The sequence below is a fragment of the Stegodyphus dumicola genome, chromosome 8 (genome assembly GCF_044657685.1).
Source record: "Stegodyphus dumicola isolate Sdum_Otavi_A_Nest chromosome 8, ASM4465768v1".
NCBI lineage: Eukaryota > Metazoa > Arthropoda > Arachnida > Araneae > Eresidae > Stegodyphus > Stegodyphus dumicola.
The window spans coordinates 52,143,125-52,287,303 of NC_140775.1; the positions used below are offsets into that span (position 1 = coordinate 52,143,125).

A 144,179-nucleotide genomic window follows, 5' to 3' on the forward strand; every position below is an offset into this window, starting at 1 on the left:
ATAACGGAACATTTTCCTTCGGTTTTCCATATAGCTAAAAATCGGAAAATGGCCAATTTTTGATTTCAGAATACCTTGTGTAATCAAGAGCATTACCGTAGAGCATTTTTTATGCCCTGTTGTAATCACAGTTTGAACCTTGCCGTAAACTACGCTGCGAACAACAGTTTATTCAATGCAAACTTATTAGATATTTAAATTAACGAGTTCCTAATTTTAAGATAATAAATAGTGTTCATCAATATATTTGCTATCCAATGCGTTTAGTGTATTATTTCGCTTCACTTGCAGTGTTGCGTTTTCATAACATGTTGTTGTTGCTGACTAATGCTCACGTGTCTAACCTATATATAGTATAGTCAGCCCAACCCCCCGAAATTCCTCGAGGCAAGGAGCGCAAGATACGCCTGTCGTTGGCAACAGCCTTGAGCACCTTACAAGTGACAGTGCGATTTAGCTCATTTCCACCCCCAATTTTGATGGAGAGCATCCGGGAGGGACGGGTCCGATCGTCTCCCACCCCTCTTTGCTTACCTGACCTTTCCAGAGGACTTTTGTCTTGCATATTTAGAGCGCCCCCATGCCGCATGGACACAATACATTTACAAACATCCATGCCTCCTCCGAGATTTGAGCCCGGGCACTTCGGCATGGCAGTCAGCAACGCTAACCACTATACCGTCTGGGCGGCTTTTTATAACATAAATATATGTATTATTCTTCATTAAATATGTTTGAGTGTGGGTTTAAACAAAGCACAAAATGTTTGCATATTTAGACAAATTAAATGATAAAATGTAGTTTTTGTTTTTGTTTTTTAGATTATTATGCTAATAATGCTTCATTTTAAATGTTAACCATAAGCAATGTCCCTTTAATATCGTCACTGCATAAAGGCACTCTCTAGACATTTGCACGACGGCGCCGATTAGGCTTGGCGCGGGCTTGTGTACAAGAAGAAGAAAAATGGAACTTTCTGATTATCTGCACACTAAAAGAAGTCATTAAGTTATTTACCACTTTGTGAATTAATGAAAAGCATTTGTTTATCTATCTTTGCAGCTCATAGGCACTATTCTTTTCACAAATAATGTAAAAAAATGTATTAAATATGAAACAAAAAATTTGACCAAAAATATGCACTTGGCTATAGAAAAGGGACATTGATCACTCGGTGGTTAAATGTAAAGCATATAAATCCATGAATATTTAAAAAATGCTCATGGTACATACAGGCATGGGTTGACTGTTGTGTTATATTCGAAAATGCAGTAATTATGCAAAAGTCAAAACCAGGAATGCAGATAATAAGAAAAAAACAGGGGAAAAAAATTAATTGTGGGGAAGAGGAGGGAAGATGTTTAGTCTCTTGGTTATTTGCAGTTTTACTTGAATTTAGATGTAATATTTAAAAATAATGTATATATATATATATATTGTCTGTTTTTTTGTTGTCGTAATCACTGCTGTTTCATATAATATGAGTATTATTATGTACATTTAGCTGTTAGCAAGATCACAAAACACATGCTAGCATTTTTTAAAAGTTATATTTGTTTTATCTCATTGTGTAACAGAAAACTGGTGTGACTTGAATATTCAATAATGCTCTTAATTGAGACATCAAAGTCCCCAGTCTCAGTTATGTTAAAAAGAGAAAATCCTAGCTTATAAAATTTGTCCGCATATATCCAGTATGTTGTTTTTTTTATGTGTAATTATGTAGTGAAGCTATGTTCTTCAGAATATTCTGTTTTTCTTCAAACATAATCATTTTAGTGTAGTAAAACTTTGATTTAAAGTGCTTAATTTAATAAATTTTGTATTCAATGAGAAAAAAAGGATTGTTAAATTAAAGCTTTTAGCCTTAGGAAACTAGTCACCCAGTGCAGTTTTTTCTGTTTACTCTTTATAACAGTTTCTGTGTAGTTTTTATAAACATGAGTGTAACTGGAATTTAATTATGAATAATAGTTATTATTTGATAATTACAATAATTTTTGTTGTTGAAGGGAAAAGGCATTAAGCCTTTTAGTTTGAGTACTGAATAAACAACAAGTAGAACTAACTAAAAAAATCTGCATGTGGTGTTATTCATTGTATAAACATAAAAAATTTAGCCAAACTTTAGGAGGTTTCTAAACTTCTGTTATTTAGAAAAAGATCTAGAGTTTTCAAAGAAATGCAGCATAGGTGTTTTTTCTGCAACTGTTTGGTAAGTATATATAGTAGTCATTTTAATTTTTAATATTTTAATAGAAATGAAAAAAATAATAGTTGTGAAAGTAGTAGGAAAATTACACTTGATAATTAAAATATTACTCATTCACTATAAAAAAATAATGTTTCACAACAAGTGGTTATAAATAAGAATTTTAGTTTATAAATAAATTTGCTATAGGATGTAATTATTTAGCTAATAAAAACATAAAAAAAATTGGAATGCAAATAATTATTTTTAACTGAAGATATTTTTACTTTAAAAATAGTTCATATTTAATTAATTTTTTTCTGATTAACTTAGAATTTTGTATTTTGCTTGTTTCTGGGTTATAATTTTTTATTTCTGTGTTTACTTAAGTAAATAGCAGTATGTTTTCAAGCGATTTATATGAGAATCTTTCAGAAATATAAAAACATTTAACAGGCTTAGTCCTTCTTCTCATATTGATTTTTTTCCATTATTTATTTGTTTGTTTATTTTTCTTATAGTTTCTGTTGTTTTATAGTTGGAGAAAAAAATCTCTAAATACTTTGCTGCAAAATAGTTAAATTAATTTATCTTCTCATTATGTAACATTTTGTCAGGAATAAGTAGCTTAAAATTATATTAAGTCCAAGGCAACATTAACTTACAAATTTGGTAAATAAACAATTTCCTGAATTTCTCCAAATTCTTGGATCACTTTTTATATGGTACTTAAATGTATTACCTTCTTTTAAACGTACAATTATATCAATTAATTAATTAACTTCTTTGCTAGAGTGTAGAGCTTAATGGATAATTGACAGCATATTACATTTTATGCTGTGCCAAGAGATGTTCTGAAAGGCACATTGTAGTAAATTCTATTTATTATTTATTTTTACGTTTCATTAGTACTTCATTTTGATAGTAATATGATTTAATAATTCATAAGCAAAATTTTTTCTCTCCTTTAAAATAATTTCAAGAAGCAGATTTTTTAAAAAGATCATTGATTATTTTAGAATATTTTATTTTTATTTTATCGGGAGAGATGTTTAAGATATTTAAGGCTTTATAGGAAGAAAAATAGATGTACTTCGAGCTAAGAGAAGTGTTGATTTTTTAACTCATTGTTTAAGCACTCAAATTGTGAGATTTTTAATAGAGAAGTTTAAAAGATGCATTGCTTATAGTACAAAAATGTACCTATATTTGTGTACATGCATTGAATAACCAAAACATTAGAGAAAGTATCTTTTAGGTCTTTGAAGTGAAAGACAGCTTTCATTCTTCAAAGTATTTAGGCCATCAGATGCTGGATTACAGCAAGACAAATTGCACATCTTCGCTTACTGTAGCCCTAGTTGCAGCTGAATTTTTTAATTCGATCTTGATATGGACCTGATGTTTTTTTCAACAATATCCCAAATTAAATCACAAAGGTCACTGATTAGTCTGACTTTTAAGTGTTTCTCACTGAATGGTAATAAAAAGTTGAGATGGATTATTACTCTGCTAAAAGAAACCGTTCCTTTCAGAAAGCATATTCTAGCTAGCAACATTTAAGAATACATCCAAACTTAACTATAGAACTGTTTGTCCCTTTTGAGAAAAGGTTTGACATTCATAGTACAGCCAGCGCCACAGTAAAGAGAACTAACTAAATTTTTCAATGTCTGTATATTATCAGACCTTCCCAACAGACTTATACTGGGGGGAAAAGAAAAAAGGTTATTATTTCTTTATTTTATACCTCGTCATATTCTTCGAATATCTCGTTTTAGTGTTCTCAGTTTCAAGCAGAAAAGCAATGCCCTCTAATTTTAGGTCATCATTACTGTAGTCATCATTACTGTAGTCATCATTACTGTAGTATATGAATAAAGTGCCTTTTTTATAAATGTAACATGTGACACACGAAACATATATTCTGCTCATTGACATTACTTGTGGTACTGTAAAACTGTTACTCGGTTAGAAATGTCAGACTACACTTTTTCATTGTGTGGTGATAGCGCATGGATAATTGCCCATTGCCCACTTGGTGCTAGTGTTCGTTGGTGTACTCTCGATATGCCTCATTTGAGAACCCTGCGGTTGTTACTATGCCAAAGGTAAAATGATTTGCGCTGGTAATGCGTATAAAATCATTGAGGTCATCACCGTTTATCGTTTCTGCCGATTGAGCTACGCTGTTCAGAGTCGTTATTCACTTCTTACTGCTGCTTTTTTAACTGCTATTTTCTGATGTTTTGATTTTTTGTTGTATATAATTTAAATACAACACCATATTTTTAATATGTAATTTACACATATTATATGTGAACATACTGTAAGGTTTTAAATCTTAAATATATATTCACTTTTAATTGTATTAAGAAAGAAAAAATACTTTTATATTTATTAAATTTTCATTGTATTTATTACTGAATGCTTGTTAAACTATATATTGTTATAAAAGTGATTTATTTTTATAGGTGTGTTTAAAATATTAACCTGAAATATTAAATGTATATTCAACATTATTTTTCTGTCTTATTTAAAAATTAAATTATATTGGATGACGTAGAAAACCAAGAAAGCTATATAGGGTAAGACATACATTCCTGAATAACGACTTGTGTCTAATGTCGTTAAAGATTTTGAAAATACACTGCATAACTTTTCCTGTAGTAATATTCCAGACTTTACACAGAGGCAAGCAAACAGTTCGATCGAGAGAAGGACAGCATGGTTTTTTTCCATGCGGTACGTAATACCAGTGTGTCCGGGGACTTTCCCCAGAGGCAAAGTTTTAACTACGGCCGGAAAAGTCTTTTCGTGCATCATGTTGCCAGAGCCATCTCAAGATGAAATTATGCTTGTGTCACGATCGTTGGCGGTGCCCCTATTGTTTGCGAGGACACGATATGGAAGGGGACGATTCATATGATTGCTTAATTTCTAAATTAAAGCTGCTAGAAATGATAGAACTATATTCTTCGACAAATGAAGATGCTTTCTTGCATATCTAGGATTCTTAGCGTAGGTTCTCCGGAACTATAGTTATGCGTATATATGCGCCCATACACTCTTAACAGTAGATATGCATTCGCGCTGCTGGTTCCGATAGTTTGCGTAAGAAACGACGAAAATGTAATCGCACAAGATTTCCTAACGGACCGGATTAAGCTATTTACGAGGGCAAGTTGAAAAATAAGTTTCCCTTGTCGACTGTGGTCAGAGTTGGGTATGAAAGTCAAAAAATAGAATGAGACATTAAAGATATGACATGCCTTTATTTTATTATTCTCGTACGAGTACGTTGAGACATTTGTCATATCGTTTGATAAGCTTCAAAAAGTCCTCCAAGAAAAATTCACGCTTTGCATATGGAAGAAGCGTTGAACGGCTATGGGTGAAAGGCGACACAGCAGGAAAACGCGCAAGTCACCGATACACCATTGGGTAGAGGTCGCTGCAAATCAAGCAGATGGCGCTGTTGCAGTGCCTGCGTAAAGCGGAGACCAGCCTCTCATTTGAGCCCCGGTAGGTATGGAGAGAAGGTGCGTTTTGAATTCGTGGTCAAAGGAGGAAGTGAGAGCGGTTATCCGCTATGAATGGGAACGTGGAACAGAAATTCAAAACCGCCTTGTGGAAGTCTATGGGCCAGGTGTGATGTCGAAGCAAATGGTGCGGAGATGGTGTCGCACATTCAGTGATGGACGTCAGCAAGTGGAGGACATACCGAGAGCTGGACGGACGCGCACGGCCACAACAGATGCAAATGTCAGGAAGGTGGATGACATGATTAGAGCGAACCGGCGTATCACCATCGATGAAGTAGCGGAAGAACTTGGAATCTCACATAAGCGAGCTCAAAACATCATCCACGACATTCTTCGATACAAAAAAGTGTCAGCACGATGAGTGCCCCGACAATTGACCTCGACACACAAGGAACAATGCATGGGGGTCAGCCTGGAACATCTCGTGCGTTACCATGAAGATGGCAATGACTTTCTGTTTCGGATTGTGACGGGGTATGAAACGTGGGTCCACCATTTCACGCCAGAATCGAAGGCCGCATCTATGGAGTGGAAACATCCGTCATCACCTGTCCGAAAGAAGTTCAAGACAACTCCCTCTGCAGGTAAAGTGCTCGTCACAGTTTTCTGGGACACCCAAGGAGTTTTGTTGCTGGACTTTTTGGAGGTTGGAACCATCAATGCTACGCGCTACTGTGACACCCTGTCGAAATTGAAAGAGGCGATTCTAAAAAAGCGTCCTGGCGTTCTGCTGTTGGATGACAATGCCAGACCACATTCGGCGACTGCAGCGCAAAACCATATTGCAACTCTTGGTTGGGAGCGCCTACACCATCCGCAATACAGTCCTGATCTCGCACCAAGCGACTTCCATCTGTTTCCGGCTTTGAAGAAAAATCTCGGGCAAAGGCGCTTCGGAAGCAATACTGAAGTGAAACAAGCCGTTCAACGCTTCTTCCATATGCAAAGCCCTGATTTTTTCCTGGAGGGCTTTTTGAAGCTTATCAAGCGATATGACAAATGTCTTAATGTACTTGGTACCTATGTGGAAAAATAAAGGTATGTCATATCTTTAATGTCTCATTCTATTTTTTTACTTTCATACACAACTCTGACCGCAGTCGACAGGGGAAACTTATTTTTCAACTTACCCTCGTATATTCGGCCTGCGGACTGGCTATTGTCCACCTATGTTTTAAGAGAAAGCCTTTCTAGAAATAAACGCATTATCAAGGGGCAGTTTTTGTAAACTTCATCGACTGTGTCTGTATAAAATCCTTAACATACTAGTTCACCACACGTTTTTCTGTTATAAAATTCTACTATAAGCAGTGTTGTAATCTGAAAGATAATTATATAAATCAGCTTTCATACAGCTATAAATTTTAAGCTGCATGAAATGGCAACAGTTCAAAGAAACAGCAGCTTTCAAGATCATGTGGTGATTTAAATACTAAGTGGGCGATGATCTGGACACGCAGTTGGTAAACATCTTTAAACAAAGCAATAACAGCAAGAAAAAAGAGAGAGTTTAAAATAAGAATCCGTTGATTCATCAAATCTTATCATGATTCGATATGGTTTGCAATGTGCTCTTTGAAGTGAACGTTTTCATTCTCTGAGTTGAATTCCCTAATACATATTACTTTCATTGTATTTTTAATGCATTTGAACTTCAGCAAAACGAAACTGAATGGAACCAATAAATCTTAGTAACTGGAAATTCGAATTAATGAGACTTTGGTAAATAACGCAAAAATCTTAAAGCAAAGTTTTAGAGCTATCGAAATATTTCTGATCTTTTGGATATTTTTGTATCCCTCGTACAAGATGCTCCAACAAAGGTACAAAATGTATCTTTTGAATATTAACCGAGAACTAGTTACTTACGAATTAGGGAATCAGAAAAACATATAAGACTTTTAACCCCCCGAGCGTTACGGGTTTTTTCAGAAAACGACGTAAAAATAATCGTGTTTTCTTACCAGAACTGTCGCAAAAGCGGCAAGCATTTTTACTCAAACTGCTTCAAAAGCGGGCCCCCCTTACCATGTGGATATAATTAAGCTAATTCTCCCCTCCGTTGAATTTAGCGAGTGAAATTAGTTTTTCTCTCTATGGTATCTTCGTCACGAGACTTGTTGCTAAAATAGTATTTTATCTCCTGTTTGGCTACTTTATAATTTGCACACTAACACATATGCTATATATTACTCGTACCTTAAATCAAGATGTGTGCCGAATACAGAAAGTTAGTCAATATACATCAGTAAGAGAAACTACGTAAAATGCTTTAAATTTTCAGTTTCTTTAAGGAATTGCTTCGATAATGGTGAAAAATTAATCTTGCATTTTTTTTATCCTTATTTTCTGAGGAAATACTTTTTAATATACAAAGGGAATTTGTGAGAATTTTTTTCTCTCGTGTTCCAATTTTTCGAATACAAATTATTCGCAACTTATTTTAGTATTATGTTTATATTTAATTTTCAAATATTATAAGTTTATTTCAGTTTAAAGTGTTAGATTTAAATGATTCTTTAGATTGCATCATAAATTTATTAGTAGTTAGTTATTTATGACACCGTTTTGACTTGTGAGAAATAAATAAAGTATTGTAATCGCGAAACATTTCGATTTTCATATTTCATAGGAAATTTCCATTTTGAATAGTTCCATCATGACGTTTACACGTACGTATGACGCATAACTTAACATAAAATGTTGAAATTTTATGTTTGGGACTTATGACTAGTTTTAGCGTGACGTATGTCTGTACGTATGTATGCATGTATATCGCATAACTCAAAAACGGTTAACCGTAGAATGTTGAAAGTTTCTGTATGGGGCATCTGTATAACATCTAATTGTGCACCTCCCTTTTTTATTGCTTTCGGCAGTGCCAAAGGGGCATTTTGAAATGGAAGATCATATCTCATTTTCAAACGAAATAGGTTTAAATGAAGTTTAGCAAAAATTGCGTTTCATTTATTTGTCGTACAAGGAAGTCATGTGGTGTCCGCATCAGATTTTTTACATTATTAATTATCTCATTGCTGTTACAGGAGGATGTTGTGTGTAAAACGTCCTTTAAAAGGTAGCAAAAACACATAAGTGTTTTAAGTTTAGTTTTATTTATTTGATTGCGGCAAAACAAGTATTCGTAAATATTATCTGCCTAATGAAGGCATGCTTTCGTGGAGAACTGCTTAAGGAAAACTGATTGGCACTGACGTTAACACATAAGGAAAACCATGAAAGCCTCCATGGAGTCAGCCTGTTCGCCAGAACTAGACACTGGCTCGAAGTACTAGTGTTCAGAGATATTACCGCTGTACTATGTTAGAATTTTAAATCTATGTCATCTTTAAGTTATTTAGCAGATACTAAGTAACAACAAATTACTAAATTCTCAATGACTTGATTCAAGTAATTTTCTATAAAACTGGGCCTTCTGGTGGCCGATTCGATAAGCCCAAAGAATTTGAGTTTTCGACCTGGGCCAGAATCATGGCAAATGCCTGGCTGCATTTGTGGATTTCTCCATAGGGAGTACAAATGTGAGGTAGGTTTCCTTACAGAATCCTACACGAAAGCATTACGCTCTTTAGGCAGATAACCTTAGTATTTTTCATCGCTTACAGTTAAATCAAATGAGCTTCCGATAAAGTGCGATGTAAAAGTGTAAAGTGTCGACGAAGTACGACAGTCCTCTATATACATATATCGTTCTGAGGAAGTACGATATACATACACAGAGAAAGTATGACATAAAAAAAGGCAGTAAATACATTTGAAGTGTTGAAACTTTTTTCGCAGGAGAATAAAATGCAAACAACATTTTGCTTCTAGACACACTTTCCAAACTGGGATAAATCAGAGTGAAGAATGCACTTAAAACAAATTAGCTTGAATAATTTTATCAAAAAACTTATTCATGAATGAGAAATCATAAACACAGTTTTTGTTATTTTTTACGTTCTAGAGACATTAGGTATTTTGGAAGCAGAAAAAATGAAAAATAAGCAATGCCGGGAAGCGAACCATGGACCTTTCAATTATGCGCTGAGCGTGCAGACTACCACACCACGAAGGCATACCAAGAAGGTGGGATTTGGCAACTGGGTTTTTAGGTCGCCTAATCCAGGGAAAGGAGAATCATCATCCAACACCCTTTTAGTTCGGGCGCCACTGTAAAGAAATTATGTAATTTTTGGAAAGTAGGAGTGATGAAAAATATGCAACGCCTTTGCCTTGAATCGAACCCCGGACCTCTCAATTACGCGCTGAGCGTGCAGACCACCACACCACGAAGGCGGGAGAAATATCTTATAATGTAATGAAATTTATAAGTATTAAAAATTTTAATACAGCTAAATTAAAACTGTATATAAAATTAACTGCGATAATTCGATTCTTCGGTTATCGCCGTTTCAATTATGCAATTTTAATGTAATAACATAATTACAAAATATTTTTGCCGGTTTTTCAGCCACCTTCTAAAAAAGGAGCATATGATATGACGTGATTTTCTTCCTGCTTAGTTGTTTGATATATTGCTCATTAGCTGTTTATTTATCTGATGTCTCACTATATATGTTATTAAATTAAGCAAAACTTTATGTATAATGCAACTTAATATTTGCCTAAGCAGTTTTGTTACAGATCGGACATACGTACATATTATTTGTCTCATCGGTATATCATATACCTGGGAGTCTAAATTCCCTTTTCTCATTATTTAAAATCTGATAAAATTATTACCTTTAAGTTGAGGTAATCTGGAATACCTTGTCACGCAAGGAAATTTCCCTTAAAGTGTGCATTTTACATCCTTAAAGTGTGCATTTGGCATTTTGCTAAGAGGCTGAATCACTTTTGAAATCGTTGCCACCATGTATTATCGCCCTGTCTTATATTTAAAGAAATTAAATAATGAAGAATCTCAATAAATGTACGTATGTTTCTCGCATTGTGATAAAACAACGGTACCTAGAGCCACCCAAATTTGAATAACATAATTTTCCATAGAATATGGGCACGTAGAAGCCCTAATTTGAATTTGAAATTTATTTTATTATAGATTTCAGATTTTGTAACCCTTCAACGAATTTTTGATTAAAAAAACGAAACGATTTTAAAGCGAGCAATAGCAACACTGTACGGGGAAAAAAAAATTATCTCCAGCGCGAGGCTCTGTATCGGAAATTCTAAAGATATGTAATTTGAGATATTGCTGTTGAACTGAATTTTATAGTTTGAGTTACAATGCAATTTCCTTGTAATTAACTATATAAGAGTTACAATGCAAGTATTTATATACTACGTGCATTATCGAGATGTTAATAGAAACCAAAAAAAAATTCTTTGTAGCAAAATTGTTAACGATATTATTTCTCCAAGACATTTACGCAGGTGTGTATTCTTTTCATAAATGATGAAAAATAAGTTAACAGTTTTCCGAGCAGATGCTCCAAATTATACAGCTTTGAAGATTAAGTAATGAAAACATAAACTCTTATTTCTGGTTATGTGCTGAAAAAGATATTACCCTTTTCAAAGAAAACACCTAATAGCGGAATCTTCAAGTTGACTTCAATGTAAATATACCTCCAGGGGGTACTGAACTAAAAGCTTACCACCTTTGTACATTTTCTACTTTGTATGGGAGACCATTACCTTTGTGCAAGGACAATCTATAATTCTGATCTTTCTCAGTTTGTTCCTTTTGTTAACTATGACGAGAAATGGAGCTGCCGTAAATTCTTATTTAAATTTATTGCTTCTTCCAAAGACTCTGATTTCAAGTTGTGTATTTGCCGTCTGTTAGTAATTTAAGCTACCCTGGCTTTAAATTCAGAAACATCCTTTCATCAGTAATTACAGTACATATAAACACAATATCATTATTTAAATTCAGACTTTAAAATCTTCATCTATGTTAAACTATAGAAAGCACACGCAGTTTATTTCGTGAAAATTTATCACATTTTTCGTAGGAATTATTAAAACGGTTTTGTATGTAAACTATATATATATATGTAAACACACAGAACAAAACACTGTGTATACATATGGTGATGTATGTTTGTGAGCATGAGTGCGCGTGTATCTTATATTTCCCTATTATATATCAGTATTTTATTGAAAGTAGTTGTAGACGACATTTAATTAAAAAAAAAAAAAAAAAACTGAAAAGTATAGTAAATCTCAAAATGCCATTATGAAACTGAATATTACATGAAATCGAAAATTTATGTGAACCAACTATGGAATGAAAATAAATTCTAGTTAGGTTTCACAGCATACAAAATAACACTTTAATCTAACCACTTGAGTAAAACGAATGCCAAGAAAATATCCTGAAAATGTATATCGGTGAAAAAAATCTCCGGAAAATGCCTCCCGGAAAATATGCATCTGGTTAAAAATATCGCTAGAATAATAAACAATGTAAATCTTTTTATCAGGTACATATACACATGCACCTTGAAAAATATTTGTAATTTTTATACTTTGTAGAGATATATAGAGGATTCTTTAATATTAAATATATTTTTCATTTATTTATTACAAAATATTCTTTCTTACTAAAAATATGCTTAATGATTACATCGTTTATATATCCTAATTAATTATAAATATTTTTTTAGTTTCTTGTTATTTGTGTTTCGTTTCTGAGAATTGTTAAAATTCAGGCAATCTGAATTTTACACAAAAATAAATTCTTTCCTTAGTAACAAGTATAACTTTTGCATTAGAAATTATTCACGATAAATGCAATCTTGCTTTTTCGCCAACAGAATGTTTTGGCTTATTTGACTACATCAAAGCATGCTAGAGCTGTCTGTCTAAGAGGAGGGTCTCTTCGTGGAGGACTTTTTAAATGTTAGGTTATTTAATTACGGCAAAGCCTCGAGGGCTATCTGCCTAAGGGAAAGAATGGCTTTGTGGAGGACTTTCTAAGGGAAACTGGCTCGTATACACGTTACACATGGTGAAAACCCCGAAAACAGCCATGCAGCCAGCCCGTTCGCGGGATTTGAACCTTGGACCGAACTACCAGTGTTGTTCAGCGACTTTATCGCTCGGCCGCTGGTGGGCCCCAGGACTTTTTAAAAAAAACTGCTCGTATATATGTTATATATGCGGAAAACTATGAAAACGCCCATGCAGCCAGCCCGTTCTCCTAGAATCGAACTTAAGTCAGAACTCGGTATTGTGCGACTATTCAGCGACTTTACCGCTCGGCTGACAGTGACACAATGTCTGCTACCTATACATTAATCTACTACAGAGGTATATTTGTTTCCGAGAAAGAGATGCGAATGTGCCAATTGGTAGTGCTCTATTTAAATGGTCAACGTGTAAGTTAAGTGGGTGGCCAAATCAAGTAAATGTTTTAATGATATATCTAGCATCTAGATATGATTCGAAATTTGTTTGAATTGGAAAGGCAACGATCAGTTTACAAACAAACTTAAAAATAATTGAACATAATATTCATTTTCAAATACTATTCTATCTAATTTTCGAAGTTAAAATGCCCAACAATTCATATAATTAATGCTGTCGTGCTAGTACATTTATAAAGACTTACTGGTTTACCTTGCGTCCTGTGGTGGTGCAAGTAGTAGCAGATCCAGCTAGTAAAATTGGAAGATCTGTGGTTCGAATCCCGGTCCTTAAGGGAGGAGAATATAAGGAATGATCTTTTTTTGGGGGGGGTGTGCCCTTGTAAGGTAAATTGACAGGTCGTCTAGATGAATAATTTTGAAGATTCATGATTGTGATCCAAGCCTCATCAGTGGTTAAGATACACCTCTGAATACTGGCAGTTCGACCTGTTTTGGGTTCGATCACAAGCGAACTGACCGGCTGCATGTTTGGTTCTTGTGGTTTTCCCCCTATATAATATGCTAGTTTCTCTCAGAATGTCCTCCACGAAGGCATCCTTCCTCATAGGCAGGTAGCCCTCGCAGCTTTGCGTTATTTAAATAACTGAATCGATCATGATTTTGATCCTTTCAAGGACGTTTTCAGTTTACCTGTTTCATGGCTTTATTATTATTAATGAATTCCACTCAGGATGTTATCCAAAAATATATTAACAACTCAGATTTTTCGAGAACTTTTTTTTCTATCCAAATACCCAGTAAACACCTTTGTTATGCGTGAAAACTCTTATTCATCAGTTTCGACTGAGGGATGGTAATTGAAAGAAATATGATTATTTTCTATGTGAGCTTTAGTATGGAAGAAGAAAGATACTAGGATGCTGAAACAATGAAATTTTTATTAATTACATAAGAATAAACTGTCGGTTCTAGCTTCATTAATCGTTCATATTATGCTATTTGTAATTATTCAACTTAGAGTGGATTACTTAGTTTTAAAAAACAAGTGATTTATGCATTTACAATTACCAGACAAGGCATTTTTTAAAGCATAAAGAGAATTAAATGTATTTTAAAAATTGAGTTTGTAATCAAGCTTCGCTATCTAGGAATAAGATATAGCGCTGCAGTTAAGTTATATTCTTTCTTAAAAATATATTTCGTTTGTTTACCTATTAAAAATAACAATCAGCAGCGTGTGTTTTTGAAAATATCCCTAAATGCAACATAAATACAAGGCAGATTTTTTTACGGAATCCTTTACGAAGACATTTTACCACTTAGGTGGAAAACGTTTTGCTAAATTAAACTCTAAATTTACAAAAGTTTATTTGTGAAACTATGTGAGAAATAATCTTAAACACCAAAGGGATTAGAATTTTTGTTACTTTGCAAAAAGTACTTAGTAAAAAGATGGATTTCGAATTTGAAATGTTTTTGCTATTTGGTTAGTAAATTAATTAATATAATGTAGTATACTACTTAGTTAACTATGTTTTTATTGGGGGAACCATTTAAGGACATATTATAACGGTGGAAATTACTTTTTTTCTTTTTGAAGTTCCTCTATACATTATAAAATTAACCAATTGATCAAAATTTGCATTATACAATAAAATAAATACTGTAACACAACAACAACGATAAATAGCCTTCTTATATAACAGCCCCAATTAAAATTGCTAACTAACTAAAAACAACGAACGTGGAGACATTTCTATTATGTAGTAAAGTAAGCTTTAAAATATTTTGGAAGAACTGGTCATAAATTATGTGAAAGAAAGTGAATCCAATTTTCATTAAAAAAAAATTTTCTTATAATGTGTCAGCTTATTTTAAGCCATTTTATCTAGTAATAGCAACATGATATTGTTTCAGATTAAAAATAATGAATGCAGTATCATCCATATTTCGAAATGGGCTTATTTAGTTATGCTGTTATAACTACTAATAACTGTTGATGAAACATTTCCACAGCAACATAATTTTGATCTGCTATGCAAGTTTATTTATGTGTTTATTTTAATAAATATTGAGTCGCCGAATGTAAAAGAAAACATTAATAAAATCTTTAAATGTCTTTAAAATCTGTCTTTGAGTCTGAGTTCGAACACAGCATATTTAAAACAAGAGACTATTACAAGACTTTGCTAGGATCCTGCTAGCCGCGCAAGACGCTTTGTTAGAAGGAAACAACTGATTGAAACCATGTGTTCAAATATCACATCTGTCATTTATCTGTCGAAGAAAAGGTAGGACTTTTGTATGAGTATGTTTCAAAGCTTGTTTTTCCGTTCCCTAAGTATGCCAATCCCCAGGGGTGTAATTAGCCTTTTACGACAAATCTGAACTACTACAGTTCTTCCGAAACGTGAAGGGAATATACTTACGATGACATTACTGAATGATCTGAAAGCCATCTGCTATTCTGAACTATTTTGTACTTTCTTTAAAAATGCAGAAGGTTATAAGTACAGGTTTTTTGCGCATCTACAGTTATTGTTTTCTAATTACTGTCATGTAACATGTCATTACATTACTGTCATGTCATGTAAATAAATATAAATGCAAAAGCATTTAATATTTATTTAGTCTTTCACATAATATGTCAAAACAAATTTCTCTTAAGTCATCTGTTTATGGCTGAAGTTGCTATGTGTATTTCTTTAATTTATGCTATGGAAGTTAAAAATACAGCAATCAATAAAAAATATAAAAATTCTGCACATGGGAAAATAAAATTATGGTAAAATGCTTGAACACCATCTCCAAAACAAGAGACTAAATTAAAAAAAAAAAAAAAAAAAATCATGTTTAAGCTAAAATATTAATGTCTTGCAAAATCTTTTCTAACATACGTGACAATTTTCTATAGAGGGACAAGCTTTTTTTTACTGCTTAGACCTAGAGTACTTTTTTTTTACTTCTTACTAAACAATCTTAGATCCTTTCCCAGATTTTACTAATCAAGTCTTGCTGGCCTAAGATGTAATACTTTGATAAAGAAATTCTAAAAAGGTTAGTTTTTTTTTATTTCAGTAATTCTAAATATTTTTAAAAATTCGTACTACTACAAATTTTATTAAAACTCATACTATGATTCAAAAAGGTGCTTCAGACCGAAGTTTTTAAATTAAAAAGAAACTGTATTTGATATGGTAATGAAGTTAAAATATCATTGCACCTGCTTAGACAATATTCAATCTAAGAATGCTACTATTTTAGAGAATTCTATGCATTTCAAATAAAAAATAGCACAAATAATTATTATATATTCAGATTATACACTACTACTGCGTCATTCGCCAACAACATATATTCAAAAAAACAATAAAAATTAAAAAATTAAAAAAAAAAAAAAAATACGTCCAAAAGGACATTTCTTTAACGTTTTGTGTGCTACCTTTATTTATTAAATACAATGTTCTTTGCACTTACACCATAAAATTCAATTCAATAGCAATGTCGATAATTTTAAAATGAGCATATATTTAGAATTTCCGGTACACAATTCCGCGCGCTAGAGATAAAAAGGTTTCCACCCCTGTAGAGTGTTGCTATTGCTTGGTTTGAAATCTTTGAGATTGTTACTCAAAAATTCGTTAAAGTTTCACGAAATATGAAATAGATAATAAAACAAATTCCAAATTTCAAATTTGGTCTTCCACATGCCCATATTCGTAGGAGGATTACGTCATTCAAACTTGGATGGCCTTTTTTCAAACCTTTTTTTTATCACAATGCGAGAAATATACATACATTTACGCAGATTTTTCATTATTTAATTACTTCAAATGTAATACGGGACTAATAACATTTGGTGGCAACAGTCTGAAAAGTGATTCGCCGTTTTTAGTGATTCAACGTAAAATCGCAAAAACGAAAACTGTATTAGTATTTAAAACAATAGTCTCTCACGGACTATTGTTTTAAATACTAATACGTCCCTTTGGACTAATAAATAAAAATATGAAAGCTTTCAGATTTTAAACTACGTCCAAAGGAGCGTTTTTAACGTTTTGTGTGTTACCTCATTAAATATCATGTTCTACGTACTCAAACCATAAAGTTCAGTTCAACAGCAATATCTCAATTATTTTAAAATGACCGTATCTTAGAGTCTCTCGCGCTGGAGATAAAAATAGGATTTTTTTCGTACGGTGTTGACATTAGTCGCTTTGAAATCGTATAGTTTTTTAATCAAAAATTCGTTGAAGAGTTATAAAATATGAAATCGATAATAAAGCAAATTTCAAATTCAAATTAGGGCTTCCACATGCCCATATTGTATGGAAGATTACGTTATTTAAATTTGGATAGCTCTAGGTACCGTTGTTTTATCACAATGCGAGAAACATGCGTACATTCATGCAAATTCTTCAATATTTAATTTCTTTAAGTATAATACAGAGCGATAATATTTAGTGGCAACAATTTGAAAAGTGATTCGCCGTTTATAGTTTTCAATGAAAAATGCCAAAGCGAAATTAAAAGTCCTTCAGGGCAAATTGCCCCTTTGAACTAAAAATAAAGTAAGTAAATATAAAACAATAAATTTTCGTGCTTCTTTTCTTAATAGTATTTCGTTTTATTTATTTACTGCGGTTTTTTTAACTGAAATTTGTTACTTTTAGAAAAGTTGCGTGTTATATTTCGGACATTCAGTTGTTAGGCTGTAGGTTGGTTATTTTAATAATTTATATAGCAAAATACAGAAATTTTAACACACCTTTGCCTTTCTGCTTGTAGTTATTTTGCGTTGAACAATGTAATTACAATTATGTAAGAAAATCAAACTCATTGAATTTTTTTCTAATAAAAATCGCATTGAAATCAATGTACATAAAATTATTTGGAATATTTGAAATGAATTTGAACAGAACTTCATCAAACCAGTATAAGCCACGAATATTTTTCCAAAATGAATAAATAATTCGCCATTATTATTTTTACTATCAAATTAGATTATGCTTCATAAACCCGTTCAAAATACGCTTATTATAAATTACTGTTGATGGCTAATTTTTATTTGAATTATTGCTTAATTATGTTATTCTTTACATGTAATTATATATAATTCATATTAAATGCAGTAATTAAATGCGCTTCGTTTCGCTCAAATAATTAAAATTTATAACTTATCGGTTTTAATTATGTATCTATATATCCATAAGTAAATTTGTTTAAATATTTCCTAATGCTATTTTTTAATTGAATTCACGAGCATTTTGCATGTTTCTGAACATTCAATTTAAAAACTAAAGGATATTTTATGAAAATGTTATCTGTTTAAAGAGAGTATTGAAAAAACATGCTTACATGCTACTTTTTTATTTCGCAAAGAATGTCCACGTTTGTTTGTTTTTATAAACCACTACATGCTCAAGCGTTTTCTTGGCGATTAAACATATCTGTCTAAAACGAAAAAGAGCAACCCTCTTTGCCTCCTACTGAGAACTGTCATTTAGAGATCTCCAGGGTTCCAGAAATAAGGGGGGCAGGAGACATCTGCACGGCCGCTTTAAGGCGGTCATAACGCTTTCGAGGTCTTCACCACTGACCGCCTAGAACCGTCAGTAACGCTTTCGAACACTTTTCCAGTGACCGCCTAGAAGCGTCCGTAACGCTTTCGAGGTAGGCCGTCTTGACCGCCTAAACCCTGTCATAACGCTCAGAGGGTTAATATGGAACGGTACAGGTACATGTAACATGTAGAAGCTTGGCCAGCACCTCCGTAGTAACACAGGTAATTGAGGTATTGCTGAAACCAGCTAACTATTAAACTTTCCACCCCAATTTTGAAGGAGAACACCCCGGAGGTGGTCCAAGGATCTCCTGCCCCTCTTTTTTACCATTAACCCCTTTAATGGACTTCCTGAGATAACTGATTTCTAGTATTAATGGTGTACACAAATCATACTGAGAAAAGACTGTCCTTGAAAAGTTCAACAACTGATGCTTCCAAAAGTCTAAATGTATAAAAAAATATCTTTTCTAAGGCGGAAGGCGTAATAAACAAGTCTTTGGAGATCCCGTCCATCAGCATTGCATAGAAAAATGAAATTACTGGAACAGTAAATTAAAAAAAATTAAATAAATATATTTTAGTAATATATGAAGATGAATAAGCATTAGATATGAAAAATATCCAGTCCGAGGCCTTGGATATGTATAAGAACGTCTCTGATTTTGGCCCTAAGGTGTCTGTTCTTTATTGCGTATTTCTTAAATGGTATTAAATTGTTGTTAGTCTTCATCAGATGTTTACCGTCTGTTAGATTACAGTCAAAAATGTAATGATCACCCCTTTCGACACATATGCAGAGATCCGTGGGGCATATGCCTCTGTCATGGAAGTAGGTGATATACCGATTCAGAACATGGTCATAGTGCAGTACCTCTTTGTCAGTTCTTGGGAAAAAATCGTGGACTCTTGTGCCTTACAATGCAGAATTCCATTCTTTTTGCCACTTTGAGTCGACAATTGCATTCAATGTAAATTTTATATGGGACTTGAGCCACGGGACATGAATCACCTCACTGTTGATGTTAGTCGATGCATCCTTTGGAAGGAAGTCAGCCGCCTCGTTGCCGTCGTTCCCGTTGTGGGCTTTCACCCAATTGAGAAAAAACTGGGTGGGCGCTTATAGTTTGAATATCCCGACCCAGTTGGTTCTTATCGTAAATAGAGCAAAGCATATAGTGCAGACTTCAAAGTATATAGTGCAGACTGGCTGTCTGAATAGATTGCCATCGCCCTGAAATGATTTGATATGGCTTTATTTTCTGCAGATTGAATTGCTGACAGCTCAGCTTGATAAATAGAATTTTCTGGAGATAGTTTTCATTGCCATATTGTTGGAATAGAGTAAGATAAATAGATTATTGACGCTGCACCCACTTCTCCATGAATTTTAGAACCTTCTGTAAATACTCTTGGACATTCTTGACATTGATTGATGATGCGTTCGTATTGGTTATTAAATTACAATACTTTGCAGGATGGTAAGTCAGTGGTATGGTTGGAGACTCATATTTTGAGGCATAAAAGGTGGTGCCGTTCAGGTAAGTATAACTTCTTTCAACTGGAATACTTTGGCTCTTATTGAATCCTTCGTCGCAATTAAATGAAGGGGAAGTGAGAATGCATAGAGAGTAATTCCCTGTAGTTCTATAGGTTTTGCATATGCTCAAGAGGAAAGGTCTCTGTATGGCAAAAATGTTCTTTTTCTTCGTTTCTGTCATAGTCTCCGCCCAGATTGCAACTCCATAATTAACTATGTTCGATATTATTGTTGTAAATAAAATGTTTTGAATGTGAGGGCGAAGTCCCTAGTTACTGCATTGCATTTTTTTTAAATTATTAGCGGTTTGAATTGTCTTCTGAGTCTGAGATGACACATAAAATTAAGCTGATGGATATTTTGTGAATACTGGTGTGTGGATACCTAGAAACTTCAAGACTTGAGTAATCTCAATTTTCTTTACATCCAGGATGAAGGTGGGCTTCCTTAAGAGCTTTTGGCCTTTTTATGGAACGGAACAGGATAAAATAAATGGCAGTACCCATACATGCATAGTTATTAGACTAGGTGTTCAGTATGAGAACTGATAATAATGATGCAAGCGGCACAATGTTTTCTTATATATTAGCAGACATTTTCAAAACATCTTGAGCTGTGGAAATCACCATAACAGCGTCTTCTATTCATTGTTTGAATTCATCTAGTCACAAAATGAATATAAACTTTCGATGTCAGATGCTTCCATGAAATGTAAATAAAATAAAGATGGATTCATATCTATTGCATTTCAGATGTGCCCGAATATTTTCTGTAAAATGTGTTGGCACTCCATCATATGCAACATTATGGGTTGACATGTGGGTGGGAGTTATCCTTGAATACCTTCGGTAATTTGAGTTATAACTCCTGTTTGGTTCAGCTAAACTATCCCTTAAAAGAGGAATTTTCTTCACGGCGTCTACTACAATTTCAGAATGCTAAAATAAACACAACAGTAGCATAAACTAAAATCTATTGTAGACTTCTACTTGAAGTACAGAATAAAGTTAGCAGAACTTTCTGCTGCTCGCAGACAACTTGTAGATTCGAATTATAAACAAATCGGAGGTTAAGTTCTGTCCTAGCACCTGGCTTGAGAAAATTCATGAATTACCTGCTAAACAGCAGCCAAAAGTGAAACTCACTAGCTCAGTGAATTAGTTTCGCGTTGGGTACACCCAGAGGATTCGCTTTAAGAATATTGGCCTCTCAGAGGCAGACATTTTGTGAGTACTGGTGTGGCAATACCGAAGAACCCTAGCCTTTCAGGAGATCATCCTCTTGGTGAGACGGATGTCACGATCATGGAGCCCCAGTGATCTATCCTCTTTTGCGTCTCCTTTCCTCTGAGCTGAAACTTTTGTCCTTCCATTCTCCTTTACGGCTTTCCTCTTCGGAGGTTGGGGCTTGTCATGAAAAAGTGGAACAGTCCTTGTCTCTAGTTTTCGAGTGGCGAGAAAACTGCCCACGTATTTGCCGTATATGGAGACCCGCGTTGCTGGAAAGGACGGTCCTGGTTGTTGAGGGTCGAGGTACTGTCCCTAACACACTGCTTTGGCCTCTGCTTCAGCGAGGCACTGTCGTCCTCACGGGTGTCAATCAGCTGGTCACTAGTCCTTGTGTCAGTGGCTTGGGAATAAGCTCTCGGGGGTAGTTGCTTTTGGAAAAGTTGACTGTGGGGCTTCAATTTGCGTATAGGTCTGGCTAGCCATAACGCAGGAATCTGTGTTCCCTTGTTTGGTTCCGTGGTGGGTGGGGCGGTCGGACCCGAATCTTCTTTCTTTAATATGGCTAATTATCATATATATTTAATTAAAGACATTGAGGTCAGCCACGTCTCTCCAAGCACCAATTCTTCTGAAACGTGTGCTGTTAAAAAAGTACGTATCGATGCAAATGCGAATAAGCCTAACAATTGTCCCTCTTTCCTTGTTGTCTCTATTTCTTCTGGCGAGCTGCAAAGGATGTCTCCTTTCGTAATAAATACATTCATTCTTGTATTGGTGACCTGAGAAATATAAAGCTTCTTTGCTCTGGAGACTTTATTATTGATACAACTTCGACCACCCAGTCTGCTTACTTCAAGTAACCAAACTTGGGCAAGCAAATGCCACTGTAACAGCACATAAGACATTGAATTATTGTCGCTGTGTAATCTCGGACATCGACCTTCCTTTTGTTCCTAAAGAACAGATCGTATGAGCTGTCTGACCAAAATATCTGTAATGCTAAGCGGTATGAAATACGTATCAAGATGCGTAAGGAAGGTCAGTTTAGCGATACGATATACGTGATCCTGACTTTCAACTCTCCTGATCTGCCTAGTGTGAAGGCTGGATACCTAAACTGTCTCGTAAGACCTTATATTCTAAATCCTATACTATGCTTCCAATGTCAGCGCTTCGCCATTCTAAGATGTCCTGTCGTGGCAGCCTCACATGCGCCCGATGATCACAGATTGGTCACGATTGTAATAATGCACCGCTGCGCCTTTGTGTATAAATTGCAAAGGTGAACACCCAGCATTTTCTCGCTTGTGCCCAAAAGGGAAATCAGAAAAAAAAAAGTGAAGAATGCAAAGGTTACTAAGAACATCTCATATGCTGAAGCCAGAAGATTAGTCGAAAGCACACAACTTCGACAAAATACATCCTACGCCAATGTTCGTAAATCATCTCGTACAGTTGCCACCCAGACTTCAATTGGTACGCAGAATCTACCAAATAAATCCCAACAGATTACAAGCAACAAGAAAAAAGAAAACCCAACCTATATTATACAAAAAAAAAAAAAAAAAAAAAAAAAAAAAAAAAAAAAAGAGGAAGAAAGAAATAGTCATTGAAGCAGACCAAAAAATGTCTCTCCAGAAACAGTTAACAAAAATAGAAGCCCTAGCAATAGCTCCTTTGATGATATGATCTCTGAATCTGCTGATTCAGATAGTATGGAAGTAGAGGAGGGGCTGGAAGTTCCCAAACACCTGCTTCCGCTCAAAACTAAAAAGAATCACAGAAAGAACAAACATCAGTCATAATGGCCACCCTCGTCTCATGGAACTGCCGCGGTTTCCAACGAAATTTGCTTGACATTCGTTATTAAAGATAATCTTGCAGGTGAGCCTACTAGTGGGGGTTTAAGCCTCCTCACCTCACTGGATTGCCCATCAAATGCACTTCATTTGACGACATCCCTCCAAGTTGTTGCTACTTAAATAAATTTTCATATTGTTGTTTCAGTCGTTTCTCTGTATTTGCCTCCAAATTAGCATATTGATCAGCAGGATTTGAATGGTCTTATAGAGCAGCTACTTGAGCACTTTATCATAATAGGGGATTTTAACAGCCATAATTCGCTCTGGGGAAGTAAAGACACAAATTTCCGAGGAAGGCGAATTGAGAAGATTATTGCCTTTGTCTCCTGAGTAATGGGCAAGGCACATACATCCATGAGCCTTTAAGGATATTTCACGCTCTCGGCCTTGCCATCTGTTGCCATTTTGCACTTTTAGTGTGGGAAATGACCTTTACAACAGCGATCATTATCCCATTTTTGTATCTCTCGCACGAATAGGAGCAAACCCCATCTTGAGATCCCCTCGGTTCATACTTAATAGGAAAGACAGGGAACTCTTCTTTTCCACTTCAGAACTCACAGAAGATGTGCATATCGATCATGCAGTGAAAGCAGTTACTAATAATATTATTTAGACAGCCACGCTCTCCATTCCTAGAACATCAGGAAAAGGTCGTGACTGTCATGAAGCACTGAAAAAATAGAAAAAGTATGGAGAATTTTTCGTAGATACCCTACTTTGCGAAACCTTATAGTGTTTTTCGAAACAAATGCACGAAAAGAAAGACGGCAGAGCCACAGGAATTCCTGGATTTCCACATGTGTCATCAATAACATCCTCTACGCCTAGTAAATGGGTTTGGGAAAGAGAAAAGCATGCGGGAATATATAAAGACCACTCACTTTCCTTTCTGGAAAAAGATGGCCGAGTGATTAGCTCCATATAAGAAATTCCGAATACTAATGGTGAGACATTTGCTGCCGTTTCTTCCAGCAGAAATTATTCACCCGCATTTCTTTCTATCAAGGAGCGCTGTGAGAGAAATCCCATTGCATTCAGCTCTTCGAATTCTGAGTCCTATAATAGAGATTTTACTATGCTTGAGTTAAAGAGAGCTTTGTTCAAGACTCATAGTTCTTCTCCGGGTCTTGATGGTGTGGTTTACGAAATGCTGAAACATCTATCATATAAGTATCTTACTGCCCTTCTCACTCTTTACAACAGAATGTGGAAGGAGCAACAGATTTGAGAATCGAATTCAACGTATGATTCAAAGATTTCACAAGGATTTCTATTGCACAGTTTGTCAAATCGCCTTTTATAGGGATTGATGCTGAAATGTTCTCTACTTGTGTCAAGGAACATTTTGATTTTCAAGAAGACAGTGATGCAATTGACTTGATTTTATCTGTAAAATCACTTTCTTCAAGCTCTGAAAATATTTGGCCTCTTGTTCCTAAAGAATATTGCCCAATTTTGGTCCAGGTTTGTCTCAAAGTGAAGATAATGTTCAGCTTCACATATCTCTCTGCGATTTCCTTTTCCAGGACCAACTTTATTAAAAATGAGTCTAGAAACAGACTCAGTGATAAACACTTGGGCAATGGTATTCGAATGGCAGCCACATCTAATCTCCCAACATTCAAAATCTTGATGACAAAAACGAGTTCCATTTTTCTCTTCAAAGTTAATAAGTATCATAAAAAACTGTTATTATATTTATTACAGGTCAATTTGTTTCTTATGTAGAATTGAATTTCACTCTCTTTTTGTCATATACAGTTGAATTAAAAAAGTTGGAAGTTCTTTTGTTTCGTAGCTCAGGTTTCCCGGTAGCTCAAAAGTTTCGTAAGTTTGGCGAGCACTGTTCTAACCCAACTGATGGTGCCATCTCTCGATAATATTATGCACTATAGCATTAAATCCGAAAAATGAGTTGCTGAAAAAAAACCATGGAGGTAAGAAACTTCCTACCTCCAAAGAAAAAAAAAAAAAAAAAAGAATATTATATTGCTGAAAAGTAACTGGAGTATAATGCAGAAGTGACCCGAAATTTTTAATTTCGTATAGTGGTTCTCATTTGTTTTTGGACAGTTCTGTTTTTCAGTTTTAGTCACTAAATGTTAGGAAAATGAATTTATTTTTTTAGTTTTCACATACATTATTGATCATCTATTTTAAAACCTGCTTGTTTTGAAAAAATATATTCAAATGTTTTTCTCAAAAGAAAATAATTCATTCAAAAAATTCTGAAAAAAGTTCACGTAAGTATTCGGATACTTTGAATGAACAGTTTATATTTAATAAAAATACGAAAATAACAAGGTATTCAATATTTCATTGCGAATTCTTTACCTAAAATTATACATTTAATCCACTTTGTCATAGATTCAGCTAATTCGTTCGTATAAGAATATTGTATTTCTACGTAAAAATTACTTCTAATAGAGCTTTCAAGGAAGCATCATATTTCCTTATTCCTTTTTGCAACTCACTCCATATCTGTTTCATAGGATTTAAGTCCGGAGAATATGGAGAAGTTTTGATAACTTCAGGACAGATGTATAATAATCACGAGAGAACATTTAGAGATGTATGTTTAAGATCGTTATCCTGATAGAATTTGAATGTATTTTGCATTCCAAGTTTTCTTGAAGATGAATTCAGGTTTTCATGAAGAATATGTAAATATGTATACTAATTAATATTGTTTTCGGTAAGTACTTTTCTTTACAAAAGGGCAGCAAAACATCCCCAACACATTATGCCTCTATCCCTATACATAAAAATAGGCAACATGTTTTTAGAATTAAATTAATTATTCGGATTTTGCCACATAATATTTCATCTATATGATTTAAATACATTAAATTTTGATATTTCTGCAAATAAAACATTTTCTCAATATGCTAAAACTTTGCTTATAATAGATTTTGCGAACGCCAGGGGTCTTTGCCCTTTATTTATTTATTTATTTATTTTTTTTTTTGTTGACGAAGAATATTCATTTTGATGATCTCCCATTATGCTCATGTCATTACGGCGCCTTTAAAAACGTCCGAGTTAGCTTTTATTGCAAACCGTTCTTCTACATTTGCTCAATTCAGTTTTTGTCTTCTACTAATTTTGGGTTCTTGTTTGATTTTTTGTAGAATAGATCTGAGATTCCTTAATGTTAGCTGAAAATATGATCCAGACTTCAGTGCATTTTCAACAGTTTGATGCCAGTTTCTATCGTTTTATTATAACAAAGATAGTTAAAACTATCGAGGATTTTTTTAGATATTTTAACATCTTTAAAATGATGAATTATTCAATTTCTAACATAACTGTTGCTAATTTTTTGCCTCTTACCATGTTCTTTTCAGATACGGAAGTGTTACTATATTTTGCTAAACAGGGAAAAATTTCCAAAACGAGATAATTCTCCAATACTCAGATGAAGGGTTATAAGAACACAGATGAAGGTTTAAACTAAACATTTATTTATTCGATGCCATCCTGACGGTTACACAGAGCCAGCGCTAACTATTTTGCCGCCCAGTGCAATCTTTGCGGGTCCTAGCTTTTGTTGCCATGTGCCTCCATATTTTCTAAAAATTGTGCCGCCCTTTTATTCTGATGTCCAGTGCCTTTTTCAAATTCTAAAAATTTTGCCATTCCTAAATTTTGTATTGGGGTTTCTCTAAACTCTAAAACTTTTATCGCCCCTAAATTTTGACGCTCGGTGCACCCGCGGCTCTGACCGCCGACCGTGAGGTTACACAAACTAAATAATAATAGAAACAATCTCTCTTCAGCTTGCGGAAAATTCAAGGACAAATGTTAAAGTAAAAATAAAGTATTAAATGTAAAGTAAAGCAACCCTACAAGCTTTGGCTCAGGCTCTCAGGCTTTCACGAGCAGTTACGGCTAGAAAAACTTAAACCGAGTTCGTATGCAGAAAAAAGTAATAGCTTAAGGGTCAGCTATAACTGTCGAAAGCTGTCTCTCGAAAAGAACTCTGGGCTTAAATAGTGCATTAACTAATTTGTATCCTGGAGAAAGCCGACAACAGTAGAAGTAAAAGAATAGACAAAATAATAATAAAATGGCTGAATAATAAAGCTATAAGCTCCCACTTTCCTAGCGTGCCTTCGTGGTGTAGTGGTTCTGCACGCTGGGCCGGTATTCCAGAGGTCCGTGGTTCGATTCCCGGCGAAGGCGATTGCTAATTTTTCATCACTCCTGCTTTAAAAAAATATCTAATGTCTCTACAGTGGCGCCCGAACTAAAAGGGTGTTGGATGAATATTCTCCACACCTAGGATTTGGCTCCTTAAAAACCCCAGTCGCCCTTTAAAAAGAGGAGTATATAAGGTATTTCTCCCACTTTCCTAGCGTGCCTTCGTGGTGTAGGGGTTCTGCACGCTGGGCCGGAATTCCAGAAGTCCGTGGTTCGATTCCCGGAGAAGGCGATTGCTAATTTTTCATCACTCCTGCTTTAAAAAAATACCTAATATCTCTACAAAGCCCTAAACCTAATTTCACGAAACTTTGTAAAATAAGTTAAAAAATGAAGTTTCAAGCAATCCAGATATCGAATTAGGAAATTAAAGTTTTTGTCTTCCCTCCTTTCTTTTTGGCATGCCGGAATTGTTACTTCTTTCGCCAGTTTGATCGCATTCGAAATCCGGCCTAATATACTTCTAGAAGACAAAGAAAATTTTACTTTTTTTCTTTTTCAGTGTGATTTCCTTAGAGGTCAATAGATTTTTCACGTGGTGTAACAAGCAACGAGCTCTGTGCACCTGAAAAAGTAATGTGAAGGTTTTGTCTTAAAAACCTTTCATAACTGCTCTTTTCCCACCATCATCATCATTAAATTTCTTTCCATAAAGCTCATTTCATTTTGGAAAAGAGGTAATAATCATTTGAAGCTACATCTGGGTTGTAAGGGACTTGGCCAAAGTATTTCAGCCTGCATTGCTGTTTATAATTGCACTGATACGTTGTTGTTTTCAAACTGCTGAAAGAATTCAGGACACCCGTTGTGCAGAGACTTTTCATGTGAACGTTTTCATGTGCAGTGCATAAAGCAATTGTTTTAGATACATCCAATCTTGCTGTTTTCTCTCACATTTAATATTTCCTCTTGAAACACGAGCAATATTTTCTGATACCAATATCTTCAATGGTTGACCTTCTAGAGAATAATCTACAGATTTTTAGCCCAAGCGAATTTTTTTTACCCATTCTTTTACTGTATAATAGGAGGGAGACGAATCAACATACACATGATATAAGCTTTTTTCTTTTTTCCCCCCTGGGGGGGATTCAGACCTTTTTTAGTGAAAAATTTAATAACAAAACAATATTCTATTTTAAACACTTTAGAAGAAATTAGTACATCATTTCATTCAGTAAGCAAGCAAAAAAGAACGGAGACGATTTGATTACCAGAATTTTCAAATTTAGTATTGGCACTAATATATCTGCAAAGTGAACTTTATTAAAAAAAACCTTTTTTATATGACTTTATTAAAAGTTTATATAAAAAACCCTTTTATATAACCCTCTTTATATGACTTTATTAAAAAAAACCTTTTTATATATTACCTTTGAATCTAGCTAATACACATTGTATTTAAATTTGAAACTATTTATCATATGTAAAATTCGGCAAAAATCAAATTTACATTGATATTGGTTAAATAACAAAATACTATAAATTTCAGACAAGCATAAATTTCCTCCTGCTGTTTCGAGAAGAAGTGGAACATCTTGTTACCTCTCTCGAAATCGATAGTATTTTTAGAAAATATAATTTTACGTTCAATATTGACTCAATTGGCTTTTCCTATTACATAGGCTTTACTATAGATTTAGACATTTTTCATTAAAAAAAAAGCGTGCGAAGATAAATAAATAAGTACGTAGAATTATAAAATATTTAAATAAAAATTGGCATATCAAAGTTAATTTTCAACCAATTATTATTACACAGATAGATTTCTTTGGCATAAAACACATTTTAGTTCAAATTTCTATGGCAGATCACTTGTATAGTTAATATTGGGAAAAAAGTACAAATTAAAAATCTTTTGTGATTGCTAAATTTTATTTTTATAATCCCTCCCCCCTCCCTCAGCAAAATCTGCTTTTTGCAGTCCGCCTCTGATACACCAATTTGTTGATGCTGTATGATTCTTCAAAAAGTATCCTATTTTATAAAACACTGTGTACATTATGCAATTATTGTTGATCCTTGAACAAGTCAGATTCGAAATATTCGGTTCTGGTTATGTGGTGGAACTTTTCAGTTATATACTTACTAATGGATTATTGAGTATATTTTCTCCTTTGAGAAAGTTAGTAGAATTGTAACTTTAGTAGAACTTGGTAACTTTATAACTTGGTTATTTTCACTTGTTAGTAGTTTGTAACTTTAACTTGTTAGTAGAACTTGTAGGTAGTTAGTAGAACTGTAACTTTAACTTGTTAGTAGAATTGCAGAACTTTAATTCAACCTTCGATATATAGTATACTTGTATATTGGAGATTTTGTTGCAGAGTTATAACAGTTTGGAAAAGTATCTGGTAAGCAGATGGCCCAGCCAACAAATGCAAAAAATTTATATGATAGGTAAGTTGTCTTTACATACATAATTGCATGTTGATACATAAACGTGGATATTAACATATTCTACTTTCATTTATTATCATGTAATAAAATAAATCTGTTATAAAAATTGAAATTCACTAAGACTTTCGTACTCTAAACTTGGAAACATGATAGGGAGCTTCTGACACTCAGAAAAAGAAATATATACAAAATGTCACATGAGTAACGGACCAACAGCCGCTGAGCGGTAAAGGTTGGCCTTGGGTAAAGTCGCTGAATGCTGGTTGCTCGGCCAAGGCTTGATTCCAGACGAAGGGGTTGACCGTGTGGACGTTTTCGTGATTTTTTCTATTTGTAACGTGGATATGAGCCAGTTCCTTTTAGAAAATTTTCCACGAAGATATTCTTCGTCTTAGGCAGAGAGCTCTCGAGTACTTTACCGTAATCAAATAAACCAAATTAAATATGAATTACAATAAAATCATTAACTATAATATATATTACGCATCTTTAGCAACAATTTCGTAGCCACCTTTTGTTGTTAATAGTGCAGACAGTTTAAATGCTATGAATACATTCATATTTCTCTTTTCCCCATTTTATTATAAAAATACAACATACCCCTTATAGGATGTTTATTAATGGGTTTTTTATATTATCGTTAAGGTTTGTAATCTACAGCATATTAATCACAGTTACATTTTTTGAGCTGCAAGGATAACACAATGAATGAATTCAGCTCCCTAACCAAACCTCACCTAAATTCAAATGTCAAATGTGTATGGTATAATTTTATTATACATCTAATGAAGCAAGTTCAAAATGTTTTCGAGCAAGTCTGTAAAAAGTATTATAAATTCACTTTAGCCAATTAAGACTTATTTACATTAATAATGTTCCGTCTAATTTCTCTTGAAAACTGCGCGGTGCATTATTTGGATTATCATGAATGTTGTATGTTTTGTATCTGCAAGCGACTATGCGCGTAGGACAAGGCCGGTTTACGGCCCCGCGACATCCGCAGTTGCAGGGAGCGCCTAGCTTGAAAGAGGCCTCCATAGTGAGTAAATATTAATAACAATAGGCTGAACTTCTGAAAAGGTACTTTTGCCCTTCACATTTTTCACATCTTGCATGCACTAAAATTTAAATATGACTAGTGGTAATAAATTATGAAGTCTGACCATGATATAAAAAGTATAATTTTGAAGGGGAACCCGTTAGGAGCTCCCAGTTTGAGGAGGGCTTCGAAACTCATTAAATCATTCCTGTCATACGGGAAAACAGTGTTAACTCTCTGCGCTCGTAAAGCAAGGTTCAGGGCTGTCTTAACCATCAAGCAATATAAGCAAGTGTTTAGAGCATCAAGGAAAGGGGCCACCATAAAAAGCTCCTTAATTATTCAAGAAAGAGAGCACCAGAATTTTTGTCATTGCCGGTTTTATCATGGAATACTAGGCGCAGCTAAGCCAAAACCGAGAGAGAGAGGAGGAATGAAGAAAAAGATCTCATAAAGATATGTGAGGATACAAATTTTTTTAAGTGCTTAGGGCCTCTAAAAGTCTTAATCCGGCATTAATCGCTAGGCTACTTGTAAAGCCAAAGATCTTTGATAAAACTGCGCTGCTAGTAAAATTGGACAAGTTTTATGGTAACATCTGAGCAGAAAAATCAAATCTTTGCAAAAATCAGCGCAAAAAGGATTGCTCCGGAGAACATTTATTGTGATAATCTAACAAGACTTCCTTATCATTTCATAATGGTAGGGATTCTTATCTGTAATCATATCAAAAACTATTATGGATATGCGAACATAGTTCCATCCGTGTCAAAAGCTATATTTTATTTTCACTTGTTCTTATTTGTTGCCATTTGTAAAATGCAGAATTATTTTCTAGCACTCACAGAATTATTGCTGTATAGCAACTAAAATTCATTGTTTACTGAAGAAGGTTATAAAACAATTCCTGTTTTCTGAAAATATTTTCATTTGGTTTATACAAATGATTGCTTGATTTATACCAAAGGCTAATACTGATTTTTAAAATCGAAACTGCACGGAATTTATCCTTAACTGTCAGTTTTCTTTAGTTTTTACTTCTATTTGCAATAACAGATAAGAAATATTATAATAGGGAAAGATGGCTGCCCTTGATCTTTGATCCACGCCTTTTTCACGCCGGTTCTAACCTCAGTGTTCACGCCGCTGTTTGTTTCACGTTCTTTCCATGCCGTCATTAGAGTTGAGGATATTGCGCATGCGCATAAATGTGGAAAGTAACATGCTCAGTGGTTACGATTTGGGAAAGGTGAGGGTGGGAAACAAAATTGAATTTTAGTTCCGGCTGCGGATTTAAATACCTTTCGGTGCTGCTGGAGTTTAATTTCGTAAGGTAAAAGTGCAGCACTGCTTATGCATAGCATTACCTATGCTGGAAAATTATTGTCTTCTATAAAATTTTGATACTCATTCATTTGCCGAGTAAGAGTTATGCTTTTTGTTTTTCCTTGTTTCGAATTTTTTATAAACAATTAGTGTTTCTTTTTCAAACATTAGTATTTAATTGTTTATTTCTGTAGTTTAAAATACATTTCGTAAAACCGTAATTTAAATGAATTTATTTTGAATTTATTGTTTATCAAGTCACTTCATTGCTTTTCTTATCCTTATTCATTCTTGCTAACCTTTCAGCAAATTTATTATCCTTATTTATTCTTTAATTCAAAAGCTTGCTTGGTTTCTGCTACATATCTTTTCAGATAATTTCTTAGCTGGTCATTTTCTTTGTATTAATACTAAGCACCTTATTTTCGTTCAGCTCATTTTCAGTAATTTCATTTAAGTTATAGTTCAGATTATTATTATTTTTTTTTTAATTTTCGCTTATAACTGATTTTTTTTTTTAATATATGTGTATTTTGGGGGCGGGGGAAGTATCTTTTCTGTTGTCTAATTGCTAAAGCAGTTTTAAATGTGTACTTTCACAAGAAAAGTGATATAATGGTGTTGATTATCATACTCAAGATTTTATCATTTTTAATATTAAGCCCATCTGTTTTTATTGTGCAGTAAAATAATCTTAATTTATGCATAAAAATGAACAAATTCTAATGGTATCTTATGTATTTTGTTAGTATCTTTAAAATTAGTTATGCAATTTATTATACGAATACAAATGTTATTTATTATGGTTTCATCACCTCGTAATTTTTTTCTTACAGGATTATAATTCGTAAAACATGTCTTCCGATCAACAGAAGTAAGTTTTTGTAATTAAAATATGGCTGTTAGTTTTTCATATTTAAATTAACCGTAGATATACAATTTTATGTGTGGACCAAATAAAACTTAGAGGATTGGAACAGCTTTAGTATTGGTCCTTTTGGCGATTTTTTGATTTGGCGACAAACGTTGGTCGCCAAGGTAGACCCGGCTTTGAAGATCGGAAAAAAAATGGCGGATTGTCAACAAAACCCGATCTAGACTAAATAACAATCCTAAAAAATAAACTCTTAATCAGAATAAACAGTCTTTCTCTAATTTTCAACATTTCTAGAACTGCTATGATAAATTCTTGAAACACTACTGTAAATGAATTTATAGCAATTATTATGTTATGAGTAATGAAATTTACAAAAGGTTAATATTTTAAAGTACAGAATATAATATTAATGTATTAAACATTAATATTTTAAGTAGTTAGTTAATATTTATATTTTATTATATTAGTTCTTAGCTAATATTTGAAATTTACAAAAGGTTAATTTTTATGTTTATGAATAATGAAATTTACAAAAGGTTAATAAATGCATTTCAAACTAATGTTACTTTAGTTACTTTAGTTTCTTAGATTCTGTTATTAAAAGAAAATAAAAAAATATTTCAAAATGAAGGAAATCAAATTAAATTATAATGGGCAAGTTTTGTACCAGTGTTAGAAATATTTTTTATGATTAAATTTTGTAAATGGTAAAAATATTAAGAAATGTGCATTTTTTAATCCCTTAATTTATTAGAAGTAATTTATGATTAAAATTTAAAAGCTAAAATTAAATTATTATAATGAGTAAATTTTGTACCAATGGTAATAATACAACAATCATCATAAATGATGATGATTTCTGTGAAAAATTCGAACAGTCATTGGAATCCACTAGTGGTGGAGTGATAGCCACTGAACAGTGGTAGTTCAGGCTGGCTATGGGAGTTTTTGTAGTTTTCCGTACATGTAATGTGAATCTGAGCCAGTTTCTCTTAAAAAGTACTTTATGAAGGTATCCTTCTTCTGCTAGCCAGCACATGTATTTATTTTCTATTCATGATTCTCTCTTATTTTCTTATTTCTTAATTCTAAATCTTACTTCTGAAGTGAAGAAGTGTTGCATCTATAGGTCGAAAAATATGGTCAATATGTTTGAAAAAAACCTGTTCAGTTTTGGAAAGCATTTAAATAAAATAAATAATTTGTATATGATGCAAACAAAAATGCATTACACTATTTCATGTAGTGAATAATTAATCAGGGAACAAAGTATATTGTAGCGTTCCTTTATTTTGTAACCAGAGTTATTTTATGCTTGGGATCTTTACTGTCAATTTCCTCCATCCGTTTTCTCACCAGAATCTAAATGAAGTTTTTAGTTTGTTACTTTAGTTTCAAAACAAACCATGTTTTGCCTTTCGAGGCCATATTACTAGGTTGCTAGATAAGATAAGATTTGTAGTCTTCAGGCTTGCATTATAATTGCTGATAGTTGAATTCCATGCCGGTTAAGTTTTTAACCAACTTTGCATTAAATTGATTTGTGTAGCCTTTGGCTACACATTTATTTGAATTTAAATTTTACATTTGAAGTTAATTGTTATCATAAGTTATCTTGCCACAAGTGGTTGACTGAGTCGTAAGCACAAAGTGTGCCTTCTGTTCTGTACATCTAAACTTTATAATAGAATAAAAGTATATCCTAACTTAATAAGAATATATCTAAACTTTATAATAATAACATTTAAAGACATTGAAATCAGTATCTAAGTGCTTGCCATGTATCAAATTTTTATGTATAAATTGTACTCTTACTTTTATTATAGAGTTTTTATTACAAAAAATGAAGATTTCTGTTAGATAAAATGTTTAAGTAATGTAGAAAATTTGCATAAAATTTAAAATAAAAAGTCGACTGTTATGTCAACATACTATTAATAAAAGTAATAATACCCAGTGAAGGTTATTCATATACGGCTGTTAGGTTGTAAGATTTACAAAATTTGAGAACTCTAAATTATAAGCAATATATTCCATAATCTAAGCAACATTATATTTTTTATAGTCAGACAAATTATAAAAATGTTATAAAAGCAATAATGAAACCTGATTTTGGTCCTGATTTGAACCTATGAATTCATGCAATTACACATCCCTATAGTTGTAATATGAGGCAAATAAGTATTTTTAGACCATGGTAATTTTGATCTTCTTAGCAAAGGAAACACCAAAAGTTTACCTCATGCTACTGAAAATGTGTTTTTTTTTCCTTGGGGGGGGGGTGGAGTTTATAATATGCAGAGTTGACATATGAAAAAATGTCAAGACTCATGCGATGTAATATTAAAAGCACCAGTTTTAACTATTAAAATTTTGGCTTTTTAAAAAATATTTTAAATATTGTGCTTTCCTAACACAAAAGTAACTTTAAGAAAAACATGCAATTAATCCCTCCTGCCATCAAAGCTCCGATACCTACCAAATTCGTTAAATATGCGTGGACAGAAATGGCGGCATGTTTTAAGCTCAGTGTTTAGGGTTACCAAGGTTATCATAATTTTTCATTTATCGCTCTAAAATGTCGCCAAACAAATTTCTCGCCAAAAAGGACTAATACTAAAGCTGTGCCAGAGGATTTATACCTATGTTAAAATGCAATTACAATATATCTGATGGTTATAATAATATGAATTTAAAAATAACTATATTGGTGTTAGAAAAAGAGAACTTGTAGTAGATAAATATGTTCAGTATTTAAGCAATGTTCAAATAAAAGCAAGAATTAATCAGCTAAACTTTATTGAATATCACGAAATGACTTGCACATTATTTCTGTAGTTAGTCGCATAGCTATGTAATGTACTTTTCCAGTACCCAGGAATTTTAATTGTAAAAAAATAAGAATGCTGACCCGTATTTGTACAATATCAATATTCAATTCATTAGACTTGAATTTCTTTCTTTTTATAATTTTCGTAAATGGACTGAAGAGATAAATCTGCTAAATCACTTCCAAAATGATTTTTACATATGGAGTAAATCTGTGATGTAATAACTTCATTAATCAAAAATTGAATAATGATTTGCTAACCAATACTGTTGTTAATCTTTTGCTGCAACATGCTGACCATAACATTTGGGGATAAAAAGAGATATTAGCTCTACCTACCAGCATGTTCAAATATATGAATGTTTGCTCAGTAAATGATAATTAATGAACATTTTTATAAAAATGAAACGCTAAATTGCAGAATCGCCCACTTATTTGTTTGGCGCTTTTTACAAGAGTAAGAAGAATTGGATTTTTGTCAATTTTCTTTGACTTTTTAAGTGAAAATAGGTCGATGTGTACATAGAAAGTCAAGGGAGTGCACAATGCCATTTTTGTGCAATTCTGGGATTTTTTTCAAGTGAAAATAGTCGATGTGTACATGGATACCGAGTATGTGCAGTTCTTAAAAATGCACCAAGCAGTGGGCGATTCTGCGGTTAATCTTCGGATTATGGTAACTTGGCGATTTTTTGGCAACCAACCCTGCTACAGGAACTTGCTAGTTTTGTTTTGGACGCCATTTTGTTTTCACAAAGTAAAGGCATGTTTTTTTTTTACTCAACATTTTTTCCAACAATCTGTTAGCCGAATTACGCTTATACTAGAACTTTTATGAAACAAAAATAAGGTAAAAGGTTACAATTGGGTGCCCCTTCTTTTTTGGCGATTCTCTTTTGAGGCCAAGTTCAATATTCAATTCATTAGAAGGCACAATTTCAAGATGGCCGCTACACAAAACCAAAATAAGAAGTCGAAGAATTGCACAGACTCTGTGTCCATGTACACATCGATTTGTTTTCACTTAAAAAAAAATCCTAGAATTGCACAAACTAGGCATTGCACACTGCCTGAAATTTGTCCATGTACACATCAATCTATTTTAATTTAAATAAAATCAAGAAGCTAAAACTATCATGGTAACCAGAAGTGAGGTTTCATCGCCAAAATTTAAAAAAAAAATTGTCGCTAATCGAAGGGGCACTCAATTCTACACTAGAGCCCAAAAATGCGTAATCATGACGAAGATTAGGTGCGAAATTGGGAGAAAGGGCAGAATCACAAACTGCTTCCCGTGTTTTTAAGAATTAATTGCACATACATGGTATTCATGTACACGTCAACATATTTTCACTTAAAAAAAATCTCAGAATTGCACAAAAATGGCATTGCGCACACTCTTGACTTTATCCATGTACACTGTTAAAGTCCTAGCTAGTAACCTTTATCACCTTACCAAAATGTCGCCAAACTACCTGTTACCATATTTCAAAGATTAGCTGATTCTGTACTTTCTCCAAATGAAACATGAAAATTCCTATTTGTGTTTGAAGACCCATATATTTTGGGTAGCACAGCTCTTGCTTTCAGTATGTAAAGTAATTCATTTTTATGAAGTTTATTTTAAAATTTAGATAAGGATTAATTTTAGAGAAATGCTATATAAATTTTAACTAGAGCATGTCAGTCTTTAACTAGTAAACATATTCTGTTTAGAAACATTCATCAAAAATGCACAGAATATTTTTCCAAAATTAATAGCAAGCTAAAATTGATTTTCACTGGTTTAAAAGTAGCGAGCTTCTCCCATGGTTTCTTATGTTTTAAATGTTTCTTAGCCTTGTTTCATTAATTAATATTGCATTTATAAATAATATCAGTTAAAGAATTTTCTGATTAATTAATATCCTCAAATCATCATTTATAATTTTTATTAATTATATTCTTTTAAAGAAATTAGATGCCCACAGTATTGAGTTGCATTATAAATAATATCAGTTAATGAATTTTCTGATTAATTAATATCCTCAAATCATCATTTATAATTTTTATTAATTATATTCTTTTAAAGGAATTAGATGCTCACAATATTGAGTTGGTTTAGATAGATGCATGTGAAGTTCTGTAATAAGCTGGGTAAAGTCTGCTATATTATTTAATCTTCTAAGTAGTATTTCTGGTAGCTAATCATGAAGTATAATATTTACATGGGGGTTTTATATTGTTTTAGGCAATATTTTGCATTGCTGTTTATTCTACTGGTACTCATTAAAAAAAAATTACAAATTCTTTCATTAAATAACAAGCTAAAAACTATAAAACCTCTGATTGAATATTGGAATGCAACTAGAATCCAGAGCGAGGAGGTTCTTTTAACACATCTTTAAATAGGTTACTGTCTAGCAGGGGCGTAGCTAGAGGGGGGCAAGGGGGGCATCTGTCCCCGGGCTCAGAATCCGAGGGGTGCCAAATCGATGTTACAACATTTTAGAATTAAATGTTTTCCATCCTTGGCAAGCAGTAAGGGGCGCGAAATCTTCAGTTGTCCCTGGGTGCTGAAAACCCTAGCTACGACTCTGCTGTCTAGCTACACATGGTTACCTCCTAAATACTGAGAGTGAACTTGTTTTATCAAAGTGCAAAGCTATTTTGTCAGTTCATCATATTTTAGTAGACTGCCACTGTTTTAAGGAAGTTTGTTTTAAATACTTTAACAGCTTTAACCTCTTCACCATTTCATTGGGAAAAAGGTGAATGACAACCTGTTTTCATATCTAAAAGAGATTGGATTTTATCATTTAATTTGATCTACTTTGCAGTTTTTATAAATATTCCAAATATTTTAATGTGTGTTTTTACCTTATGTGTTTTTACTCTTCATGCTTCCATTTACATTTCAAGTTTCATTCTGTTGATTAGTCACATCGTCATCATCACATATTTTAATGCTAGTTTTATCTTTCATCTGTATGTATTCAAAATTTCACCTTTCGTTTGCCGCATTATAACCTTAAAGGTTATGTACCATAAAACTCACCAACTCACTCTTTCATTAAAAATAAAAAATATTTAAAAGAAAAAAAAAAAAAAAAAAAAAAATCATGCAATCTAAAAATTTCCCAGTACTTCTTGTTGAAGTAGCCACTTTTTTTAGTGGTCAAATTGGTGAACTGTAATATACAAATTTCGGATGTCACTAACAGCTTATGCAATGGCTTCTTTAACAAGGGAGTATTTCATTATCATATAATTTTATTGCAGCTAACACTTAAAAGAATATGTTTTTGTTATAAAGTAACAAAAACTGTCATAACTTAAGGAATATGAAAAATTTCTAAGATCTGTGGTAGTCTGTCATTATTGCCTGCCTAATATGTAGTCAGTATGAATCAAATATATTTTTAGCTCTAGGTGGCGCTCGTTGAGCCATGGGGTTACAATGCCATTTAATGATGTATAAAATTTACAAATAAATTTCAAAGAATATGAAGCCAAAAAAGGCATTGATGATTTATCTAATATCTTTTATAAATTTATAGCTTTGCTTATATTTTTATTTTTATTACAAATACCTTATTATAAAAAAATAATTAATATACGTTTAGTGTGAGACATGAAATCTCAAATGCTCTGTTATGATTATTTTATATAAACTTAGGTTTCAACTTATTTGTAGCAATCCTTAATATAAAATGTAAATTTTCATCAGTAATTTGTGATCATAATTTATTTTTCAGCACTTAATTAATGAAAAATCTCTTTCACATGAATATGAAGATCCAAATGAAGCTAAATATTTGACATGATCTAAAAAATATTTGAATTTATCTTTATTCAGGAAACCATAAAATATCATTAATTCACTTGAAGGAAACTTTTTATTTAGCAAGTTAGTCAGTTCTAGCAGAATCTGCACTGGAGCATCCTGCACTTTAAAATTAAATGACATGCTTATCAATGACAAACCTTTTTCATTTTTTTTTTTAAAGTATTCAAGTCTTTTGCTAGATTCAGCATGTTACTCTTAATATTTTCTATACTTAACAAAATCATCATTTCTCAAGTTTTGTCATTATGATTCCAAAGTTTAGAAGTGATTTAAATGTTTCTCATTTAAATTTTCAGAAAATAAATTATGTTTTGTCATAAATGCTCTAATTTTTAAGCAGATATTAAAAGCCTACTGCTTTGCTTTTTCCCTTGATGTGCAGTGTTTAATTCACTTGAATAAGTTAATAAATCAGGAAAAAAAGGCGAAACCCTCATTTTATAATTAACTTTTTATTTTGAACATTTGGTACCATTTGCAACCATCCCTCATTTTGCAGTTTGAGAAAGATATTTTTTTCTTTGATCAATAAAATTTTAAATAAAAATTTAGGGGTGAAATGATGTTTCCTTAAGTTCCCTTTTCTGATGTCTTATTTCAACAGTTTTCATTTTCCATAGTTTAAGTTCTTCTGTTAGAAATGATAGAACTATATTTATCAGCTGATGCACATATTTTTAGCATATTATTCAACTAAGTATACTCAACTGAGAATTATGCTAATATAGCATGCATGTATAATACATTTATCAACAAGTGTCAAGCTGTTTATTTTTGTAATTTACATACAAAATCAAGTAGGAAAGATGTTAAAATGTCACTGCATTACATAATGGGCTGGATTAAGCAATTACAAGAACCAGCTTTTGCTCATCCATGCTCTATGTACAACTAGAAGATTTATCTCTGTAATCCTTCTTGTTAGCATATTGGTTCACACATTTGGATTTTATTGAGAACAGGGAATAAATCATTGAAAATAAATGGTTTTTCCCTAGTCATAGCCCTTTTATGTATGGCTATAGATATACTCCTTCTCAAACTTCATAGTTAATTTGCTTACAAATTTTAACATTCCATTTTCAAACTGCAACATAAACTGTTATAACAAATAACTTGATATTCCTATTTAAAGTATTGCGTTTGAATTAAACTGCTGGAATAGACAATGCTATTCATGGATTTCATGTAGTTTATATTCTCATGGGGTCATCTAATTTTTTTTTTTTTTTTTTTTTTCATGGCTGGGTGCTTTATTTAATAGCCATTAGCCTTGCACCACTGCAGGGGCCAGAAGTGGTGGCCATTTCTTTATGGAAGACCTCCTATGCCTTCTCTGGAATTCGAAGCCAGGCCCATTGCTACAGCAGTCAGGATCACTAACCATTACACCAGCTGGGCGGAGCAGGATCACTAAATTTATACTATATGAATATTATGGAGGGTGTCACACTTTTGAAATAATTACTGGAAAAAAAAAAGATTTTATGTTATTAATAAAATTTTTACTTTCCTTTTATGCAATAAAAGTCTAATTTTTGATTGGGAATAAAAATTATGTATCTTGTGTAAAATATGAGTATTAAATTGAGGAGACATGATAAGAGAAAGGTAGGAGAAAAGCTTGCCAGTGAGAATTTTCAAATCACTCTGGAAAATTCATTATTTTGAGCATTTTATTTATTAAGCAGGAGCAAAAATATTTTGCTGACTATCCATCTCCCCCACCTCCCACACACACAAGGAGAAGAAGAATAAGCAATAGCTGTAATACTGTCTATTGCATAAAATACTTCAATTGAACTCTTCAATTCAAAAAAAAGTTTATTTTTAAATGAAAGTAAGTCTAAAATCAATATAAGACTGAAATATTTTTTATGAAAAAAGGAAAGATGGATATTTGAGGATTAAAATTGAATGTCCGCAATCTGCATGTTTGATGTTTGAAACTGCTTATCCTTACAACAGTAAAATTTGAAGGGAACTACTCTGATATGCGCCCTCAAGGCGCCACATTTCTCGCCAAATATTTTTGGCGAGAAACTCCACGCTGCCATATTGCTATCTAAATTTTTTGTCTACATTTCGAACTTTAAGCCTAAAATGTCTCCAAACACACGGTTTTCGCGAATGCAAAAACAACGTTTTGAACACACAATTTAAACTAAAAATCCGAAACAAAAACAAAAAATTTAGATAGCAAAACCGTGAAGTTTCTAACCAAAATTATTTGACAAGAGTCTATGTACACAGGGATATGTTTTAACTTAAAAAAACATCTACGAATGGCACCATCTAGGCAACGAACGAATTTACGAACTCGCTTTAATAAATTAACATAACAACAATAAATTTCAAAGAATACCATGTACACAGTGTTCTATTTCAACTTTAAAAAACATCTACGAATTGCACAATTTAGACGGTACGCACTAATCAACAAAATAACTAAAATAAATTTCAAACAATTCAAAAAAAAAAAATAACGACAGAAATTCATACTAAAAAAAACAATGAACATAACATTCTACAAAATAAGAACAAGAATAAAATAAAATGCACTTACCATTAATGCTTTTTCGAACAACAGAAATACCAATTTCATACCGCCATGTAATCACTATCGTATTTATATGACAGCCAGACACACTATCCAGAAAATTCATACTATGGTTCACAAATAAATAAAATAACAAATAATCACAAATCCCTACTTCTATCACGCACAGCCACTAAAAATAATTTCCCATACCTTCTTTCCACACCTCCAAATACCCATTGCCCCTCAACAGGAAGGCTACGGCGATATTTCCTTATGCCGAACTTCAATTCAACAATTTTTACCATTAAAATCTTTCCCCCCAGCTTCTCGGACACAAAGCATGGCGGGAACCAACGAACTCCAGCGAAAGATTTTTTAATGTCTACAGGGTTGCCATACAACACGCAATCGCGCCAAAAACCAGCACAGGACACATATCGCCACATTTGGTGAAATTAGGCCGTATATCAGAGTTGTACCAATTGAAGATGTGACAACAACTTTAAAATACTTGAATCATGGAATTTACTTAGTTACTAATTGTTAATATTTTTGTATTTTAAAACATGGATTGGGGTTATAAGTGATAAAAATTTAGCTGATGTTAATATAGTATATTATTCTGTTAAGAAATGGTTTTTCTTCCTATAGTGTGCTTTCATGGAATTTCATAGATTATCGTTATTTAAGTATGATTCATAGAATAATAAATGTAACAAAGCAATGCAAATATCAAGGTTGCACCCGTTTTTCAATAATTTCAAGTATGGACTTAATATACACTGCTCGATATTAAAAATGCAACACCAAGAAGGATTGGTCAGAAAGTGATGAAATTTGGAAAAAAGACAGACAGCAAGCAGCAATAAGTGATCTTTAATTTCAAAATGATAGTCAGAATACAGAGCGAGAACGACATCGGCTCAGTAGGATGTAGGACCACCGCAGACAGCGATGCACGAAGAGACACGTCTAGGCATAGAGTCAGTAAAAGTTCGGATGGTGTCCTGAGGGATGGCTCTTCATTCCCTTTAAACCATGTACCACAGTTCGTCTTCTGAACGAGGCAGGTGCAGAGTCTGCAAACGACGTCCAATCACATCCCACACATGTTCGATTGGTGACAGGTCAGGAGAGTACGGTGGCCAGGGAAGCATCTGTATACCTTGCAGAGCACGTTGGCAGATGCAAGCACTGTGTGATCGGGCATTATCCTGCTGAGAAATTGCATTAGGCAGCCCCTGAAGGTAGGGGATTGGCATCGGCCACAGTACATTATCCAAGTATCGTTGGGCCGTCAAAGTGCCCTGAATACGAACTAGAGGTGACCTGGAATGGTAGGCAAAAGCGCCCCAAACCATTATGCCACGTCGCGCGGTGGGGCGTTCCCACAGTTACTACCGGATTAGATCTGTCTCCACGTCGACGCCACACACGTGTGCGGCCACTGTCACTGGATAAACAGAAGCGTGACTCATCTGAAAACACGACGTTTCGCCATTCTGTCATACACATCGCTCTAGTGCGGCACCATTCTAAACGTTGACGTCTATGCTGTGGGGTCAATGCCAGTCTTCTAACGGACTCCGCGGGTGCAGGACACGTTCAACCAATCGACGGGAAATGGTTCTGGTCGACATGGGAACATCCAGGGTATCTTGCATATGCTGCAGAATCGCGGTACAAGTGAGGCGGATGCATCGATCCACACATGCTGACGTCACTCTAGCTGCACCTGCACCCCTCCTTCTTGCCACATTTCCTTTTTCCAACCATGTTCGCCATAGTCGATGCACTGTGCTCGCATCCATGTGGGTATCAGCTGCGATTTGATGTAAGGACCAACCCACCCTTCTTAGTCCGATCACAATACCCCTCGTAAAATCATCTATTTTCTGGAAGTGCCTTTGTTGACGGCAGCCTGGCATTCTCTCCTATTTTACGTATCCTCCAGGACAAAAACCAACTTTCTTCGATAATTCGTCTGGCAGAAATAACGACACAAATAGTGCCCATTCTGCACGTTCCTTTCCTTATATCTTACTTCACGTGCGTCTACTCTAAAATTTGCATAAATTTCTGATCATTTCTTCTTGGTGTTGCATTTTCAATGTCGAGCAGTGTATTTATAATAGCAGTACTGTTGAAGATAGAGAAGCTGCAGTTTATATATTTAATTGGGGGGGGGGGGATATTAAAAGAGGATGATAATGTAAATGTGTTATCTGACCGAATAGTACAATTCTTAATTTCTCAGTACAGGTGCATAAGACTGATTTGATAGGTGTTAATTTTGAAATGGTGCATTTCAGAAAGATTTATTATTTTTAGAAGGAAAAGGAAAGTGATTAAATTAAAAATGAGATTTCTAGGAGTTATTCAGCTACCTAACTTGATGGAAGTAAAATTGTCATCGTTTTAATGTAATTATAATTAATTGCAAAATATGAAATGCGTATTTTGAGTCACAGTTTGATGAACGTTTTAAAAAAATTCTTAAATTATTACTTTTGTATTAATTTTTAGTAATTATATTTCAGTTATTTTAATTTAATTTTCAATTTAATCATTTGTTTATTATTTAATTCTTGGAATTTATCCATATATAATTCAGAAACATAGGTCTGTTGATATTTCCCTTGGCTACTCCTTGATAAAGACCAAAGAATTTTTTACTTTTATTTTAGTACTTGATTTTCTCAGTTTTTGTTTGAACTTGCATTTTCTCCAGGGTTGATTGCTGAGCTTGTGCTTTTTTTATTTCCCTTCATTTTAGGTAACTGGCCATCTTTGAGTAGTTTAATACAGTCATAAGTTGTTAATACGGACACCCATAATCTGGAATAATCCGGACCTCAAAGCTACAAACTTTCTGCGCATGCGTCAACGCATAATGCGTTGACGCATGCGTATATGCGTTTACGCATGCATGTAATACCTTTAAGCAAGCGCATATGCGTGTACGCATGCATGTAATACCTTTAAGCAAGCTCATATGCGTGTACGCATGCACATGATACGTTTACGCACGCCGCGGCGCGCAATGAATTGGAAGTTGATCTGTCAGCACTGTCCTTATCTTCAGGGCAGATGTTTTTATTTTATTGGACTTATAATTCCTTACTAAATGTAGTATTTAATCTCGATGTACTCCGTCTTTGATATGATTTAAATCAAATTCCTCGTCATTATAAATATCACGAATACAAATCAAATAGTTTTCTGGTTGCAGTTTTCTAATTTCGACTATGCGTAATGTACGCTTTACGCATGCGCGCATTGAAAGAAATGTTTAATAAAGTAAACAAATAAATATTAAGCTTCTTTTTTTTTTTTTTTTTTTTTTTTTTTTTTTTTTTGTAAATTTTGATACCCTTTAGATCATAATTGCTCTTTATTTCATAAATTACGGTTTCATATTTTTAATTTTATAATTTCTGCATGCCATCCTACCAGATTTAAATTGATGATCTATAATCCGGAAAAATCGATAATCCGGAATCATTGAAGTCCCGACGAGTCCGGATTAAAGACTTGATTGTATTATATCTTAATCTACGCATAGGTGGCCAGCTGTGTAACTTGTATATATAAGTGTAGAATTAGAACAGCTAATAAAAATTAGCATATTTTTCAGAAGTTTAGTTTTAAAAGTTATTTCTATACAAATGTGTTTGCTTCTGAGAGGTTTCTACCCTTTTAATTGATTCTTTGCCTAGATTCTTTTTAGCTGAAGTATTTTTTCAAGCATTTAAATTTCAAATAAAATAACTAAGTAACAAATAAGAAAAGTAGAATAATAAAGCAATTATCAAAATTGTTTGATTTCGTTGTGCATAATAGAAATTAGTTTTGTGCACTATTATTTTTTATGGTATCTATCTGATTTGCAACATATTTATTGCATATGTTTTGTGTGTAACTTAACAGCTATTACACTTTTCTTATTCAACTTAACAGCTATTACACTTTTCTTATTCATTTTATGAAATAAATATTTTCTGTAAACAAAATTTAACAAAACTCTTTAATTTATTTAATGTGCTATATTTGAAAGGAATTAATAAATTTATTTAAAAATAGTGACATATTTGTATAGTCATATGTATTTCTTGACATATACAAATTTCTTAAATTTTAATATATTTATATTTATGTATGTATCTGCATCCCATTGTTCCTTCATCTGTAAGTTAAGGCAGTAATATTAAAAACCTTTCTAAAAATTATTAAAATTACATTTAGGAGATGATATCAATTCTGCATTCATTTTTTAAATAGAATACTGAAGACAAAAACAGCAGCTTTCAACTTTGAACTGGAACAGATATTTGTTTTATGATATGCAAGTAGAGTGGTACTTGGGATGCATGAAATTAGTAAATGCTAGTGAAAAATCATATAATTTCAAATTGTTATTAGTGTTAAAATTAATTTTTACTGCTGTTACTTACTGTGAGATATTTTTATTAATTGTAATTATTTATACATTATTCCAAGTTTTTATTAAGTAGAACTTTTAATAAATCACACTCCATTTATTTAATAAAAATTTTATGTTTGAAGAGAATGTGTTGTAATCTATAATTTAAGTTTCATGTATTTTTTGGAACTGCCACATTTTTAAAACGTGCTGTCATTTCATAATACAAAACTAAGGGAATTTATACACTGTGTTAATATTTACTTAATCTAAATTTTAAGATGGTCATTTATGCTGTTCTGTAAAACTCTGCTCAAATAAAGACGTAAAATTAAAAAAAAAAAAAAAAAAAAAAAAAAAACTGGCAGAATGCTGTTAAGATTAGTTATAATTAGGGGGATTAAAATATTTTTGCAACTGTAATAGAATGTAATCAATTATCTTCCCCCTCAAAAAATCATCTTTAACGTATTTTTACAGCACTTATTTCGTCTCTCGTTATTTTTACAGCACTTATTCCGTCTTAGTTCGGAAAATTTAGCATAATCTTCTTCCCATTCTAATTTTCAGAGTTTTGCTATCCAGTGGCCGAGCGGTAAAGTCGCCGAACATTTTTGACGTTCGGATCACGGCGAACGGGCTGGCTGCATGGGTATTTTCGTTGTTTTTACCAAGTGTAACGTGTATACCAGCTAGTTTCCCTTAGAAAGCTTCCACGAAGGTATCCAGGTAGATATTTAGGGCTCTCCATAGGCAGAAGCCTTCGTGTGCTTAGCCGTAATCAAATAAACCATAGTTCTTTAAAAGTTTTTTTTTAACCCTTTAACTGTCAAGTTATTTTGATGATTTGGGTACACAAATTGTCAAATTTTTTTATTGGAAAAACCAAATGTAGCCGAAATAAACATCTCCCGATATATATTCGGGTATGACAATACGATGCACTCAAAAAAAAAAAAAAAAAAAAAAAAAAAAAAATTACCCCGAGAAATACTCGGGAGTGACATTTTCGAACACCAGTGCTGTGCCCGAGATAATCTCGAGCATGACAGTTAAAAGGTTAAAGATTACTAGCAGTTTTATTTCTCGCATTTATAACAAACATGATTTCAATACTCAGATTCCATTTCTGTACGAGTATTTACTGTGTGATTCAGTTTTACAGGACTTCCTATATTTACGACTTATTTTCCCGCTTATTTTAAGTCGAATTTCTGAGAATTATTTAAACAATTGTGCCTTGTTGACATTTAATACGTATAGTTAGCATAGTTTGAATGGCATAGCTTGAAGCTCAGAATATTCCACATTTTTATACTTTCATTTCTTATCCCAAATGTCAAAAATGAGCCATTAATATCATATATATATATATATATATATATATATATATATATAATAGGAAGAAAATTGTAACACACACACAATAGTGATTCGGGCCATGTGCGCTGTCTATCCTTGGATGTCACCTGTTAGCTGTTCAGTTACGCAAAAGTTATTCGGGTCGAAGCTTCCAGACTTATTTCTTTTTACGATGCGGAGAATAGCAATTTATCGCGAGTTTAAAGTGGTGTCATTTACAGTGGAGCAGTTAATTTATATGCGTTCGCGTACTATTCTTAAACCGCGCTTTAGGGGCAAAATTAATGCAACTTGTGAAGTTCTTTTTTCATTATTTATGCAGAAAACGATGACCCCTTTTTGAATTTTTAGAAACTTTCTTACATGACTGTAGTTCATTCATATATCCATTTTTCATCTTTCGTATATAACCAATAAATATTTTAAATTAAATATGAGAATTACTTAAAATTCTTCCTGTGCGTTTCTTCATCGAAAGCTGTTGTCTGTAAAGTTTTCTACTGTTTCCATGGCAGCCTGAAATGAATAGTTTTCCTGCCGGTGTCAGTTATTAAATCAATAATGGATTTGGGAGCGCAGCCCTTTCGTGTTCTAAATTTTATGAATGCGAAACGAAAGGAAAATGCGAATGCTTGTAGGTTGACGAAAAACCCCCAAGAAAACTGGTTTTGACTTTTAATTTGTACACCTGCTATATTGAGGTCAGCGGAGAAGTGAGCGAAAGGTTTCTCAATATGCTAAGCAACCGGTGCTTGCGTTATAACTGGGAGTTCAAGCGAACTTTTACCGTTTTTGCGCAATTGTCTAGCAGTCGAAGTTCGGTGGCCGTAAAAAGAAGATCGAAATTAGACAGTGTCCTGTGAGTGTATGTGGGCTGTGATCTCTTGGAATACTGACACTCCGAAATGGGCAACGCGTGTCAGCGATCCAGAAAATGGCAACCAGAACCTGTGTAAGTCAATATTCAGCCGTATTCCGTTTCCTCTCAAACGTGGTTTAAATTTCAAATGACAGTGAACTTGTCAGTAACATTTGACAGTTGAGAATTTAGGAACGGAAATGTTTCTTGTTTTACTTTCCTACAGCACCTCAGAAGTCATAGGGCATCTCATGCACGTATTTTAAAAATATCGCACTTTATGAAATAAGCACAGGAAATTACATAAAACATAACCTACGCTTCTCCTCTCAACTAGCGACAAAGCTTAGGCAAATAATTGTCATGTATCGTGCTTTAAAAAATTTTTGACTGAAAGCCTGCTTTTAAAGAGTATTTTATGCAGAGCTTAAAATTGCGCCGGAAACCGGCACCGATACTTCGTAGTTTTTTGGATAAATCATAATTCTAAAATTCTTACCGGAGCCCTAAATAAGAAGGCTTCGGCACTTCTTTTATGTAACTGGGGAACAATTTTAGTAGAAATTTGATCTCGAAAATTATATTCTTCCAATAAAACTATATTAAAAATCGCTTATTAAATTTTAGTTTATCTCTTTACATTTTATTTAATTGTAATTATTTAATTACTTTAATATTTAATTATTAATAATTTCAATGAATAATAATTTTTATTTAATTAAATAATTATTATTAATTGATTAATAACTGTTAAATATTAATTATTAAGATTTAACAGTCTTTCAAGAGTATAGTTCCGGCCGAGTGATAAGACTTAAGCACTGATTGTTCAACTTGGGTTAAAATCCTGGCGAACGACCAGGAGCTTTCAAGGTTTTTCCCTTGCGTTTGAAAACAAGCCTATTTTTCCTAAAATATTAATTTTCAATTGCAAAAAATACTGTTCACATAAAAATGAACTCCAAAGCAAAGCAATTACTCTTAATGCAAAAATTCGCAACCAAGGATAATTATCATTTGATAAGTACGAATAAAAGTTAATCATGTTTGTATCTTCAAATAAGATTCATATCACGTTGTAAATTAATTAATTCCGTTTGTAGATTTTTCTCGTGCGTTATTCGTGTCCGCTTTTAATGGTAATGAAATAATTTAAAGTCGCACTCCAAATCATTAAATTCCTTAAATCTGCTTTAAAATTCTTGTCTAATAATGCTATTTTTCTTACGTATTCTTGAGGTTTTTCACTTGCGTTATAAGGAAGGATTTGAGACAGAGAAAATGTGCGAAAAGTTTTTTATGTTAGTTGTGTTTCCCATATTTGCAATGTAACTTTAACAGCTTTAACAAATGTATGCATCTAAATGATAAGTTTATCCTTTCCTTGCAACACTTCATTGAGAATATTTAAATGGTCGAATAAATAAACAAGAAGTACTAAATCTGTTATCCTTGTATCATTATGTAGCTTGTCAATATTTTTTCTTCGTCAGAAAAATTTTGATTTTAATTTTTTAAATCAAAAAATAATTTTAATACAGTACATGATTTTAATATTTTTCTAATAATTTTACATTAATTTTTTAATTAAAAAAATCATTTTAATACTCTTCTGCATGCACACCCACAGTGATGATTGCATTACACAAGGAATAAAATTATTCGTGGAGTTTACCGTTATGTGTGTTCTTCGAGTGTCATCTTTCTAACTACGCAGTAAAGTCTTCAAGTTATAATGCCGTGAACCACCGTCAATCCGTTGCTTTCGACCTTTCTTTCGAACTTACTTTCGACCTAGTCATCTTATACAATAATGGCACAGTCTTTATATATATATGTAATGAAACTGTGATTCGATGACACGACATGAATGATTTGATTGAGAATGCGGCACAAACTTGCATTAAAATCTTCGGTGAAACAGAACTTTTCCCATGATTCACTGTGAACGTAGCTTAGCAAACACATGTAGATTTCTTCATAATTAGAACTTGCCGAAGAATGTAATAACAGAACAATTTTGGAAGCACTGAAATAAGAACACTTAGATGTAAATGCACAAAAATACTGATTGCGTAGATACTTGATGCTTAGAGCGTCCATTCATTTTGAAGAATAAGCAGTCGAGCCGGATTAAATTCCTTTTATTTATTTAAATTCCCATTTTGTGGCCACAGTTCACTTGGCACTCTATTCTTGCCTATTAAAGAACATTTAAAATTTTGATATTATTGTCATAGAAGCGAATGTACCAGCACACACATGATTGGAGAAAGGCGTCTGGCCAAGAGGAAAGCACAAGCAAAAGTGATGGATGTGGCACAGGTGGAGATCCTGTCGACTTTGTTGTAATAGTTTGACAGTCGGGCACATAAGTGAAGCTTGGCAATCTGGTCACATCAGAATTCTGGACATTGTTGTGGCTGAGTGTGAGGCGGTATCGAATGACGACATAGAAGGATTTAAATTTATAGCTCCATATGTTTATTCAATTCAAAAGGCAGATCATCATTCTTTACTAAATAAGATTAACTTTACATTCACTGCGTCATATAGTATTCGAACAAAGGGAGGCAGATGAGAGCAGCAGCATAGGTCTTAACAGCAGTAGAGGCAAAAAGCGGTCTTCGACGCAAAATAGCGCGAGTTCTCTATTTATTGGAGCGGTTATGTAATATGCTCGAATGTTCCCGAAAGTACTGGTCTAGGGGGGAAGATCCTGAAATTGCGGAAAGTTAATTAGAGGTTGCTTGTTCCCATAGAGCAAAGCCCATCGTGTTTTTTATATTTTACATACATATATATATATGTATATATATATATATATATTTTAAATTGTAGCTTTTCTAAGGATCATTTTCAAAATCAATGAAAATGTTTCGAAGTTGGATGTTAATTTACCTCATGCCAGTTGAAAGCCCAATTCTTCAACACTTAGCCCTCCCCCATCTTAAGACATGGTGTATATTTACTGTTTCTTTTAATCCAGAAATTGATTAAAAGGCCTCGTGCGACCGGAGTGCCCGTCGCTATTGCGACTTGCGCTATCAAATAAATACCGGTGTAGCGGATGCTGCAATTACAGACCCTTCAGAAAAAAAGATAATATGACGGCACTCCTTTAAAATCATTACTTTATCTGTTAAGAACTGCTAAAATATGTCGGTGATAATGCCTTTTAGTACACCATTTAGCGTGGAATGCGAATTCATTGATAGAAATAAACATAGTAGAAACAACATACAAAATTTTTATGTCGTTTTAAAATTACGATATGTATGTCATTACCAAAATGATAACATTTGGAAGCTCATTTCGTCAAATTCTTTTTTTTTTTTTTTTTCAAATATTCAGCATTCGCTTTGTTGCGGATTGGATGTTCGAATAATGCATACTTCTTAGTACAGGTAGAGAATGCAAATTGCATCTAAGTTCGAAATCAATTTCAAGCTTTCACCGGTAAAACTTGATTTACGCAGGTTCTAATGGAACACGTAACCTGCACCGACTTTCAAAGCTGAATATTTGAAAAAAAAGAATTTGACGAAATGAGCTTCCAATGTTATCATTTTGGTAATGACATACATATCGTAATTTTAAAACGACATAAAAATTTTGTATGTTGTTTCTACTATGTTTATTTCTATCAATGAATTCGCATTCCACGCTAAATGATGTACTAAAAGGCATTATCACCGACATATTTTAGCAGTTCTTAACAGAACTTTAATGTCTGGTGTAGTACTTAATAATGTAATAATGAACTTTTAGAGTATGACGTAAAAGTTCATTATTACATTATTAAGTTTCATTATTACATTATTATTATTTCATGCTTCATTATCATAAGATAATGAAGCATGAAAGTTATGTGGTATAATGCAGTGTATCTATATACTACGGAATTTATAGTTTCTCTACGTTAAAAGTTTTGTTTGGAAATTTTTCATTACTATTTGGCAACAAACTTCAGTTTCACTTTCGAAGTCATGGGCATTTTTAGACTCGTATAAGAATCATATTAAAGAAATTTTGAAATGACGTACTCAGGAAAGATTTGTTATATGTATATTTCCCCCTTTTTTTTTAATAGAAGGAGAAATAATTAAGTTAAAAAGAAAACCTTTAGGAGCAAATTAAAATACATTTTGTTTTATATACTGAGTTATTCAAAAGAGAACAAAAGTGCATGTGAGTTATGCTGAAAGAAAGGCTTCATATGAGGTTTGCTCCGAGACTACTACAGATTTACAAATCGGTTCCCGGTCCTCAATGTCTCTTTCCGTAAAAAAATATGAAATGAATAATTATTTAATGACTAACTTTGAGGTAGTTACTCTGTTAAATAATGGTAACCGTTCTTTATATTCGTGTCTACCTGCAGATGATTGATAACTCTAGAAATCTTCTAAACTTTTATGGGGCAATTAACCGTTAAAACTATGAAGTTTCTGTTTTAATCTTATGAAATTTTCAGCATTTTATTTAAATATGCAAGCATTTTCAGGGTTTGGAAGATATTGCAGACACATGAATTTGAATAATAGCGTATAATGCTTTAAAAATTTTATAGAAAGCATATTAAAAGATTTCTCACCCCCCCCCCAAAAAAAACTTCTATTTATTCCATGTGAAAATTATCTTTTGAGCTTCTTCGTACTGCAAACTGAATATTACTCGATGCTTCTGCGATTAATTATAGAAGGAGAGGCGGAAGACTTTTTATAGATTATTTCTGTGAATTCGAAACGAAATGCAATTTTAGATTGTATCAGACATGGGGCATCTCAATTTCTTGTTCTCAAATTTTACGCTTCTGATAAATATTTCTAATTTCTAACAGTATTATCTTATTAATTTTTCTGGAAATATCAGAAAATTTTCACTTTCTGCTTTCTACCTACAGATATGAAAATTAATGACTAAAGAAAGTAGTTGTGACTGAACTGTATCAATATTCATCTGATTAAGATTTCTCCAGAGGGAGAACGTTGTGTAAAAAGCATGCAGCCATTTCACAGTCTAAGTGGCAAACATCTGTGAGTTTTCAATGCATTACATTTTTTAACAAGTTGCTATTATGAAACTTCCCTTTGTAAAAAAATTTCTTTTTTGTACTTCTAGATGGGCACAATCATTTTATTACGTTTATGGGAATGCAGAATATTGTGAAGAAAGAGTATGTTCCATTGTTATGAGTCTTGAAGGGAAAGGATTTAGAAATAGCGAACAAAGACGCCTCTTTAAAAGTCGATAAAATAATCTTATTTGAGCACTCCGCTGCAATCGTGCGACCATGCTACGATCACCCGACCTTGGAAAACTTTTACTTTATTTCATTGAACAAAAGTATGTCACTAGTTATACACAATTTTACAGAGGCTTGTTACTCACCGTCTAATTAGCGGTCTGTCACAGACTGTTAGATACACATGACTAAGTCTGCTATCTGCGCGCCTCGGTACATGTTTGTCGGCTTCATTTACTTCCTGTACGTGTAAGGTGTAAATGGGTGCCGGTTAACCCTGAAAATTTCCAAGTATCAAATTTAGACAAATATACAGTTTTTGAGTGATATTTCCATGCATCTAAGTTTTTGTAAATATAACGCTGATTTTTGTTGTTTGACTTCTGAATTAGTATTTCCATGTGCTGTCAGATGATCAGTATGCATAATAATGCTGTAGTTTAAGAATTTTAAAAAGACTCTAAAGCTTTAAAAATTAAAATGCTAACTAACCATTAAGTTCGGATTAAAAATCTAAGAATTCAATTTTAAAACAATTTAATATTATTCATTATTTTTAATAAATATTGTTTGGAGCTGTGAAACACCAATACACTTCCAATTTTATCATTTTGTCGTATTTACGTTTGTAATTAGTATTTATATCACAACGCATAGATACAGACATAAACTGTAATTTACACATCTTAAAAAATATTAATAAATTTACGAGTGGTGACACATTCAGAGACAACAAAAACGGGCCATGATGACATTCATCTTACCTGCTCTCGGCAGGCAAAATCTCCATCTCTTTAGCTCGCCGGGGAGCTTCCAGGAATCCAGTAATGGCGGACCTTTTGAATTCGGCGTGTCAGAATTGAAAAAATGTGTGATGCGTGTTATCGAGAATTTGTTCGCATATCTCACCTTATGACAGCGTATCATGGGTTCACGATCGCTGTAGTAATCTTCTCTCAGTCCAGGTACTCAATCATCAGCTAGTGATTAACCATTCAACGTATTCAGTCTGTTTCCCGGTCTCCTAAGGAGAGTTGTTTCCTTGTTTATTGGTAACTTTTCTTTCTCTTTGGTTGACGCTGGTGTGATGTTTAGCTTGCTTCGTCTGTTTATCCCTGTTTTGCGAAAATTTAAAATATAATATATATTTTCTTTCCCTCCTCCCCCCCAGGAAAAAGTATTTCAATATTGGGCGGTAAATACATATTTTTCAATGTAAAAGATATCCGAGAAAGAGGGAGACTCGGAAATAAATAAAAATTAGAAAGCTGTGTCAACACGTAACACAAGAGTATTGTAATGAACTCTGAATGTTAGTTAGTCATGAAAGCCCCATTAGGTGGGCTCATTTACTGGCCGCCAGGTTTCATTATAAGGTTCATGTTATTTTATTAAAGGTCGCTAAAATGAGTTGTTTTATCCTGTACTGAGTTTTCGGCAAATATTTCGGAGTCATAAAAGTCCTGGTATATGTAAAAAAGAATTATCTTCAAAATTTAGACTAGAATCCCAGAATACTAAATTTGACTTAAATTATACGATAATTTTCTGCACAGAACTGAATTTTTTTTATTGAGAAATAAAAGAACCTTTTATTTGATGCTAATTGTATGCGTTGTTACCGTTACGGAAAATTCAAGCCAACTTAATCCCTGAATTTACTTAATGTTAAAAAAAAATCTTTCTAGAAAAATGTTAAAAGAAAACTTTCTATGTTGATTTTTATCGGTGAAGCACGCTTGCATTTATGAGTTATGTAATTGAACTCTGGTATACAGTTCATGGCGTTAATGTTGTTTTTACACCTCCTTCTCTTTTTCATTTTATTGTATTTATTTGTTTTGTTTGCTACGTTCAGCAGTGTTGGTTTGTGTAGAAGTTTAGTAAAAAGAACCGTGCAGCATATATTAAGTTATATTTAATTAGTGCCACATGACTGTACTAGAAATTGCAAAATCGTGGTTTTGTGATCCCTGGCCTGGAAACTGGCATTGCTGATGCAATGTTGGCAGTTCATTGAGCAGGTGGCAGTGATCGTTAATTTCATTTAGCACTCCACGGATGCTATGTAGTCGAAAAACTATCCGATTGTCATACCAGGAATTTGGGTCGGAAAGGTGTATGCGCACAAATCCTTTAAACGCGTCCTGAATGCATGATGAATTATTTTCTTGGTAATGTGAGAATTTGAGTAATTTACATTTTACCCTTCAATAATTAAAATGAGCGTGCTAATTATGCATTCTTGTTAAAGAGGCGATTTAATTTTTTTTGGGGGGGGCGTGAATAATGCCGTCTTTCGAATGAATATTTGAGAAAAATATATCTCTCAAAAGTAAACTTCTATAATTAAATGGTAAGGATTAGAAGAATAAAACCCGCAAGTAAGTGAATTCAGAAAACAGAGGATTTAAGACTGTGTAATACACCTTCTGTCAGAAAATTTCCGAGAACAGGCTTTTCTTCCTGGTATACAATCATAACTAGTAATCATAAATAGGATAAAATATAAATGCAATTTCCGGGTGTCATGGATCGGTTGTTCAAGAGGATTCATTGGGTTCGTCCGGAACGATGGAAGGAGAGGGATATCTTCTTTTTGGACGACAGTGCGCCCACTCACACGGCTGGGGTTATAGTACTGGAGCGAAAAAACGTGCGCCATTTCTTAACCATCCTCCATATTCTTCTAACTTCAAAAAAAGTCACTCGACGCCTCAATTTTAAAAAAGTAATTTTCCGAAAATCAAACTTCTCATGAAGGGTCAACGCTATTAATACGTAACCGAAGTACAAGACAGAGTGACGGGCAAATTGAATACCATTCCAAACAAGGTTAGTTTCGTAGGTTGGATGAATATTCTGTGCATTGTACTCAAGTGGACACAGACTACGTAGAACATCTGAAGCATTAAAAACCATCTTAAGTTTTTTCTAGTACTTGTTAATACAGTCAGTCTCGAAAGTTTTTGGAAAGGAAATGTCTGTTTTAAAATATCTAATCATATTACATCTCTTTTGCTGGTTGCATTTAGTATGAAATATGGTGGGCAAACAATTTCTGCTGAGAAGTCATTTAATGTTTTTCGGTGTGAAGAATGGTATATTTGCATGCTGAGAGAATTGTGAATGGATCAAATATTTAGTTGAGGCTAGTTTAATCTAAGCGATAGTGAATGTTGAAAACTTTTTTCTTGTACTTAAGAATTTCTTCTTGGAAAGGACTAAAAAAGTTAATTTCTTTTTAGTTGTTCGTAAGTCTTGTATAATTATACAAAATGTAATCTTGCAAGTTTATAAAAATTCCTAATGAATTTTTGTTAAGAAAGTATGGGTTTAAAATGAAGTTGTTAATTGATTAATGCAAAGCAACGCGATGGTTCTACCTGTGAGGGGGGAATGCTTTTGTGGAGGAATTTTTAAGTAATTTAAAGTAATTTCGTGAAGTTTTAAGGGGAAACTAACTCGTATTCATATAACATCTCTGGAAAACACAAAACCCCACGTGCAGGTAGCCCATTCGTCGGGATTTGAACTTGGATCTAGCTACCGATGTTCAGCGATCTTGTCGCTCCGCCGCTAAAGAAAAACAATACTGATATTAGGCTTGATGGCAGGAACAATTACTAATGTTAAATAAACTTCACGAAATTACTTAACTCATTATCAGATTTATGAAATGAGGCTCCTCATCCTAAGAGTCCATAAATGTGTACAACTTTTTAAATAATAATCATCATTTGAACGCCGCTTGGAACTGAAAGACCCTTATTCCCCATGAATCTGTCTGTGATTTAGTTAAAAAATATTGTTAACTATTAAGTTAATGTTTTAATTTGAAATGAAGAGTAGTCGGAACTTCTCAATAAAGTATCTGTTACAGTATATGTGTATTAACTCCTAATACGTAACACTAACTGCAAAACATATTTGAGATTATTTTAATTTTTAAATTTACATTGAAATCCGCTTTGATAATTGTTAGTAAGTTAAAGTAGTTATTAAATAGCATTTTCTTTAAAAAATAGTTTTTTTTTTTGGGGGGGGGGAATATTCATGTTGAGAAATTAATACCTCTTAGGTAACTGGGCGTCGATTTCAGGTAAAATTTTCCCCGTATATGGACAGACAAATCAAAAAGTTTCCTTTCTTCAGTAGCTCGTTTTTCGATTCTCATGAAATGCACGAGGCCTTTACAAATAAAATTTGTTTTCCTATCTAAAGAATGTACTTTGAGGTTTGAAAAATGCATTACTTTATCATACTTTTTTCCTTAACCGTCTAATGTAATGCACTTCGAGATTATTCATATGTTTGTTCATATTGTTGTTCATTATTCACGTTATGTTTACTTATGTAATACATAAGAATGTAATTATTAATGTTTAAAAAACTTTATCTGTGAATACTCGAAAAACATTTTTTTTTTTTTTTTTTTTTTTTTAAATTTTTGACAGGAAGTTTTATATATATAGTGTTGCGTGCGTACGGGTCTGTAATAGATTGAAATGCACAAGTCGATAAAAAGATAATAAAATTCATTCTTATCACAAGAAATAAAACAAAATGCTGGATTTTTCCTCATGGATATTCGTACAGTATCATAATATCACGCAGTAGTTATAATTTATAAACTACTAAAACATCAAAGAGAAAGCAATCCAAAGCGCAGAGGAAGATACTTCGATATCACCGCGAATTCGTTACAGTCAACAACAACAGATATCTAAACAACTAAACTGAGATGTTTCTCTTCGGCTTTTATAGCTTTTTAAATCGGCCACGGGAGATAGTTCTAGTAATTTCTGGAAAGCAAAAAGGAGTAGACGGTTACAGTTAATATAGTAGTCAATTACGTTTTTCAAATTAAATAGCAATTACAGAGATAAACATTTTATTAAATGCTCCTGTATTTTTACTTTTTCGGTCTACTCTAAAACTCGTCACGCGCTGCATTGCACGAGGAAATAAAATAATTTTAATTACAGTTGTACTAAAAATAGCTAACTGAATACAAAATCCGTAACAATATATATTTTTCGAGTACTCTCCAAAACCGCTTTGATTGACAGTTTCACTATCGGTTTTGTTTATCGTTAACTGACAGAGCAATATTTGTAGGATAACATATATCTGTTACAGCGTTTTTTTCCTTTGCAGATATCGGCTATTCCGTGCTTTAAGTACCAGCCATTTTTGTTTAAAAAATCCACTTCGAAAGCAGAATAGTCGTCATTTACTCAGCTTTAATCATTTCAGCTGATTATGTAAATTTTATTTTCTTCATAAAGAGAGGAAAATCTACAGCAAGTGTAAAGGCTTAGCTTATCTATAAGTAATTTGTTAATGTTTTTGTCCTTCAGAAATAATTTGCTGTGTGTGGGTATTTTAAATATTGTATTCCTCTAATGCTCAGAATACCTTCGTTTCATATTTTAGCGGTGAACAAATAGAACGGTTTCAGATTAATTAACCAAGCAATGCAGCTCCGTTTAAATTATATATGTTCATTTTATTGAAAAAGCTTGAATTCAGCAAATCGTCCTATAATCAGTTATCAGACGTTTAAAAATATCACTAAATACTTCAGTTCTTCATGTTCACATATCGTGACTGAAAGTTATGTAAGTCGAAGCTATAAAGTAATTTCCGCATGCAGTGAACTAAATCGCGTTCATGGTCATAATCACAGTAACAGTTTTTGGTTTCTGATATCCGAAAAGCAAATTTTTCTGTATAGGTAAAATGCTTGGCTAAATATTGTCGCGAAAGATTCTTTTCGGCCTCAGAAGAAAGGAAATAATACCTAAAACTCTCTGCTACTGGAAACCGCAGAGATCCATGAAGGAAATAACAAATACGAAACATAAAGAATCAATATAGAAGCTAGGAATAATATAAAGTATAAAGAATCAATATAGAATGTAGGACAGGACTGCAGTTGCTTAAAAGAATGCGGCGAAGGTTTAGGAACATGGACGCGCAGGCTCTTACTGAGAAGTTTTCACCATTCGGCTCCAAGTTCCGGTGGTGGATAATATGCAAATCGTAAAACCAACTTCTGGGGAAGGTAGGTAACATGATAAGGATTAAGAATTGCATAGGAACCCATACCCGGAAATATCAGGGGTAAGTGGTAGCAGATGTAGAAGATGGGAAAGAAAACAAGAGAGCGATTAATTTGAAACATTTATTGGACATGAATACAAATGGTGTACGACAGCTTGAATGTTACATCAGATGTTTGCAGCATCAGACGCCAGACATGCCTGACACCGACGAAACATTGATTGCCGAACATGTTCAAACACGCCGAAGTTTCTTTTATTGTAGCAGCTGCACAGGCGAGTCTTGCCACGAGATCCATTTCAGAGACAACAAGATCGTGATACACGACACTTTTAATGGCTCCCCACAAAATGAAATTAAGGCTTAATAAATCCGGTGAGCGTGGGAGTCATGGAACCGGTCCACCAACCTAATCCATCAGTGCGGGAATGATCTGTTCAAATGGCTACGAATATTCAGTCCAAAATGAACAGGCGCCCATCATGTTGGAACCACATTGTTGCGCCTCACATTTGGTGGAACATCATCAAGCAAGCCGGGAAGAGCCTGCTTCAGAAAGATTAGATAATTCATACAACATGGATGGTAAAAGGTATGACACGACTTGGCAGTCGCCGGCCAAACACGCCCATACTTTAACTTTGAAGTGTTGTTTTGCCGCGTGGCACCACGCACCGTGGGGATTTTCTTGAACCCATAAATGCTGATTGTGGTGATTGAATACGCCATCCCTATTGAATGTGGCATCCTTCATGAATAACACAGAAGCTGTGAAATTTACATCACGATCACTTTCATGCAGAAACCACTGTGTGAAACGCACACGTTCAGGATCGGGGAGCAGTAATTGAACAATTTGGAGACGAAAGGCATGGAAACTCGGCGTTCAAGACACGCTAGACACTGGTACGAGACAATCTTAACTGAGAGGCAGTATCACGTATGCTGGTTCTTGGATTGCTCTCCATCGTATCCAGCGCACTTTCTTCCCTAACAATCGAGAGAGCTTATCATAGCCTACCCTCACTTGTCCTGCCACTTCTTAATGACCCGTAGTCGCACAAATTTTGATGCAGACGGGCAAACAAACTGTGGTTGACGTTTGTCGCAGAAGCATTCTCGATAAATGCGTGCAACAGCTCGTCCATTACCCTTAGTTATTCCATACACTAAGTGCATGTCTGTAAGTGCTAAGTGCATGTTTGTATAGCGTTCCATGCTCTTTGCATGGTGCATACCGCTCGGATGAGGCAAACCTCACTTTCCACTTGCACTCTTCTGTTCAGCACCCCCTGGCGGTGTACAATGACATTTCTGGTTATGGGTTCCTATAGATTTCTTAATCCTTATGATGTGCTCTACTTCCCCCTATATATATATAACGCGGGCGCTAGCCATTTTAGGCTTTGGCGAATACTAAGGGCAGAAGCGATGGTCATTTTATTATGGAGGCACCTAATAGGCGGCCATCGTTGCCTCGTATGAAAGGACTTATGTCTTACTATAGCAGACAGCTCATGGAACTGAACAACGAAGAGAAGAAACTTTTGCTTACTCACCGAAAAATTTTTCGTTGTGGAAAGTTGCCCAAATTAAAATTGGTGAAAGGAGGAGTATTTTAAGAATCCGGATTTCGAATCAGCGTAGGTTACTTCGTTATGCAAATTTCTCCATATGTTGCTCAGTGTGATAAAGCTTCTTAACATACGATCCCTGAATTGTGAATTCGCGGGAGTAAACATAAGAGTGAGCCAATTTTCAAACACTTCTGTAATGGCTTTCCTTAAGTAACTAGGTAAATTATTTGCTTGTAGTCATTATAATATTAAGAAAAGTGGTAACTGTAATATTCATGTGAGCCACGCATAGAAAATTATTATCTTGCAACTTGTTTATAGTAAAAAAGTTATTTAGGGAACAAAATGTAATTAATTTAAGATACCTTTTTTTAATTTAAAATAAAAATGTATTCTGCTGTAACATTTCATCGCGCTTCTTCTTTTTCCTTTACAGATCATTTTACAAAGTATGAGAGGTTAGTATATATTAATTAGCAAAATTTCGTACAATATATAGATAGATGCATTAGCATTGTTGGCCCACCAGCGGCCGAGCAGTAAAACCGCTAAACACTGGTAGTTTCATTAGCACTGCTTCCTTTTCAGAGGTTGCAGTTATTGTCTTATCATTTCCTTCTATGATGTAAAAAAAAACTTAGTCGAATTCTGTATCTTGTCGGAAGTAAATTTTTTATTTGAACATGTTTAACAAATTATTGACTGTGTGCGTATCGTACTAGATCATTACTAAATAAAATATTTTCGTCTAAACCAAATGAACATTGGATGTCAACCGTGGAAACAATTATACAGTTTAAGAAATTTAAATATCTCTTTTGTAAATGAATGATAATAATTTCTAATGATTATAATGCTCTGAAAGAATGGAAGCCTTCATGGAGAATTTTCTTTTTAATTGGCTAGCATTTACGAAGGTTGGTAGGCAGACAAATTTTGGCTGTTCTCAACGGTTCACTGACGTCACTTCACTTAACGGAGGAAAGAGGATACTGCTTAGAAATAGACGATGAGCTATAAAACCCCTTCGAGCCGGATAGCGAAAACGCGCGCTTATCGCTGAGGCCGGCAGTCTTACGCGAGCGTCTCTCCAGGGCCGGGGGCTTTTTTGCTACTAAGCCTAAATCCATGAAATTTCCGAAGTATCAACGCATTGTTTAATAATGCTCTATACAGTATTTAAACGGCTTATGCTTTATATATATATATATATATATATATATATATATATATATACTTTAATTACCTTATTTCCTGTTTAAATGCATATTTTACACATTTTATTTTAATTACTCACCATTTTATGACTTTTAACATTATACATCTGAAAACTAAATATATTAGTTAAAATTCTCTTTTCGTATGAAAAATTTGAAAACAGGGATCTACACACAGTCCTACGTTACATTCCTTGCACTCGTAATAACTCATTTGCCGTTTTGGAGGATTTTTCCGGGAATGTGAACAAACGAAGCATCGTCGTCTCATTTTCTTATCAGTCTCTTCTGAACAAAGTTTTGGAAAATGTGTTTCAGTTAATCTTTCAATGTTTCAGAATCAATATCAGAATTTCAGAATCAATATCTGAAATATTTTGCATCATTTCTGCTATTTCATGCTCTGTTAAACATTTTCGACGCTTCGACATTGCAACGGTAAAAACGGAAAGAATCACGTCTAACAAGATCTAATTATTTTCTAAAAACTGAACTGCAAACCGAAATACTCAACGCTTTAGCGCATATAAAACTTCTACTTACAATAAACAACTACCACGTGCGAATAAAATGCGATTTAAAGAGACGTCATAGATCACGCCATTCGGACACATTTAGTTCCCCTTTTGTTTATATAATCAAAAACACGTGTATGTGAGTCATGTTTCTCTCATTTCGAGTAGAAGGTCTAATGTACATGTATCTGAAACCATATGGACATACAGTGCCATCTTGTGGCAGAAATTATAGTTTCTAAAACGTTCCAGGGTACTGGCACAAATATGTGACAGTCTGTAGTAAACGGGAAAATGCTCTGGCACGCCTGCGTGTCGGCCGGTAGGCGAGTGTGTTCGTTGCTGGCACGTAGACGTGACAGTCGGCGCGAAGGGGTTAACGTCAATGATTTCTGGCTAAGAAGAGCAAACCTTGATATTTACGTTACACATGATGAAAGCCACGAAAACTTATACATGCAGCATACTCATTCCAATTCCGTTACCCTTTTGTAATTTCGAACTTTGTATTTTGAGCTTAAATTACTGCTCTTTCGTGGTTTAATCGTACTGCTTGTAATGGGTCTATCTTTTTGATAAAAATATTACGCTGAAAACGCTTATTATGAATTGAAATAGTCCAAAATGCCTATTATGATTGTCTTACTGCATTTTTTGAGTTAAAATGACAGAGAGAACCCTTTTATAGTCAATTGTTTCCTGATTATTGTATTCGCTGAGGGGAAAAAAAAAAAAAAAAAACTTATTAGGCAGCACACAAATAATTGCTGTGTACTAAGAAACATAACACATGAGCACGTTATGTAAATTGGTAACTTGATATAATATGCTTGAAAATGAGAAGACTAAGCTTGTACACATTTCTAATGTCAAAGTTCAAAGGGAAATAATATTTCTTCTCCTTGTACTTAGCCTCGAGTGCTTTGCCCGTTTGCCAATCTACCGAAGAGAAATAATGCCTTTGTAGAGGACTTTCTAACGAAAAACTAGCTCGAATTCATGTTTTACTTGGAAAGCCACGAAAATCAACCCGTTCACCTGGATTCGAACTGAGATCGAACTACCAGTATTCAGCTGTCTTAACTATTCGATCACTGGTGAGACATAGAAAGGTAAGAAGCGTTTAATGCTCATAGCCAGTGAATGAAAACTAAATTTACTAGAGTTAATGTTATGCAAAATAAAGCAATGGGTAGATCAACAGCGACAAAATAGGAAGCGTCCGGAAATTGGGGGAGGGGGGTTCTGCGATTTATTTTCTTGGTATAGAAGTTTTTGTTGTGCTCTCCATCTTCTCTACATACAATAAAAGAAAGAGTCTGTCTCTGTGTGTGTGTCTTCCGTTCGCGTTGCGCGTAAGCTAATAGACCCACGGCTACGAAATTTGGTATATATGTGCATCTAGACAAGAGCCAGTGCACCTCAAAGTGATTTTTTCGAAATTCGAATTTTTTTAATTTTATGTTTTGGGACGAAACCGCGTCATTTTGAGACATAATGGGCTATACGAAAGGGAAACTTTACACACTCCATTTTTACATCATCATGAAACGTAGGCACTTAGCTATTTTACGAAATTCCTTTTGTAAAAAAAGTCTTCTCACATCTTTAAAAATGTGATTCTGGCAACAATTTTCCTGTCTTATTGTTGTTGATAGATTTTTGATGAAATCGCATCATTTTGAATAGTTTCATTCTTTTAGAAATATGAGTTTGGCAACAATTTTTCATCCTATTTCTTATGTCACTGTTTTTAAGAGATTGGCATATTTCATTGTCATTTTTATATCTAAATAATACATTTTTATTGATTTTTTTTGATAAAGTTGTTCTGCAGAGTAAAATTCTGCGCGGAATTATATGTTTTTTGAGTTGCTTTCGTGTTATTTTTTGCTTATTTCCCTGTTTGTAAGATATTGAAAAGTTTTGCGTGATTTTTTTCCTTCAACGGAAAGTTGGTTAATTTTTTTATTAGGATAATTAATATTTGTATTAAGGGATATAGCTTATTTCATTGTAATTTTTTCACTTGGAAATATAAGATGTAATATCATTAATTATACTTTGCTTTTCAGATTTTTTTTTTTTTTTTTTTTTGTGTGTGTGTGTGTGTGTGTGTGTGTGTGTGTTCTTTTATGTTATTTATTGCTCATTTCACTGTTTTTAAGATATTGAAAAGTATTAAGGGATATTGCTTATTTCATTGTAATTTTGGTATACGTAATAACTTTTTTTATGAAGTTGTTCTGCAGAATAAAATTCTACGCGGTTTGTAAATTTAACGTTTGGTCTTCCCTTCAGCCATTTTTCCGGTACATTTAAAAGCCAGACGAAGGCTGGCAGCGAAGCTGCTAGTCTGTTATAAAAAATGAAATCAAATGTTTTACAAATGAATGTCTCTAGAAATGCCTTAAAAAACAGTCGACGGCAGACATACTGATTATAGCCCTTATATGCTTTATTGTCTTCAGTTACCACCTGTTATATGAGTAATGCGTGGTTTAATTTTGATTATGGCAAAGCAGTCGATAGCTGTCTGCTCTAAGAAAAAAGGAATGCATTTAAGGAGGACTTTCCTAATATAAACTGATTCGCATTTATGTTACACATGCGGAAAACTATAAAAACGCCATATGCAGCCAACCCGTTTGCTGAGAAGAAGATAATTAATGTTACTATACATTCCCCCCCAAAACTATTGGACTTATACATCTGCATTATATTACGTTTAATATATGAATTTAAGAAATAAAATACATTATATAAGGTCAGCACGGTATTGTATAATGTTTTGTTTCCGCTTTGCTCAGTAAAGGACGTAATGTTGAATCCAGCTCAGAACATGTCCCCCCCCCCTCAGAATGCGCATTTGAAACATAGCCCGTCCGCTCTTTACGAAATATTTTATATTTGCCACCTATCACTACCTTCCTTTTTTTAATGAAAAGTATTTTTGTATGGATTTTGTCATACGACTTTATAATGACTGTATTGTATAATGTATACAGTCATTATCAAGTCAACTGTATAATGCACTTTATAACGACTGTATAATGTATCCACGTGCTTTTCTCTGAAGTAATATAAAATTATTTCAATCACTTAATCATCAAACCGTGTCCGCTTTTTCATCTACAGTACCTGATTTTTAATTGAAAATAAAATTCTGTTAAAACAAAAGTTATAATTCTGTGATTGACATTAAATTATAAAACAAAACACGTGAAGAAAAATGCGCTTTATACCTTTCGTTTTTATTAAATACTAGCGAAGTACCCGATGCCATTTAAGTTAGATTGATAGTAATGCATCTAACAATAGAGAGAATGATACCGCTGTAATCCTTCTCTAATAACGATACAAAAAATACCATTGATTTAATCATGCATTTTTCAGTTTGATGCGATATGGAACCCACATAAACAATTTCGATAGAAAAATAAGCTAATTCTCTCTCATTATATCACCAACAACGGCACGCAGTTTTTAATGATTTTCGTCTTTCTAAATGGTCGTAAAAGCTCAAATTTCATCCAATGTTTCACCTGTATTCAGTTTTAGTCAATTAAATGTGGCAAAAATTTGATCATAATTGATCAGAAATCAAAAACACGAACAAAGAAAGACATTTGACTGAATTATTAGCGAACAAACAAACAGTTTTTTCTTTATATATATATTTTGAATGAAAAAGAGGTTTAATATTTTTATTTTTAAAATAGGTTACTCGTAATTTTTCAATATTAGAAGATATTAATTTTCGTAAATTATACGTTATTAATGCTGTTCGACTTAATATCATTTTCTTAGTGTCCTTAATTTTTTTAGCTTTCTAGGTAAACTCTCATTTTCTTTTCAAGCAACCGCTTCCTACACTTTGTATGATATGCAGTTTTGATTCTTTTAGTGTTTATCAGTTTCTAAACTAGTTCTGCCAAGTGTCCGTTTTCGGAAATTGCTGATTCTGCAGTGCGTTTCGCTATCAGCCATGCATGGAAATTGCTGTTCGTTTCGAAATTCTCGAGTGAATTATCGGCTAATATATTCACAGTTAAATATCATTTTTCATATGTGGATTAGCATTGCATAATATGCTTATTAGTTCAAAGTCTGCCGAGCATAATGGCATTATATTCGCTTCATTATTGCCTTCTCAGTTCTCTGATCTTTGTAAGCCCAGCTAAAATGTGCAATTATGCAAAGGAATTTTTCTTTACCAGTTACCATACATACTGAATTCCTAATTTGAAAATTTGAAACGCGGCAGGAGAGTGTATATCGGTAGAATGTTACATAACAAGAATAATTTCGTTTTATTAGAATATTTATATTTATAAATTTGAGCAAATATGCATAAAGGACGTTATGTTGTCCACTTGCCCTAGTTCTAAATTGTATTCTTAAATATCTCGATAATTAATTTTGAGATAATTTTATCTGTGATAGAATATGGTTCACGTCGTTGACGCCCATTATCACGTCAAAGATAATGTGTTTGCATTTTTTATTTATGAAGTTTTTCCTCTTTCGGGCAGCAGGTGCCCTGAATTCTTAGTCTTACTTTCAGTCGGAATAGAATGATTTCACCTCTTCTTTATTGACTCATCTTTATTTTAAGTTTTAAATTTTTTGTTTATTTCTTTTTATTTTTCATTCCATAATGCTTAATCCCTCATTGTATACATTTATTCTTCTTGAATTATGTTTTAATTTGTGGTACCCGTATTCTATTCCCTCTGTCATTAAAGTGTAATTTTGTTTTTTAACCTATTTGTTGCATTATGCTTTTCAGCTTGCAGTTTTGTTTCAAATAAAGTGTGACTGACATTTTTTCCGGCGAGTTGTATGTTACAGATTGTCACTGTAACAACATAAACTCATTATTGATCTTCTAGAAATATTATTTTTCGAATGTCAAGTAAAAGTCATAAATGTTTTCGTTTGCAATGATACAGTTATATACCTCTCTCTATAGTTTTACTGCACTTCAAAATGGGTACCTTTTTCGCTTACCGAAACTAAATGTTTTTCTCTTTTTTTCTCGTTTTTGAGTAAAAATGGGAAAATATTTTCCGTGTTTGTTTGTTTTGTGCAGTGACCGAAGAAAATATGGCTATCGTAAAGAAGCAGGTAGTTTTTGCGGATATTTTTATTATCTGCGAAAAGCTGAGCTAGATGAAAAATGTAAGTAATCAAGCATAATATTCTCATATTTCTAGGTTTTCGTATATATGAGAATATACGACAAATCTCGGTATGCTGCTCCGACAAGCAAGCTTTGAAATTTTATGTGTAATGATTTGATTGACAGATCTACAACCTCTTTTCTTTTCCTAATACGGTAGCCTTAGTATTTCTCACTACTTAGTTTAACACAGTTTCATAACTATTACCATATCTAGATTTTGAAGTATGCTCACTTCATTTTCCCAATTTGGGAATGGGAAACTAAATTGTGTATACATGGTTATTTCTATGGTTTGTTAAATGCAGTGTGGCTATAACTAAAGAAACTGTATTCAGACTTTTATAGAGCCGGTCTTTTTGACGTATTCCGTTGAAACTTGGTATATCGTAGTTGCGAACGCTCCAGGTTTTTCATCACATCCTGTGTTACGTCAACATTTAGTGTCCTGATAGATATCAAATCTCCCGTTTTTTTTTTTTAATTTTTAGGCTTTACTGAGGAAAATATTTCCGAGCAATAAATGAAATTCATTGAATTAATGGAACTTAAATTAGACACATTCCCTCATTTCTAATGATTTTCAGAATATTTTTTCTTATTCAGTTTTATTTCATTTGAATTGTAATTTTTTTCTTATTACATTTTATCGATTTTGCTCTTATTAAATTTAATTTGACCTGAGTTGTCTTACTATGCTGTAATCATTTGTAGATTTTTATATGACGATTCAAGCAACATTTGGTCAATTAATATTTGATTTAATTTTGTTTACATCAGTATATGGTACGTTACTAAGTGTACTAAGTTTTAACAAAAATACTTACTAAGTACATTAATTATTAATTTTGTCATGTTATTTAAAAGTTCTCCGATAAATAAAAGTTTCAAAAAATTAAATAATTAAAATGGCGAAAGAACATACAGTTTAAAGTATCAAATTAAATACTAATACATTTTTCATCAGAACTAAATTACAAATAGTTCAGTAACCTAAATCATACAATATAAAGTGAATTAATTTGGTTGTAAGTTTCATGACACATAAAATTACAACCAAATTTAATGCACTTTATAATGCGTGGTAAAGTCAATTTGGAGTTCCTTTGAAAAATATTTCTGTTTCTCCCTCTTTTCTCGCAAAAAAGCTTCCTTTTTTCAAGGTTCGCTGCTGTGGTTTATACCAGTGGTAGTCAAACTTTATGGCAATTGGACCCCATAAAAGTTTATACGATCCCAATCAGAACGTCGACCCTCAGTTATATACCGCCAATTCAGATGTTTTAGGATTTTTATCCACCTTGCGACTCCTCTTTAAATTTTCATGACCCCCAAATGGGATCCCGACGCATAGTATGTACATTATATGGACACTAGGGGAAAGGATACTTCAACAGAAAATAACTTCAAATTTCGACTAATAGATGACGCTTTGCATCCAATGTAGAAAGGACGTTATGCAAATTAGAAACTGTTTAAAATGCCAATGCCGTAAAATCATTCTTCATTGTGCCTGTAGGAAGAAATATCGACCTTTACTATTCGAGTAATTTTATCAGAATTGCAGTAATAGTTTAGCCGCACTGCGAGAATATCGGCAGGCCTGCGAGAAGGGTTTTTGTTGAAGAATGATTTGAAAAAGGTGATTGCTAGATCTGAAGAGACTGGAGAATTGAGTGTGCTGCCAGGAAGAGGAGGGAAACAGATTTCAAATGAACTTGAAAGGTGTTGCTGTGGTTGACAGTGTCCTTTTCCCGATATTCTTTGATAAGTGTTCGAGTGGTGTCTTGTAATTTGTCTAACCTTATTTATGGTACGAAAGTTCTGCTATTTAAAGTTGTATGCATTCAAGATCCACATGAATGCCTTCGTGGTGTAATGATCAGCACACTCGGCGCGTATTCGAGTGATCCGATGCTCGAGTCCCGGCGAGGGCATTGCACTTCCATTTAAATACATGTAAATTTTCATATTTTTGTGTTTAGCTCATCGCTTATATTATTGTGTTTACATTCTACTTATGCTTATTCCTGCTACGTTAGAAAGGCCTTTGAAACATCGTTTGAACTCAGTGAAAATTTTACTACACATGACGTACAACTACCTTTCGCTAAGTTTATCACTCCAAAGACTATTCATTGAATGCTGATGTCACATGACTTCCAAACTTTAATCAGTCCTTAAAAGGATTCAAATGTAATTCTGTATTTATTGTATATAATTCGTTTTCTTTTCTTTCCATTGTTATCTATTACTGCATTACGAATGTTCCTGTATTTCCATGTATTTATCACCGCATTTGATTCCAGATCATTTGGTATTTTTAAGGACTCTGCCTTATTGTACGCAGTGGTAACTTTCCTGATCACATGACCAGCGACAGCCATTCGCTAAGCTTCCTCAGCAAAGCTTATTTATTGGCTCACGCAATCACATGACTTTTCTCGCCTTTGAACGCTGAAAATGAATATGAGAATGGATTTTTATGAAGCTCAAATGCATAATTACTCATTTATTCTTTTAGGCCAACCAGCGGCCGAGTGGTAAAATCGCTGAACACTGGTAGTTCGGTCCGAGGTTCGAATCCCGCGAACGGGCTGGCTGCATGGGCGTTTTCGTGGTTTTCCCCATGTGTAACGTGTATACGAGCCAGTTTCCTTTAGAAAGTCCTCCACGAAGGCGTCTCTCCCTTTAGGCGGACAGCCCTCGAGCCTTTACCATAAACACACACATTTATTCTTTTATATTTTTGTCATATTTCTTTATGTACCCGTTTTGTTTTTTACCTGCTTTTGAACTGCAAGCCATGTTTCTCATTGTCGACTTGTTGCAGTATCACATAACCTTTCATGACCAACCACCATGAGCGCTTTCTCATTGATGGAACCAGCTCACGTGACCTTTAACCCCACCAGTTCCAGATTCTCTCTCGAGGCCCCTGTTCTAACATCGCAGCAGAAAGCTCCATCATGGTAAACAACTGATAGTACTTCTCTCGATACCCCAACATCACTTCCGTCTTTCGGGAACCAGTTTTCACCGATATGTCATATAATCATGTGCTGGTTACGGCTGTATTTCAACAGAACTGATAACGTCGCCCTAGCGCGATAAATCAGTTGCAATTCAATACTGGTATTGGTAGATCCACATGATGCCCAAAACTTCACCTTCAAAACCGCATCAACACATAGTCTTCACTTGCCGGTTTTTCCGAGAATAACCGTTGATAGTGCAGAGCTCTGGAACATTGTAGTTAGACGAGGAGCATTTTTCCCTTAACGGAGTAATGACTATCAGAATTGTCGCGTATAGAGTACTGCAAATCTCAGTGTTGTACATGTGCATTCTGATTCTGCGACAGTATGGTGTTTCACTGCTGAATTCATTTTTGGTCCCCTTTTTCTCTTAGCGGAGCACTTCTCAAGATCTTGAAAGATGTACAGTCACGAACACCAGTTACTGCGAACTTTTACGACACTAAGTCATCCTCGTCTTTCATGAGTGTGTTGTCTTCATGCGAGATTGTGCAGCATCCCATATTGGCTGATAAGTGAAGGACCTGCTTTATGCCACTTTGGAGATGATCGAGTAATTTCGATGTTTCTGAACGCCTTGCTTCGTCGCTGTCTGTGTTTGAATCCCTGTGACTTCTGGTTGTGGTGATTCCAGAAAGATTGCATTCATGGAGAAAGCATATAGACTCTGCCTGAATTGAAAGGAAACATAACACGCCTTGTCATTGCAAATTCCTCAAGAAATCCTTCGCTATTGTTGAACATGTTATAACGGCTTTGAACATGTAATTGACGCACAGGGAATACTCATTGAACAAATGCTGTGATTAAAATTTTATTTTTCCTATTTTTCTTATTCTTTATGCTGTACCTTTTCACTTGGTGATATTTATTTGAACTATGTTTTATTGCAGATTTCTTTTTTCCGTGATCCTTATAACAAATACATCCAAGTTTCAACAAAATACGTCAACCAGAATGGACTCTTCATAGGCAGAGTAGCGTCAGTTTAATTATAATCACCTTGTAATATGAAACTAATTCCAAAAAGTTTCGTTTTTTAAGGGCTTCTTTGGAAAACTACTTTTCTTTCGTCGTAACTTGTTTGCAGGATCGTTTTCTGTGACTCGTTAATTTGTGAAAAATAAATTGTATTGGGGCCTCTTTTTTTTTTTTTTTTTTTTTTTTTCCCAGCAGAATGAGGCTGGCTGCATTTCAACATTTTCCCATTCTTAGTCCTCTTCGACATATGCAAAAATTTGAATAAAACCAGGTGTATTTGAAATTCTCTCTTTTTTTTTCTATTGTAGTTTCATGCCTGTTTCTTTATATTTTAAAACGTGGCACTGATATCCAAAAATTATATTTTTAATTGATAAAAATTAGTAAATTTAAATGTTACCCGAATTTTCCACAATTAGTTATTGCATATATCTATATTATTACTTAATCGTATGTGAATGTAAATAAAAATTAAAAATACCATCTTATTCTCATAACAAATGTATCCCATTGTGCTTTTTGGCCTTCAAAAAGTGGTTTTGCGTGTAATATACTTTTACTTTTTAATCTACGCGGTGAAGAGGAAAGAAAAGGGAAGTTCCGTTGAGATAATGGTACCTTTCATCCGTATTGTATGTCCTTGATTTTTTTTTTTTTTTTAATCGTCTATGAATGTGATGTCTTTTCAGGAAATAGCAAACCTGATTTCGTGACGGAGTTGAATTCTGTGCGAAACACTACACAGGATGCTCGAAACAAATGACTTCTCCTTTTTATTTCCTTAAATATTGATTCTAGACGTATACTACTAATAAAAGAGTTTTTTCCCCAATTAGGTAGAAAATTTTATAAAAGCACTCTCAATTCTGTAGGTGTTGGATGAGAGATATTCCCCCCCCTTTTCTCATAAAATTAAAATTCTAATTTTTAAAATAATCATTATATTTTAAATGATTGGAAGGGAATCCGCATTTTGATATGAAAGTTCACTAGGATACGCATGATAAATATTTTCAGAAGAGCAGTTACTTATTAAATTAAAAAAAACGCTGTATTACTCAGAGCAGGACTATTAATCGCTAATGTGCATAACCAGCATTTTGCTTTGTAGCTGGTTCCTAAATTTGTTCGTGAATCTGAGTTGATATGCGAAAAATACCCAGTTCATATAATTAGATCTGGAATATCTCCACGAATTTTGCTCATAAAAGGTACGGAAATTTTTGTTTTTAGCTACGTAAAGTATAATGAGTTTTTTATTATACAATTTCTTGTCTATGAAGACTAGATAAAAGTTATATTTCTTCTTTATAGAAATCTCTCCGTTAATAGAGTTGAGACTGCTTTCAGAAATGACATTATCAGAACATTGATAAACAGATGGATAATTTTTAAAAAATTTCGAAATTTTATGAGTAGCAAATGATTTTGCCTATCAAAAATGATACGAGGTTGGCGGTAATTATGTTGAAAAGCATTGCATATCTAAATACTAAATATCGTACGGGAGAATTAATTATTTTTCTACATTATTTCTATGTGATTAGGAGGACTTTTTGACATCTCATCTCCGGAATATAATAAAGAAGTGGAAAATTACTGCGAAATCTTTGAAAACTATGTTGTAATTTTTTTAAACTGTTTATGTGGAAATGAATTGCTGGATATTTCATGAGAGGACAGGCGTAATATGTGATTAATATTAGACAATCGTATATTAACCCTATGGAGGAATTTAGACATCAGTGTTTAAATTCTTTTCCTGGTTGCCGGTACTTCTGCTATGCAGTATCCATATGTATCATCCTCTCTACCATACTAAATCATTTTTAATTAACCTGGTCTTTTCTGTATTTTTATTGTTTCTAAACAATTTATAATAAGCGGCATCAAATTCTTTCGTTAATCGTAAAGTAATTTTATTATTGTCATCTGATAAAGTTCTGTTTTCTTCAGCTTTTAAGTCGTAATAATCTACGTTTTAAATATTGTAACGTTAATAGAGTTGAGACTGCTTTCAGAAATGACAATGAAATCTGGAAAGTGTCTGCAATAATATATGCAAATAAATTTAAACTAAATGTTTAGTTTAAATTTATTTGCTTATATTTATTGCAGACACTTTCGTGTTTGTTTTGCCGCTTATTTTTGCACTTGAAAGTAATTAGGGTACTGATTATTTAAAACACACCAGAAGTATTTGAAATATTTTGAACGTGATAAAAAGGCAGTTTAAAAACCATCTTGATAAGTTTTCAAATACTGTGCGAATTAGAATTAAAATATAATATTCAGGATTTTGAAGAAACAAAGTTCGGAATTAAAAACTAAAATGTAAACTGAAATGACATTCATATTTTCAGTAGATTTCCAAATTTTATTTTTAAGACTGTGTAAGAGACATTAGGTTATTTTGAAGCAGGAAAGAGGAAAAATGAGCAATGCCCTCACCGGGAATCGAACCATGGACATCTCGAATACGCCGAGCGTGCAGACCACTACACCACAAAGGCACGCTAAGAAGGCGGGAGAAATACCGTATATTAGGATACCCAATCGCCAAATCCTGGTGGTGAAGAGTCATCATTCACCAACTTTAGTTCGGGCGCCACGGTAGAAACATTAGGTTATTTCAAATCAGGAAAGTTGAAAAATGAATTTATTGCCCTCGCCGAGAATCGAATCACGGATCTCTCAAATACGCGCCGAGCGTGCAGACCACTACACCATGAAGGCACAAGAAATACCTTATAACTGTAATTTAAGTCATAACATTTACTGTCAAATATTGTTTTTTATATGTAATGAATTTTAAAAACTTTCTTCCATATTGTATTCTATGTGAAAGAGTGATATAATTCATTATTGTAGTGCATTGGCTTTAGAGTATTATTGTAGTGCATTGGCTTTGTTACCGAAATTTACTTTGGAAATAAATAATGCAAGCAATTTTTCCCTACTGCATATTCTGTTTATGTAGATTTTCAAATTATTTTAATTTCTGCATTTTTATTTCTAGAGCTGACATAGGCCTCATTGGGCTTGCAGTTATGGGTCAAAATCTCATCCTAAACATGAATGATCATGGATTTGTGGTAAGAACGTATTTATAATAATCTGTGCTTATTCTCTCTTATTTTCATGTGGAATGAAGATAGCTTGACATCTTAATGTTTCTACTATGTATAATTTTGTTACAAATTTGCTTCATGTGACAAATTTTGATTTTTTTTTAATAATAAATGAGAAAAGAACAATGGGCATTGTAAAGTCTATGCATTATTGTTTTTAAACAAATTATTTTCATTATTTTAATATAATATTAATGCAATGATTGACTAATGTTTAATTTATTTAATTAATGAGATATTTGTTTCCTAGCTCTTTCACTTAGTTTTTGCAAGTCGATCTCAATGCATGTATTTGCACATCGTATTGATGTTGCAGGTTTTCGTCCTTTAGGTTTGAGCGCGATTTATCTTTAATACATTTCATTTTCGAAAAAAAAAAAATGATTTGCAGGTGTAAGTTGATCCAGAAGCACTCACTAATTTTTGTGCCAGATCTCTCAATTTGGAAATTTTTTTTGTGGTGGAAGTGTTATAAAAATCTATTTTTAATTGTGATATTTCAAAAATGAGTTTTAATTCATTATTGCATTGTAAGTCAATCAGTAGTTCCATTTAAAGATATTCTGAGGCCATCTGGACATTGATATGGAAGGGAGATGAATATATTTCAGATAATTTTTTTGTATTTGTCTAAATTAGCGAAACGACTCTCAAAAGTAGCTGCAAGTTTGCTTACTTCTTTTGCATATTTGATGTAATTGATACATTTTGAATTTTTTAATTCTTTCATCAATGGAAAGTGTTGAACATTATTATTTTTCAACTGAGATTCATATAACAATAATTTCTTCTAAAATGCTTTGATGTGATTAAATGCATCGATTATTAAATTATCTTTTCCTTGAATTGATGTATTTAATTGAGTTTTTTGATGATATCTATTAAAAAGCATGAATCCAGTAACTATTCATCATTTCTTAATTCTGGTACTGATCCATGCTTGTCATTCACAAACAAGTCAATTTCTTGATGTAACTCATAAAATCACTGTACACATCTTCTACAACTCAAACATCTGACACGACTGAAGTATACAACGTCAGCATATTGACAATCTAATTCTTTTAGGAACTCCTTAAATTGTTGATGCGGAAGTGCATGTGATTGAATGTAATTCACTACTTGCGCAACATGATTCATCGATAATACTTGGGCGCATAGATTTTTTTGAATAAAACGGGTAGATCATAATTAAATCATCTCTTCTTTTGCAGCAGTTAATAGTTTTGTTGTTGGATTCTATTTTATCGATCAGAAATTTTATAGATTCTTTGTTATTTTAAACCAAACATAGCAGGTGCCCCATCAGTCGGTGTTCAGAAAGAATTTCCAAACACAAGTTGTTTTTCATAAACAGTTTTCAACAGCATGGAAAGTATCTTCCCCTGTTGCCATATCCTTCAAACTTATCAAATTCAGCATTTCTTGAGTTACTTGAAATGATTCATTTACATTTTTTTACAAAAATGCCGGCTATCGAAAAAGTTTTACGATTTTATTAGACAAGTGGGTTGGAACCAAAAGTAAGAAGGAAGTGAAAAGCTTCCAAACATCCGAAGTAATACATGCCCATTTCAAGCTGCTGACTTTATTTTTTTACATAAAAGAATATTCCTCAAAAATTCAGTGAATAACTTTTTACAAAAAATGCCAGCCATCGAAAAAATTTGGCCATTTTATAATACGAGAGAGTTAGAACCAAAAATCAGACGGAAATACCTATTCTTTAGTTTTTAAATCAACTTAAATTTTATTTTAATGGAATTTGTATTACTTGGTTGTTATTGTTGAAAATATATTTAAATAATTGTCCCGCAGTCATGACATACAAAACGAAACAGGAAAACGAATTTTCACTTGACGCTGAGATAGTTCTATTGTCAATAATCAACAGTGAGAGAAGACTCGGCAAGTGGCCAGTGCACTGCTCTACTGCACATATCTAAGTAGGCAATAAGCAGCATGATAAAGTTACAGGAATTAAGCTTGGTGCTGCGGGATGTCGTTGCAATGCAATAAGGCCCACTTCTAAGTATTATAAAAACAAAAGCAACGTGCTAAAGTAGAAATAGTTATGTTATTTATTTGTTACAAAACACTACACTACAAACAAAAATATTGCACAAAATAATCATATGTTTTAAAGTTATAATGAATCTCCGAGCCTCAAAATTAAGCAAAGCGAGCTGTAGTTTGGCCATCCCTGGTGCTGTACTATAAGGAACCTGTTTTGAGTCATTGGAGGCTGTTAAGAAGAAAATATCATATCTATTAAAACAGTTATCAGAAAATGAACTACAGCAAACTTGTGACTAGTGGAAAATTATAATGGGTTGATGTGCGAGTGCCAGTAGGAAATACATCAAAGGTGACAAACAATAAATTAAAAATCCTAAATTATAAACAAATATCCTTTTTTTTTTAAATAAAAGTCAATCCCATTACTATTAAATAATCCTGTTAAGAGACAAAACTTGTATATTCAGCTTATCATATTCACAGATATTGGAATGTATGCCTGAAGTTTATTTTTAAGTATTTTAACATTGTTTTGAAGCTTTTTGTTATTAACATTCTTCTTAAAACTTTTATTTTATTCCATCTAAAGCAGTAAATGAACAAATTAAATTGCAGGTATGTGCCTATAACCGCACTGTTGATAAAGTTGAAAAATTTTTGAATAATGAAGCCAAAGGGACCAAAGTAATTGGTGCACGTTCATTAGAAGAAATGGTTGCTAAACTAAAAAAGCCGCGAAGAATCATGATGCTTGTCAAAGGTAATAAATTGACTTTTTTATATTAATATATATTTCATACACAATTTTGATTTTTAATCAAATGTTACATATCATAAAGAAAATATATGGAATGTTTTCCTCATGTTACAGAAACTACTTCCATAACTTACTTTTCTTATTTTTGCATTCTTTTCCATGTATTAATATTTCTTTATTTCCTAAATGTGTATACTTTAGTTGGTTAAATTCTTTCTCTCTGTTTTAATGCCTTTGATTTTGCAACTTTTTACATGAGCCCTTTCTGGTGAAAGCTACCTTTAAAAGTCGGAATTTTTATTAAAAAAAAAAAGGGGGTAGGCAGTCTAATTGGGCCTAGAGGAGTACACAAGTAAAATTTTGTGAAGTTTAGCACTTATCATTTTAATTCTGTGGGCACACTGATTGAATAGAGCTTTGAAAAGAGTGCTGAAATGAGCATTGTTGTCAATGAACTGACCGATAAGATGCGGAGAAACAAAGAATACAGACTCTCAGTTGTCCTAGATTATCGGTGAGCCCGGTCTGGGCACACCTAGGGTTCGCCGTTTGATTTTAGACAAGATTTCAAGATACAAATTTAAAACTAATATAGAATAAGGAGATTAGCATACAGCCAAAAAAACAACATCTATTTTTCTTTTCAAACAATTCCTTTTATACCCTAAAAAAATTCTGGAGGATTTCTTTGAAAAATGAGGGTCTTAAAACACTAAACATGGCTAAAATATACGGACTGGTTTGTGTTGAGCTGCCATCTACAATAAATAAAGAAGGCTCAGAGTAACCTATAGTAAGCTATAAATCCTTTTTCATTCAATTTTTCTGTGTGTATAGAAAGAAATTTTTAGGTGTGCCGCAAAGGGTTAAAGAAATCTGTGAAAATTGTTTTGTGGAACCCAGTGGTAACTGCAACTGTTATAGAAGTTTATTTCAGCAGACTGAAATAATTAGTTGCACATATATTTTCTAACTGTTACAAAAGACTTTTTTTTTTTTTTTTTTGGTACAATATTAACTCAAACTTATGATTATATTAGTATGCTGATCTAGTTGTAATTAATCACTTTAAAAAACCTCTCCTCTCCCTCCCCAAAGAAGTCTCATTAACCACAAAAAAGAAATTACCTGTGTTCAGCGATTTTAATATGTTTATGCACAGATGGCAGAAAATGAGAGCATTCCATGATGATTTTGCCTCAGCATTTGAAAATGCGTAGCGAAATTGGAAAAGGAAAATTTGATACTAGTATGGGATTAAGTATGGGAAAATACTTAAAAAGCTTTAAGTATGGGATTATAAAAATGAAGTAAAGATTCCATGTCTGTCTTAAAAGTGTAATTTAATATATTAATAAGAGTAATAGTAAGTGGCATTAATGCACACTGTTTAAACTTAATCCCTTTCAGTCTCAAGTGAGTGCAAGCCTTGACTTGCTCCCCCATTTACCTGACTTACTTTGAAACCCTTAAAAATCTGTCCCCTTCCATCTTAAATTTTTTTTTTGTTTTGTTTTGTAAATTGTTTCATTGAAGTAAGAAAAATATTTTATTACGCATTTTTGTCTTCAATCTTTTACTTTTTGTTAACTTGTCTTCCATCTGATAGTTGCATTTCTGATGTTGCAAAGTGCATATGTCAGTTATATCTTTCTAGAATTTTGTAATTTTTAGAAATATGCTATAGACTTTTTTCTTCCTTCTACTTACTGGAAAGGTTGTTGATATATTTGTGTTTTTCTTAAACATCTCATTTTAAGTATTTCTGTTCTTAATCTAAAATAATGTTAAATGTTAATGAAATTTAATTCATTTTATAAACTGTTTTTATCTGCTTAATAAAGAAAATAATGGAAATGAGAGCATAATAATTTTAAAATGTTATGACTTAAACATTCTCAAAAAATCGTGCCTATTTTTGCTTATTTTTTATTAAAAAATTTCCTGATTTCATATATATTTATCAAATACGTTATTTTTCATGTAGCTGGTGAAGCTGTTGACAGCTTTATTAAGCAACTGATCCCTCTTCTTGAGCCTGGCGATATCATAATAGATGGTGGTAATTCTGAATATACAGATACTAATCGAAGGTGCAAAATGTTGAAGGAGAAGAATTTATTTTATGTTGGCTCTGGTGTTAGTGGTGGAGAGGAAGGTGCACGAACCGGACCCTCACTTATGCCTGGTGGTTCCCCTGAAGCTTGGTAATCATTCATTGCTTATTCAATTTTATGTAAATATTTTTTTTTATTTTTTTAATTAAGTGTTTGTGAAGGTTTTTTTTAAAAAGTAGCATATTTGTAAAAAATATTTTAATTGCAAACTTTAGTATTATGCTGCATTTGCCCCCAAATCCATTTTTATTAAATTAAAATATAAGCTGCTTTAAAATGATATAAAGACAATTTTTCTTTCATTAAAGAAATTATAGTACTATAATTTCTTTAATGTGATATTTTCTATAATTATTCATATTGTATTTTCCATATGCTTTAATATGGTATACTGTAAAATGGTTACAAAAGTATAATTGTTCCTGTTAACTTCTTTCATATGAATCTAAAAATTTACCAAATGGAATATTATATACTTTATTCTTCTTTTGAAGTAACTTTATTATGTTTAGAGTTTCATAAAAAAAATCTATTTCTAAAAAATGGCAGGTTGGTCCAAGTATAATATGCAAGATAATCCTGAAATTTTAAAGATTCTTTTTAACATGCTTAATTTTTAAATAAAAACTATATTACTTTTAGATATTTACCTTAGAATGCTACCCTTTGAAAAACTTAAGGGAATAGTAACCATTCATCTACGAGACAAATTGTGCTTGAGCGTGTTTAAAAACCTATTTTAAAAGTTAATTGAAATAAAAGTATACTACCCGCAGATGATTTCAGGACTCTGAAACTTCAAGGTAGCAAGAAAGTATCATTTATTTGTTCTTAAAGCAGTCATTACACATACTAGCATGTTGTTCTCTGCGCATTACTCTGAAACATATTTGACAAAAGTTGGGAGTCATTGTGTGCAAAATGTACAGGAAAAAGCACATTCCCCCCCCTCTTTTTTTTTTTTTTTTTTTTTTTTTTTTTTAATACTGTCAGATTGTTTAGTAGGAGGTTTCAACAGTTCCCTAATAATTGTTCTTGTTGATCGAGGCAAAGTCGGTATGCTGTAACTCTTCTTCATCCATGGAGCAAGAACATCTTCACTTAGCTTTTATTGCCAACTTTTTTCTTGATGATGCCTTTTCGGATTTCATTAAACTCATATTTATCATGCTGCGAAACTCAAAAAAAGGCCGTTGCCGAGTTTTCTACTACATGACATCTTGTTGCATTATCTGATCCAATGCATTTGCAGTCCCTTTTAAGGCTTAGTTCTTTGGTTCTTTAATAAATGGATAATATTGCGTGATGATGTACTTGTGTTGCTTGATTTAGGAGCAGATAACTACTTATCTTTACCACTGTGCTGAATTTTACCAGGGTAAATAACAGATTTTTCATGACTAAAAAAATTTTGGAATTTTTTAACTTTTTAAACATTTACTTTTTAAACTCCATATTTCAAATTTAATTTTTCAACTTGTTTTACAATTTCTTTTTTAGCTCCATATTTCAAATGAGAATTTTCATCCTCCTGGGTTTGTTTTTCAAACATTGTTTCTTCGTCATTTTTATTGTGAAGTGATAATTCCTGATTTCCATCTTTGTCACTATCTGTGAATTCGTGATTTTCAACCTCAGCAAAATCTTCTTTCTGCCATTCGGCCCAAGAAATATAATTTTCTTCATCACTCTTGGGTAGCCTCAGGTCTACCCCAAAAATTTTCTCCGCGAAAACTCTTTGACTTCTTCAAGGCGACACAGAAATGAACTAAAGTCGGATTTTTAAATGAAACGTTACAGCTAACCATTTGCCTATGAGATGAATATTGTTCTAAAAATGCTCTATGCAAAAATATTCTGGTAAGAAACCAAGTTCATATAAAGGTACCGAATCGCACATCCCAATTCCTGTTTTAGAGAAGGCCGGGCAAGGTTATTTTGTATGGTCTTCGTGTAGGAGACAAATGGGTAGCATTCTAGGGTAAAATAGCCTTACTTTTATGAGCTTAGCTGAAAATTTTCAACAAAAAATGTAATTTAAGTGATCTATATATGCCTTATGGTAAATAGTTTATACTTCGCATTTGGAACAAGAAAGAATGAGCTATCTAAACTAAAAATTTACATAAAACTTCCCCAATACACTTTTTAAATTATCTAATCTAAAAATTTACTAGTTGGAATATTATACATTTTATTTTTCTTAATTCAGGGTTGGCCGCCAAGCTTATCTGGAATATAATTTACAGATATGGTAGACTTCCTCTCTTTTCTTTTCACCCAGATAAGGCTGGAGGCAACATCATAATCTACTGATACATAGTAAAAATATAAAATACTGATACAACACATGGAGAGCTAATAGTGGATTGAAAAAGCAGGTCATTGGGCAGGCCACCTCTGGTTTAAGCTTTTAATTGCATACTTATATATTGAAATGAATATAAGATGTAAACAAAAGTAATTTTTGATTTGATGTAATTTTAGTATTTTCAATATTCAAATTAATAATTAACAATTCATTCTAGCAAACAGTGTATTAATTGAATCAGAAGTGTTAGAAAAATATTTTAACAGCAATATCAATGATTGTATAATGCCATTTATATATACATTATACACAGTATTCTAAAACGATACTAATGCCTTTATTCCCTTAAATGTTGATCCTAAATATTAATTTTCATTATATATTCCCAAAATAAAGTAGCAAATTGTATGAAAGACATTTCAGCACTTTGCTTGGAGAAGATTCTGTAAATATATAACCTAACTTTCATGTGTCTCAGGTAAAGCAAAAATTCCAGTTAAGTATTTACTGTATTATTGTAAGTTAAATAAGCAAAGCTCTATACTTGTAGTGTAAAATTTACAGAGATGTTCGACAGGGAATTTTTTACTGGGGTAATTTTTTAGTGCTTATTTCTGATTTAGGTTCGGTATTTTTCATCCACTTATGGACAACTATCAATGGAAAATGATCCCATATTGTGTAAAACATCTCTCATCAATAAATCTGTACCTGCTGTGAAAATTTTATATGAATAGAATATTTTGTATTCAACTTACTGTAATGTAATGAATATTTTACTAATTGGAATTTTTGCTTCGTGGGTATTATAAAAAGTTGTATTTTATATTTTCAGAATTGTTTTATTTATTAAATTGTCAACCTTATTTTGAGAAACTTTGTAAAAGAAAAGCTATGTTTTCAATCGATTTTTAAATGATTAAAGAATATAGAGCCACCTTTTTAAATACCTTGTACAACCCCAAACTGGCAAAAAAATCACTTTTGATGCAAGAATTTATTTACAGCATTCTTGTAACTTGATGAACAGATGCCAGATGATGATAATGAGCACATCAGTAGTACTACAGCTAATATAAAAGAATTAAAAGAAATTGAGAACAGAATTTTGGGTCAGTCATTAGAATCTTTCTACTTGCATGTCTTCAAGCCATGAAAGTTTTTTGAACAGGCATTTTGTTTCATTAAACAAGAGCTCATTTTAAACATTTTCAGCAGTGGCAGAAGCTTATTAATAGTCCGTAATCTCTTGGTAGACTTTAGTGATGTAGCGTTTAAAATTCAAGGACTGTGTTCCAACCATGGAAGGGGAGGGAGGTGATAATTCTATAATTTCCAAATTTCGTTGTTAATCCAACAGGCTTCTCCAAACAGTTGTTGTTAGGTTTTTGTGAGCTGTATGATGTAGAATGCTAGATCATAAAATATGAATCATGATCTATCATTGATCAATGGTCCAGTGATACTTGCATATAGCAATCCAAGTAGTATTAGGTACTGGCAGATATAATCATTAGCTTTAAAGATGCAGAATGACAAAGAAAATCAAATGTATTCATCTCTAAATATACAGTCCTATCATTGTTTCCCCCATCCCCTTGAATCGAGACTGGATTTGTTTACAGCAATTAAGGTTGTCTGAGGAATTTTTTTTTTTTTTCCCCCCCCAAAACGTGCACTACAAACTTTGTGGACCCTAATTTTTCAAGTTCTTGGGATGACAAGGTTGCTTGGTATGATGATTTTATGATAAATTACTGGAGTAGACCTTATGGCCAATTCAGCCATGAAGAAATTTGATCATGTGGGCTCCAGCTATCATATCTCATTCAAAAACCCTTGGCCTGACTCTTTATAAAATGGATGTAGCAATCCCTAGTCACTCTCACCCTTCAAAGGAATAATCATCTTGGTAGACAGGGTTCATGATCCTGGAGTTACCAATGATCTTTTCACCTTTTTCTCTTTATATACTTTCTATAATTTTTCTATGCTTGTGGGTTCCCTTTTCAGAGTTTGGGATTGAAGATGAAAGTCTGTTATATACCTTTGTGTCTAGTTTTTCATAGAGAGAAAAACCATCTGTGTGTTGTGACCCATATGGCTGGAAATGAGCATGCTGTAACATTTAATAATTTGTAAATGGTAACATTTAATATTTAGTAACTTGCAATTGGCAACACTTTGGATACAGATATGAAAATAGAACTATGCTGGTATTGCAGTTCTCTGTGATTATACATTCTAAGATTGTAAATAAATAGTTTCTAAAGGCTAAAAGTGTACCCTCATAATAATATATGCTGTCAGGAGTGTTTTGCTTTCAAAATGGAAAGTTTAAAACCACCAGAGCCGATGAAATTTGATGGAAATCTAGCTTCGAATTGGCAGAGATGGCTGCAATCATTTGAAATATATGAAGTAGCTAGTGAATTACATAATAAAGAAGAGAAGGTAACAGTTAATACTTTTCTTCATGTAATAGGAATTCGTGGTCTTGAAATATATAATACATTTCCTATAGAAGAGGGTAAAGAAATTAAATTAAGTGAAATTAAAACAAAATTTATGGAATGTTATATTCCTAAGAAAAATATTACATATGAAAGACATTTATTCTTTACTAGAAATCAAACTGCATCAGAAACTATAGATGAATACGTAACTGACCTTCGAAATAAAGCTAGAACATGCGAGTTTGCACAATTAACGGATAGTTTAATAAAGGATAAAATTGTTTGTGGTATTAAAGATGATGTAGTGAGAGCAAGAGCAAGATTGTTACATGAAACAGAATTAACATTAGAAAAAGCTCTTGATATATGCAGATCGGCTGAAATAAGTGCACATCAATTGAAAAAAATAAAAGATGAGGAAACTGCTGTAAACTTAGTGCAAAAGAAACTAAGTAAACATAATAAGATTACCCACAAAGAGGTAAATACCGATAAACAGAAGACAAATGTTTGTTCTAAATGTGGAACATCTCATGAGTATCGAATGTGTCCTAATGGTCGATGATCAGTTTCAACTGTAATACATTTGCCATATATATATTGATGAAATTTAGAACATCCAAAAGTAATAGCTAAAAGCTCTTTTTCTATCTGAGTATAATTTTTCTGACTTTTTGTTAGAGCTCTGGAAGCATAAGCAATTGGTTGGTTTTCTTGTAGAAAAACAGCACCTAATCCTTCAGAACTTGCATCTACTGAGAGTTACATCCTTATTAACATCATAGAATTTTAATACGGGTGCTTTTGTAATCAGTTCTTTAGGTGTTTTGTTTCGAAAGCTTTTTGATGCTTTTCAGTCCAGTGCCAGAGAACATTTTTCTCAAGTAACTGTCTTAATGGTGCAGTAATAGTAGTTAAGTTAGGAATAAATTTGGCTAAATAATTAATCATTCCCCCAAAACCTTTGTAGCGAAGGCACATCTGTAGGTTCTGGCATTTTAACAATTGCTTCCACTTTAGAAAAATCAGGTTTTAGTCCATTTTCACTTAACTCGTGCCCTATATAATTCACACGATTAACTTTTATTTTACATTTAGCCTTATTGAACTTCAAATTATTTTCTCGTGCTCTCTGGAGTACTTTTTTAAGTTGTAGCTCATGTTCCTTTTCATTAGATCCCCATATTAAGATATCATCTATAATACATTCAATGCCTTCTAGACCTTCTATTATTTGAATGAAAAAATCTGTCATAAATGTAAAAAGGCAAATCATTTCACGAATCAGTGTAAAAGCTATATAATAAAAATGAAGCAGTCAAGGTATACAAAAAAGATAGACAAATTAAATTAATAAATCATGACTCCGAGGAAGAGTTAGAATTTTATGTTGGCACATTAAACCTAAATTCAGATAACAAGGAAGAGAAATGCACTGTTGACGTTAATGTAAATAAAAGTAAACTAAATTTGCAGTTAGATACTGGAGCAATATGCAGTGTTATTTCTTAAAGCAAAGTGAAATTGCTAAATGTTCCGATACAGAAATCTGAAATTAAAAGATTAGTTACATTTTCTGGGAATAAAATGGATACTTTAGGAAAAGTAGTACTTAACTGCCAATATGGGAAAAATAATTATGTTGTGGAATTCCAAGTTATTGACAAAGAAATACCTTCTATATTAGGGTTAAAATCATGTTTGCAACTAGGTTTGATTCAGAAAGTAATGTCTGTTTACACTGAAGACTTACTGGAGGAATACAAAGATGTATTTGAAGGCTTAGGTTGTTTGAATGGAGAATATAAAATCCAGTTAAAACAAGATGTAACACCAGTCATTCATCCTCCGAGAAAAATACCCATAGCTATACGTGATAAAGTTAAGAAAGAATTACAAAGAATGGAAAATTTAAATGGTCACAGTTGTCAAACCAAACAAAGTAAGAATATGTTTAGATTCTAGAGATTTAAATAAAGCTAAAAAATGAGAACATTATCCGATGTTAACCACTGACAAAGTTGTCACTAGTATGCCTAATGCAAAAATATTTTCTGTTTTAGATGCTAATAGTGCTTTTTGGCAAATCCAGCTTGACGAAGAAAGTAGTAATTTGTGTACATTCAATACACCTTTTGGCAGATACAAATTTAAAAGATTACCTTTTGGCATATGTTCAGCTCCAGAAATTTGCCAAAGAAAATTAAGCCAAATAATAGAAGGTCTAGAAGGCATTGAATGTATTATAGATGATATCTTAATATGGAGATCTAATGAAAAGGAACATGAGCTACAACTTAAAAAAGTACTCCAGAGAGCACGAGAAAATAATTTGAAGTTCAATAAGGCTAAATGTAAAATAAAAGTTAATCGTGTGAATTATATATTTCACAAGTTAAGTGAAAATGGACTAAAACCTGATTTTTCTAAAGTGGAAGCAATTGTTAAAATGCCAGAACCTACAGATGTGCCTTCGCTACAAAGGTTTTGGGGGAATGATTAATTATTTAACCAAATTTATTCCTAACTTAACTACTATTACTGCACCATTAAGACAGTTACTCGAGAAAAATGTTCTCTGGCACTGGACTGAAAAGCATCAAAAAGCTTTCGAAACACCTAAAGAACTGATTACAAAAGCACCCGTATTAAAATTCTATGATGTTAATAAGGATGTAACTCTCAGTAGATGCAAGTTCTGAAGGATTAGGTGCTGTTTTTCTACAAGAAAACCAACCAATTGCTTATGCTTCCAGAGCTCTAACAAAAAGTCAGAAAAATTATACTCAGATAGAAAAAGAGCTTTTAGCTATTACTTTTGGATGTTCTAAATTTCATCAATATATATATGGCAAACGTATTACAGTTGAAACTGATCATCGACCATTAGAAAGCATAACTAAGAAACCTCTTTTTAAAGCACCACAGCGATTGCAAAGAATGCTGTTAAATTTACAAAAATGTGATCTAGATGTAAGATAAAAAAAAGCAGAAAGATTTATTAATAGCAGACACTTTGAGTAGAGCATATTTGAATACAACAGAAGATCATGATAAAGATACAGAAATTTTTACACTGATTCCAGCATCTGATGACAAAATTTATGAATTGAAGAAAGAATGTGAATGTGATGCTACACTACAGTGCTTAAAGAAATATGTTCTGAGAGGCTGGCCAGAAAGGAAACATCAGGTAGAACCTCAAGTCAAAGTATTTTGGGACTACAGAGATGAGTTGACAATGGAAAATGATTTATTTTTCAAAGGAAGAAGGGTAATTATTCCTTTATCTATGCAAAAGGAAATGTTCAATTTAATTCATGAGGGTCATTTTGGTATAGAAAAATGTAAGAAAAGAGCTAGAGATGTTTTGTTTTGGCCACTTATGAACAAGCAGATAGAAGATAAAATTTCAAAATGTTCTATATGTAATGAATACCAGAACAAAAACATAAGAGAGCCTATGATATCACATGAGATCCTCAATTTCCTACAGATGTGGTATAAAGTTGCGACAGATTTATTTGAGATTAACAAAGATGTATATTTATTAATTGTAGATTACTATTCCAACTTTTTTGAAATCTCCAAACTGCCGGATACTCGAAGTCAGACAGTGATCAGTTACATGAAATCTCATTTTGCAAGATATGGTATACCATTAATAGTGATATCTGATAATGGACCTCAGTTTGCAAGTAAAGAATTTGCAAAGAAATACCAATTTAAACATATAACAAGCAGTCCATACCATCCACAGTCGAACAGATTAGTAGAGCGTTCAGTACAAACGGCGAAGAAATTGTTAAAGAAAGCTCAAGCAGATCATGCTGATCCTTATTTAGCATTGTTAGCTCAAAGGAACACTCCAACTAATGAGATGCTAGGATCACCAGCTCAACGATTTATGAGTAGAGGAACAAGAACGATTCTTCCTACATCTGAAGAATTACTTAAACCTCAAGTTGTGAAAATGTAAAAGAAAAAATAAACCAAGAAAGAACTAAACAGAAGTCATATTATGATCGTCATACAAAAACATTACCATCGCTAAATAAAGGAGATTGTGTTCGGGTATATCAAGATAATCGCTGGAAAAGCCAGCAGTTGTAGAAGAAGTGCATAAGACGCCTAGATCATATATACTTAGATCAGGTGGATCAGTATTAAGAATAAATAGAAAAGATATTAGAGAAAACAGTTTAGCTATTGAAGGGAATATCAGAGGAACAGAACAAGGAGTTAATACACAGAAAACAGATGTAAAAGGATATGATTCCAGATATTCTCAAGGGCAAAGTTTAGAAGATCAACTACCAAACTCTGCTAACTCAGAAACAAGGAACGGTGAGCTAAGAACTAGAAGTGGGAGAGTGATTAGAAAGCCGGCCAGGTATTTGGACTGATTTTAGACTGTTATAACTTTTGAACTCTTTAAAAAAATGGAAGATGTAATATTTAATAATTTGTAAATGGTAACATTTAATATTTAGTAATTTGTAATTGGCAACACTTTGGATACAGGTATGAAAATAGAACTATGCTGGTATTGCTTGCACCCTCATAATAATATACATGCTAGTTGGTAGGAGGGGGCAAGGTACTGTGCCCAGCACACTGCTTTTTCCGCTGTTTTCAGAGCCCACCAGTGGCCGAGCTGAACACTGGTAGTTTGGTCCGAGGTTCGAATCCCATGAACAGCTGGCTGCATGGGTGTTTTCATGGTTTTCCCCATGTGTAATGTGTATACGAGCCAGTTTACCTTAGAAAGTCCTCCAGGAAGGCATCCTTCCCCTTAGGCAGATAGCCCTAGTGTGCTTTGCCATATTTAAATACACCACACTGCTGTTTTCAGAATGAAACAGGAGACTCTTATTTGTACTCGCTAGTGTCGATTGGCTGATCACTAGTCCTTAGTGTCAGTGGTTTAGAGCTAAGCTTTTGGGAGTTCTTGCTTTCAAGACAGCTTACTATGGGGCTTCAGACTGCATATTGGCCTGGTTAACTCTGACACAAATTTTTTTCATGTTACCTAGCTTTGTAATTCTGATTTGATTCAGTTTTAGTTTGTTTTAACATTATTAATTGCTCATCACTATGTTATTTTAGCTTATTTTATAATTCAGTCTTTTATTAAACAATATGAGGTTGTCTGATCATATGTTTGGCATACCATAACTTTTGAGTTTATACACCATAAATTAATTAACCAAAGAAAATATACACATAGGCACCCAAAGATATTTTTTAAGAAAGATATATTATTATCTAACTGAAATAATCATTAGAATGATATGTTCATTAGCAACAAATGCCATATTTAGTTCATGAACAATGTATCAAAGCTTGAATGAGAATATAGGGCTCAAATCATAGGAAATAAATTATGCATCCAGTAGCAAAACTGAGACATTATAAAAAGTTTATTAAAAGTTTTAAGACAGGTAGCCAGTTATTGCTTATCTTTATTCGTGAAATCTTATTTTGGAATTCAGTTATGTTGCTTTTGACATGATATAATATTAAATGAATTAACATTGTTTTTTAAAGATATTATTTTCAAATTCTATTGCTTTTATATTACTGAAATAATTAAACTACATTTTTATTTGAAATTATAAATATATTTTTGAGTCCCTAACTGATGTTTTCTTTCATAGGCCACATATCAAGAACATTTTTCAGAGCATAGCTGCCAAAGTTAATGGAGAACCTTGCTGCGATTGGGTAATATATTAAATCTAGTTATAGGCTTAAATTACTGTTAAAGAATTGATTAGAGTGAGTTAATTTCTAGCCAAGTATATGATAAAATATATGTATGTAATACTGTTGAAAAGATATAAACATTCTTAGAAGAAAGGTAATACTGTATTTCCTATCACAATGTTTCCCTGCTATTTCTAGAATAATCCAAGTGAATATTCTTGTCATAAGCATCTTAATTTTAACACATTAAAAAAAAAAAGAAAAGAAAAGAAAAGAAACTAAATAACAGAGCAAATACAAAAATTACTGGGGAAAAAAGCATTTAATGCTGGCATGTTTCCACCTTTAAAATTTTAGTAGATTGCAAATTGCATGCTAATAATCATGAGCTAAGAGGAGGAAAGATTAATGTAAAAAATGTTTGGTGAGATTAGAAAGTAAAAGATTTTCTCTCATTATATTCCTGGATAGGAATTTTTTTAAAGTCCTTTCACTATTATACAACTCTTAATAAAGCATTATACTATAATTCAAGTTTTGGAAACAGATCGAAATTTATTGAGGAATGATCCATAACTGAAAACGTGTACTATTTTTGAAAAAAAAAAAAAAAAAAGGGAGGAAGGGTAGATGTTCATTCAAGGAGAAAATAATAAGTTGTAAGATTTTAAGAATTAAATTTATTTAATGTAGTATTTTCGGTACGCTTCTGTTATCAGTACTGGATTCAGAAACGTATGTATGTGCATATATGTGTGTGTATGTAATATTAAAAGCGCAAGGAAAACCCGGAGCAGTGTCGATGCGTCATGAGATAAAAGCACAAGGAAAGATGGAACACTGTAGATGCGTGATTAGACCCATATTGAAGAAGAATTTTGATTGCGTAGTATTTAAAGAACTTGGCAGTCGAGGCAGTTTTAATTCCATTTTTATTTCCAATTGATATTTGTGGCCATAATCACTTGGCACTCTAGTCATGCCTTTCCACAGAAGATTTACATTTTTGATATTGTTGGGATAGAAAGCAAGCCAGCGAAATTAAATCTTAGCACAGTAGAGAGCAAAAGCTGAAGTGCGTTGTTATGAAAGATGGAAGCACGCGAAGAGAAAAGTTTTGGTTTACAATTCGGTGATTGGTCGTCAAGAGGCATCTGGTATTAACGGTTACGTAAGATCGCATGATTAATTTCAATGACGCAATGCAGATAAGTTATTACGATTTTAGAATAGAGAGGAAGAATTAATCTTTATAGTTATATTATAATTCTGATTCATACATTGTTATCTTACATATTTCCTCCCTTCAAAAAGAAAAAGGCGTAGCGACAGAGAAGCCTTTTTAAAGAGAAAGAGTTAAAACACTAGCAAATGTAAAAAAAAAAATTAAAATAAATAAATCATAAAATTTTTGTCCTGTAAAGTATAATTTATAAATATCAATTTTTTAAAATAAATTTTTAATTTTTAAGAGTGCTATTGAATTTTTCAGCATTTCAGTCCAAAAGTCTTTTTGTTTGAGAGTTCACATAATCATAATTATTCAGGGAATGTTCTTGTTATTACAGCATATCACAAAATAAACTTTTACATAATGATTACTTATAAAAAAATGTAATGCACATAAATATTTATGATACTTATTTCCATACTGATAAATTATAATTTAACATCATAAATAATAGGATTAAGATTTTCAGAATTTATGGTTTCACCGTTATCATCTTTCATTTACAATTCCTGATTTTACCAAACTGGAAGCCTCGCAATACTTCTAAACAAACATATCCATCAATAGGGCTGTCCTATTGAGCTAACCAGTGTGTTCTCTGCACTAGTGGCCCAGGGTGCCTAGACAGTTACTTGAAAAGACCTCCGTTCCTTGCATTAAGGTAACTGGCCTTTGAGAACTGCACTAATACATTCCATAATAAAAAAATATAATAATAGTAATAATATAAAAATTTACATGCATTCATAAAATGAGAGCCTTCAACATTATCTTGCATGAAGAGGGTAAAAGGAAAAACTGGTACAGAGGTAATTACAGGCCTCTGTTGAAGGAACCAGTACACCCTCATCATACTATACTTAACACACAATAACCCACAAATTTTAACATGCATTTACCATAATTTCATATTACTTATCTGTACTAATTTCACTTATTTTTAATATCTTTATTTTTAGAATGATTATAAAATTCGTATTCAAAATTCTCAACAAAATTTTAAAAACATAAAAACTTATCTTAATATCCTTCCCTATGAATAATTTAAATAGCTTAAAACTCGTTACTTAATTTGCTCACACACATTTTATGAAAAATTAGAAAAATTAATGAACAAGAATTTCAGATTTTCTCAAAACAAATTGCAGAAATTTTAACCAAAGTTGAAATGAAAACTATAGAATCCGCAGCACATTAAATAATTTAGTTCCTGAGCTAGATTCACATGAATGTAATAATTTTTTAGCTGTTGAAAAAGCAGAAGTGCAAATAATTTTCTGTCACACATACTTGCAAACACTAACTCAGATCGATCTTGAACCCGCTGTAATGCTTAATTCCTAAATGGTAATTCACTGATGATTTCCTTTTCACTAGGCATTCGAACTTCTCAATTTATCGAGAGATTACTTTCAATCTGTAAACACTACGCGTGATTATTTTTTTGAAGCACTTGCAAAACACCACAGCAGAAGAATGATCTGTTATTTTTTAAACACTGAAAAAACTAATTTGATGATTCACTTCTTTCACATTATCTTGGATTTATCACAAAATGATGATTTGAAGAGCTGAATTAAATTTTCCATTGAAGTTTCAGGCTGCAGGTGCGTCATAAGTTCTCCTAGACAGATGCCTTCTCGCCTTCATCCTGCTAACGCTTCCGCTATGCTCCTCTTTCTTTGTTAGAACGTTATGACGTATTAAAGTTTAAAGTCAGTCGCATCTAATAGTTCAATTACTGAATAAGTTATTTGATTAACTTCATCTGGAAAAAGTCATCTGCTATAAATTAAAATAAAGATATGCTTGCTGTTAAAAGTGAAAAGTCCTGAGTCGTCATTTTTCTCCGTACTTCAATCATCCCAGCTTCGTCAACCATCTGCCAGAACGTGTAATGGAATAGCCTCACCATTCGCCCACGATGTGATGGAATAACTGAAAACATTACATGGATTCAGAAACGTATGTATGTGCATATATGTGTGTGTATATATACGCATGTGCATGCATACATGAACACATACATCTGTACATAACATGATACATTTCTAAATCCAATCCTGATAACAGAAGAGTACCATATTTTTTAATCTTTTAGACGTCCGTGTTATATAAAATGTTGCCTTTCATATCTGAATCTCTACATCTTTCCTTCTTCATTTGGTTAACTTCCATTAAATATTTAAAGCTTGTAAACTATTAATGCACAATCGTTAATTCTCTATCCATATGCAACGTATATATTATAAGAGTCAAGATAAGATTTATAAGATTTATAAATGATTATTGCTCATTTATGCATTTATCCATCCTGGCATCAATCTCTTTGTCAGGTAACTTTAATTTTTTTATAATCTAATAAATCCTAATCTACATCTCATTAATGCATATAATATGTAGGAAAAAGGAGAAGGGAAAATATGAAAGAAGAAACTTACTCAAGCTATTTTTAAAAATGCATTTTTTTAAAAACAAATACAAACATGTGCATGTACTGATGAACCAAATAATTAACTCAAAATGGCATGCAGGTTCAACATTATAAAATTTATGTTCAATTTCTTAAAAGATTTAAAAGTTTATTAGAGATAAATTTTCATATTATGTGCCAGTTTTATTCATATATTTGTACATAAAAATGTACAACTCAATTGAATTGAAATATGTAAATTAAAAAAAAAAACAGTGTGAATTTCAATATCTTGAACCAAAAGAATATATTTTCAGGCATATATTTCTTGAGAATAAAAGATTTAAAAGTTTATTTTATTATTATTTTTTTTTTATTATTATTATTATTTTTGGATGTTCTGTTGAGAAGAAAAGTTCATGATGACGTTGCATTTTCTTTTCGAATCCACGCTAAGATTGTGTTTATAAATTAGCTTCATTTGTTACTTTATGAAAAGCTTCAGTCATCTTATTATATTAAAATACTGTCGCTATATATTTCATGAAAACAGTAATTCATAGATATCCTCAAACAGAATGACTTTTTAGATACTTACTTTATTGTTAAATATTTAGTAAATTTTTTAAAGCAAGAAATTATGCAAGTATCAATCACTAAAAATAATGTTATTTTTGTGGTTAATGAATTTCTGTTGAATGTTTTTCTACATCAATTTTAAAGAAATTTTCTTTCTTAATAAGGTTGGAGAAGAAGGATCAGGTCATTTTGTAAAGATGGTTCATAATGGTATTGAATATGGTGATATGCAGCTTATATGTGAAGCTTACCATTTACTGAAGGATGCATTGGATCTGGATCATGATGAAATGAGCCAAGTAATGCAGTTTTTATGCAATCAATGAAATATTCTATATTTGTAGAGTATATAAGTTGTCACAAAATGTTGGCAGATTAGAGAAAATATTTATGCAACATTTTAAAGTTACTTCATGCAAGAAAATATTAAATCATTTGTTTATATTAATTGAGAATGGCTCAATTGCTAAATGGTAATATAATAACAGTTTGAAGCCATTTCTGTGCTGAGAAATATATTTTATGATGCATTACATGCTGAAGTTAGTATACTGTTCTCTGTATTGTATTTTATTTGTTACTGTATTATACTGTCTTGAGGCATTTAAGTTAGATATTGTTTAAAAGATTTTTTTTTTCCATTTTCAAAAAAAAAAAAAAAATGTTAGTGGATAATTACATATGATCAGATATGTAAGTTACATTAAGCTGCCTGCTGAATTCTTTTAAGCAGCAGTTGAGTATACGTAAAAACAGTATAACTGCATCAGACTTTCACACTGAGCAGAAATCAGTATTAAATATTGATAATAATATTATCAGCATTCTAAAAAGCATCTATTCTGCTATCATCACTTTCTTAATGACAAAAACAGATTTTGTATTGTGTCAATAAGTTTTACCAAGCTGCGTTGTTTCACATGAGCTTCACGTCACACTTTATGGGAAGCAGCTGTATCATTTGTTCATAACTGTTAAAAAATTATTTATGTGTGAATTAGACAATTTTTTTAACTTTCTCAAATGCCCAGATGAAATTTGGCATGTTTATTTGCCTGTTATGTAATGCAATGTAGGCTCTCTGCATGTGCAAATTAATGAGTTCATTCATCTGTTGTCGTTTGTGTGAAAGAATTAAGCTTATCTGTCAACTGATGCTTTTGTGATTGAGTAATATTCACAAATAACTTTCCAGAGGAAATAACAGAGAACACTTTATTTTTATACTTTAGTAGGATTTACTCAAATATGCACTCATGTGCAAAATTTAACGAATTTGTATAAAAATATGAAACTAGAGGTACTAATTATGCCGCCAAAGAATTATGAAAATATTCAGAGTCAAATACATAAGTGTACATGTGTGTCTGCGGAGCTGGGACTGTACAGGGGATATAAGCACATTAGAGGTTTTGGCCAATTTATTTGTTCATACTTCTTCATAACATTCAATGTGTTTCTTGCAAGAGTTGGATAAATTTTATAAGGTATCAAGTAAAATGAGTAGCTGCGAATATGTGCATAAAAGAATGAGATGGAGAATTTTTGGTAGATTGGAGGCAGACCAACCAAAAGTGCAGGTGGCTACAGAGCTCAGTGTTATATGCAATTAATGGGCACAGTTTCTGGACACTGGATCCATATCAAGAAGACCTGGATGAAGGTTGATGAAGATCTACTATGCCAAATGAGGATCGTAATTTGGCACTATCAGCAGAACAATGCAGGACTGCTACAGCTTCACAGCTCTCGCATTAGCTGTATGCTGTCACTGGAACCCAAGTTTTATAGTTCTACATTTGCCTGAAGACTTTGTGATATAGGGCAGTATGTCAGAAGACCTGCTATTTGCATTCTGCTCACTGCAGCACACAAGAGAGCACATTTCGCATGTAGAAGACAACATGCTACCAAACTTCAGTAGAGACTGTGCATTTTACAGATGAGTTGAGATACAGCCTGGAACTGATGCTCAGAGTACCTCTATATTTAAAGAGCATAGAAAATGATAATCATCCCTCCTTTTATCAAAGAAAAGGATCATTAGTGTAGTTGAAGTGCAGTGGTTTGGGCAGCCATTATGTTGGACAGCTGCAAACTAAAACAAAGTGAAAAAGGGGAAAAAAATATTTTTATTTTATTTTTTTTTTTTCAAATGTTATTCTTTCCTGACCCAACAAATGGTTTGTTCTATGAAAAAATACAGTAAAGCAGTTGCAGCTCTATCACTCATCATCTTTAGTTTCCATATGAGGTAAATATAAAAATCAATGTTAATATTAATGAAAACATCAAACTTTTTTTTAATAATTTTTTACAATAGTTTTGTTTCCTGACTCAACATATGGTTACAATTAGTAAAAAAATTCCAATAAAAAAGTTGCAGCTTAATCCCTCGCCATCTTCAGATTCCACAAGAAAACCGAAAAATTCATCTTGGTGTTGAACTTCGTAATTCCATTCCAGGATTTGATTCGACTGTGTATGAATCCATCCCTGGCTTCTGCATCATATGTTTCAGTGGTGCTGCTGTCAACAGTCTCGCATACTTGTCTTTTGCTTGAGAATGACAAGAGAGCTTTCCTATTTCAAGCTGAGAACCGCCTCTAATCAGTTTTATGTCTTTGTCGCTGAGGTTCAAGGTAGCTGGTGGTTCCAAGGGATTGTCTCAGGAAAAAAAAAAACAACAACAACAAAAAAAAAAGGATCACTACAGTAGTGGCGATGTTATGGTTTGGGCTGGCATTATGTTGGATGGTCATACACATGTTTGACAAGGGCTTTCTGAGTGCTAAGAGGTATGCAGAGAAGAGCTTATGTTCGACTTTTCAGATTTGTAGCTGGTCCTGGATTCCTATTAATGGACAACACCCATTCATATAGGACTCAGCTGGCCAACAAATACCTGGAAAGTGAGGATATTTGCCACATGGATTGGCAAGCCAGGTCTCCTTACCTTAACCCTATAGTGCATGTCTAGAATGCTCTTGGATGGGCAATTGCATCTCACCATCTCATTCTCAGAACTCTCCTGGAGTTGAAAATTGCCTTGCTGCAGAAGTGAGATTGGCTGCCACAGGGACTCCTCACTTGCCTTCTGTCCAGTATGTTGTCTTGCTGCACAAACTGTTTGGCTGTAAGAGGGAATCCTACCCCACATTAGATTAATTTTCTGTTTAATATCACAACTTGGATTTTGGACTTCCCTGCAGTATGAGCTTTAGTGATAATCATGCATACATGAAATGACTTTTAATGGGTATATTTCTTTTTCTGTTATATATATGTGTTCATTGATAACAGAAAAAATATATATAAATATATATTTATAAATGTGTATTCAAATTTCATTAAAATCTGTCCATTAATTTTTCAGAAATTCGACATAATGTGCAAGTTCTTTTAATTTTGCACGCGAGTGTTTATGCATTATGCAGTGTTTTCACTGAAAGGATTTTAAAAATATTATTTGCATGTTGATATTTTAAAGTCAAATCTTCTTGATGTCTTAATGTTATCAATTATATTTAACAAAGAAATATACATCATTAAAAAATTCTTTTGAAAGATTTTCCATTGATATATCTCAATTAAAAAAAATAATGTCTTCCTCATTTGTTGTGTATAGTTATAGAAAGTAAAGTTGTCCGTTAAGAATTTAAATTTGGTTGAAATCATTGGAGCAGGATATCTATTTCTTTTCTTTATTTAGTCTTAAATGAAATGTACTGTAATCGAAACAATTACAATGGTAACAAAACTTGATCTTGTTTAAGTTAGAATCCAACAATATATAGTAGCTAGTAACTACATAAGCATATTCTGTATATTTTGTTCTGATATATTACTGTGGAAGTTGTAAGTGCAGAAGGAATTAGAAGTGTGCTATGAAAATAAGAACTTAAGGAATTTGATGTTGTCTCTTTTACTGAAAACTTGGTGAAGACAGTTAAATATAGCAGTGTGCTTCCCTTCTAAATGATTAAAGTAGAGCAATCTAAAAAATTCTATATCTGTGTTCCTGCAGCAGGCTTTTACAAAAATGAAAGAAGACAATTTTGAAGAAGCTATCTAAGAAATTTTGAATAATCATTCTTATTAATCTTGAACAGATAGAAAAGTTTCTTTCCATAAAATGCCAATTTATTAAATCTATATCTGGTTCTACTAGATCTTACAAGCTGAATATATACATAAACCTTTTATACTAAATAATTGTATATGTAAATACAAAATATATATAAATATTGTGCAAAAATTACAAAATTGTAAACATTTTATTTGTATTACTTTCATGTAATTTATAAATGTTCATTAAAATGATGCAAGAAATTTGTTCATTTTGAAAGTTAATGCTTAATTGTAAAATTATAGATGCTAAGAGATTATTTTCTATAATTATAATACTTTAACAAATGTGTTTTTAGATTTTTGCTGATTGGAATAAAGGTGAATTGGATTCATACTTAATTGAAATCACTAGTAATATCCTCAAGTATAAAACAAATGGAGAAGTTTTGGTCACTAAGATTCTAGATTCTGCTGGTCAGGTATGAGCAATATTTTATTTAACTATTTTATATCAATATTTATTACATATTTTTTAAAAACTCCTTTTATGAGTTCAAATACTTTTTCATGTTATTTAGAAAGGAACTGGGAAATGGACTGCAATAACTGCTCTAGATTACGGAGTCCCTCTAACATTAATTGGTAAGATTGCTTTGTTTTAATACAGTTAAAAAACCAACTATTTATTTAAATATTTGTGGATTCTGATGGATTTTTTAAATTTGATTTTAACTGAATGTAGTAATAATTTTAATTTGGTATTTTAGTACTTGGATAATGCAGTATATGATACTTATCAGTCGTATCAGGAGATTAAATAATTGCTTTCTTTTTCCAAGCATGTATACCTCTGCATGTTTCATTCATACAGAAAAGTAAAACAAACTTGATTTAGAAAGTTATCTAATCTTTTATCAGAAGTATCTATGTAGTATACGTATTGTCTTCAGAAATATGTAACAATCCCATACAAGTGGAAAATAAAATCTTGGAAACTGTAGTCTCATGCTGACCTACAATTTCAGATTTAAATCTTGTGATCATTGACTATTTAATTTTAATTTTGACCATCGAAAATTTTATTTTGCCCTATTGTTATTTAAATGTTATCTTAGTTTTTCTTTTGAGGTAGAAAAAATATTGCATTAATGTAATTATTTGGTTATCTCATAAATCCTGTGTTAGTATTCAATAAACAAAATCTTAAATATTTATTTAACTGCAGTTTAATTTTTAAAAAAGGGCAGAATGTAGATGAAATTTAAAGTACAATTAATTTCCTTGTTTCACTTCATATTTTAGGTGAAGCTGTCTTTGCAAGATGCTTGTCATCTCTAAAAGAAGACCGTGTTAAGGCCAGTAAATACTTAAAAGGACCAAGTGGAGTTAGATATCAAGGAAATAAGAAAGAGTTCATTGAGCACGTACGAAAAGTAAGTATATGAGTTTTTTGTATATTTTTGTTGTATAAGGTATAAAAATAAAGTTCAGCGAATCTGTTTATAAACAAAAGAATCTTCCCTAAATCAAGAAAATTGTTTCATTTTGCCTAAAGAAATGTCTTGTTTGCAATGTACTTTTCACAGTGACTGCAAATTTCCTGAAAACTATGATATAAATCTTCTTTTGATGTCTTCTTCTTGAGGTTGAGTTTGTCAGGTATCAGGCACCTCTGTTTAATAGCATTTTGTGCCAAACGCATCAAACCCAATATTTCCTAGCTCCATTTGTGCGGGTCACTCACTTTAGTTCTGTTCACGTGCAACGCTCTTTCACACAGCCGCAGTTTGTATTAGGAAATAATTTTAAGCTGAGAAAAAAAAAATTTGCCAGTATTTTTTTAATTAAAATTTTTGAAAGAAAAGTTTAACAATTAAAATGTTATTCTTCTCCTACAATTTTCAATGATTTTTCCCCCATATTTTCTTATTGTGTTATGTTATGAAGTACCTTCCCTGTACTTTTTCATACCTGCTGTCACATGTGAACATTCTCAGACATCATTCAGTGAACTTTGTCATATCTTGCAAATTTTCTTATACACTGACTACCAATAAGTATTTGGACACCTATGCAAATGACGATAACTGCGGTCCTAAGGTACATCACGGACTCCTCCGGTATGTATCGTGTAGGAAACAGCATCGGCTTTAGTCGCATGCAAGATGCCTCGCAGTTCGGACCTCTCTGATTTCGAGAAAGGTATAATTATCGGGTATCACAAATGTGGCCGATCCTTAAGGGACATATCTAACGATCTGAATTACCTAAAATCGACAGTGGTCTATGTGATTAAGAAGTGGAAGGTGAGCGGTGATTGTCTGAATGTGCCCCGAGTCGGCAGACCAACGAAACTGGGAGATAGAGACCGACGAGGGCTGTCCACAGAAGTTCGGAAGAACCGAACCCAACCGATGGCCCTCATCCGCGAGGACTTTCAACAGGCATCCGGGAGTATTGTTTCAATGAATACCATCCGTAAGGAAGCACATCTGCTTTATTTTCATGGTCGTGCTGCTGCCCATAAGCCTTTGATCACAAAGTCCAACCGCGCTACTCGGTTAATGTGGTGCAAAGCACATCGAAATTTGACCGTAGATCAGTGAAAATGGGTTCTTTGGAGTGACGAATCAAGGTTTACCGTTCGGATGGCAGGGTCTGGTTCTGGTGTTTACCTGGAAAACGTCTCCTGCCAGAATGCATTGTGCCAACAGTCAAGTTCGGCGGAGGTGGAATTATGGTCTGGGGGTGTTTCCCCTGGTATGGGCAGGGACCCTTGTCCCCATTCATGGTAAGTTCAACTCCGATGCCTACTGCACTATTTTGGATGACAATGTGCTTTCTACGTTGTTGCAGTTTCACGGGTTGGACCCCTGTTACTTTCAGAACGACAATGCCAGTTGGCATGTTTCGACGTTAACCAAGGCTTGGTATGCTGCCAATTGGAGTTCATCGAATGGACTGGCCTGCCCAGAGTCCAGACCTGAACCTATCGAGAACCTCTGGAACGAGTTGCATCGCCGAATTCAGGGGTGTACTACCCGTGCAAAATCTGTGAAGGAACTTCTATGTCTTCTCCAAGCCGAGTGGAAGAAAATACCACTAGCTGTCATACAAAGACTTGTGGAAAGTATGCCCCGGAGGGTCCACGCTGTAATTACCTCTCGTGGAGGCTCTACCAACTATTGATTTTGAATAAAGTTAGTTTTTCTTTTCTATCACAGGTGTCCAAATACTTATTGGTAGTCAGTGTGTGAACATACTATTCTTGGCTACTGGTTTGTTGATTTTTTTCTGAATGATCACTCCATATACATGAAAAGAACTTAGCAATTTATTTAAAAATTAATTATAAACAGCACAGGAAGTAACTTCAGCTTAAGCAGAACACGAATATTAAACAACAGCTCCTCTAGGCATGAGAAATGTCAGCAGTTACCAAAATCTCTTGATTAATTCATTCACTTAATTCTAAGTCTTTCAGAAGAATAACAAAACAATAATAACAGGTTGAAGCTGTATTCATGATGTAACACATGCAGGGATGTGGAATAGCATGAACTTATAGAAATTTTGAGAAAGATCAGTCATCAAAGCTCAGGAGAAGCATATCTTATATTTCACTTAAGCTAGTTGTGCAAACTCAGAACAAAACATAATGATCAATAATTCCATACTAGAGATGAACTCTTATATATATATAAAAGTGGCCACAAATACAAATAAATCAATGAATAAATAATATAGCAATGCAATGAAAAGGATTTAAATATTTGAAGATATATACTACATTATTATTGAAATGTGTATATATACTTATTTTTAGATTTTTATGTCTAAATATATTTTTTAACTAATGACTATAATCAAACTTTTCTCATTCCAGGCACTATATGCATCAAAAATTGTTTCATATGCTCAAGGATTTATGCTTCTTAGAGAAGCTGCCAAAGTATTTAATTGGAATTTAAATTACGGTGCCATAGCATTAATGTGGAGAGGAGGATGCATTATTAGAAGGTAAATAACACTATATAAGTTACTCTTTCTTTGTTAAGGAAATTAATGCATAAATTTTCATGTAAAATTATGGAAAACAAAATATTAGGACTTGCATATCAAACCCTTCCCTAAAAGAAATGAAGTACTTCATTATGTTTTATCATTGTAGTTATTCCCAATATACATGGAAAGTTCTAATAACACAATACAGTTAACACTTTAGAATGAAAATCGTCATGTTGTCTTATTCTCGGCCTGACCCAGAGAGGGCGCTCCTATCACCAAAAGTTTGTTTTCTGCCTAGGTGCAGGTGTCATTAGTTCGTATGACAAGTTTTAACTAGTTCTCTCAAGTAGTTTATTTACACGAATTTTTGCAGTAGACGTCTTGCATGTTATTTGTTGAAATGGATAAACTTGAATACCGTGAGATCATAAAATTCTTTGTTTTGGATGAATTGAGCCCTAAGGAAATTCATCCAAAGTTGATAAAAATTTATGGGAAGCTCTGTTCCTTCCATGTTAACCATTAAAAAAGGGGCAGCTGAATTTAAACATGGTCGCCCATCTCTCGAAGATAACACATGTGAAGGATGGCCAAAAACTGCAATCACACCGGAAATCATCAAAAAGTGTATGATATCATGTTGAATGATAGGCAAGTGAAGATGTGTGGGGTAGCTGAGCTATGCGGGTATCGGAAGAAAAGGTGCAAAATATCTTGCATAGAGAATTAGGGATGCGAAGCTGTGTGCAAGATGGGTGCCGCATTTGCTGAATGTGCGTCAAAAGCAAATATGCAAATAATTTTCACAGCAATCTTTGGGCCAACTCAACAGGGACCCTATCGATTTTGTACACCCATTTGTCATCATGGATGAGACATGGATCCATCACTACATGCCAGAAACGAAATAATGGTCCAAGCAGTGATTGGAAGCTCGTGGTTCAGCGCCAAAGAAATCATTAATCACATCTGCTGGAAAGGTCACGCACCATGTTTTGGAATGAGAAAGGGATCTTTTTAATTGATTACCTTGCAAAAGAGAACAATTGCAGCCGAATATTACTCCAGCCTTCTTGACCAGCTGCATGCTAAATTTCGCAAGAAGAGGCCTGGCTTGAAGAAGAAAAAAACTTCTTTCATTAGGACAACACACCTGTGCACAAGGGTGCGTTGGCAATGGGAAAACTGCGGGATTTGGGTTACAATTTTATCAGGCTCCTGCCCCCCATTCTCATGATTTGGCACCCTCAGACTTCCATCTGTTCCCAAACTTCAAGAAATTTGTTTCTGAGAAGTGCTTCCCATCCACTGAAGACGTTGAGAGGGTCGTAAATGATTATTTTCATAACTTTCCAGACTCTCACTTCTGGGAAGGAATACTGATGTTGGAGAAACGCTGTACCAAGCGTGTTGAAGTCAAGGGAGATTATGTAGAAAAATAAAATCATTTTTTAACTGAAAGTTGCAGTCTTTCATTGTCAGGCTGAGAACCGTAAGGTGATTCCATGATGTTGCATATAAAATAATCAGAAGTGTCATTTCTTAACCCTTTAACCATCCTAAGGTTTGGTTCCTAAAAGCCCAAATTTCCCAAAAAGGTATTTTCTTGATATTAATTTTAAAATACCCTCTGCTATTCTGCACTTGTACTTCTTTTCTAATAAATATTTTAAATTATTTTCATAAATTTTAAGATGCTTGTACGCATAATGTTTTTTAGAAGTGTCATTGAAAATATTCTAAATATGTGTGCGTATGTTTAGACGCGACCTGGTCGGCTGGAAGTTTAAGGATAGGATGTTTTAAAGAGATGGTATATCATGTTGGGAAACATTATCCAATGTAAAGATGGCTCTTGATAAATAACTACCTTTTTGCCATATATTTAGTGTGACTTTCAACAGAATGTTTATGGTTTCCTATTACTTATATTTTAAAAAACGGTCTTTTCTGTTCATTTTCAGTGGGTGTTTCAAGCAATTATACAATTATGTATTTTATGATTTAGATATAGAAAAGCCATAGGCTACTTTAATCAAAATATTCTTGGCAATAAATTCATACATTTCCCATGTTTTTAACTTAATTTGCATTTCAGAAATTTAATTTTTTATATTTTATTATAAATTTTAGTGTGTTCCTTGGTAACATAAAAGCAGCATTTGACAAAAATCCTGAGCTTTCCAATCTTCTGATGGACCAATTTTTCTGTGATGCAATTGATAACTGTCAAGAATCTTGGAGACACACTTTGACAACAGCTGTAACACTGGGCATTCCAACCCCTGCATTTAGTGCAGCATTAGCATTTTATGATGGATTTAGATCTGAGATGTTGCCAGCAAACCTTATTCAAGTAAGTTCTGTGTACAAATCATGAATATAATTCATGAAATTATACTTCCACTGCATTAAAGTATATGTTGTTAGCAGAGAATATTATAAGATCATAGGAGTAAAGCATAAGATCGTTAACAAAATATTGATTTGGAAGAGCTTGGAAATAAAAACAGAAATGAAGAAAACGTACATTTAAATGTAGTTGCGTTCTAAAGTTATTATCACCTTATTAACCTTCTGAACGTTATGACAGACTTTATCCAGTCATTGGAAGTTTTGCTACTTGGCATATATTAGCTTATAATTTAAGATATTTTGCTTTCTTACTTTCTTTAAAGCGTGACTTAGGATATATATTAGATTTATATATAGCACTATTCTAACATAGGTATTTTGACACAAAATCAGACTTTTTCTGAAATAACATACCAATTGTTTTACATATTTCGATTCTACGACTCAGATTATGCCAGAATACCAAGTTTTGTAAAAATCGTACGAGTAGTTTTTAAAATATTAGCTCTCAAAGTTTTAGCTCCTCAATGTTAATTGAATTTGGAAAATATTTATTTATATCTCTTTTTTTATTAAACTTTTTTGATTTTTTCTCTCACATTTCGAAATTTAGGTTCATTCCAAATAAAATTTACCCATTTTTTGTGTTTTATTTTTTAAATTTCCATTTTTAAATAATTTTTATAAATTTTTCGAAAAAAATTTTGAATTATAACCTATAAAATTTTTACCATCATCTTAAAGTAGGTGTATTTTTAAGCATATCTGCAAAAAATTAGACTTTTTTATTCAAAATTTTCTGAGATATACACAAATTTACATATTTTTGCGGTTTGAAATTTGGCATCTTTTTTTTTGAGCGATAATAACGCCAAATGTGGTCTATGGATTTTTGTTACACAGTATTGCCACAGCTATTTTTAACCTTAAATTTCAAGTAAAATTTTACGGAGAATTAATTATATGACATTTTTTCCCTCAATGATGCGTAATAAATATTTATTAATACTATATGAAAAGCTATTTTTTTAAATAAATTTTTTAATATTTTTTTTAAATTTCTCTCTATCTTTTTTATATATATATATATATATATATATATAAGAGTAAATTTTTACCTTCGGCGTTTTATCGTCTGCTACTTTACTTCGTTTAAATCGAATTGTCTAAAACTGAGAATTTTTGTTTGATGTTTATTTGAATTTTATGACATTAACTGCACAATTTATTTCTAAACAAACTGATGCTTTTGAAGTGGCTGAAAGAACGGCTGGTACTATCATCCATATTTTTAAAGCACAGTATATTTTTATAGAAACATGAGATTTAGAATAATCATTTTTATAAAAGTCAAATTATGATATAAACATACAACCCTCTAGAGATTGAATTAATGGAAGTTCAATCGTTATGTAGAAATGATCTGCAGCTACTTAATCGCTGGATAAGTCAGCAGATTCTGTGGACAAGTAAGAATAATTATATAAACGACACCCAACATTCTGAATTCAATTAACAACGAGGATACCATGTTTATTAAATGAATTCAAGAAGTTTTAAAACAAAAAATCAACTCATTTTTTATCCTAAAATGTATTTTGGTGCATAGCATATTTTCATTATTCTAATTTAAAATTCTAATAATTCTTAAAATTCTAATTTAGAATGTAATTGTCAAGAACTGATTCCTAATCATCAGTAATATAATAAGTAATTATTACGGTTATTAATAAATCCTTCTTATAAAGTAATTGCAAATATATCAAAAAACTTTCTGTCTGAATGCAAATATTTTTAATTTTATATTAATCAAGATTGCACATGATATTATTTATTTGCACTTCAGTTCTTAACGTCAGCTCTAGTAGAAGTTACAAATCAATTATATTTAATTAAGGATTGGATTGGATTATTTAATTATGGCAAAGCACATGAGGGCTATCTGCCTAAAGGGAGAGATGCCTTCGTGGAGGACTTTCTAAGGGAAACTGGCTCGTATACACGTTGCACATCGGGAAAACCACGAAAAAACCCATGCAAACAGCCCGTTCACGGGATTCGAACCTCGGACCGAACTACCAGTGATCAGCGTCTTTACCGCTCGGCCGTTTGTGGGCCTTTATGAAATGGAAGGCAATAACTTTATTTAAAATGATTGTCAGAAATACCAAAATGTTTCGAAAAGTTGGATACTTTTTAATATACTTTCAGAATGCTTAAAGAAAAAGAGAAAAAAAATTTTTTTTTCGTAAAATTTAGTATTTGTATTTTTTTAATTTAAAACTTTTCAATCTTATGATATTTGATTCTTGCGATTTCAAAAATAAAATATTTGACTAAAATATGAATAAAATTTTAAGAAAACAAATGTAGGATAAAATTGTGTAAAGCAATCGGCACAATGATAAAACTGTTTAAAGCAGTGTATGCAAGTCATCCTAAGTTAAAATGTCGGTTATACATCTCTCTTATTTATATATATCTTTTCTGAACGGAACATTGAAAGGCGTGTAAAACTGTGCTTTACTATATTTTGTCTTTTAATATAGTATGCAGTTTTCAAACTCATCGTAGTCTGGGTTACAAAGTATTCTTCCAAAAGAAATGCAGTTCAAATAAATAAAATCAAATTCTGGAAAATTGATATGAATAAATATATTTAAAATGCTCAGTTCGAAGGAATAAATAGAAAATTTTAAAACAATTATCTGAAGAGACAATGCAACACAAACAATTAAAATAAAAGTATAAAAGTTTAAAAATTACCTAAAATAATAACTATGACGAAAAATATATATAAAGAAAACTATTTGAAAAAAATAAATGCTGCACCTTTATTTACGCAGTTCGAATAGGTAAATAGAAATTTTTAAAACAGTTATTCGAAAAAAAAAAAGTGCAACTTAAACAATTAAAACGAAATTCGAAAAAGAAAAAATTACTTAAAATAATCAGTTGTAATTAAAAATATAATATAAAGAATATTATTTGGAAAAAAGGAATGATGGTGACTTTTTTTCCTCTCACGGGAAAGGAAACTAGGTTGCCATATATTAAGAAGTTCGCCAAGTGAAGTATTCTTGGCGCAAACTGACAAAAAAGTGCCAACATAAATTTGTGAATTTCTCCGTAAATTTCACTCCAAATTTTACAAAATTTCATATTTTGGCGTAATTTGAGTTGTAGAATTGAAATATGTAAAAAAATTGGTGTGTTATTTCAGTAAAAGTCCGATTTTGTGTCAAAATACCTATGTTAGAATAGTGCTATATATAAATCTAATATATATCCTAAGTCGCGCTTTCGAGACATGAAGAACACAATTTGAATTTTGTCAATCGACCCAGTAGATCGGGAGATATAGGACTGTCCTTTTTAGCAGTGTACATTTATGAAAATACAGACTAAAATAAGTAATTTACAAACTCAATTAATAAATGCTGTTTAAATACCGGTCTTCATGACGGATCTAAAATCCTACCCCGCTCAATGGGTTAAAACATGTTTCATGATGTATCACCACATTTGTATGTGCCTTTGTCTAAAAGCTTGTCACCTGGTCATTCAGTCAAATATAATCTGATGGAAATCATCAATCGCACAAGCTTTCTTTGTCAACCTTTCTTTTTGTAGACATTTATTCATTCTTTTTTAAACTTATGGTAGTTTCCTTCAGCAGTATCAGTCAATTGTTTTCCATCCATATTAATCTACAATGAATTACAGTTGCATTTTGGTATTCCTTTTTAGAGAATATAACAACAGAATTAATAATCTTACATTTGGCAGACCGTCAATTCTTTTACATATCTTTTCATGCATCGATATAAACACGGTGGGTGGAATGAAGAATAACATGAAGAAAAAGCATGAAACATGATATATGGTTGAGCTCGACCATGAAACTTAATCTAGCTTTTTGGGAAATTCTATAATTTCCTCTTTTACTTCCATTTTTCCATTTCAAAATTTGTATGTGGTAAGCTCTGAAGCATCACTATAAGGCATTAACAATTGTCTATTATTTCACTGTAATGTTGGAACTTCTACATCCTGTTCAATTTCCTTTGTCTAATCATTGTGCATATTAAAACTTTTGTGCTAATTAACTGCATATTAACTTTTTTAACTTTTGTGCATATTAAAAAAACTATTTTTAACTAACTTTTGTGCATATTAAAAAAACTATTTTCCTCATTTCATATTTTATTTCTAAACTTTTTGGATTTAATTAAAAAATAAGTTTATTAAAGAGAGTAAAAATAAAACATGAGTTATTTTACATTATTACATAAGGTAGTTAGTAAATAGGCTACAAATGATTACAGAAATAAATCTGCATCAAATGGATATGTAACAACCAATTTTATTTTTCCATTTAACTTCCACCTGCCTTGAGAATGTTATTCTATTGATGTCTGTGTTGCTGCCAGTATGTGCTATGAGCCTAGCATTGTTATAATGGAACAGTATGCTGTTGCTCAGTAGGCTTGGATGTTTTTGGTCAATGGGTAGACCAGAAAATATAATATTACCTTGCTTTATGATGTAACAGTCACATTCACTCTTTGGTTCAGGTAACAATATATGTTTGATAGCCCATTGCTGTTCTAATATAAATTTTTCCAACACACTAGCCTTTTTTACATGGCCCTGATATAACCACAATTAATTGATGGCTTTGCTCATGGACTCTGTACAATGTATGACTGTCTTGCTACCTGGTGATACTTGTTGAAACTACTCGTGAGTATTTCTTATCATCCTAAAGTGGCTTGTAACCTATTGATTTTACATCATGCATATGTCTATGGCCAAAACAAAATGCTTTGCATTATTGAATATTAATGTTAATTGAGCAAGTTTTAAATGCTTTATAAGAATGTGAGATATTTAATCACTTTTGATATGATAAGTAATACAATGAATATGCTTGAGTAGTTCAATACTGCTTGTAAAAACTTGAGTTTTTGTTCAAGGTAAAAAAAAAATCAAATAAGAAAATACTTGAAAACTTGAGAGGAAGGAGGAAGATCATTCATCTTCAAACTAAGAATAAACCTGATTGATAAAAAACCTTGTAATGAATCTGATTGATTTCATTGGACTATTTAGATTACTGCAAAGCACATGAGAGCACCTTCTGCCCAGAGGAATATCTTCATGGAAAAGTTTTTAAGAGAAAAATGGCTTTTGTTGATGTTACATATGTTGAAAATTACAAAACTTATGTGGAGCTACCCTTTTTGCTGAGATTTGAACCCAAGTTGAGCTACCAGTGTTTAGTATTTTACCGCTTAGAAGCAAATGGACAAATTCTGCTTTGAAATAGATAAAAATAATGATAGCTTTATTTTATATGGTGAAAAAATTTAACATATGTTGATAACTTCTAAATGAATCATTGATGAAAAGGAATGAGAAGTTTGAAAAGAAAAAAAATTCAAAATTAGGCAAAACAGGAACCTTATTTTGGCATAAAATTTGGAAACAAAACTCTATTGAGACTTAGGTCAAGAGCAATCAGAGTTGGAGACCTTTTTTTCTTGTGTGTGGGTTGGGGGGGGGAGAAACGCCTTGTCTTAAATTTTACATTATAAATGTAAAATTTAATATACATTTTACATTTATAATGTAAAATTTATACTTTGGCATCTTTCTCTTCCAAATTTTTTAATCCCTTACCTTAAATTTATAATGAAATATTGTTTTTATGTAGGAATTCATTTCTGCAAATCGCTTATGTCTTTCTTCTCAGCCACTGTTTGAATCTTTTAATCAGACGACTCTGGGTACACAATATTTTCCAGCTTTTTGCTTCATTGGAATTGCTTTGCATATTTATATATTCATTGGTTTGGTTTTTTTTTATTGAGATAACAGTAAAGCACACTAGGGCTATCTGCCTAAGGGGAGGGATGCCTTCGTGGAGGACTTTCTAAGGAAACTGGCTCGTATACACGTTACATATTGGAAAAACCTCAAAAATGCCTATGCAGCCAGCCCGTTTGGGGGATTCGAGCTTCGGACCGAACTACCAGTGTTCAGCGACTTAACCGCTCGGCCACTGGTGGGCCTCATTGGTTTGGAGCAGAATGCATTTATTTATCAATTTCATAAATTTATCATGTGTAATTTAATTGAAGCAAAAGTCTTTATAGTGGTACAGAAAGAAATAATATTCTGAAAAACTTTAAACGGTTGTATTGGTCTATGAATAAATTGGGATATGAGATTGTAGTCATTTTATGTTGTTTATTCTTAATCATAGAGAAAATTTAATTATTTATAGTTATTAAATTAAGGTAATTATTTTTTAAATATATTATTTATACCAAGTTTTCTGCATTAGATGTGCATTTTCTAAAAGACATTTATGTTGCCTATGTTCTGAAATTATTTTTTTAGTTAATGTACCTTACTCAAATTCTTATACTGGAAAATAAGAAGTTAAATACAAATAAATAAATTAGAAAACATTCATTTCACTGGGCAAAGTTTTGACTTTTAATAATGTTTTATTGTGTGTTCCAGTGTTTAAAAGTGTCTCAGTTGAAAAGCATTTGCTTGATTCATATAATATCTTAAATTCTGATTTATTGCAAAAAGGCTGAAATAGGAAAGCTATACTTTAAAGAATAAGTTTTTGTGGATGTAAATGTAAGTCAGGTTCTAACAAAAACAAATTTTCGGATAAGATGTTCTTATGTAAATGCAAGAATAAAAACTGTGCATGTATATACTATAAATGTATATATATATACACAGCAGACAAATATCATGTAGTAATTAATACATTACTGTAAGAAATTTTGTTACATGTTTCAGTATTGATTCTGGTTTTATATAAAATTTAGTACTTGTATATATTCATTATGTTTTTTGAAAAGCTTTACTTTTTTTATTCTTAGATTCTACTAATTATGATATTAAATAGTAAAATGGCAAAGTTTCAATAAATCTTTTAAATTTTTAGGCACAAAGAGATTATTTTGGTGCTCATACGTATGAACTTCTCAAAGAACCTGGTAAATTTGTTCATACAAATTGGACAGGCCATGGTGGAAATGTTACATCATCTACTTACAATGCCTGATTAATTGAACTGTTTTTTTGCAAAAATTGGAAATTTCTATTTTATATGTTGTTAAAATATTTGGTATATATTCTATATATGTGTTGTATCTTTTTCATATATGAAATACGTTTTATAAAATGTTTTTCTGTAATATTTTATGCATTTTATTTAAACATAGATTATTGTTTAATGCTTGATTCACTCCTACATAATTTATTTTTTACAAATATTTCTGCCTTGCTCTTTGATGCGCATAACATTTTGCATTGCTCTTGTGAGCTTTAAAAAATTATTACAGAAGATAAAGTCTGTCCAGCTTTGAACCAAAGTTTAGAATTTTTTAAATTTTGGTTCATAAATCAAAAATTGTTAGATGTAATGGATGGGAAGAATAAATAAAAACAAATTCCAAAAAAAGCCCACATATTTTTATAAAGCAATGTATATTAAATATGTAACATTTTTATATGACAAGAAAATTTTTAAAAGGCATATAAAAGCTATATGTTTTTCAAAATTGAATTTTGGTTCTTTCTCATCAAATTAAGCAGCGTAATTACTTCCTGATCAGTTACACATTTTGTTCTAATTTCATTATTCAATAAATTCATTACAGTTCAACATGTTTTCTGTGTTCTTGTAGGAAAACTGTGTATATAATTAGAATTCTCAGTAAAAGGCACAGTTTTTATTTTTGATCATAATAAAAGTTGAAAACTGTTTATTGCTGTCTTGCTCAATCAAATAACACAATTTTAATAGCCATGCAACATTACTATTTTCATGCAACCTCTTCACTTCATCATATTTTTCTTTTCTTCATGAACAGAGAGAAATATCTTCATAGTCAACATTTCCATTTGCATCGACATCATTTGCTGCATACTTCCAATTTTTTATTCAAACATTTTGAGGTCATGTGGTCTTACTAAGTACAAATTTCATTCTTGACAGAGGTTACACAAATTTATTTTGGCAGATTTTTAGTCTTCTATTTGATTTTATTTCTGTAGAACATATTTTTTTTAATTATTCTTCATTCAGTTAAAATTATTGCTAAATTTATATAACAAGAAAATGGGAAAAGTAAAAAATTGTGAAATTTCATGCTAGGCTGCATTCATGCTAATTTGTTTTTTTTTACTTCTGAGTTACTGATCTAAAACTATATCATAGACCAGGGGTGGCATTTTTTAAAATTTGAAATTTTTCACGAGCCGCAATTAAATACAAAATTAAATTTAAAAGGTAGGTAAAATAGGTATTAAAAAAATTTTTTTACACAAATTTATTTATTGAAACATATGAATAAAAGTACAAAATATGTGTATTGAATTTAAATATTAAAAATTAAACACAATTATTTTACTTCTCTTGATAATTCTTTAAAATTTGGTGAAAAATTGGTGACAGCACTTCTCAGTAATTCTTCGAGATGCTGGTTAGTTAATACTGTTCGGTGTTTGGATTTCACAAATTTTAAAGAGGAATAAAATGATTCATATAAGTTTGTTGTTCCGAATATTGAAATAATTCAACAAGCATCCTTTTTTAATTCAGGATACTTCGATTCTGGTACAAATTTCCAAAATTCAGTAATTGGGGTCGATTTATATTTTAATTGTAGAGCTTGATCTTCTTGTATCTCTATGAATTCTAATTCTCCAGATGCTTTTTGAGAGATAATTATATTGGAAATTGAAAACTCGCCTTGAATTATGTTAATTTCAAATGGATTCAGAAAACAATCAAGAGACGATGGACGGAAATGAAATTTGTTACAACGTTGCACTTAGTCTTTCATATTTGTTGTCTGTAATTTAAAAGACATTTTGAAATACATACGGTACAATAATATTTTTTAAAAATATAATAACGCAGAAATGAAAAGGGAACTGGGATACATTTATCGAGAGCCACAAATAATCCTTCAAAGAGCTGCATGTGGCTCATGAGCCGCAGGTTGGCCACCCCTGTAATAGACTATCAAGTTTCTGAGTTTTTGATTTTATTGCATCTTCTCATTTTTACTACAAAGGAAAATTCTGTATGATCTCTGCATTTTATTGTTAAACAGATATTGGCAATTGCCCCCCCCCCAAATTAATTTTATATTGAGCATTTAAAAAAAGGGTATTATTAGGAATACTGAAATGTAATTTTTAAAGTTTCTCAAATCATTCAAATGAAATATAGTCATGAGTAAAAAAGTGCTAAAATTAAAGAATCTTGAATTTTTCGACACTCTCTGTATTTTCTTCTTTAAGCCATAGTTTTAGAATTCTTGGTGCAAAATATATTCATATAATTAAATCATTTGTGTTTATAATAAAAATAACAAGTGTACCAATCAAGAACACTAATGCTTTTCAAACATACATTTATTCTTTATTATTTTTTATTTATTCTAATGCCAAGTTTGGCTCAAAACACACTTTGAATTTCTGTATAACAAACAGTAAATATTTCTTATTAATAAACAAAATTTTCAAATGCAGACTGTTTTGTAATGAGAAATGATAGTAATTAAGGATATGTAATTTTCGCATTAAAAAAGGAAAATTTTCAAAAATAAAAAGCCAAAAATGAAATTTTCTATTTGTTCACAGCTTGCACAAACAACTGTTGTTTTTTCAATCTACTATAATTAAATAAATTACTAAAGTAACATAAAACATTAACTGAAAGCTAACATTTTGTAGTCTCAGTATTCTCTTCCGTTTGGTCGTTGTTACCTATCCTTGATGAAGGTGATATTATAGATACTAAAATATATTTTAGCATCCACACTAGTATCAAGCTTTTGAATAGCAACCTTTGTGAAGTTTTTGACAAAATATTGTTATTTTAAAAATCTGTATGGCCCTCAATCTCAACTGTATTTAGGTGGGAACTGAAAGGGTTGTAGCCTTCCTGAAAACTGAAGTTTCAGTTTATAAGTAGAATACAGTTATAAAACCATTGGATTTAGGTAAAAGTCACAGCTTCCTGAAATTAAAGCCTAGTGACAGTAGTGCCTCAGCGAGTGTCAATTGACAACTTCCAGAGTTGCCAACTCTCCTTGTTTAGGTGGCAGACTTTCGAAACCTGACGATACTCCCACCAACCTGATTTACAACATATTTCTACTGACTTTCTCTTAATTCTCACAATTTTTATGCAGCTTGGCTTAATACTTTGTTATTTACATGAAAAAAAAAAATGTGATTTTGGGAGCCTGAAAATGCTTGTTTTTGTATAACTACATATAAAAGAAAACAAAAGTCATTTCATCATTGAGACATTATGGTATGCTTCTGTTTTGTATGTGAGAGCATATGTGTACAGAAACGATGTATTCCACTTCTCCAATGGAGCATCAAGCATCGCTGTGGGGCATCTGGCACATATCAGCCAATGAGCACTAAACAAGATCGAGGTTGTTATTTCGTTCGTCTTGCCACTGAGCGCTGTGAGTTTCACATGCTTTTGAGAAATTGTTTTAGAAATTGCAATCTTTTATCATAGTTATGCCTGCAAAAAAAGGAAGAATTCTCGCAGTTTCCAAAAATCATACACTGATGACTTTTCTTCCAACTTTTTGCCAAAGAAATGCTATACTTTGCGATGTGTACCGTTTATTGCGAGTTTTCAATTTTGCGCAGTAAAAGGACTGATTTCGTATGTATGTGCGCACACAAAGGCTACAAAGACAACATGGGTTGTATAGAAAAAAGAGAAAAATTAAATTTTTCTATGGAAACAAAGAACCAAAAGGTTATTAATGCAGAATGTCTGTTCTCTGCTTTTTTACTGGAGCACAACCTGCTAATGAATGCTTCGAATCTTGCTGGAGCTTTATGTAGAAAAATGCTTCCCCAGTAGCAAAATCGCTAAGAAATACTCAAGTTCAACGGCAAAAATGGCTACAATTGTTTAAGAAATGAGCACAAATAATAAACATACAGTTAATTGTTTTGCCATAAAAAACAGCTCCATTCTGCCTTTCTCTGGATAAAAGCAGTAATACGAATGCAAAACTATCGATTTTTTTTTTTTTTTTTTAAATCCAGAGCCTTTAGAAATTGAATGTAGTTGTTATTTTATCCTTATATTAGAAGCAGATTTGACAGACTTTAATATAGCACAGATAATTATTAAAACTTTAAATGAAAATGCATTTCCTTTGGATAATTTCTTAGCACTTGGTGCTAGCAATACACTAGTCATGGTAGACTTGAAGACTGTTATTGCAAGGATCTTGAAGAAAATTCAAGTTTGAAAATTATGAGATGTGTCTGTCACTTCTTAAATTTAACATCTGAAAAAAGAGCAGCATTTTTACCAATAAATGTGGATGAATGTATTGCTAATATTTATTATCTTGAAAAGAGTTCTGAAAGGAAGAAAAAATTGAAATATTTCCAACAGCTACATAATACTGAAAAAAAAAAAATTTTTTTTGAAACATGTATGTACACACTGATTATCTTTAGAGAAATGTTTATCTAGAATCGTTGACTAATGGAACCCATTTCTTATATTTTTTAGAGAATAAGTTAATGCTTCTAGAGTTAAGCTAGAGTCTAGAGGCTCTATTGAAAGTTATAAAATAAAATATCTAAGGTAAATGGAGATGTATTCACTGCTTCCGACTGTTAAAAACAGATGTGAGAAAATTATGAGAGATGTGAGAAAACTGTGAACTTTCTTAAAATCTGCCACTGTTCTTAACATTTGTATGAAAACTGGTTAAAATATTTTTCTATTAAAAGATACAAATACTATAAATTTTTTAACCTAAGTATTTTTGTACTATGTATATTCTAAGAATTAGTAACTGAACTTTCAAGTATTAACCAGTTATTATTTAAAGTTAATTCATTATTAAAAAATATATTTTCTATATATTTTAATCCTTTAAAAGATCTTTTTGTCGTTGAGAAAATCTGATTTCTTAAAAAAAAAAGTCTCTTGATTTTTGAGTGGTGTAGATTGGCAAGTGTGCAACTGTAAAGAGTTTATGAAAAGTGATTGTATCTATCAATGAGCTCGTTTTTTGAAATATCTTTAAAAAATGATACATTTGAGAAGGTTTCCAACAATAAGTTTGACTTCGAAGCTGGAGCAGAAGTGCTTGCAGCTACAGATGAACAAAATGATCTTAAATATGCTTGTAGAAATTTATTTGCTACATTGCATAGCATGTATAGTCATTTTATTTAAACTTTCTTTGCTACCGTCATCAACATCATTTCGTATTTAAAGAATTTTGAAACGTTCACGAAGCTAAGTTTTATTCATTGTAACATATAAAAGCTGCGGTTTAATATGAGTAAAAAGTAAAACTTTCGATACATACGGTGTTATCTAAAGTCGTCAAACTCTAGAAACAATGCACATAACAGTTCTGTAGGTAATCATATCCATTAGCTGCAATGCAAAAAATTCACCGAATTGCCTTTTTCTTCCATAAAAAAATGGCTAAACTGCACCGAAGTGATTGTGCTAAATATGTAAATACCAAATTTTCTGTAGTCTATTTTCTGCTAAGTTATAGAAATTGTCTAATTAATCAAAAATTTTAACTTTAATTTAGACTTTATAAGGCCGTAAGCTTTTTGGGATATGGGGCCATTTATGAGTCCAGATGTTATATGTCAATGCCAAATATGATTTTCGGATCCCTAGAGGATTTTTTGGGGGGCCCTAAGCTATAGCTTGTGTAGCTTATACGTAAATCCGGCATCCAAATAATTAACACTTTTCCACTCAACTCTTTTGAGTCATTTTACTGATTCTACAAGACAACTCTTGAGTCATTTTACTGATTCTACAAGATGTGATTGATTGCATAGTTTGATCCTTCTAATTTCTGAATCTGTTTTCATAATTTTTGGACAGAATTCAGAAGCAAAAGCCTTCTGAACCCGTATTTTGAAATAATTTCGGTTTTGAAACCACTCCTTTAGAAAATCAATCTTCCAACTATCATTTTCATATTCATTGTGAAAAATAACATGATGCCTCATATATTCTTTCAAATAAACGACAGCTTCGTACCAAAAATTCCATCTGGTTATAGTAGGTAAAGAAAAAGACTCGCTGCTAATTAAGGTGTCCTTATTTTTGTACTTTAAGTATGCACTTATCCTTTAAAAAAACAAAACATAAAGGGCAAAACAGCTGTTTTGGTATCACTGTAATTATTTCACAATACGAGAAACATACATACATTAATGCAGATTCTTCATTACTTATTTTCTTTAAATATTATAAAGGACGATAATATTTGGTGGCAACAATTTAAAAGTGATGAGCGGCTCTGTCACTACTTGAACAAAGGAAATGCAGATATTCTAGTATTTTGTATTTCTAGAATTAGGAATTTCGTGTCTGTACTTGATTTCTCAATATCAATTCAGATGATTCTTTCTTTGCAAATTTACATTCATTTTAAGAATTTTGAAACGTTCACGAAGCTAAGTTTTATTCATTGTAACATATAAAAGCTGGGGTTTAATATGAGTAAAAAGTAAAACTTTCGATACATACGGTGTTATCTAAAGTCGTCAAACTCTAGAAACAATGCACATAACAGTTCTGTAGGTAATCATATCCATTAGCTGCAATGCAAAAATTGCCTTTTTCACCGAATTGCCTTTTTCTTCCATAAAAAAATGGCTAAACTGCACCGAGGTGATTGTGCTAAATATGTAAATACCAAATTTTCTGTAGTCTATTTTCTGCTAAGTTATAGAAATTGTCTAATTAATCAAAATTTTAACTTTAAGGTTTCTGTACAAAATAGATGTTTGTCTACAGAAAAAGAGTTCATTCTGTTTGAGCAAGAACATATTCATCTACCATTTTGAATATATGAATATTTGAAGAAAATATGTCATAATTTTAAAATTGACAATTTAAGTTAAAAGATTAAAAAGAAAATATAATATTAAACAATAAAAAAATTAGCCAGGAATGCGAAGAAGTTTTTGCATTGAAAAGAAGTCTTGAATGTTATACTTTTGTGAAAAATCACTGCATGAATATTTGGAATTCATTGAATTTAAAAGCTTCTTTACTGTGTACTTATGGAGATGAAATTCTCTTTATCAATGCAGGAAATTCTTCCAACTAGAGCTGATGAATTTTGCGACGAAACTAATTCATTAAATGGACGGTCATTCTCATTTGAAAATCCCATTTTTCAATCTCTAGCATAGCCGGTATATAATTACAATCCTGGACTGTTCAGACTAATTCAGGATGTCTGGTGAAATGCTGTATTGAGAATACGGCAAAGCACACTAGGGTTATCTGCCTAAGGGGAGGGATGCCTTCGTGGAGGACTTTCTAAGGGAAACTGGCTCGTATACACGTTACACATGGGGAAAACCACGAAAACGCCCATGCAGCCAGCCCGTTCGCGGAATTCGAATCTCGTACCGAACTACCAGTGTTCAGAGCGATTTTACCGCTCGGCCGCTGGTGGGCCTGGATGTCTGGTAAGGCTACGTGTAATACTGTTACAAATTTTGCATATATGTAAATAATTTTAGTGAAATTGTATCTTTTGTATAATAATGAAATGCTTGAAAAAGGGAAGCTTTGCCCAAAAATAAAATTACATGGACACACATTGAGGTAAATGGCTATCTCGCAAAATAGGTCATATATCGCCGAACTGGCCATGGTTTTGGCGACTAATTGTTGTCTCCAAATCTGGCGAGAAATCGACGAAAGTCGTCAAACTTGGCGACATTTTGGTCCGGTCTCTCTGTATATAACTGTTATTGTTACTGTAGTTGATCTTTATATGTAAGTGTAACTATATTGGGCCCTTATATGTAACTTCTACCTTATATGTCTTCTAGTATTTTCGAGAAATAGAAGGTACTAGAGATTTCTTCACGGCCAAGGAAAAACTATGTAAGACCGGAGAGAGCCTCAACTCTCAGTTTTTTGTTCAGAGTTAGATCTCCATGCGAGCTTCGCTCGTTGCATGCACTTTGCATTGCGTTCTGTTTAACATTCTGACTAGTTTTAAGTAGTAACTATTGATTGTGCTCTGTCATACTAAGAGCTGTACGAATACTTTAATGGAAAATTCTAGAACTATAAAGTGTTTCTTTGAATAGAATAAATTTTATCAAAATACCATCGGTTCTGGCTGCATTCAATCCATTACGACCTGTGTGCGCACACAACAATACCAAATGTTATACACACATTGATGATACAGCGGATTAAATCATTCATCATGTAGCCGATTAAATATCTTTTAATAATGATACATAAATAGATACTGCGATGAAATCCGCATATCCTCTAGTATCTGGATTCCTGAAATAATCGATCTGAAAATTGCTTAATACTTTTTCCTATTTTTATTCTACGTTTTAAACCGTAGTTTGTTATCTGAGCAATTCTGATCGCACGTGATTCTTTGCATATCAAATAAAAATTTCTGGATTCTAACAAAACATCACGTGTTTATCTCGTGATATTTTCACGGAGTCGTAAAAATTTCTGTTATTTGCTTGACTGAAATATACGTTTTTCACAGTTTTTGAATCCGATTTGACAGTTTTAGTGTTCAAGTATGTCATAAAAATGTATTACAACTTTAATGGTATGTGTCATAAAAGTGAATTCTTTAACCAATTTTGTGTAAAACTAAGGCATCAGAAATAAGATTTTTTGCATGTAAGAGCTCCTTGATAATTCTTAATCCATGTTTAACATATTCACTGCTGTGGATGATCACGTTAATTGAAAATGCGTATAAATGTCGATAAATATTGATTAAAATTATTTACTGTAAGATTTAACAGTAAATATATGTTAACTTTTAATTTGTATGTTTAACCAAAGAAACTAGTAAAGTATTGTGAATTAACAAAATTGCAAGTACAAATTTAAAGAAGGCTTCTCATTCGTCAGGTTCAGGTTCAGGTGGAAATGTAGTGGAATACCCAATGTTTACTATAAGTAATGTAGGTATAGTTCCACTACACTTCGGTTTATTTTTAAAGTTAATATTAAAAAAAAAATACATAGTACAATATAACACATAATGTAACAGTATAAATAGTATATCGATATTTTGATTGATATCATATCTATTAGATATAAGTATAGAAGTTATAATAGGTATAATAATAGTAGGCTAACAGTCATAATTTATAACAGTTCATAATAGTTCCTTGAGATAAAGTTTATTATATGAATCTGTAACTTTTTCCTCTTCTTTTTCCTTTTTTTTACTATATCAGTATTATTGCAAGGGTTTGTTTTTAAGATAATTAGATAAGAAATGTTTTAGATGAATTGCAGCTTCAAAAATGAGTTTTGACATTAATTACTTTAGTGCTCACATAAATTTTTGCCTATTGAAGAAATATTTCATTGTATTTTCTATTTTATTTTTTAAATGTTTGTTGGTAATTGCAAAACGAAGGAAAGCATTGATATTTGAATTAGGCAATTTAATGAGTTGACTTTGTTAAGGGACATTGAGTAATATAATGGATTGCATCACCTTTATTTCCACATACACATTGCTCAGAGTTTGAGATGTTGAATCTGAAGAAGTATGTGGAAAATGGCCCATGTCCAGTTAAAAAGCGGTTTATATAACCACTGACCATTGTACATGTATCATTTACATGAGGTGCTATTTGATGTAATTGTCTTCCTATATTTATTGTTGTCCATTCTTCTTCCCACATTTGGAGGCTGATTTTTATGTAGATATTTCTTGAGGTATGATTTCGGCCAGGAGATTTTTCTTTGAAGGGATATTATTGTTGGTAGTAGCTGAATCGGCTTCTTCGTTACCAAGAACTCCGACGTGAGCCTTTATCCAATAAATGTTTGGTGATATTTGAGGATATTGGATAATTTTGTTAAAAATATCTTGAATTATTTCAGATGTTTTTGGGATTTTGTAGAGCTAGTATTGCTGATTAACTATCTGAAAAAATATTGATTTTTTGTAAATTGTTATCGATTGAGTATTCTATTGCCATTCGAATTGCGTGTAATTCTGCTTGGAAGATACTATTTTCCTTGGCGAGTCGATTTTGGAGAGTTATTTTCTGGGTTTGATCTATTTGTATTATACATGCACAGCCAACTCCCTAAGTCCATTTTCGATCCATCTGTATATATTATTGGTGGAGATATATGACTGGTTGGAAGTTTTATTGTGCTATATATTTTAGGATTAGAGGCAGGATGTCTTCTGTAGGGATTGACTGAAATTTCAAAATTGTTTGGATTAAATATTTCATCATGTAATATGCAGGATTTTTTTAATTTGAGAACTGTGGCTTTTGCATGTTCAGTTTGTGCTAAAGTATGAAGAGGTGCTATTCCTGAAAGTACACATAGGGTAGCATTTGATGTTGTTTTATAACATTTTGTGATCCGGAGAAGGAATGGACGTTGTATGGCTTGCGGTTGTTTTTGTTTCCGAACAGTCATAGGCTGCGCCCAAATTTCTGCACCATATAAGACTATTTTTGTTATTACTGTATTGAACAATATTTTTTGAATATGAGGATTTAATCTTTGGACATAAAGTCAGTTGTTTGCTATTTCTTGTGTTTTAGTTCTCATATATTTGAGATGTTCGATCCAGTTGAGGTTTTTGTCAATGATTATGCCTAGAAATTTAAGTTTTGGAACTATTTTTATTCTATTATTTTCTATTGAAAATTTTGGTAGTCGAGTGATTTTTTATGGAAAATTATAGCTTTTGATTTTTCTTCACTTATTGTCAGTTTCAATTTGTTGCATTCAGTTTTAAAAAGATGAAGAGTTTCATTTACATTATTTTCCAGAATATTTCTTGTTCTACCACTGATCACAAAAGCTGCGTCGTCAGCAAAAGCAACACTTTGTGTATGGTTTGGCCATTTGAAAGATGTTATTGAGTTAAACGTAAGGTTCCAAAGGTCAGCACTAAGGCAGGAACCTTGTGGACAACCTCTTTGTTGAGCATATTCTATGATCTTATTGTTGTACATTATAAAACTTTTTCTTTCACATAGATAATCTTGAAGTAAGTTAAATATATTTTTTGGACAATTTGCTTTTCTTAATGCTTCAAGTACAGATGGCCACCATAATGAGTCAAAAGCTTTGGTTAGATCCAAGCAAATTATTGAATCTTAATTTGCTTGGATCTAACCAAAGCTCATTCGTCAGGAAAAAATCACGTGTTCTCAACGTACATTAATTCACCTTTCAACTGACTAAAAAAATATTGTTTTTTAAGTGAAATATTTATCTGCCCATATTACTTGAAAATTCTCTAACTTGTAAACATTTGACTGGACTTTGTGTTCTTGATCGGATCTAGTACTAATGAAATAATACGTGAATTTTCGCAGATTTTGTACAGATGTTCCCCTGTTCATTCATTCGCCGAAAATAGTCACGTGAAGTGCTCTCAAAACTAATATCTGATACTAGAAAAAAAAATTATATATTAAGATTCAATAATTTATACCGATAGGATACTACAAGAAAAGATATGCCATATTGACATTGCTAATTACGAATTTTGAAATTAAAAATGCATGACTTTGTCACCTCCAGCATTCATGCTTCCGAGTGGCAGATGTACATGAGTACATCTTATTTTAAATTACCGCAAATGACCTAGCGCAAAATTAAAATTTATTGGTAAAAACTCTTTGTAGTTGAGACCAAGTAGCAAATGACGATCTAAGATCTATACAGTTGATGACTTTACTTTTCGCCGCGGTGTAAGCGTTTACCTTTTCATTTTTTATTTTAATATAAATGAAACTTGCATATTTTAATTTAATACATGCCAATGTTTTTGTACATCCTCTTTTCCTCGGATGTATCGTGTTTTTCAGGCCTTGCATTCTTTAGATTGGGTTTTTGATTTATACAAAAATGTTCCATTTTTTTATTTTCTGCTGTTTTGTGTCTAAAATTTTATAATAAAATAAGAAAAAAACATTTTTTTAAATTTGTTTATTAAAGTTTCGACTCTCTGCTGTAAATAGGAAAAGCATGAGCATAATTCTGAGAACAAGTATTCAAGGCTCGATTTAGTCAGTTCAGGCTACAGCATAACAAATCAGATTATTCAGAAAACCCCCAACTCTTTTTATTTTTCTTGTTTATGTGAGGGAGAAGAATATTAAGAGGATTCTGGGGACTACTAAAATCTTAGGCCAAGGCAATTATCGAGCCATGAGTGTACATGATACACTACGTACGTGTATACTATTAACCTTTCCCATACTTATTAATCTTCTATTTTGAAGCATTGTTTATGTACTTATGCACTGCTGTTCTGATCAGTGTAGTGGTTAGTGCTCCTGGGTGCTGCATCGTTGGGTTTGGGCTTGAATCCCGGAAAGGCATGGATGTCTGTAAGTGTATAGTATCTGAGCAGCATGGGGTTACTCAAAATACTCGGGGAGACGAAAGTCCTGTAATGAGATTTAGTGGTAAGGGAAGAGACATAAGAGGCCCTCGGAGCGTTCCCCCGAAGGTTTTCCATCAAAATCGGGCGGAGCATAACGCCATTAGGTATACATCTTGGTTACATTTTGTTCGCGTAGTTGGCGATGTAACAGCTGCCGTTACATTTCTGACGTGTTAAAGCTCGTAGTGGTGCCCTATCCTCGAGGCCTGTGTGACTCCACCTTTCAACAAGATAATGCATGACTGTATGTTCCTTATGCTATCTTGATCTTCCTGAATACAGTGGTCATTCAACTGTTGCCTTGGCCAGCAAGACCATCTGGCCATGGGCTGCCAGGAGACTGGCACTCCACCACTCTCCAGCTACTACAATGGATAAACTCTGACACAGAATTGAAATTCACATGGAATGATGTAATACCTGTATCTGTCATCCAAGCTTAGTTCGACTTGATGCCCAGCCGGATTAAAGTCATTCCGACCTGCAAATTTAATACATTATACTGTATATATATATATATACAATAAAATCCTGCTTTTTGCCTTCTTTCTTGGTGGAGCAATTTTAATGGCCAGCCGTGTATTTTTATATCGGTAATGTTTTATTTTTATTTAACTCTTTCACATCGAAGTCGCCTCAAACACCCGAGCATTCAGACAAAGGTAGGTCGCCCGACCGTCTGAATAATTCCCTACTTAGTGCTTTCCCCCATCACATTGCTGCATTGCCCATTGCTTTCAAGAATTGTTAAATGACATGTCAATCATTCTTTTCAAGCAACTAAAAGTAGTTCTGTTATTTAATTAATTTTAATGCACCTTCTTTTTCCTTTGCTTATTGTCAATGTTTAGCTATTGATGCCCGAAGTTGCAATCCCGTCCCAAGGGTTAATTTCAAACAGGATGAAAGCGCTCAAGAAAGAAGTTGACGCTTTACTTACTCTACAGCGCTAACAATAAGTAGGTTATTGTTAGCGTTGGTAGTATTCAATTTGTCATGGGGGTAGGAAAAGCATTCCAACAGAAATTCGTATACACGGACGTTTTCGATGTTTGAATAGAAGAGATTTGGTCCTCTCTCAATGCGAAAGAGTTCTTTATTTGTCAAGCAAAGATAATTATACATACAATTATCTTATGTTCATCTTGACTAGATATATATATATTATATTTCTTATGTTCATCTTGACTAGATATATATATATTATATTTCTTATGTTCATCTTGACTAGAATATATACCATATATGTGTATGTCTTACATAAACGCAGCATTATACAAGATAACCAAAAACGTTCTTGTTGTTCATGAACAGTAAAAACTAACATTAACATGCGTGCAGTACATGGTACTGAGCATAAGGTCTCGAAATAATGACCATCAACATTTTGCTGGCGTTTATGCAGCTACGCAATGCACTGACGACAAGACTCGGGGGTCTTGGACGTAATCAAATCCATGAGTCCGTAATGCAGATTTGCCTCATTGTCGAAGGATCTCTGATACAGGTTGTTGTCCTGGGGGGGAGTATTATATGGGCACAAGTATTAATTTCTGGGCGTTGGGTCCAGCGAGCACAATATCTATTAGCAAGTTGCTAAAAAAGTATCCCTAGTCCTCATAGCCACATGTGATCTGCATTGTCGTGGATGTACAGCACACCCTTGCGATTAACTAACGCTGGCTTTCTGTTATAAGGTATCTTACACTCGTTGCGACTGCTGCGAGTACGGGTGCTTAATGATGGTGTGGCCTGGTAGTAGTAGCTTGTAATCTACAGCTTGGAGACTAGTGCACGAAACACAGAGCTTGATCTTGTGCTGATGAAGAATTAGTCTTGAGGTGTGAGGCACAGGGTCATATGGTGTCAGGTACAGGTTGAAACAAAGTTAGCACGTGCGTATCCATGTAGGAATATTAAGTATCGCCAGGCTTTGCTAACTTCTAAGTTTCCTCCCCGGATGGAATTCCGAACACTCGGGGCCGGTCTAAGAGTCTCCCACTCCTTTCCCCTACCACCAGCTTCTCAAGAGGATTTCAGCTCAATGTGTATTTTGGGTGCCCCTTTTCTGCACAGACCATATACACTTACAAATATTCATGCCTTGTCCGGTACTCGAACCCAAGTCCTTCAGTATGACAGTCAGCGTCACTAACCACAGCTTAGTAACAACTTTTGGATGCAGTGGTACCAAAACTTAAAACGGAACAAACTCTCACAAAAGAAATTAAAAACTGTTCTAGAAGAATGTTCTATATCTTCTAGTAATGGGTTTTTGCTTGAAATAATTTTTTTCAAGATCACAAAACAGAACATCTTTAGTTTTATCCAATAATAATCCAAGAACAGAGACAAGTTTTTTTTTTTGGGGGGGGGGGACATTCTTCACCTGTTAAGACTGGAATGTTCCCAACCTCTTAAATCGAAACAACCTGTAGCCAGAATCTGTTTTGCTTCATAAATGAATTTCTTATGTTCATCTTGACTAGTTACCGAAGTTATGCAGTTATCCACATAGAATGCATTCCTCAGCTTTTCTACGGTTTCAGGAAAATGACTTTCATTTTGTCCCAAATGGTAATCTAGAACGGCAGCTAGCAAGAAAGGGCTGCTCGTAAGCCCAAACACTACCCGTCGGTGACGATAAATTTTTTGTTTTCTTTCCTTATAATCTTTTCAACATATGAATCTAAGAAAATCTTGGTCTTCTTTGGCCACAGATATCTGTAAAAAGGCCTTTTTTATATCTGAAACTACACCAATTTCTTTCTGACGAAATCTCATAAGTAACGGAGGAATTTTTTCGAGGCAAATAATGACAAGGATTTCCCAATTCACTATCTGGTACTTCTTCGATGATAGTTTCCTGTAACCATTCCTTAAATACAGCTTCATAGTCATCGTATTTTCCTTCTTTAAGAAGTTTCTGAGTAGTAGTTATGCATCTTTCTTCAGCTATATCTTTGTTTTCACTTAACGTCTCGTACGTCTCCGACCAAAGTAGTTTGACGATGTAACGGCCATTTTCATCGCTCTGAACGGTTTTTCGAAAATGCTGAAGAATGGACTGTACCGTTTCTTCTTTAGTTCTTGTTTCAGTAGGATCCTTTATACCTATAGTTTCTAATTTCCACAAATCAGCCACAGAAGAATTTTTAATCAGTAAAGATGTCACTAAGTGGGATGAAGTTTCGTCAAACCTTTCTTCGGATATGTTTCCCATGATAAATACCATCCTACATAAGTTTCGCATGCAATCAAATTGGATTTCAATGTACATATTCTTCCTGTAAGTAGATTACAACAATAATCTTCACATATTAACAGTTCAATATCAAGACAACCTTCTCCATAGTCAGTGAGCCAAATTTTATTTTCTCTTAATTTTTTCTTATAAAAGTCTCTTCTCAATCGAGGAATGTTGTCACAAATGATCTGCTGATCCAGAACCTTTATATTACAGGAGAAGTTCCCTTTCAAAGATATCGGGTTAACGTCATAAGCATAATGCTCCCTTTTCTCAGTTGTAATTCCCCCAAATAGAGAGTAAATTAAGATTCTCTTTTCTGTAGGCTTCAAACCTAGTTTCTTAGCTGTTTCTTTAAAAATGTAAGAATCTTGTCCGTCAGTGTCAATGAGTACACGTACTTGTAGCTCTTTCCCTTTAGTCTTCAGTTTCACTTGTAACGTTTGTAGCAATGTTTCATCAGAAGTGCATAAGTTAGACAAACTAACATCAGACGACAACGTCTTCTCAAGTTCTGGTACGTCACCTTTCATCTTATTCCCAGGGAGTTCTGGGCACATCAAAATCGAATGTTTTTTGCAAAGAACACATTTGATGTTGAACTTGCAAAATTTAGAACGATGTCCAATTTTTACACAGACAAAACAGGCCTTTTTGTTTTTTTAAATTTCTTGTTTTTCTTGAAACTTGAATTTACGTGCAGAAAAGCAATATTTACTTTCGTGCAATTTGTCACAAAATATACAAACTTTTTTTTTTGTTGTTGTTGTTGTTTTGTTTATACTCCGTTGTTCCCGCAAGCAAATCTGCTGCCGTCGGTGGATTACTAGGAACAGAACGCTCTATTTTTTTCTTCTGAAATTTGTGTTTTTGACTAACAAATCCCTTTGCTAAACGAATAGGTTCTTCCCTTTCAGCTTTCAAGAACAATAATAAATTTCTTAATTTCTCCCCATGAGCATTTTCTTCAGAAGAATCGAATTTGGTGTTAACTATAGGGTTTCTTAACCAAAATCTTCCGGAATACACGATTCTACACGAGGGAAAAGTATAGCTGAATATGTATCGGATGTTAAGCCTATGGACTAATGATCGGATGTTAAGCCTATGGATATCTAAGAGCCAACGCTCTTAGATGTGATTCTAATTTATCATATAATTTCGACGTGTCTAATTTTCGTTTTTCTTCGGTAACATTTTTTACAACAAGATTTAAATTTCGCGTATATAAAATTCAAGTAGTAACTCCTCCCTGCCGAATCTTGATTTTAAACATGCAATAGCTTTATCATAATTTTCACATGTCGGTGGGTAACTATCAACAAAATCGCGAGTTCTAGAGCCTTCAGTTATACATTGAATTAAATATTGAAATTTATCTTCTTTCGCAATATTTTCATCGTCATGTATTCTTTTGAACTGGCTCCAAAAGGCAAACCAATCTTTAATTTCCTCGTCAAATTTGAAAAGTTTGCTCTCCTATAGCTTTAACTTTCGTTTTTGAACGGACGAAGAATCAACAGAACTTTCGGTTTTAGAAATGCTATTTAAATACTACATTTCTACGTTTACTTCCGCCTTTACGAAATTTTCATTATATCCTTCTGTTATCGCGTACTCGTTCTGACACTTTTTATCGTCTTTATCTTCTAATAATAAAGAGCTTATTTCCTGATCTATTTCAGTTAGCTGACAATAAATTCTACGTAAATTAGCAAAGTTAGATCTAATGATCTCTTCTGTAACATTATCTGCCTTTAATAAGTCATTCAAACCATTAAAACACTTCGTGAAGTTAACAAGTAATTCCATTTTCAGAATAATAGGTAATTCAAAATAACGTACCTTTAATATCACGTCATACGGTCACCATGTTACAACGGGCCAGTAATATAATTAGTCCGTAAATTAAGCATAGCTTATGTATGTTACGTTTAGGTGGAGCTATTACTGCTTCCAGATCTGACGCTGTAAGAGCAAGTGTTACCGTATCATTCATTGATGATTTACTCCTTAATTTTAACTGTGCACTTTATGACACTCACAAATGTGTACTAAGTATTTGAATCGCACAATAGCAAACCTTTTTAACTACATAGTGCTTGTAACTTTTGTAGTAATGTTATGTGATACATTTAAGTAATAATATTTTGTAAATTATGTAAATTAATTATAGTAATAGTACCAAATATTATTGTTACGTTTTTTTTTTCTGACACCAGTTGTTACATTATTTTCTTCCTTCACGTTCGTAAGGGGTTCGTGTGGATTTGGAGTGACTACGAGGACATTGATGGAATATCGAAACACACTTTATTGGCCGGTATTAATCAGGACAGCAACAAAGTCACCTTTTGCAGTCCTCTAAAAACTACTATAAACACGTTGACACAATCAGCGACACAGCCTTCACACTATCAGGCTATAACGGTCAAGACAGCTTCACTGCAAAGCACCAGAGTACAGCTCCCGATTCTGCTCGGTCGTTCTCGGAACTCCACGTACACTAGAGAGGCTCCACGCTACAACTCGCGATGCACTCGACGACGCACAGAGCACAGCTCCCGACCCTTCGGTTCAGTCGTTCACGGAGCTTAACACAGTCTCTCGACGATGCACTAACCGCGATACACTAAGAAACGTTTCGATGCACTCGACGACCCATTCGGCACTCGCTGCCCGGCTGTCAACTCGATCGACTCCGCACGGATTAACCCGAGACACACTATCTCGCACTCGACGAGGCACACTAACTGACTGCGGACCAGCAGGGTTTATATAACTTTCGGCTTGTGTTCGAGAACATTCTGTGCTAAACTGGTAAGAATTCGTTCCAGAAGGTTCTCCATCTGTCCATGGCATATCTCCAATTTTGTCACCAAATGGGCGATTTCTCGATAAATTCCTTGCCATTTTATGGCATTCCTGCATTCCTTGCCATTTTATGGCAATGATAAACTGCTTTGCGGTGAAGCCATTTTACCGCTCCTAGACATTTCGTAGCACTGCCCCCTCCCAAGGACTGCACGTCCCAGGTAGTATAACCCTTGGTCAGAAGCCAAATTCGATACAAACAAAAGGTAATGAAACAAACATAATGTATAAATAAATAACATAATTAAAGAAACAAATATTTACACTATGTACAAGCTAGATACGCAAATTAAACACATAACAATTTCAAATTTTACAAATTAAAGTTCAGAATGAATTTCAGTCTCAGTCTTTTCATTAAGTTATACTCGGATCAAATATTCTTCCACTGCAGTTCTCAGATATATTTATGTTTTGCATATCACAGTCTGAAGATTCAGTCCTGTCAGACTTTTCATCCACAGGAAGATAAGGAACAGTTTGTTCACCACTCTGTAGTTCATTCGCAGCATGTGAACAGTTAGTTCACAGCGCTATTTTCAGCCGCTGGTACATGCTCATTTACCTCAATTTCCTGAAAGCCAGTTCCAATGTTTGCACCAGGGTCGCGAATAGAATCCGATACTTTACAAGCCGAAGTATCCAGGGTTAGAACCAAGTCCTTATCTGCACAACCTGCACTATGAGGCACACACATAGTTTACGAAATGGGTGAATTTTCTTGCAATACTGGAGCGTACTGCTTAAGCTGTACATCAGCTTCTTCAATCTCAGCATCACATGAATTTTCAGATGGTTCAATACTTGCTGACTGCGACTTTGTAACTTCATTATCACTTTCTACGATCTTGACAGTCGCATTTTCACTTTCTTCTATCTTTACTTCAGGCGCATGAGAATCAAAAACTTCTTTACCGTCTTTCATTTCTTCATCTTTTCGATCTCTGTCTTTAATGTCGTTAGATATTTCATCCTTCATTTCTGGATCTTTCTCAGACATTTCATTAGCTACTTCCTTCATTTCTTTCATTTCTTCATCTTTTGATTCTTCAGATGCCACTTTTCTCATTTCCACATCGTCTTTTATGCCTCCAGTTTCTTCTGTAAGCCCACTTTCACCTGTTGGAGTTCCTCTCGCACCTTTTCTTGGCCGACATTTATTTCTTCTCGTCGGGCTTTTTTCTCTTCCAGTCCGGCTTTGATCTCAGCTATCATCTCGTCATATTCGGCTTTTATCTCAGCCACTCCTGCTTTCATTTCAGCCTTCATCTCTTCTCTCCTCGCTTTGATCTCAGCTTTCATATCGGCTAAGAAGTCCATCAAAGTCCTAGTTTCTGCTGCCATGGCTTTCCTCTGCAGGCGCGTCACTCGCATTCACTCGCAAATCCCACTTCTGACATCAGTTGTTAGGTTATTTTTTCTGACACCAGTTGTTACGTTATTTCTCTGACACCAGTTGTTACGTTGTTTTCTTCTTTAATGTTCGTATGGGGTTCGTGTGGATTTTGAGTGAATAACGACGACAGCACTTGATGGAATATCGAAACACACTTTAATGGCCGGTATTAATCAAGACTGCTACAAACTCACGTTTTACAGTAGTCGAAGAACTAGTATAAACGCGCTGACACAATCAGCGACACAGCCTTCACACTATCAGGCTATAGCGGTCAAGACAGCTTCACTGCAAAGCATCAGAGTACAGCTCCCGACTCTACTCGGTCGTTCTCGGAACTCCCCGTACTTTTGAGACTCTCCGCGCTACAACTCGTGATGCACTCGACGACGCACAGAGCACTGCTTCGGACTCTTCGGTTCAGTCGTTCCCGGAACTTAACACACTCTCTCGACGATGCACTAACCGCGATACACTAAGAGACTCTTCGATGCACTCGAAGACCCACTCGGCACTCGCTGCCCGGCTGCTAACTCGATCGACTCCACACGGACTGACTAACTCGACACACTATCTCGCACTCGACGAGGCACACTACCTGATTGCGGACCAGCAGGGTTTATATGCTTTCGGCTTGTGTTCGAGAACATTCTGGGCTAAACCGGTAAGAATTCGTTCCAGAAGGTTCTCCATCCGTCTATGGAATATCGCCAATTTTGTTCTCAAATATCGCCAAATGGACGATTTCTCGCTAAATGTGGCAACCCTGTCTTCCTTGCAAGTTTATGGCAACCCTAAACTTCTGGGAAGCCACCTTACCGCGCCTAGACATTTCGTAACATTATTATATTTTACTGAATGGTATTATTTAAAAAAATTATGTAAAAAAAAAAAATCTGAAATTTTTCAGATTTTAAATTACGTCCAAAGGGGCGTTTTTTTAACGTTTTGAGTGTTACCTTTATTTATTAAATATCATGTTCTTTGCACTTAAACCATAAAATTCAGTTCAAGAGCAATATCGCAAAATAATGTTAAATTAAGCACATCTTTAGAATTTCCGATATACACAGTCTCGCGAGCTGGAGATAAAAGTTTTTTTTTTATTCTATATAACGTTGCCATTTCTCGCTTTTAAAGCATTGAGTTTGTAAATCAAAAATTCGTTAAAGTTTTACAAAATATAAAATCTATAATAAAACAAATTCCAAATTTGGGATTTCAGATGCCCATATTCGCAGTAGGATTTCGTCATTCAAAATTCGATGGCTCTATGTACCATTGTTTTATCACAATGCGAGAAATAGACAATCATTTATGCAGATTTTTCATTATTTAATTTCTTCAAATATAATGCAGGACTCTAACATTTTGTGGCAACAGTTCGAAAAGTGAACCGACGTTTATGAGTCCGACGCAAAATGCCAAAACGAAAGCAATAGTCCTTTGGGACTGAAATCCCTTTGGACTAATTATAGTAGTAATACACAGGGTGTTTCATAGATCATGGGACAAACTTGGAGGGGTGGTAGAGCGTACTAAAACATAAATTTTTTGTATAGGAATGTAGGGTCTAAAGTGACGGGTTAAGGCAGGAAAGCAAAAAAACGACATGAGAGGAAAATTTGTTTATGTACAAAATCAACGCAAAGTGCTTCTTTGCAGCAATACAGTATTCACAATAAATGTTCAAAAAAGGAAACACTGACAGTAATAAGAACTACAGCTGTGATTGGCTGGCAATGCAGCGATAGAGGGCAATAGTTATCCCGACAAACCACGATCCGATGTATCAGAGGATCATTCGCAACTCTGATGTCGAGCTTGATGGGTGAGTTTACGCACAGGAAAAAAGCTCACATGCATCTCATGTATGGTTCTGCTAATGGAAACGGCAGAGCAGGGCTACGGTTGTACCAGGAACGGTTTCCGAACAGGCATATGCCGAAGCTCACAATGTTCGAGAGGTTGCATCGGTCTCTGTGTGAAAAAGAAAAGGGTCACTTGAAGCCACCTCTGACATTAGGAGTGAGAGAAGTGCACGGTAACCTCGCAATGAAGAATATATCTTGAACATTGTGCATGAATCACCTGAGACAAGTACAAGAGCTATTGCAAGTCGTCTGCAGCTGAGTCATTCCACCGTTTGGAGAGTATTCTATGAAAATGGTTAGCATCCATACCATTTGCAGAGAGTCCAAGCCTTGAAAGAGACAGATTACCTTCTTCGAGTCATTTCTGTCATTGGTTCTTGCAGCAGTGTGCGGCGCAGACGGATTTCCCATCGGATGTGCTGTTCAAGAACACGGCAACTTTCTCACAGGACGGCATCTTCAATAGCCACAACATGCACGTGCGGGCAACTCATAATTCACACAGCACACGTCCACATGCATTCCAAACCCACTTCTCCGTGAATGTGTGGGCGGGTATTGTTAACGACTACCTCATATGCCCATACCTCTTACTTGCACGTACAAATAGCTTATGTTATTATATTTTTCTGCAAGAGGTGCTACCGGAATGTAGGATGTTTTGGCTGTCGTTCGTGATCGTATGTGGTTCCACCATGATCGTGCACCATCCCATAACTATGTGCGGGTCCACAATTATTTGGATGGGACATTTCTGGGCTGATGGATTGGCCGTGGTGGACCCGTTCGATGGCCACCCCGTTCGCCAGATTTATCCAGCTTGGATTTTTTATGGGCCATATGAAGAGCATCATTTACAAGACTCCCGTTGACTCACTGGAGGACCTCGTTATACGAATATCCATGGCGGCTGCAAGCGTACGCGAAATGCCTGTCGTTTTTCAAAATGTTCATCAATCCCTACTGCGATGTTACCAAGCGTGTATTACTGCTGGTGGTCGCAATTTTGAACATTTATTGTGAATACTGTATTGCTACAAAGAAGCACTTTGCGTTGATTTTATACATAAACACATTTTCCTCTCTTGTCGTTTTTTTGCTTTCCTGCCTGAACCCGTCACTTTAGATCCTACATTCCTATAAAAAAATGCATGTTTTAGTACGCTCTACCACGCCTCTAAGTTTGTCCCATGATCTATGAAACACCCTGTATTTTACTATATGTATATGGGAATTTAAATACTATTTATATCTCACGGAACGCATTTAATGGCTTGCAAGCACCTCATAATGATTTATAGCAGAATAATGATTTAATCACAGTGCCGTATTTCCTGATGTAGTGCTTTATAATGTCCAAATTCGTATACACTATCCAGCCAGAAGTATCCAGATAACTTCCGAAGGAAGTTGATCTAGCAGGCATGTGACGTAATCTGATGCGTAAGCGATGCGAATTTTGATGTGAAAGCTATAAAAGCGTTGGTAGTGGTTTGTCATGTCATATTCATGCGTTGGTAGTGATTTGTCAGGTCATATTCATGAGTTTGTGTTCGGAGATAATGAGTAAGTCCAACTTGGTGACTTTGGACGTGGCAGTATAGTGGGATGCCACCTTTGTGAGAAATCAGTTCATGAAATTTCGGACATTCTACAGAAGTCAAAATCCATTGTGAGTGATATAATTGTGAAGTGGAAACTTCGAGGCAGTAAAAGTGCAGAAAAACGAAGTGGCAAGTCGAAAACAATTAATGAACTCTTTAATGGTAGAGAAATAAAATCACAAGTCTTCGTTGGTTGAAGTCACTCAAGTGTTCCAAAGTTCATTAGGCGTGAGTGCTAGCAGCAGGACCGTTCGCCGAGAGTTAAAAAACCTGGGATTTTATAGTCGTGCAGCCGCTCACAAGCCGAACCTCACTCCCCAGAATTCGAAGCATGGATTGCAACGATTATCGTCATCGGACTGTGGACATGTGGGAAAATACTAATTCAGAAGTCAAACAACAAAAATCAGCGCAATATTTTCAAAATTTTTACAGGACTAGTTTCGATGGTTTTACCGAACCACCATCCTCAGCTGCAAAACCGCAACTCATTTGCATTCAATCTGTTACGAATAAAGGTTGCATTGTGTGTTACATAAAGCGTAACAATATACTCGTAGCCGACTGTAACGCTCAGCAAGGTTTATATAAATTGACCGTAAACTCAATTGACGAGAAAGCATACTTAGCTAATGATGTTTCATGTTCTAATACGAACTGTATATTAAAATGGCATCAAAGATTAGGCCACAGAAATATAGATGCCATTAAAAACACTTGAGAAAAATGATTTGGCAGACGGCATTAAACTTGGCAAATGCACTCATAGTGTGGAATGTTCTACTTGTGTAAAAGCGAAACTAACTGAAAAATCTTATCCTAAAACTGGTTTTAGATCTAAAAATCCACTGGATTTAGTGCACACAGATGTGTGTGGGCCATTTGAAGTCAACAGCTTAGGAGGGAAAAGATATTTCGTAACTTTCATTGATGACTATTCGTGTTATACTCAAATTTATTTTATTACTTCAAAAGATGAAGTATTCGACAAACTTAAACAGTATGTTTCATCGACAACAAATAAATTTAGAAAGAAAATAAAGGTTCTCAGATCCGACAACGGTACAGTGTACTGTAACGAAACTACTGAAAATTATTTAAAGAAACTTGGTATTTTTCATCAAACTTCGGTTCCTTATTGTCCGGCATAGAACGGCGTCGCAGAAAGGAAAAATCGCTCTTTAATAGAAATGACAAAAGCTATGCTAATAAACTCTAAATTACCGAAAGGATTCTGGGCTGAAGCAGCAGCTACTGCTGCATATCTTCAAAATAGGTTACCAACTAAAGCCACAGATAGAACACCATATGAATTGTGGAATGGTAGAAAAAAAAAAAAAAAACTTAAGTCACTTACGAGTATTTGGCTGTAAAGCATTTTATTACTTGAGCAAACAAAAACGGCGTAAATTCGACAACAAATCTGAAGAAGGAATATTCGTAGGATACGATTTACGAAGTAAGGGATACAGGATTTATGTAGGTGGAAGGAAAATAATAGTAAGTAGAACTGTTTGTTAAATTTTCAGAAAACGCGTCTTTATCTGACAAACATGCAGAAAATAATGCTGAAGATTTAGAATTAATTCACTTCAATAACTCGCAAGAAGATGAAGAAAATAATGAAGAAACATCTCTTGGCGATGATTTTACAGAAGATTCAAAAAGTTCAGAAGAGTTAATTAAATGTGAAGAAAATGTAGAAAGAAGGGTTTCTAGCAGATCAACCAAAGAGGTCCCACCGGAAAGATTCTCTTATGAAGCAGAAGACGAAGAATCAATCTTAACTAAAAGATTCAGAAAGCTTTGAAGAAATTCTAAACTTATCAAAACGTGAACAAGAAGCTTGGATCAAGGCTATGCAAGAAGAAATACATTCTCTAAAAGAAAATGAAACCTATACACTTACAGAATTACCACCAGGAAAACATGCAGTAGGCAGCAAATGGGTGTTTAAGACAAAATATGATGAAACTGGTAAAAATATAAAATACAAAGCACGCTTAGTAGCCAAAGGATTTACTCAAATATGGCAGTGATTATGCTGAAACGTTTTCACCAGTAGTGAAACACACTACGATAAGAGTTTTCTTAGCATGGGCAGCGTATAATAATGCCAAGGTACATCAACTAGATGTTAAAACAGCTTTTTTGTATGGCAACTTAAATGAAGAAATATATATAGAATAACCAGAAGGATTCGTGGTTCCGGAAGAAAGACATAAAGTTTGTAAATTACAGAAGTCGATTTATGGTCTCAAACAAGCAGCTAGGTGCTAGAATGCAGAAATTGAAAATACATTGAAGAATCTTGGGTTCAGTCAAAGCAAAGCAGATCCTTGTCTTTTCACAAAAGTGGTTCGTGATAAAAGAATTAATTTAATATAGTGTATGTTGATGACATCCTAATAAGTTCTACAGAAGAAGGACTAATTCTTCAAACAGTTAATGATTTAAAGAAACCTTACCAAATAACGCATCTTGGTGAAGCTAAATATTTCTTAGGCATGGGAATAAATCGCAAGGAAGATGGAAGTTATCTCTTATCACAGAAAAATAAAATAAATCAACTTGTCAAGCAATTTCAACTTGAAGAAGCGAAACCCGCTAGCTCACCAATGGAAACAAACTATTATAATGTAAACAAGGAAGAAAATCTCCTAACTTCAAATGATAAATTTCGACAAGCTATTGGAAGTCTTTTGTATATATCGTCTATCACAAGACCAGATATCACAGCTTCAACTCACATACTCAGCAGAAGGTGTAATAATCCACAAAAGACTGAAGGTGTAATAATTCCAAAAGACTGGAATGCTGTTAAAAGAATCATTAGATACTTAAACACGACAAAGAATCTATCCTTACAAATTTCGTCGAGTGAAGAACCTAATATTACAGTTTATTCAGATGCTGATTGCGGACAAGATATTGAAGATAGAAAATCTAGATCAAGAAGTGTTATTTTATTAGGAAAAAACTGTATTTCGTGGTTTTCAAGAAAATAAACTTGTGTTTCTTTATCCTCAGCAGAAGCTGAATATGTTGCACTATCGCAAGCTACGCAAGAACTATTATGGCTATTAAAATTAACAGAAGATTTCAATCTACAAGGACTATTAGTTTCGTTTTGGCATTTTGCGTCGGACTCATAAATGTCGGTTCACTTTTCAAACTGTTGCCACAAAATGTTAGAGTCCTGCATTATATTTGAAGAAATTAAATAATGAAAAATCTGCATAAATGTATGTATATTTCTCGTATTGTGATAAAACAACGGTACATAGAGTCATCGAATTTTGAATAACGTAATCCTCCAACGAATATGAGCATGTGGAAGACCAAATTTGAAATTTGAAATTTGTTTTATGATCGATTTCCTATTTTTTAAAACTTTGACGAATTTTTGATTAACAAACTCAAGGATTTCAAAGCGAGCAATGGCAACGTTGTGCAGAAAAAACATTTTTATCTCCAGCGCGTGAGTCTCTGTATCGGAAATTCTAAAGATATGCTCGTTTTAAAACTATTTTGCGATATTGCTGTTGCACTAGATCTTATGGTTTAAGTGCGAGGAACATGATATTTAATAAAGAAAGGTAACACACAAAATGTTAAAAAACGCCCCTTTGGACGTAATTTAAAATCTGAAACATTTCAGATTTTTTTTTTTTTTTTTCTTATTGCTTAAATAGGTAAGCCTGATGATATTTAGGACTGATGATGATTCTATGTAAGTTATCTCCTTTTCGATAATTCAGTGTTTTAATGTCTGTGAAGATTATTATTTTTTGTTATGCTAAAGTTAAGCAAAATTAACCTATTTTATTAAATAAAGATTTCGTAGTTAATTTTTTGACTTGTGATTCTTTATTGAAAACTGCGCCTGAGGAAACTTACTCACTACGCCTTCAGTGTTAATACACAATCCAACAGAAAGTCTCCCCAGACGTGTGCAGGCTGTCACTGATGCAAAAGGGGGACCAACATCATATTAATATATACCTTAGGACTCTCCAAGTCTGTAGCATTGGGTCTCCGGATACTTTTGGCCAGATAGTATAGAAACTGAAAGTACGGTGCTCCCTTGAACTAACTGCATATCAGGATATTGTTTGTGTTTTTAACGGTCCGCGGTAATAGGAAGGGAATTACATCCATTATATGTATTAAGATTAAAATATACGTATATTTGTACTGTCAATATTTTGATACTAGGAATTGTATTAGTATTTGCACATAAGTATTGTATTGCTAATAATATTTGCATGTGTGTTTTTATTGTATTTTATTGTTTGTATAGTACTGTCTATGTATGATATTGTATGCAAGCACATAATACCACCATTCGTGTTTACCCTTCTTCTCACTAATCTGGACACAGCTTGTGGATTGTTTTCCATTTTTAACTTGTGGATCAATTAATATTGAACTGCAGAAGTACATCTAGAGACTCTAGAGTATGTTCTGTTTGTTTTTCAGTACGGCAACAATACGGTTTGCGACTCTAACCGTCTGTTATATAACATTATGTAATAGGATTTTTTGTAATATTTTGTAACAAGATATGCTGTGCTATTGAAAATTTGAATGAATGTACTACATTTTGTGTACTACTTACAATCATCGGGAAAATACCTTTGTAATTTTGATGTGCATAATATTGTGATTCCGTAAATTTTACTTTTGATCCAATGAATGCCATCTGTGCTGCCCCTGTGCTGTGGCTGACTGAGAATGGAAACTCATGCTGAGCTGGTCCAATTCCGCATGGTTATTTTATATAACTGGGCTGGAAGCCAACTCAGTGGTTTACATCACCAACCATTGTCTCTTCTGGGTGGCGGTCACATGGATTAGAGTGTCGAGTGGAAAACTGGCTGATATTTGTTGTTCCTCGTTGGCTGCTGACAATATGTGGGGTACCCATTTTTTTCAACTTGTGCGCTTTGCCTGTGTGGTACAGTTGAAGTCTGTTTCTTCTTAGACCTGGAAACATTCGGCAAGTTAACCGGTGTCCTTCTCTGTAGCCGCCTTCAGGGCTTCGTTATCCAACACCTGTGGTCGCCGTTTTTTTCTCGGATTACATCACAAAGACCTGACCTGAAACTGACCTCCGGACCTGAACTGAAACCAAATGCCTAGTGGTGCGTTTGGTCATGGCATCCTTCTCAAATGTCTGAAATATTCGACGACTTGATGCGAATGCTGGTAAGCCCATCTTAAAATCATACAGCAAATAATCACGAATGAACTGCCTCCGTATATCCATTTCTGTTCGACACTGGACGAGCTGCGATTGCTGTGTGTGCAATTTGCCTGTATTGATGCAATAATTACACTAGCATTTCACTTTTCCGGTGACCGAGTCACTTCGTCTCTTCCCTGTGAGTGGTTCATCAAATGGAATATCAAAAATAGCAAGAACTATTTTAGTTACTTTGTATGTAGCCTTTGGTAAATCTTAAGATGTATCATCCACAGATAAGGGTCATGTGATTGCTTCTTGAATTCAAATCATTTTCGCTGAAATGAAATGAAAAAGTAAGATTTCTCCTGTTTGATAATGTTCTAGTATCTTAATATTACAAGATAATTAAATTGTAATAAGTTTCCTGCACAGAGATATATTTCAGATGACTAGGGAAAGCGGGTAATTTATTCATCAAAAAAGCAAAATCCAGTTTATAGACTCGTTTATGTGCCATATAGTTTTTGTCAGTATTATCAACTTTAAGATATACTAAAATTTTTCCAGATGTTTAATACATGACGGTAATAGCTAATTCGTAATAGGGTCACTTTATGTTGTAAAGTTATGATACATGGCACATGAGTTTCAAAAATTTTGAAATGAGCTTGCAGGCCCAACTTTTTAAAATTCTCAATGGATTATTATTACATTTCTGTACAAGAATATATAAAATCAGTCTGGATATATCGGAATTTTACTTTTCTGATACTCTTTACAAATATAGTCAAGATTATTATGGATTACCAAAAGAAGTGTGATTTGAATCGCGCAATTTATAAGAAGCTCATTCTGGGGAAATACGAGGGCCATCCAGGAAGTAGATTACGTTTCCGTCTGTGTCCGCTAGGGGCGGGGCTAGCGCGGCCATCTTGGGGTCAGAGCGTTGCGCAGCTCAGTCTGCATCTAGCCGTGCTAGTGAGAGGTTCGTGCTGTGCTCCGTTCAGATACTGTGACGGTTTGAAATGTCTGCGTTAATTGAAAATCCCGCGAGCTGCGAGGTGCGCTCAGTAATAAGGTTTCTGACTGCAAAAAACTGTAAACCGATAGAAATCTATCGGCAGCTTCGTGAAGTGTATGGGGACAACATTATCACTGAAGGTGGAGTGCGTCAGTGGGTCATAAGATTTCAAAATGGCCGAACCAATGTTCACGACGAAGATCGAAGTGGGAGACCCAGCATAGTGACCGCCGAACTTCTCGAAAAAGTCGATGCTAAAGTCCGTGAAAATCGAAATTTCACAATAACGGAACTTTCTTTGAGTTTTCCACAAATTTCGCGAAGTTTGTTGCACGAAATCATCAGCGAAAAGCTTGGTTACCACAAGTTTTGTGCAAGATGGATTCCAAAAATCTTGACAGAGGACCACAAAAATCAGCGAATGGCTGCAGCGTTGAACTTTTTGGACGCTTACCATAAGGATGGTGACTCTTTACTCGATCGCATCGTTACTGGTGACGAAACATGGGTGAAACATGTGAACTGTGAAACGAAATTGCAATCAATGCAGTGGGGGCACACAAGTTCTCCCCAAAAACCCAAGAAATGCATGCAAACAATGTCGGCAAGGAAGATGATGGCGACTGTTTTTTGGGACAGAAAAGGTGTAATTTTGGTGGACTTCCTGGAAAGAGGCACTACAATAAACTCTCAAAGGTATTGCCAAACTCTCCAAAAACTCAGAAGAGCAATTCAAAACAAGCGCAGAGGAATGTTGAGCTCTAAGATCTTGTTGATTTACGACAACGCCCGGCCCCACACGGCAAATGTCACTCGTAAAGTTCTTGAATCTTTTAAGTGGGAGTTGTTTCCTCATCCGCCGTACAGTCCCGACCTGGCACCGAGCGAGTTCCACCTATTCCCAGCAATGAAGGAGTGGCTGGCTATGCAGCGTTTTGATGACGACGCACAGCTGCAAGAAGAGGTAACGAAGTGGTTGAAGGCGCAGGCGGCCGAATTTTTCGACGAAGGAATTTCCAAGCTCGTACATCGCTACGATAAATGCCTTAATTTGTATGGTGACTATGTAGAAAAGTAGTATTTGAGTGTGGCTTTCATCTGTATATAATAAAATTTGTTTCCTATACTTTGTTTATTTTTTTATTCCAAAACGTAATCTACTTTCTGGATAGCCCTCGTATGTAGTTGAATGAGGTATAGAGCTGAAGTGTGCTACAAAAACAATTAACTGCGCTCTTTTTGCAAAATGAAAGGGTTGATCTGTAATTAAAAAAAAAAAAAAAACATATAATGTTTCTAAATTTCTTTTACGGGCTAACCATGCTATCTAGAAAGGTAATACTAATATTCATTTCATTCAGAACTAAGTTGTATAAACTTAATATCACAATTAGTGTTAATTAGTTAGAATCCTGTAACTTAAACCTATTCGGAATATCAAGAATATAAGTATCCTTATTTGTATAGTTAGATATTATCAGTAATTTTTT

General features: G+C 33.3%; 1 protein-coding gene across 3 annotated transcripts; it reads left to right on the forward strand.

Moving 5' to 3' along the window:
- The first annotated feature begins 32,167 nt into the window (after positions 1-32,167).
- On the forward strand, positions 32,168-113,747 carry Pgd (phosphogluconate dehydrogenase). 3 transcript variants are annotated; one of them, XM_035365085.2, is made up of 13 exons: positions 32,168-32,334; positions 33,075-33,112; positions 75,810-75,885; positions 78,556-78,700; positions 80,685-80,904; positions 91,242-91,308; positions 95,678-95,812; positions 99,941-100,063; positions 100,163-100,226; positions 100,887-101,017; positions 103,471-103,604; positions 105,726-105,948; positions 112,924-113,747. In XM_035365085.2, the coding sequence occupies exons 2-13, from the start codon at positions 33,093-33,095 to the stop codon at positions 113,041-113,043; spliced, it is 1,458 nt and encodes a 485-aa protein (XP_035220976.2). In that variant the 5' UTR covers positions 32,168-32,334; positions 33,075-33,092; the 3' UTR covers positions 113,044-113,747. The 3 variants fall into 3 exon arrangements, with proteins under 3 accessions (XP_035220976.2, XP_085677980.1, XP_085677982.1); XM_085821854.1 differs by lacking the exons at positions 32,168-32,334; positions 33,075-33,112 and adding an exon at positions 48,895-49,053; XM_085821856.1 differs by lacking the exons at positions 32,168-32,334; positions 33,075-33,112 and adding an exon at positions 53,950-53,999.
- The last annotated feature ends 30,432 nt before the right edge of the window (positions 113,748-144,179 follow it).

Excerpts from the sequence above, each read along its gene's own strand:
- Pgd (XM_085821854.1), top strand. The coding sequence starts at position 49,007 with ATGGGCAACGCGTGTCAGCGATCCAGAAAATGGCAACCAGAACCTGT. Across the intron at positions 103,605-105,725 it reads GGAGGATGCATTATTAGAAG|TGTGTTCCTTGGTAACATAA; the intron begins GTAAATAACACT and ends TATAAATTTTAG. Across the intron at positions 105,949-112,923 it reads TGCCAGCAAACCTTATTCAA|GCACAAAGAGATTATTTTGG; the intron begins GTAAGTTCTGTG and ends TTAAATTTTTAG.